The 143,167-nt window shown below is 47.6% G+C and overlaps 3 protein-coding genes and 2 long non-coding RNA genes across 5 annotated transcripts; 3 read left to right on the forward strand and 2 right to left on the reverse strand.

Annotated features, from left to right (window-relative positions):
* Positions 1 to 7,818: 7,818 nt before the first annotated feature.
* LOC144258327 (zinc finger protein 558-like) lies at positions 7,819 to 15,136 on the reverse strand. The gene is made up of 4 exons (XM_077806809.1): positions 14,974 to 15,136; positions 10,185 to 10,273; positions 9,363 to 9,489; positions 7,819 to 8,768 (listed from the first exon to the last, which is right to left on the reverse strand). The coding sequence occupies exons 2-4, from the start codon at positions 10,263 to 10,265 to the stop codon at positions 8,737 to 8,739; spliced, it is 240 nt and encodes a 79-aa protein (XP_077662935.1). The 5' UTR covers positions 10,266 to 10,273; positions 14,974 to 15,136; the 3' UTR covers positions 7,819 to 8,736.
* Positions 15,137 to 15,729: 593 nt separating this feature from the next.
* LOC144258278 (uncharacterized) lies at positions 15,730 to 46,035 on the forward strand. Its single transcript, XM_077806725.1, has 9 exons — positions 15,730 to 16,010; positions 16,541 to 16,762; positions 17,927 to 17,949; positions 19,493 to 19,608; positions 19,908 to 19,940; positions 24,018 to 24,100; positions 24,764 to 24,890; positions 40,101 to 40,214; positions 40,578 to 46,035. The coding sequence occupies exons 2-9, from the start codon at positions 16,568 to 16,570 to the stop codon at positions 41,603 to 41,605; spliced, it is 1,719 nt and encodes a 572-aa protein (XP_077662851.1). The 5' UTR covers positions 15,730 to 16,010; positions 16,541 to 16,567; the 3' UTR covers positions 41,606 to 46,035.
* Positions 46,036 to 51,447: 5,412 nt separating this feature from the next.
* Positions 51,448 to 84,639, reverse strand: LOC144258335 (uncharacterized). The gene is made up of 4 exons (XR_013344671.1): positions 84,341 to 84,639; positions 59,483 to 59,787; positions 52,482 to 52,564; positions 51,448 to 51,719 (listed from the first exon to the last, which is right to left on the reverse strand). It is a non-coding gene; the product is annotated as an uncharacterized LOC144258335 (long non-coding RNA).
* A 506-nt stretch (positions 84,640 to 85,145) lies between these two features.
* On the forward strand, positions 85,146 to 110,155 carry LOC144258313 (uncharacterized). Its single transcript, XM_077806798.1, has 5 exons — positions 85,146 to 85,300; positions 91,832 to 91,914; positions 94,367 to 94,493; positions 107,427 to 107,540; positions 107,910 to 110,155. Exons 2-5 carry the CDS (start codon positions 91,891 to 91,893, stop codon positions 108,860 to 108,862), a joined length of 1,218 nt encoding a protein of 405 aa, XP_077662924.1. The 5' UTR covers positions 85,146 to 85,300; positions 91,832 to 91,890; the 3' UTR covers positions 108,863 to 110,155.
* Positions 110,156 to 136,217: 26,062 nt separating this feature from the next.
* On the forward strand, positions 136,218 to 139,215 carry LOC144258347 (uncharacterized). The gene is made up of 3 exons (XR_013344685.1): positions 136,218 to 136,331; positions 136,630 to 136,662; positions 139,128 to 139,215. It is a non-coding gene; the product is annotated as an uncharacterized LOC144258347 (long non-coding RNA).
* The last annotated feature ends 3,952 nt before the right edge of the window (positions 139,216 to 143,167 follow it).

Here is a 143,167-nt window from a genome sequence, read left to right on the forward strand (position 1 = left end):
GCTGTTACTCTGAAACCGGACATTTTACTATTATTCATAGGGAGCAACTGATATATATAAATCTCAAATTTGATCACGTCATGAAACTGGTCTTGCACATTGTGAATTTCATTCTCTCAAATGCACTCAATCACAGACAATTTCAAAATCTAATTGAAGAACTGGATGAAGATGACTCCCCTGCCGATTTCACTGTGCAGTTCGATGGCTCTCAAGAGGTAAAGTTAATTCCTGTTTTTCTGAGCTCCCAGAACCAGTAAAATTGTTTATGGAGGAGAAGCACAGAATACATCCAGCAACAAACCTTGATGCCAACTCTGCCCACAGATCTACACCAGCGACACCATCACAGGACCTAACCAGATCAGCCACACCATCACTGGTTCATTCACCTGCATGTCCACCAATGTTATATACGCCATCATGTGCCAGCAATGCCCCTCTGCTATGTACATCAGCCAAACTGGACAGTCCCTATGTAAAAGGATAAATGGACACAAATCAGCTATTAGGAATGGCAATATATAAAAACGTGTAGGAGAACACTTTAACCTCCCTGGACACTCAATAGCAGATTTAAAGGTAGCCATCCTGCAGCAAAAAAACTTCAGGACCAGACTTCAAAGAGAAACTGCTGAGCTTCAGTTCATTTGCAAATTTGACACCATCAGCTCAGGATTAAACAAAGACTGTGAATGGCTAGCCAGCTACAAATGCAGTTTCTCCTCCCTTGGAGTTCACACCTCAACTGCTAGAAGAGAATCATAGAATCATAGAATATCAGGGTTGGAAGGGGCCTCAGGAGGTCATCTAGTCCAACCCCCAGCTCAAAAGCAGGACCCATCCCCAATTAAATCATCCCAGCCAGGGCTTTGTCAAGCCTGACCTTAAAAACTTCTAAGGAAGGAGATTCCACCACCTCCCTAGGCAACGCATTCCAGGGTTTCACCACCCTCCTAGTGAAAAAGTTTTTCCTAATATCCAACCTAAACCTCCCCCACTGCAACTTGAGACCATTACTCCTTGTCCTGTCCTCTTCCACCACCGAGAATAGTCTAGAACCATCCTCTCTGGAATCACCTCTCAGGTAGTTGAAAGCAGCTATCAAATCCCCCCTCATTTTTCTCTTCTGCAGACTAAACAATCCCAGTTCCCTCAGCCTGTCCTCATAACTCATGTGTTCTAGACCCCTAATCATTTTTGTTGCCCTTCGCTGGACTCTTTCCAATTTATCCACATCCTTCTTGTAGTGTGGGGCCCAAAACTGGACACAGTACTCCAGATGAGGCCTCACCAATGTCGAATAGAGGGGGACGATCACGTCCCTCGATCTGCTCGCTATGCCCCTACTTATACATCCCAAAATGCCATTGGCCTTCTTGGCAACAAGGGCACACTGCTGACTCATATCCAGCTTCTCGTCCACTGTCACCCCTAGGTCCTTTTCCACAGAACTGCTGCCTAGCCATTCGGTCCCTAGTCTGTAGCTGTGCATTGGGTTCTTCCGTCCTAAGTGCAGGACCCTGCACTTATCCTTATTGAACCTCATCAGATTTCTTTTGGCCCAATCCTCCAATTTGTCTAGGTCCCTCTGTATCCTATCCCTGCCCTCCAGCGTATCTACTACTCCTCCCAGTTTAGTATCATCTGCAAATTTGCTGAGAGTGCAATCCACACCATCCTCCAGATCATTAATGAAGATATTGAACAAAACCAGCCCCAGGACCGACCCCTGGGGCACTCCACTTGACACCGGACACTCAACTAGACATGGAGCCATTGATCACTACCCGTTGAGCCCGACAATCTAGCCAACTTTCTACCCACCTTATAGTGCATTCATCCAGCCCATACTTCTTTAACTTGCTGACAAGAATACTGTGGGAGACCGTGTCAAAAGCTTTGCTAAAGTCAAGATACAATACATCCACTGCTTTCCCTTCATCCACAGAACCAGTAATCTCATCATAGAAGGCGATTAGATTAGTCAGGCATGACCTTCCCTTGGTGAATCCATGCTGACTGTTCCTGATCACTTTCCTCTCATTTAAGTGCTTCAGGATTGATTCTTTGAGGACCTGCTCCATGATTTTTCCGGGGACTGAAGTGAGGCTGACTGGCCTGTAGTTCCCAGGATCCTCCTTCTTCCCTTTTTTAAAGATTGGCCTCATCCAAAGAGGGCCTCATCCTCCCTGATTGAACTAACTTTGTTATCCCTAGCCTGATTCTTGCTTGCATAGTTATACCTGCCTCTGGAAATTTGCACTACATGCATGAGACAAAGTAGGTATTCACCCAAGAAAGCTCATGCTCCAATACATCTGTTAGTCTATAAGGTGCCACAGGACTCTTTGCCGCTTTTACAGATCCAGACTAACACGGCTACCCTTCTGATACTAGAATACATCCTGAACTTACAGATCCTGGATGGGTTCTAGACTTGGCATTTCTTGCAGACATGCTGCTGCATTTGGATAAAATAAACATGGACTTACAAGGAACATTTTGGTTGCTGTCTGATCTAGTGCAAGGCGTATTTGCATTCATGAACAAACTGCAGTTGTTTCACAGATAAATGCTTGAGGGAGAGAAGCATAGAATATCAGGGTTGGAAGGGTCCTCAGGAAGTCATCTAGTCCAACCCCCTGCTCAAAGTAGCACCAATCCCCAACTAAATCATCCCAGCCAGGTCTTTGTCAAGCCTGACCTTAGAAACTTCTAAGGAAGGAGATTCCACCACTTCCCTAGGAAACCCATTCCAGTGCTTCACCACTCTCCTAGTGAAAAAGCTTTTCCTAATATCCAACCTAAACCTCCCCCACTGCAACTTGAGACCATTACTCCTTGTTCTGTCATCTGCTACCTCTGAGAGCAGTTTAGATCCATCCTCTTTGGAACCCCCTTTCAGGTAGTTGAAAGCAGCTATTAAATCCCCCTCATTCTTTTCTGCTGCCGACCAAATAATCCCAGTTCCCTCAGCCTCTCCTCATAAATCATGTGCTCCAGCCCCCTAATCATTTTTGTTGCCCTCCGCTGGACTCTCTCCAATGTTTCCACATCCGTCTTGTAGTGTGGGGTCCAAAACTCGACACAGTACTCCAGACGAGGCCTCACCAATGCTGAATAGAGGGGAATGATCACATCCCTTGATCTGCTGGCAATGCTCCTACTTATACAGCCCAAAATGCTGTTAGCCTTCTTGGCAACAAGGGCACACTGTTGACTGATATCCAGCTTCTCGTCCACTGTAACCCCTAGGTCCTTTTCTGCAGAACTGCTGCCTAGCCACTCGGTCCCTAGTCTGTAGCGGTGCATGAGAGTTGACATACTTTCCCTCAATGTTACAACTTCAAGCCAGATCAAAATAAGATGCAGCAGAACCCCTAAAATGGAGCACAACTAGATATGTGAGCCTGATTAAATATCTTAAGGACAGTTTTGAGGAAAGATTCCAACATTTGCAGCAGAAAAGACCTCAAAACAGACTTCTGATTGACCCTTTCAGTGCTGAAGCCAATTGTCTGAAACCCCCTTTAGTCACTGATGAAGAAACTTCCCAGAAGGAAATAATAGAACTTTGGAAGATGACAGATTGAAATCTGTTCAGAAGACACAGGGGGACCCTTACTTTCTGGAAATCTGTATCAAAGGATAAATACCCCAACATCAGAAGAGTGGCCCAAAAATTAATCTTGATGTTTGCCTCGACCTTTCTTTGTGAGTCTGTTTTCTTGACACTCAAACATATGAAATCCAAGCACCGATCCGTTTTGACAGACAGCCACTTAAGAGAACTGCTGCATGTGAGCACAACTGAACAGAAACCAAACTTCAAGGGAACTGTTGAAAGCAAAGGTTGCCAGAAGTCCCATATCTACCTATCTATCCAAATATACACACACACACATATATAGATATATGTATATAATCATTACATATTACTGGGCTTTTTGGCAATGTACATTGGTAAATTCTGGCTCTCTCTCAGGCTCAGGTTGGCCACCCTTGGTACAGCTGATGACTCTTCATGGGCCATCAAACAGGCTAGATAGTGCTAATGGCATTCTGCCTGGGGATGTCCCCCAGAAACACTGGACAAGTCTGGAAATACAGATATATCCTGCATATCTATAACTCACAATACAAAGGTGAAAAAAACATAGAAACAAAAAGGAGTACTTGTGGTACCTTAGAGACTAACCAATTTATTTGAGCATAAGCTTTCGTGAGCTACAGCTCACTTCATCGGATGCATACTGTGGAAAGTGTAGAAGATCTTTTTATACAAACAAAGCATGAAAAAATACCTCCCACCCCCCCACTCTCCTGCTGGTAATAGCTTATCTAAAGTGATCACTCTAAAGTGTGGGGGGGAAGGGGGGGAGAGAAAACCTGGATTTGTGCTGGAAATGGCCCAACTTGATTATCATACACATTGTAAAGAGAGTGATCACTTTAGATAAGCTATTACCAGCAGGAGAGTGGGGTGGGCGGGAGGTATTTTTTCATGCTTTGTGTGTATAAAAAGATCTTCTACACTTTCCACAGTATGCATTCAATGAAGTGAGCTGTAGATCACGAAAGCTTATGCTCAAATAAATTGGTTAGTCTCTAAGGTGCCACAAGTCCTCCTTTTCTTTTTGCGAATACAGACTAACACGGCTGTTACTCTGAAACATAGAAACAAGAGTCACATACTTGGAAACTCATAACATTTTCACAGACACCTGACAGGGCATAGCTAGCACGATTCATTGCACTTTTATAATATTGGTATTAATAATAATAATATAAAGTGTCTCACAATTCCATACAGTGTCACACTTAGTAAACCAGTGAACAAGTATGGCTTGTGAGATATCGTTCTGAAAACTCATAATCCACTGAATATTATCCTCCTGTTAAAATATGTGTAGCAACACTGTAAAGTGATGAGATTTTACTGTATGGTATTACTGAAAAAGTTACAATTCTGGGGAACACCCACAAACCAGTTCCTCAGAGACAGCAAGGAAAACAGCTGGTGAAATAGCCATTCTCCAGCAGGGAGAAGGTGTGAACAAGACATTGGGCTCAAGGGGTAGCAATCAATGGCTCCATGTCTAGTTGGCAGATGGTATCAAGCAGAGTGCCCCAAAGGTTGGTCTTGGGGCCAGTTTTGTTCAATATCTTCATTAATGATCTGAAGGATGGCATGGACTGCACCCTCAGCAAGTTTGCAGATGACACTAAACTGGGAGGAGAGGTAGATACGCTGGAGGGTAGGGATAGGATACAGAGGGACCTAGACAAATTGGAGGATTGGGCCAAAAAATTGTCCTTGACAGAACAAGGAGTAATGGTCTCACGTTGCAGTGGGGAAGGTTTAGGTTGGATGTTAGGAAAAACTTTTTCACCAGGAGAGTGGTGAGGCACTGGAATGGGTTCCCTAGGGAGCTGGTGGAATCTCCTTCCTTAGATGTTTTTTAGGTCAGGCTTGACAAAGCCCTGGCTGGGATGATTTAGTTGGTGTTGGTCCTGCTTTGAGCAGGGGGTTGGACTAGATGACCTCCTGAGGTCCTTTCCAACCCAGATATTCTACGATTCTATATTCTATGACTCATTTACATGGCATCACAGGGAAGGCTTGAAGCTCACATCCACAACAGACAGCCCGTCACCATGACTCAGGTGAAAATTGAAGATGTTTCTCGTTCAAAGGACTGAATTAAAAAAAGAGGTGGGGAAAATGCTTGAGACTCTCCCCCACTTTTGCCTCTCCTCATGACAATAATTCCTGAAGAACTGAACTTGGGCAGGAGGGGCGGGTTAGGGGGAGTCCTGGCAGAAAGGAAAGCCAGCCGGTCTCAGCATATGGTGAGAGAAACATTTACTTTGAATCCATTTTAGCTTGTTAAGTTAGACATTAGTGTGACGTTATTGACATAATCTGGGACTGTATAGATCATTGTTGCAACCACGGTCCTGTAGTGGCACCAAATCTTCTATAAAGGGGGTCAAATGAGGTGTCCAAGACAAGGTTATGGTATTGGCTCTCTACTGTCTTTATTTCAGACTTTTGCTATTGCTTCTGGGTGACACCCCAGACAAGTTGGTGTCAGCTCTGCCTAGCCTGCTAGATGGCCCATTAAGGACCATCAGCGATACAACTGACCCATTGAGAAACGGCAGACACGCCTTGGGACTCAGCAAGGTGTGCAGGGACCTGCCTCTGGACAGAACTCTGAGGTTTTTCCAGGCCATGGGATGGGCAGCTTGTCTTTGGGACAAAGAAAGCAAAGACCACATGGCAAGAGACTGTAAAGCTGCTGCAGCTCTTCCATCTTGTCTTCAATCCTGCTTCATACCGCTGGAGGGACTTCGCTACACTGAAGCTTTGAACCAAGGACTGAAAGACCCATCCCAGCTGGGGATGTTCTCCAGACACTTGATTTGAACCTGCCGTTTATTCTATCACTGCTACAAGTCTGAACCAAGAACTTTGCCATTCCTGTATGTCATTGATTCCATTTAGCCAATTCTAGCTCTCATCTGTATCTTTTTCCTTTTATGAATAAACCTTTAGATTTTAGATTCTAAAGGATTGGCAACAGAGTGATTTGTGGGTAAGATCTGATTTGGATATTGACCTGGGTCTGGGACTTGGTCCTTTGGGATCGAGAGAACCTTTTTTCTTTTACTGGGATATTGGTTTTCATGACCATTTGTCCCCATAACGAGGGGCACTGGTGGTGATACTGGGAAATTGGAGTGTCTAAGGGAATTGCTTGTGTGACTTGTGGTTAGCCCGTGGGGTAAAACCGAAGTCTTCTCTGGCTGGCTGGTTTGGTTTGCCTTGGTGTGCAGAGAGACCCCAGCCTTGGGCTGTAACTGCCCTGCTTTAAGCAATTTGTCCTGAATTGGCACTCTCAGTTGGGTCCCACCAGAACTAGCATCGTTACAGGTTAATTTGTGTTTTATCTTTCATTTCTTTTGTAACTAATTCTGACTTTTATGCCTCATTACTTGTAGTCACTTAAAATCTTTTTTTTTTTTTGGTAGTTAATCTTGTTGTATTGTTTTATCTAACCAGTGTGTTTGGATTAAAGTCTGTGGGAAATTCCATTCGGGATAACAAGGCTGGTGCATGTCATTTTCCACTGGTGAAATGAAAGATTTTATATGAGCTTGTATTGTTCAGTAGCATGCTGGACAGTGCAAGAGGCACATTTCTGTGGGGAGTCTGGCATTTGCTGGTGTTCTCCTGAGATGTAATTCAGGAGTGGCTGACTAGCAGCACTCAATACTATGTAGCTGTGAGAGAGTTACATTCTGGAGACTGTGTGTTAACCGGCCAAGAGGGGCTGTTCTCATAGTAAAACAGTGGAAAAAGCACCCCAGGCTGGAGAACTGAGGGGACACAGCTGTTCAACATTCCAGATTGTACTGTGGGTAATGTCACAGACACTCATTATGATGGAGCCTCTTATAACACAGAGACGGTAAATCCATGTCCCAGAAATCGAAGACTCCAGACAGAGGGCAAGTCTCCCTGGCACTGCTTCTTGCTGACAGAGAAGTCCAGAGACAATGAGAGAGTCCTGTGGAAGCTGGGAACAGTAAGCATTGGCTGGTGGGGTTCAGTGGAGAAAGGGAACAGGAAGGACAGGGATATTACTGAATGCAGGATCTCAGCAGTACTAGATGTCAGGATAGCACATAGTGCAGCACCTTGGAAAACATAATCCAAACTATACATACAAAATGATGGGGTCTAAATTAGTTGTTTCCACTCAGGAGAGGGATCTTGGAGCCATTGTGGCTAGTTCTCTGAAAACATCCACTCAATGTGCAGCAACAGTAAAAAAAAGAGAACAGAATGTTTGGCATAATTAAGAAAGGGATAGATAATAAGACAGAAAATATCATATTGCCTCTATATAAATCCATGGTTCACCCACATCTTGAATACTGCGTGCAGACGTCGTCATCCCATCTCAAAAAAAGATATATTGGAATTGGAAAAGATTCAGAAAAGGGCAACAAAAATGATGAGGGGTACGGAACAGATTCTGTATGTGGAGAGATTAAAAAGACAGGGACTTTTCATCTTGGAAAAGAGATGACAAAGGGGAGATATGAGAGAGGTCTATAAAATCATGACGGGTGTGGAGAAAGTAAATAAGGAAGTGTTACTTATTCCTTCTCATAACACAAGAACTAGGAGTCACCCAATGAAAGTAATAGGCAGCAAATTTAAAACAAACCAAAGGAAGTATTTCTTCACACAACGCACAGTCAACCTGTTGAACTCTTTGCCAGAGGATGTTATGAAGGCCAAGAGTAGAACAGGGTTCAAAAAAAGAACAAGATAAACTCATGGAGGATAGGTCCATGAATGCCCCATTAGCCAGGATGGGCAGGGATGGTGTTCCTAGCCACTGACTGCCAGAGCCTGGGAATGGACGACAGGGGATGGATCACTTGTTGATTGCCTGTTCTGTTCATTCCCTCTAGGACACCTGGCATTGGCCACTGTCAGAAGACAGGATACTGGGCTAGATGGACCTTTGGTCTGATCCGGTATGGCCGGTTTTATGTACTAGGGAATCTAGTGAGACCAGTGTAATGGGAGGGAGTATGAAAATCGCTGGCTGTGGAGAACACTGGGAAATTAGAAGCAATAATTCAGAAGCAACAGTCTCTAATTAGTCTGGAAAAGCAGAATGTGAAAAATAAGAATCAGGTCATGTGACTTCAGGAATGATGGACTCCAAGATCCACAGAGCCTGCAGAGAAGAGAGATTGTGGTGATTGCACATGGGGATGTGGGAGCAAGACTCTCCATGTCTCAGAAAGTTTCACTACTAACCTAGGCCATTTTCACACGCTGGGGTACAATCCAGATCAATGAGGAGTTGTGTCACCTGTACTCCTGAGTGAGACTCAAGGTTCTGCTGCTGGAGCTCCCCTCTCTGGATGCCCCCCGCCAGCATTCAAGGGGTGTCTGTGTGATAAATAACCCTGGACCAGCAACTCTGACTCCAGCAGCCTGCTTGTTCCACCCCAAGCACATACTGGTTTGGGTGGAGTAGGCTCAGGGTTTGAGATAAGGCCAGGGGCAGGAAGCTTCTGTTTGTTATGATGGACCTAACTCCTGGTTCTACTTGTGTAAACAGGAGATATTTGACACAGTGCGATACTGCTCCTGTGCTCTGCTCCCAAAGTGTTCTGCAGCAGGGGAGGGTCTCTGGCAGTGTGTGTGTCACTGGCATGTTGGGGTGATGCTGAAACAGGACAGAGCAGAGGTGGCATTGTGGGGGTGGTGTGAACCTCATCTCTTCAGTTCCCCTTCCAAGAACCGAGGGGACAGGAATCCTTACCCAGCGAGGTCACATTCTCATAGTTCTCCTGCATGACGTCTCTGCAGAGGGCTCTCTGAGCGGGGTCCAGCAGAGCCCCCTCTTCCCTGGTGAAATACACCGCCACCTCCTCGAAGGTCACCAGCCCCTGAAAGAGCCAGAGCCCCACACTTAGTGCCTGCTGCCCCACTCACAGCCCCACTATTCGTGGGGAAGAGGAGCCAAATGGGAGCTCTGGGTGGACCGCAATCAACAGAGTCCCACCCCCACCCTGCTCAGAGCATCCAGGAAACACCAGGGTGAGGGGACAAAGAGAGAGTCCCTTGTCTCTCCCAGCAGATCCATCACACTAGCCACAGACTGATACAGGAGGTGGAGCCCCTAGCAGGGCCCAGGGAGAGCTCCCTAGTAGGAAGCCCAACACCCTCCTCATTGTGAGGAGCTGGATATGGAGGGGAATCTCCCCAAACCTGACTGGTGGGGGCCCCCTTTCATATCTCACAGCAGCCGCTGGTTAGTCGGGTCAGGCTCCAGCACTGGGAGTCTGGTCAGTTTTCCTAGCCCCATGTAGGTGGGTTATTTTCAGTTTCACAAATGAGGGCATTTCCACCTCCAAACTCATGGGTCTGTTCCTAGAATCTAGGCCACTTATTAAACTAGTCCTGGCAGGTTTGCCATCCCCTGGCCTCCTCCCTTTCTCCACACTGTGAATTTCCTGCCATGCTCCAACCTCCAAACCAGACTGTGCAAACCTTCCCATCTCCAGTGTATTCGCTGTCCCTCTCCCTCCTGCAGGACCCCACCAATTCCCCTCTCCCTCCCCACCGCCCGAATAATCCCTACCTCAGCTGGCTCCTCTGCAGCCATTTCTCTCCCCTGTCCCGTGGGAGTACGGGATGAACTGGAGGGAAACATGGATGTCATTCTGCAGCCTGGGAGGGGGAGAAGGGCAGTTGTGGGGGTTTCAGAACAGTCTTTAGTTAATTTCACATCACGATCCCCCAGGCTCTTTCCCTGCAGACAGACATCCTACATTCTGCCATACTGGGAAATTACTTGATCTCTTTATTACAGTGCAGACCTGGCCCCTCCTGCCAGGCTAAGCCCACAGAGAGATTTTTAACCTTCCTTCTCCCTCCCCCCATCCCATAACAAAGTATCTGAACACAATGCTAGAAAAACGCAGAACCAAAGGAGTCACTGTGGGGGGGGAGGGATAGCTCAGTGGTTTGAGCAATGGCCTGCTAAACCCAGGGTTGTGAGTTCAATCCTTGAGGGGGCCATTTAGGGATCTGGGGCAAAAATTGGGGATTAGTCCTGCTTTGAGCAGGGGGTTGGACTAGATGACCTCCTGAGGTCCCTTCCAACCCTGATATTCTATGATTCCCCTGGACACTGACCACACCCCAGCAGGGGGAATATGGAATCAGGAACTGGTTTTTCCTCTGTCTGATCCTTTTCTTGTTCACTGGGAAGTGATTCTGCCCAGCGATGTTGCAATACATGTGTCTGGGTAGATCAGAGAGCTGGAAATCTCTCTCCCCACTCAGTTCTACCACTGCCCCTTTCTTTCAGTCTCTCCTTCCCCTCCCCTCTCTCCCTCCCCTCTGTGTTAGATTAAAAGTAATAATTAATACATTAATTATTTTCGGGAAAATATGGTCCAGTACAGACCCCTGATTTGGCTTGTATTATTAGAAAGAAATATGTCTCTCAGCCTGCTGAGTTTGAGTGAAGTGAAGCAGGCCTGTTAGTTTGCAAGGTCCGTGCTAATTGTAGAAAAACATCCAGAGAAAAAAAGTTTGTTCTAAAGGTGATAAGACTGCTGTCTCCTTGAGGTCAGGAACAAGATTTGTTAATCCTCCACTTTTGCATTCCTATCTCCCTTGTTTTCTTTTCATGTTTAACAAGTGGCATGGATAGATTCACTGGAGTCTGTCATGCCCCAATGATTTGAGAATGGTTATGTTAAAGAATGTGTAGGTAATAAAATATAAATGTGATAGGAAGTAAAATATTAAGTAAAATGGAGTGTAATTGCAATTGTGTGTTTGGATGAGTAATAAAAAGGTTGAAGTGCCAGCCTAATAAATGACACCACATCGAGAGGAAGAACTGACAGGCTGAACAGTGCATTGGGTGAGATAGCCCGATGATAAACCTGAGGGCATACCAGAATCCACCCACAACTGCCCCAAGGACAGGGAGAGCTGAAGAAACAAAGAACAAGATAAAAACATACTGTCATTCCGTCATTGCTGTGCCATCTGTGTGATTGACTATCACTTCAAACGTGAGAACAGCATGACAAAGCAAACCCTATAAACTTGTACGAGGATAAAACCCTATAAAAACAGACCCTGAAGACTGAGAACTTTGGGTCTGATTCTGCAACCAACCTCCAGGAACATCAGATGCACATCTGACAAGGCCCTGCTCCCTCTTCGTGTCCAGGCCACCTGGCCAGTGGCTTGGCTTGAGCAATCTCCAAGCTGGTAACTATAACAACCTTGCAGAACTCTGTGTGTATGAGTGAATGAATGTGTAAGAGAATGAAATGTTATAGCTATAACTGATTGCTTACTTTAATTCTTTCTGTATTCACAATAAACATGGCACATTGCCTTAGCACCTAAATAAGATCCTGCTGGTTTTCATTTTCTAAGTATAACATCTGGCTGGGAAAGTCCCATTCCTGGGTTCTTTGCTCTCCTATGGCTGGATTTTCTCCTGGCGATTGCTAATGGGAAGAGAAATGACAGGGGGCTGTTTGTGCAGAGTCACTATAATGCCAGACCCCAACACTTTCTGTGAGGTCTTTCAGTTACCTGGAGTCTGTGGCTCAGAATTTAGTATTAGCAGGGCCCAGGGCTGCCCTAGGGGGCTAGCACATCAGAACCACCCCTGAAATCCCAAACCTCCAGAACCCACCAACCTAACTAGGGTACCCGCTGTTCAGCCACCCAGAGGCCTCCTCCTACCACAATGCCCCTTCAGCTCCAGCTGCAATCTCCCCACACAGACACCCCCCCCCGCCCAGCAACAGTGTTACCTCACACTGTCGGATAAGTGGATAGAAAGTTATCACCACCCCGTGCTGGCCAGTCACACAGGCAGAGGGAGCCCTGGGGGATGCTTCTTTAACAGGAGAATGGAAGGCATGGAGGGCCAAAATAGGTAAAACATTTCCATGCCCTGTCACTAGCAAATAATGGCCACCGTGAATCCACCCCACACATGGCTACATGTTAGCACATTGGGAAGCAACCCCTCACTGAGACCATTTGTCGGGGGGTTTGGGATACTTCTGGACCCACGCTGCACTCAGAGCAACCTCCTCATCCCGTGCCAGCTGGAAAAAAGAAAAGGGTCCAGCCAGGTCTCCTGTTATCAGCTGGGAACCACTGATCCCCCAAACAGGGGGAGGCCTCTGGCTTTGATGTGTATTAAAGATGTGGCTGGTCTCTTTCATTGGCAAACATTTTAACAGAGATAAAGGGGAGAACAAATGATTCTCAAAGGAGCGGGGAAAGATGACCACTGGGCAATTTAACCCCCTGCAAGCTCCAGGATGGAGAACAACTCAGGGCCACAGGTTCCCTCCAAGGAAGGAGAAGTTGCTGGGATTTAGAAACATGGGGAACAGCCCCAAACCCAAGAGGATTTTTAATTGACATTTGATAATAACATAGAAAGAGGCAAAAACTGATTTGAGATCAATGTTCAGAAATGAAAGAGAAAGGGTGGAAATCTGCGGGATTTTGGATCCATTTTTGCAAATTAGAGAGGAAAGTGGAAAATCAGAGGGATTTTATATCAGTAGTTGATATGAGGTAAAATCTGAGTGTATTTTACATCAATATTTGATAAATGAATAGAGAGGAAATGGGCAACATTTACAAACATTTTATATCCATATTCAAGAATCTGAGAAAGGGTGTAAATCTGACATTTTCTTAATATTTTATTTATTTATGTATTATTTAATTAGAGAGACGGGGAAATCTCAGGGCATATTCAATTAGAAATAGAAACCTAGAGTAAAGTGGGGCAAATGTTTAGGGCAGGGGTCGGCAACCTGCGGCACGTGAGCTGATTGTTAGTGGCACTTTGCTGCCAGCCGGGGTCCCGACCGCCGGCCCCGCTCAGCGTGCTGTTAGCCTGGTTGGACAGAACCCCGGGCTGACAGCAGGCTGCTGGCCGGGACCCCGCCTGGCAGGGGCCGGCGGATGGAACCCCAGACTGGCAGTGGGCCAAGCGGCTCAGCCCGCTGCCGGCCTGGGGTTCCGTCTGCTACCCCCGCTGCTGGTCTGGGGTTCCGTCCGCCGGCCCCTGCCAGCCGGAGTCCCGATCGCCGGCCCCGCTCAGCCCACTGCTGGTCTGGGGTTCCGTCCGCCGGCCCCTGCCAGCCGGAGTCCCGATCGCCGGCCCTGCTCAGCCCACTGCTGGTCTGGGGTTCTGTCCGCCGGCCCCTGCCAGCCGGAGTCCCGATCGCCGGCCCCGCAATATTACTGGCATGCGACACCTTAAATTACAGTAAATAAATGAAGACTTGGCACACAACTTTTCTCAAAGGTGGCTGACCACTGGTTTAGGGTATTTTATATCAATCTTTGAGATTTGCAGGGAAAACGTGTCACAAACTACGCATTTGATAACAAGAGAGAAAAACACCAAGATCTGAGGGGATTTTAGATTTCTATTATTATTATATATTATTATGATATCTGAGGGGATTGCTTGACTGGATTTTATATGACTGTCCAATACATCATCAAAAAGTGATGGTTCCCCCCACTGCTGCCACCATTCACATGGGTAGCGGGGAGCCCTTTGAGGAGCTGATAAAGAGGGCAAGGGAGGGGGAGCTGGAGGGCTCCCTGGATGAGGGAAGGGAGCAGCAGTGGCCAATGGGCAGGTGACTGGCAACTGATGGCTGGGGGCAACTGTGCTGGTAGTTCGGGGGCAGCAACTGGGATTGGGAAACTGGGATCTGGGCAGTCCCATGGGGGATACTTGCTCCTCCCTTCCCCACCCCGGCAGAGAACCAGCATCTCCTCCCACCCCCACTCCAGGGGCAGCCAGGTTTTGGGGAACAATTTCCCACCTGAACAAAGACAAATCGCTGGGGATAAAATGGGTGGGGAAGCCCCCCACATGGGAGGAGATTTTAAATGGACATTTGAGAATTATGGCGAGAACAGGGGGAAATCAGGAGAGACGAGAGAGCGGATCATTTGGGGGGGAAAGGGGGAATCGCCCCAGATTTTATAGCCACGTGTGATACTGAGAGAGAAAAGGGGAAACACTTGAGAGAATTTGTATCCGTGTGTGGGAGGAAGTGGCACAAACAGGGACAGGATCCAATTAACTCACCTCCCCCCGGGAATTTCTTGGCTGCACAGAGACAGTTCAACTACCCCTCCCCCCGTCCCATTGAACTTCCCGCTCCCTGCAACTCCAGCTTCTTCCCTCCCTGCCCGACACCCCCCACGGGACCCCCCCGCCGGGCCCCAGTCTCTGCCCCCCCCATCCCAGGGGGCCGGGGGCAGATCCTGGCGGCAGCTCCGAGGCTTCTCCCCGGTTCCCGGGGGCAGAGAGTCACTCCCCCCCCCCGGGGTCTCTCACTCACCGGGGGGCTCCGGCTGGGGCGGGCAGAGCCCGGGGCTGCCCAGGGGGCTGGTCCCAGCTGCAGAAAGCCCCCCCCGGCCGGGCACGGAGGGGTTAGTGTCGGGCCCCCCAGCAGGGACCCTCCGGGTGCCACGGAGCCAGCAGCTGCGTCTGGTCCGGGCCCGCCCCCGGGCTCCGGGCTTCGTCCTCCCGCCCCCTGCCTCGCAGCCCCCGCCCGGCCTGTGCCCTGCAAGCAGAGGGGCCCTTTGTGTGTGTTTGCAGCGGGGCCATGGCCGGGGCCGGGAGCGCAGCGCGGAGGCTCCAGCCCGGCAGCCCGCGGGGCAGCGCGGTGGGGCCGGGGGCGGCGCGGCGCGGGCAGGGCCTGGGCGGGCGGCGGAGACTCGCGGCCGGAGAGGGGCTGCCCGGGAGCTGCAGGAGGAGCCCGGGACCGGGAGCGAGGGGATGGGGGCAGCTGAGGGGGATGTATCGGGGGGGTCAGAGCCGGGCTGGGTGGCGGGAACAGCTGGGGATTGGGGTTGTTTGGAGGTGTCATTGTGGGGGAGGGGTGGCAGAGCTGGGCTAAGGGGCTATTTGGTTGTGGGGGGTGGAGGGGTCTGTGTTCAGATCCAGCAGTGGGCTGTGGGTGGGGAGGGTTCGAGAGGGGAAGTTGGGGGCAATGCTGGAAGTTGGTTGCTTGGGAGCTGGGTGGGCGCAGGGGACATTGGGCGCTGGGGGTTGGGCTGCACCCCGTCACCTCTCCAAGGGGTCCTGTGTTTTCCCTGGGAAACCTGGGCCCCGTTTCACCAGCCCCTCAGAGCTTCCTGGCTGAGGCTGAACGAGGCCTGGGGGGAAAAAGTCCCAGTGCGTCCCAGGGACTCTGCTCGGGCATCTGCAGGGCAGGATGGGCCCTGAAATCTGGCTGTTGTGAGGCTGTTTGCAGCGGTTTGTAACCCCCTCCCCCACTTCTTCCAGGAGCCCCCACGAGAGCATCGGGCCCCTCTGGGAAAAGAGAGAGAAGCAGCCAAAGCCGAGGAGCAGCAGCAAAGCGAGGAGCTGCTGGTAGGTGCCCAGGGCCCAGGTTTGCCTGGGATCCCGGTGCCCTGAGTGACGGTGAATGCAGGGCCCGGCCTGCCAGCCTCAGCCAGGGAACCGTCCCCACTGGAGCCCAGGGAGAGGGCAGGGTCCGACACGGGGGTGACATGATGCCCTTAGGGTGCGGGAGGCTGCTGGGCAGGAGAGAGTCAGTCTGTGTGAGCCCAGAGCCCCTGCCCACGGGCTGTCTGCGTGTCACAGTGACCGGGGAGCCTTTCTAGCACCTGGGGGGGATGGGGAGAAAGGAGATGAAATGTGGGCTGCAGGGATGGAGAGTTTGGCTCAGTGCAAGTTGATGAGGTTTTGGGGGGGAACAGGCCCTTCTGTTGGTGATGTACTGCTCACCCCAGCCCTGAGCCCTCCTCCCTTCCTGGCCTAAATATATGTCCCATCCCCCAGCGGAAGAGGTCCTGTGTTCTGGTAAATAACTTCCCCACCTACCAAGAGGTGCATTTATGGTTCTCCCTTGTTACCGAGCTGCTCTCTCCCTTTTGCAGAAACAAACAGAAGCCGAGAGGCAGAAGATGGTCTGGGAGTGGCAGGAGCTGCGAGGGTTTCTGGAGGAGCAGGAGCAGCAGCTGCTGTCCTGGCTAGAAGAGGTAGAGAGAGCCATTGTCCAGAGAAGGGATGAGGACATCTGCAGACTGTCCTGGGAGATTTCCCTGCTCAGGGAGTGGGGAGGAGAGAAGGGGCAGCCGCCGCTGAGCCAGTCCCTGCAGGTCAGGCTGTGTCAATGCAACGATCATACGCACCGTTCCTATAGGCCAGCGGTTCTCAGCCCGTGGGCCACACGCCGCTCACTAGCACTACTGAGGCCCAGTTCAGCTGTGTGCTAAAGGGCGGCCCGTGGGCTGGGTCCCGCCAGGTTCCCGTCTGCCTGGCGCGGAGGAGTCCAGGCTGCCCCGCCACTGAGCATATGGCAGGAGTCTGGGGTCGGGGCTGGCCCCATCGGGTCAGAGGTCTGGGACAGCTGGCTGGCCCCGCTAGCTGCAGGGCAACCAGCTTGCTCCTCAAGCTCCGGGTCTGGGGCAGATGGCCTGCTGTGTGTGGCAGGGTGTGGAGGTGGCAGCCAGCTCCAGGGCAGCCCTGCACCGGGTTCCGGGTCAGGCAGCTGGCCCACCACCCATGGTGAGGGTCTGGGGTTGGGGCTGCTGGCAGGTCCCCCAGGGTCTGGAGCAGCCACGTGGCAGGAGTCCGGGCTGGGCAGCTGGATGGCCCCACCCAGCAGGGGTCCAACATTGGGGTCCAGGCTGCTGCTGCCGCCCGGCCCCTGTGGCCCAGTTAACACACTGTGTAATAAGCTGAGAACCACTGCTGTAGGCTCTTCTCCACTCTAGACCTCAAAGCACTGTACAAAGCTGGGTCGTGGGCATTATCCCTATGGGATAAATGGGGAAAGCGAGGCAGAGGGAGGGGCAGAGCCCTGCCCAAATCACATAGTAAATCTGTAGCAGCACCAGGGATGGGACCTGGGAGTTTGGGTGCTGCAACTCCAAGATTTTTCTCTCCTCTCCTGTAAATGTCTGTCTGCGTTTGCACTTGGAGGGTGAAATCTCCTCCCCCATGCAGAGGTCCCGAGCCAGCCTAAGGCCCCACTCACACCAGGGGGCTCGTGGGGCTCTCAGCACTGGGGCAATTTGACTCTCAAGATAGAGAAACATTTTCTACCTGGGGAGAAACTTGCCCCTGCAGCCACCTCCCAGCAGGGATTTCTGGGGCTGCTGAGAGCAACTGTCCCTGCTAATAGGGAGCGGGAGATGGCACATGAGTGTCTGAAATTCCCTAAATACCAGAGGCTCCCATGGTGATTCTCCTGCAGAGCAGGAGGCTTTCCCAGCCTGGCACAAGTCCTCTGACTGCCTCTTCTTTCTCTCCCTCTCTAGGGTGCTGGGAGCACCTGGGGAAGGTAAGTCCTGGGCTCTGTCTCACTCCCCTCATGGTCTGTTAGGTCTGGTTACTGCACTGAATACGGCGCTCCCCCTGCCCGCAGTGTGACGTGGCTCTGTGATTCTGTCTCCCTTAGCAGCTGCCTCAGCAAGGGGCAGAGTCTGTTACTCTCTGTCAGCTAATGAGGTTACACCAGGGCTGTCAGACATATGGCCCCTGGGCCAGACCCAGCCTGTCTGGTGTATTTATTGGCCGTATCTCGTATTCAGAATGTGCAGAATCTGTTTGCATTGTTTTAAAAGTACTTTTCTAGCCCTCCTGGTTACAAAGAAACCCTCCCAAATGGACACAGAGATAGTGTTGCCTTTTGGATTGTGCAAACAGCCTGGAGCAGCGGCTCTGGGAGGTGTGAATTCCCTTGTCTTCTGTTCATCTCTGTGGAGTGTCAGCTGAAATGACACTTTAATATCAAAGTTCAATGGCTGATCACTTGAGTAGGTGGAAATGGGAGTGAAGCCTTTGAAGGGTGGGTATAGGGGGTTGCTGTAGGGAAATAAAAACAGAGGAGACACACAAGGACAAGAAAGCAAGAGATAAATAGAGAAAGGAGGATGGGAAAGGAAGGGAGAGAAAAGGTGGAAATAGCAGGGGCCATAAGGCGGTGTGTGGGAGGGGGGCTATTTCTCCGCGCAGTGATACTTTGTGACAGTAAAGGACTTCATAAGTAACAGTAACTAATATTGTATTTCCTATACAAAGGGCAGAGTCTCTGCTCATTCTTTGTGCATGCAGGTCCCAATGAGAGCAGTGGGTGTCCTGCTGTGAATGGAGGTGGGGTACGGAGTCCTAAATTGATGCCCTTAGGCCACTGACCATAACGGACACCACAATATGGCCCTCTATACCGAATGAGTTTGACAACCCAGGGTTACTGGTTTAACTGAAAACAAAAGGAGTACTTGTGGCACCTTAGAGACTAACAAATTTATTTGAGCATAAGCTTTCGTGAGCTACAGCTCACTGATGAAGTGAGCTGTAGCTCACGAAAGCTTATGTTCAAATAAATTTGTTTGTCTCTAAGGTGCCACAAGTACTCCTTTTGTTTTTGCGAATACAGACTAACACGGCTTCTACTCTGAAACCTGGTTTAGCTGAAGGGCTCAGAGCTTTTGGTGTTTAAGGGTCCATGTTCATCCCCTGCTGAAGATCTGGACTCTGTCCACATTGAGCATGTGGGACACACCCACTCTTTGGTCTGTGTCTCCTCTCTTTCTACGTAATCCCAGTGCTGGTGCCTCTTGTTGCTGAAATAGCCCAGTGTGGGAAGTGGCTCTGCTTCCCGCAGAACCAGAGCATCCCAGAGAAAGCTCCTGAACCTGTCTTGGTTCCTTGTCCTAATGTTTCCCAGTGTCCCATCTCTCTGGGCCCATGGCAAGCCCAGGGCTGACTCACCATGACACCATGACTCACCATGACTATCTCAGGCTACAAAGCTCAGATCTAGGTTTGCTGGAATTTAAGGGTTGCTGGGCTCAATTTCTCACCCCTCCTCCTTTCCTTAGCAGGGAGGATGGGAGATTTCCAAAGCTGGAGCCAGGGTATGGGGAGCTGGAGAAGAGACTCAGCGATTTCTCTCTGAAAAGTGCCATGCTGCAGGAGGTGCTGCTGGGATTCAAAGGTGAATTGGAGTCTGGGGGTGGCGTCTCCTCTGGTTAGAGAGACCCCCACCCTGGGGAGGAGTCGGGGACTCTAGTGATGTCACTGACCCCACCCTCCGTCTCACAGCCCCAGCTCCGAGTCGCCCTTCCCCATGGGAGTAGCCCTGTGGGGCTGGCTCTGTCTGCAGCGGCTGCGTTATCAGCCTCGGTCTGTGTCACCATCTCGTAGTTAACAGCGGTTACATTAATAACCAATGGGAACCTCCCCAGGAATGCAAGAGCCTGAATTCTCACCTCTCCCATCCTCTCCTTCCCCTAGAGATGCTGCGACGGGAGCTGGGGAGCGACACAGGTACGTGTCTGTCTCTGATACAGGGGCCCTAGACAAATTAGAGGATTGGACCAAAAGAAATCTGATGAGGTTCAACAAGGACAAGTGCAAAGTCCTGCACTTAGGACGGAAGAATACCATGCACCGCTACAGACTAGGGACTGAATGGCTCGGCAGCAGTCCTGCAGAAAAGGACCTAGGGGTTACCGTGGACGAGAATCATAGAATCATAGAATATCAGGGTTGGAAGGGACCCCTGAAGGTCATCTAGTCCAACCCCCTGCTCGAAGCAGGACCAATTCCCAGTTAAATCATCCCAGCCAGGGCTTTGTCAAGCCTGACCTTAAAAACCTCTAAGGAAAGAGATTCAACCACCTCCCTAGGTAACGCATTCCAGTGTTTCACCACCCTCTTAGTGAAAAAGTTTTTCCTAATATCCAATCTAAACCTCCCCCACTGCAACTTGAGACCATTACTCCTCGTTCTGTCATCTGCTACCATTGAGAACAGTCTAGAGCCATCCTCTTTGGAACCCCCTTTCAGGTAGTTGAAAGCAGCTATCAAATCCCCCCTCGTTCTTCTCTTCTGCAGGCTAAACAATCCCAGCTCCCTCAGCCTCTCCTCATAAGTCATGTGTTCCAGACCCCTAATCATTTTTGTTGCCCTTTGCTGGACTCTCTCCAATTTATCCACATCCTTCTTGTAGTGTGGCGCCCAAAACTGGAGACAGTACTCCAGATGAGGCCTCACCAATGTCGAATAGTTGGATATGAGTCAATAGCATGCCCTTGTTGCCACGAAGGCCAATGGCATTTTGGGATGTATAAGTGGGGGCATTGCCAGCAGATCGAGGGACGTGATTGTTCCCCTCTATTTGACATTGGTGAGGCCTCATCTGGACTACTGTGTCCAGTTTTGGGCCCCACACTACAAGAAGGATGTGGAAAAATTGGAAAGAGTCCAGAGGAGGGCAACAAAAATGATTAGGGGACTCGAACACATGACTTATGAGGAGAGGCTGAGGGAACTGGGTTTGTTTAGTCTGCAGAAGAGAAGAATGGGGGGGAATTTTATAGCTGCTTTCAATTACCTGAAAGGGGGTTCCAAAGAGGATGGATCTAGACTGTTCTCAGTGGGAGCTGATGACAGAACAAGGAGTAATGGTCTCAAGTTGCAGTGGGGGAGGTTTAGGTTGGATATTAGGAAAAACTTTTTCACTAGGAGGGTGGTGAAACACTGGAATGCGTTACCGAGGGAGGTGGTGGAATCTCCTTCCTTAGAAGTTTTTAAGGTCAGGCTTGACAAAGCCCTGGCTGGGATGATTTAATTGGGGATTGGCCCTGCTTTGAGCAGAGGGTTGGACTAGATGACCTCCTGAGGTCCCTTCTAACCCTGATATTCTATGATGGGCCACGGGGACATTTCAGAGCAATAAACAGGTTAGGGACATGGCATCACGGCCTCCAGTCCCAATGTTCCACAGCTTCCAGCTGCACAATGTAAAGCAGGGGGAGCCCCGAGACTGAGTCACTCCTGCTGTGACATCTGATGGGGATTCGCAGTGAATCCAGATCTCAGGGGTGTGTTTCCCTTTGGGGAAAGGAACAACAACCTGAATGGTGTGAAATAGGATGGGACAAGGACAAAATATCCCGACCCTGAGGAGTCTGAAAGCTTCCATGAGTGACTGAAAATGGTCAGATGTGGGCAGCAGAGTCTCAGGCATGAGGAGGGGTGGAGCCCAGCTGTACCCTGTATGGACTGACTCTATCTGAGCCATGGGGCTGTGCGAAGGAGCAGAGAAACTGCCATCTGGCACAGCAGGGGTGAAAGAAAACCTGTGGGTTCAGCTAGCCCCATCCCGCTTTCCCTGCAGCCAGTGCCAGGCCTGGAGAGGGGGAGAAAAGAAGGGAGCCTGGCTCAGTTGAAGAGGCAGGAGCTCGGTTTGCCTGCCTGAAGGGCCAGATCAGTGACATGCCAGCCAGTGGAGACTTTAGTAGGAAGTAGCCCAGGAAATCTGATCTTGACTCCCTCTGCTGGGAGGGACACCCATTTCCACTGTTTAGGGGTTCAACTACACAGGGCCCTGGGCTGGGACCTGGTGGAATGGGGCCCAGGTCCCCCTGCAGTCCTCTGACCAACAATCTTGCCACTAGTATCACAGGCTGGTTTACTGCATACAGACTGGCTTTGAATATTCGTTTGGAACAAAGATGGAGCTGCTGTAGTGCATGTTGGCATTTCTCACACTTTAGTGACCCCTTATTTGAAATCCCTCCCCGGGATCTCCTGACGTTTACAATGATGTGAGAATAAAACACGTGTCAAGCCTGACCCTATACAACTTGCATGTCTGCACTTCAAGAGGCTGCCAGAAAGTAGTTGTCCTTGAGGGCTAAAAGTGCAGGAAGTGGGGGAGTGAGATTTTCTTTGCTTAAGATCATAGTAAATCTGTCAGTATCTCACGGCCCATCTGACTGCTTGTCATGAACCTCTGGGTGTTGCAACCCACCAGCTGAGAAACGTTGCACAGGATTCTTCATGATTTTGTATCCGTATTGGCTATGAAGGGGAAGAGAGTGTTACTTTTTATATGAAGGAAATCTGAATTCAGCAGCTAGCAGCTGGAGCAGATATGGCCCAACCCTGGGAGATATTGATTTCAATGTAAGCCACATTCTTAATCATTCGGAATCCCAGCTGTGATATTAGTAGGGCCCTTTCTTTTCAGTTTGTATTTGATTTAATTTTTCTGTGGAATTGATCAGTGTTTATTACCCCAACAACGAGAACAGGAGAGAATCAGTGCAAAAAACGATTAATTTTCCTGGGTAAATATTAGGGGTTTATTTTGATATGGGGGGAGAGAGGAAGCATTCAGCAGATGAATGCTTTGAATTCCTTTCATCAATGTGGTTTGCTGCAGAACTAAAACAGAACTCAAAACATAACGCTACCTTTGAGTTTAAGAAAACAATCTAATCCCCAAATAAAACTTTTCATTTGAATGAACAGGTTACTGGGCAGACTTACAACTATTAGCCTATAAATATTGACATTTAATAACTGGGCCACACCATTTGCAGTGCATACACTCAGCTTAATCCTTTTCTCCTGGGTTTGTTTTTTTAAAAACTTTTGAATACTTCCTTGTGTTCTGAAACATATTCTGAGACAGATTTTCGTTTTCTTCCCATTTTAGTGTGTGAAATCTTTAAACCATTATCTGCTAACAGCTTGAAATGTGTACATGATGGGCACATAGATTCATCAGTACGTTCAGATGCGTGCGCACTTCAGTGCTTGCATGCGTGCCTGTTTGTTTGTTGTGTGTATCTTCTAGACTAAGACAGAGCTTTTCTTCAACTGGCAGCTTTGTGTATACACGCAGACTAATGTATTCTCCTAATGCATCTATCTCACGTAATGGATTGTATTTTCCTAGCAAAACAAGTTTTTTTTGTGTATTTGAAAGATACAAAAGTAGGGTGACAATCAGAAAAAACTGAATAATACTTTATTTTTTTGGAAAAATCGGTTTAAACTGAAAACGAAGGAGCTTAGATATTAGGCAGCCTGAAGCTGGGCACAGTAACTCTTTCGCTGCTCTGTCTGTATCGCAACCAGAGACGCTGACACCCCACCGGTGTTTAGCAGCGATAGCGATGAGGCAGAGTGTCAAGCCGAAATGGCATTAGTTCTTGCAGGTTAGGGAAGGCCTCCAGGAATAGACAATAACCAAGTCTCTGAGTCAGGAGGGGAAAGAAAAACCAAGGAGGAATAAGTGGGGAGAGAGGCCACGGACTCTGAAACCTGCTCAGATCCAGTTCCTGTCTCAGCACTGGACAGATTTGGCCTGGTCCCTATCTCTGTGGAGTTCCCCCTCTGCTGGGGGAATGTGCCATCCTTTGGAACCATGTCAGGTTTAAAGCGTCTCAGTGGGTTTAGTCCTGGTGGGAGGGGATGGGTCTGCGCTGCAGTGACAGAGCGCTTTCCCAGCGTGAGAGTCTGCAGAGAAAGGGCCAGTGAGACTCGTGACGTGAAATGACCTAAAGTCTGTTCTGAAATCCCCCCCAATAACCCTTCTCCCCCTGACAGGCTGCAGCATAACATCCCTGGGTCACTCCAGATTCTCCCAGCCTGCCCGGCAAAGGGAAATGGGCATGGCAGAGCTGGCTCAGGTAGGGATGCTAGGGGGTTCCTGCAGGAGCCAGAGGGACAGTGAATACACAGGAAGTGGGAGTTTGATCTAAGGGTGGGAGGGTGCAGGAAGTGCACAGGGTGGAGAAAGGGAGGGGGACAAGGTGCGATGAACCTGCTGGGACTTGATAAATCTGGGGTCTCGATTCTAGGAATAGAGGCATGGGGGTTGGGTGTGGAAATTCCCCTATTTGTGGAAGAGGAAACAAACCGTCCTGGGCTGGCAAAACTTCCCAGACTATCAGTGCTGGAGGGTGAACCCACTAACCAGAGGTTGTTATGACATGAAGGGGACACCCAGCAGAGGGACTTAGGGGAGATGCCCCATCCCCTGACATCTAGCTGCTGAAAATGGGGAAGGTGTTGGGCTTCCTATCCGGGAACGTCCCTGGACCCTGCTTGGGGCTCCATCTCTTGTATCAGCCTCTGGTAAGTCCATGTCTGATGAAAGTGAAGACCTTGCTCCCTTTATCTGCTGGGAAGGATGAGGGGCTTGCTCTATCTCTATGCTTCCTGGGTGCTCTGAGCGGGTTGTGGGTGGGGCTCTGCTGACTCTGTATCCATTTGATTGGCCCTGCTACTTATGAATAGTGGGGCTGTGAGTGGGGCAGCAGGTCCTGAGTGTGGGACTCTTGCTCTTTCAGGGGACGGTGACCTTCGAGGAGGTGGCGGTGTATTTCACCAGGGAAGAGTGGGCTCTGCTGGACCCCGCTCAGAGAGCCCTCTGCAGAGACGTCATGCAGGAGAACCATCAGAATGTGACCTCGCTGGGTAAGGATTCCTGTCCCCTCAGTTCTTAGAAGGGGAAATGAGAAGAGTTAAGGTTCACAACACCCCACAATGCAGCCTTTTCTCTGCCCTGTTTCAGCATCACCCCAGCATGCCAGTGACACACGCACTAGCCTCTGCTCTCTGTTGTTACACAACGCTCTGGGAACAGGGCACAGGAGCAGTACAGCATAAAGTCTGACAACTTCTCTTTGCTAAGGCAAAACTTTGATTTAGGTCTGACATAGCAAACAATCTTCCAGTCCCTGGCCTGCACTCAGAGATTGAGCCTACACCGCACAAACCGTCACAGATTTTCAGAATATTACCACGCCTTTGCCCTCCCCCAAGGATTCCTTCTGAGTCATTACCTTCACTTACCCCTCTCTAAGCCTTGGAGACCACTGAGTATGTATGCTACCGGAGTGCCGACAACGCTCATGGAAAGTACCCACCCCGTACACATTTATTGTTGCATCCTTCAACACTCAGCACTGAAATGAGGCATGCTTGCTCCGTCAAGGTTCATGTGCACCTCCCTTTATCTCACAGTCCCAGCTCTGCCAAGCTGTTCCAACTAATCCCTCCATCATCCAGTGACAGCTACAGCTGACCCAGTGCACACAGCTGGAGGGCATGCAGAGAAATGCTGATACTCCAGTCTGTAGAACACAACACAAACAATGGCATGTTCTTAGTCCTTCCTCATATCTATTGTAGATGAATAGATTTTAAGGCCAGAAGGGATGATTAGGTCATCTAGTCTGATCTCCTGTATCACACAGACCATTGAATTTCAACCCGTTACTGCTGTATTGAACTGAATACCTTGTGTTTGACTAAATCATCTTTCAGTCCTGACTTGACTCCAAGAGAAGGAGAATCCCTCATTTCCTTGGTAGTTTATTAACCTTTGTACCACCCTTACTGCACCACAGTCAGTGGCTAATGCCAGCTCCAGGGTTAGGGGGTGGGGGTAGAGTTAAGGTGGTGGGTAGTCAAGGTTGTGTTGCAGGGGTGATATGAATTTTTACGCTTAATTTCCTGGTTTTCAGAGCTCTAAGTTTAGTCACTGTCCATGTTCTGGAAGGGTGCACAACAGCACTTGGCAACCTTAACTCTGTATTAAAGAAATTAATTAACTGCTTACACATGAGATTTTGCTTTTAAAAATTTTTTTGGTTAAAGGTGTGATTCTTCACACCTGGGCAAAACTCCCAAGAGGAACTCCTGGAGAATGCAAGCAAAATGCAGAACACAAATTGTCAGAAAGCTATCAGGGGTAAGGCACTCACTCAAATACATGACGCATCTTTGGTGCAGTGGCAACCGCGTGTCCTCTTGAGTCACCCAGTTAGTTTGAGTGGAGATTGGTGGAAATACCCTGTCTTTTCACAGAGCCTTAGGATATGTCTACACTGCAACTAATCCCAGGTTTAGTGGGGCCTTGGGTCTGCCAACCCTGTGTTTGGAACCCTAGGCTCGAGCATCTACACTGAATATCTGGGCTTCAGCATCCACTCAGCAGTTTGCAGGTCCGAGTCCAACCAACCATATCCCAGGCTTCCTAGTGCCTTCCCAAATTGTTTGTGGTGCAATGTTGGGAAAATGTGACTGTCCTCTCCACATGTCATGGCAAGTTGTTGCATCCCATGGACACGTCTTGATGAGCTCTCCTTGTGGTCTGTACACTCCCAGTGACCTGAACCAGCAAAATGGAAGATTCGCCATTGGAAGAAATTCTCTTGCTCTTGGGTTTTTGCTCCTGTCTCACAAAATGGGCAGAGCTTCTGGGAAACGCTGGTGGACGTTCTGGCAGCATTTTCTGACCCACTGAACGCACCTGATAGAGCTAATGATGGTGCAGGAGGAGGAGGATGATACGGACATGAAATACTCAACTCATATAGCAGAGTGGCGCAGCAGAAGAGTGCTGGGCCCATAACCCAGAGGTCGATGAATCAAAACCATCCTCTGCTACCTTGGTCAGGGGGAGGGATAGCTCAGTGGTTTGAGCATTGGCCTGCTAAACCCAGGGTTGTGAGTTCAATCCTTGAGGGGGCCATTAGGGATCTGGGGCCAAAAAAAATAAAAAATAAAAAATTGGACGATTTAGTTGGGGTTGGTCCTGCTTTGAGCAGGGAGTTGGACTAGTTGACCTCCTGAGGTCCCTTCCAACCCTGATATTCTATGATACCCATGGCTTTTGGTGTAGCTGCTGCTGTCCCCTCCGTAGGCCACTGGAGCACATTGGTGGGATCACATCGTCATGCAGACCTGGGGTGACCAGCGATGGGCGCAGAACTTTTTGCGTGAAGAAAGCTAAATTTTTGGAGCTTTTTGAGCAGCTTGGCTTGATCTCCAGCATCATGGCGCACACATGACAGCAGCCCTACTGGTCCAGAAGGGGCAGGGGGTTGCCATGGAAAGTATGTAAGAGTCAGATTTGTCCTGTCCAGCTACTTTTAAGTCCTAGTTACATGGGCCACCCAACCATGGTGTTGGCCAAAGTGTTCCTGAGACGCATTGTATGGTACCATGGAGGGGAATCGGGCCATGGTGGGGGTGTAGTAGGAGCCTGCCCTCTTGTGGTGATTAATGAAAGCAGCCACTCAGACAGGTCTTTTTGCTGCACTCTGCCTTCCTCCCTCAACCAGCGTTCCTGTTCCAAGAACTGCAATGCAGTTGTTGGGAATCATTAGGAAAGGGAGAGATAGTAAGACATAAAATATCACATTGCCTCTGTATAAATCCAGGGTATGCCCATGTCTTGAATGCTGTATGCAGATGTGGTTGCCCCATCTCAGAAAAGATGTATTGGAATTGGAAAAGGCAACAAATGATGAGGGGCATGGAACAGCTTCTGTTTGAGGAGAGATTAAAAAGACTGGGAGTTTTCAGCTGGGAAAAGAGGTGACTAAAGAGGGATATGATAGAGGTCTACAAAATCATGACGTGTGTGGAGAAAGTAAATAAGGAAGTGTTATTTACTCCTCTCATAACACAAGAACTAGGGGTCACCAAACGAAATGAATAGGCAGCAGGTTTAAAACAAACAAAAGGAAGTATTTCTTCACACGACGCACAGTCAACCTGTGGAACTCCTTGCCTGAGGATGTTGTGAAGGCCAAGACTATAACAGGGTTAAAAAAAAAACTAGATAAGTCCATGGAGGATAGGTCTGTCAATGGCTATTTGTCAGGGATGGTGTCCCTAGCGTCTGTTTGCCAGAAGCTGGGTATGGGCACCAGGGGATGAATCACTTGATGATGACCTGTTCTGTTCATTCCCTCTGAAGCACCTGGCATTGGCCACTGTTGGAAGACAGGATACTGGGCTAGATGGACCTTTGGTGTGACCCAGTGTGGCTGTTCTTATGTTCTTATATCTGCTCCCATGCTGGAACCCTGTCCGCCAGCGCTGAAGCCTGCCTGTGCCTTTCCATTTGCCATGAATCCTTCCCTCTTTGGTATTGCACATGGTTGTTGGCCCTCTCCAGGATGTCAACCATAAGTTCATTGTGGACACAGTACCTCTGGGACAGGTCTGTGATGGTACAAAGACCCAAGTTTCTGCTGGAGTGTTCACGAGCTGCTGACGTATGACAGACAGGACAGGTCGAGCTGCCTGCAAGCAGACATAAAACAAAACATTATTGTCTCAGTGATTCCAAAACGGCTCAGTGCAAAAGCTCAGAAAAAAAAAATACTGGTGGAATCTGAAAGAAGAATTGAATATTTTGTAAAACTGACCTTCAGTATAGTGTGAGAGGAATGCTGCAGATCCCAGAAGCTCCGTGGACACTACTGGGTTAATTGCAATGAAAAGAACATACAGAGAATGGTAACTTTAACGATTTTGCTTAAAATTGCAGAACATCTGGGGCTCTGGGGGAAGGGGGATGGCCATGACCTACTTCAGAGGCCTTCTCTATCATTTCAAGCATTGTACATTTTGGAGGATGTCACGGAGTCCCCGGGCGATGCTCTGGAACTGCTCCCCACGAAGCCAGTCAGGACTCTGGGGAAGTCTCCTCTCTGGGAGCAGCCTGTCTGCAGGACACACAGCTCACCCGGCTTCCACCTTCCTGGGTCTGACCTTGGAGCATTCAGCATCCTCTGCCCCTCCGTGCGCTTCCCACAGCCAGTCCGCCCAGGCGGGGTCCTGGGGAAACCAGAGGGTCCTGCCCCCCAACTCCGCAGTCAGGCGTGACTCTCAGCCAGCCATTAAAACAGAGGTTTATTAGACGACAGGAACGTGGTCTAAAACAGAGCTTGTAGGTTCAGAGAACAGGACCCCTCAGCTGTGTCCATTTTGGGGGGCAGTGAGCCAGACAACTCCATCTGCACTTCACTCCTCGTCCCCAGCCAGCGCCAAACTGAAACTCTCTCCAGCCCCTCCTCCTCTGGGCTTTGTCCCTTTCCCGGGCCACTCTCACCTTGCAGGGGGGAAGGGCCAGGCCATCAGTTGCCAGGAAACAGGGTGTCAGCCATTCTCTGTGTCCAGACCCCTGCACACACCTGCCCTCTAGGGCTCTGCAATGATCATACACCCTTATCCCACCACCTAGATACTTAAGAACTGCATAGGGGAAACTGAGGCACCCCCACAATATTCAGAGAAAACATTAAGAACAGTCCCACTTCGTCACATCTCTCCCCCCTTCAAGACCGAACTGAGTAAGGTCACTTTAGCCAGTGACCTGGGGAAGTTCGACGCCACCAACGTTTCCATGCATGCCCCAGCATCTCTCCCATTCCGTAGCATTGGCTTGCATCAGCCCCACACCCCACCCTGTGTCTGAGATGTCAGTGAACACTATAAAGGCCTTGGCAAAGTCTGGGTTTACCAGATTTACTGGGCCCTGTATTAGAGCCTTCTTCAACGCACAGAGAGCCCTCTGGCACTGCTCAGTCCAGACCAGCTCGTCTGGCTTCCCCTTCAGTTGCAGTAAACTGCTTGCAAAGACTACTATTGGGGATTCCTTTCCCTAGGGGATTTTCTACGTAACAATTCACCCTTCACAGAAATTCTGCCCTTAACCTCTTCACCTAGGTCTTGCTCTAGAGGAACACTTTCCTGAGCAACAACAGACTCTTTCTGGGACTCACTTACATCCAGAATTACCTCTGGCCCATCCGGCGGATTCCTACACCATCCCCTTTCAGGCAAACTTACAGACTTCCTAGATAAAAGGCTAGAAGCATTCTCCTTCCCTTTGCCACACACAAGTGCAGGAATCTTTTCCTTCTTGCTACAGGTTTCCACACCCTCAGTAGGTAACACAATCAAATCACCTTTCTGCTCTCCTTGTGCCCTGGCTAGGATCTCACCCTGATTAGACAGAGTTGCTACACCCTTTCCCAGCAACACACTAGCAACAGGCAAAATACAAGCACCAGAATTGTCTCTGGGATTTTGCTAGGACACTAACTGAATGCGACCTAGTTACAGGGCCATTCTCCCGAGCAGACACAAACTTAGGACCCTTCCCTTCCCAGGCTTTAGCTGAATCCAGAACCAACTCTGAGACAACTGCACTATTCTCAACCATCACAGGCTGAAAGGGCCCTTCTGTCTGCTCCACAGACAAAGAAGAGCCGGACACACTTTCTCTTTTCCCAGACACACAGCTTGGGATCTCATTCCCCTGGTCCCAGCACACAAGGCTGTTCACAGACAAGTGCTTGGAGATCAGGGTAGCTCCCTCCACAGGCAAGTCAATACCCCTGGCAGACACAGGCACGTTTCCTTCACTGTCCCAATTCTCCACCCAGCTAACAGGTAAGGTCCAGGGACACTCATCTTCCACTCTCCTCACCTTCCCACCCTGCTGACTAGACAAAGCCATCAGCTCACAAGGCTGCCTAGGCTCATCCAAACTTTCCTTACCAAGCACTTTGCCACTCCCAACAGATAAACTGCTGCTTCTTCTCACTACCCTGAGCTACTTCCAGCAAATCGCAGCTACCCTTCTCAGGTTCCCTTTTACAAGGTGTGCTCTCAAAGTTCTGTTGTCCTTCCCTTACCAACCTCTGCTTCCACAAGGAACTAGATGTTAAATTCACTGAGAGACTACAAGTCATATCCAAAGTGTCTAGAGATGAGAGTAGACCTGCCATCCCCTGCATCCTCGAGAGATTAACTACCCAGCTGTTCTGCTCTGCAGACTCAGCTACCCAGTCTTCTCTCTCGCTGGCTGGGCCTGGGGTCACAGCCCCACTGAGCCCTGTCCCTGGTAGCTCCATCCTTGCCGTGGGCTCACTTCCCAGCAGCGCCTCTGGACAAGGCAAACCTGGTTGGCAGCTGACCTGCCCTGCCTGTGGGTCCCCCCATTCAGCTGGGGTCTTATCTTCCCCCTTGCTCAGCGCTGCCCTTGCTGTCCCAGTGGGGGCAGGCAGCGAGCTCTCTGCTCTCCTTACAGCATCAGAGCCAGCAGGAGCCCCCTCTCTGGTGTTCAGGGGGGCAGGGAGCATCTCTCTGACCCACCCAGCCCCAGGGTCTGGTTACAGGCAGGCAGGTATCCTGAGCCTAGCCGCTCCTCCCCCCTGCCAGCCAGGTCATCTGCATTTTCACGGACCATTTCCCTCTCCACCGATTGGTTCCCTGGGTTCAAATTCAAACCCTTGGCCGTTACAGGAGCAGGGCCTGGATCCTGTCCCGAAGAGACACAGTCACCCCCCAACAGGGTCTCACAGCCGATACCCTGGAGAACCCCAGCGACCAGCCAGCCCCACCTTTCCTGGGTCTGCACAAGGATCTGGGCCATAGGCAGGGCGAGGGGCTTCGTCCCTGGGACCTTCACCCAGCTCACACAGCCCCTCAGCATCTGGTTGGGCTGCACCATCCGGGGCCTGACAATTGTTCTCTCTGTCCCAGCATCTCGCCACCCCAGGAATGGCTCCCCATTGACCATCACCTTCCGCTCCCACTGGGGGTCCAAGGGGCCTGGCCCCAGGGAACGCCACACAGACATATAGGTTGGGGTCAGGAGTGGGAGCCTGTCCACCTCCCCACCCATCTGGCTGACGGAGTCTGTGGCCTTGGGACCCAGCAAGGGAGCTAGACACCGGGGCTTTTCCACAGGGTCCCCCTGGTTCAAATCTCCAGCCTGCTCAAAGGCAGTGAGGTGGCATCCACATCCCCCTGCTCCTTAACCAGGGGCAGCAATTTAGTCTCAAGGTTCCCTGCGGAACTGGCCCCCCGGGGTCTATCCCCACTCACCCCGGGGAGGTCCCCTAGGCCTCTCCGCCCCACCACCACCAGTTCATGCTTCTGCAGCTCTTTCTCGGGCTCTCGCTGTCTCTCACAGTCCTCTGGCTCTCTTGGACTCAGCTCCCATCCCGTCCATTCCCCTGATGGGGAACCTGATCGGGAAGACCCTCGTCTGGTCAGGGTCAGGAGTCTTGGGGGTGCCTGGCTACCACTCCAGCTGCTCCCAGATCCTGCTATAGCCCCATTTGGGGTCAGGAACTGCTCCTTAGAGCGGTCATCCTCCTCCAGCTGCACGATTAACTGTACTTTGGTGAACTTTCCACCGTGTAACCCTCTCTTTTTGCACAGGGTTACAATGTCCTTCTTAAAGAGACGGTGACAGGCCATCACTCCGCCCTTCCCAAGTTGCTGTGGACTCACAGGCCTGTGTGATCTCAGCTCCCCATGGTTTCCAGGGAGAACCCCTAGTGTGCAGACTCCTCCGTCCCTGGGACAGCTTGCTGCAATCCCCAGAGGAACCCTGTTACTGCAAAAGTCCTTCTCTCTCCCAGGGCCAAGCCGCAGGCTCCTCCACCCCTGAGACTGCTCACCACAGTCCCCAGGGGGACCCCATTACTGCAGAGTCCTTCTCGCTGGTCACACACTCCAGGGGTTAACCGCCCCCCGAAACTGCTCCTCTCTGAGCCTTCAGCACGCCTGGTCCCCGTCAGTCGCCCTTCGTTTTGCTGCTCCCCCGTCACTTACTGCAGGAAGCACCATCCACGGGGTGCAGTACATCCCACCGCTGCCACTAGTTGTCACGGAGTCCCCGGCGATGCTCTGGAACTGCTCCCTACGCAGCCAGGGAGGACTCTGGGGAAGTCTCCTTTCTGTGAGCAGACTGTCTGCAGGACACACAGCTCACACAGCTTTCACCTTCCTGGGTCTGACCTCGGAGCATTCAGCCTCCTCAGCCCCTCCGTGCGCTTCCCACAGCGAGTCCGCCCAGGCGGGGTCTGGGGAAGCCAGAGGGTCCTGCCCCCCAACTCCGCAGTCAGGCGTGACTCTCAGCCAGCCATTAAAACAGAGGTTTATTAGATGACAGGAACGTGGTCTAAAACAGAGCTTGTAGGTACAGAGAACAGGACCCCTCAGCTGTGTCCATTTTGGGGGGCAGTGAGCCAGACAACTCCATCTGCACTTCACTCCTCGTCCCCAGCCAGCGCCAAACTGAAACTCCCTCCAGCCCTTCCTCTTCTTTGTCCCTTTCCCGGGCCAGGAGGTCACCAGATTCCTTTGTTCTCCAACCCTTTAGCTCTCACCTTGCAGGGGCGATGGTCCAGGCCATCAGTTGCCAGGAAACAGGGTGTTGGCCATTCTCTGTGTCCAGACCCCTGCACACACCTGCCCTCTAGGGCTCTGCAATGATCATACACCCTTATCCCACCATCTAGATACTTAAGAACTGCATAGGGGAAACTGAGGCACCCCCACAATATTCAGAGAAAACAGTAAGAACAGTCCCACTTCGTCACAGACGACACAACAGTTCTTGTGGTTCCTGAATGGCAAAGAGATTTTATTCCATGTCTTTGGTGGCAAGCCAGCTATGTATGCCATCAAAGTATGCCAATTTATTGTGACTGAACAGCACATCTGTATGGGAAGTGGGCTGATCCGCTACTGAGGACACCCTGGCAAATATACCTTTTCGGGAAATGTGACTCTAGGTCTTGAGTGCCTGATATGGGAAAAGTTTGCAGCACTTGGGACTGGGGAAAAATCTGTGTGGGAATCAGCAGGATAACATGTTAATATCTGCATGCCTTATGGCCTCCCGCTGGCTTTGAATACAGGCTTTTATGGCTACATACAAACACATAAACTATGAGGGACTCACAAGGAACTCTGCAGAAACCCCCCTCCTATTGCTGGACCCCTGAGCTGTATTTCAGAGAAATGGTTTTGTCACCCAGGGACTCCATTGAGCTAAAATGGACTCCATTTCAGCTCCCCACCCCGTACAGTTCACTGTTTGCAGGTGGCTGTCTTCACAGTGGGGCTGGGACAGAGCAGCCCACTGTCAGAGAAGGCAATATCAGGTTTTTATTTTTAACACCTTAGCAAGAATGAGTTTCTAGTAAAGTTTTATTTTTAATGCTTGTTTCAGTGTTTTTGCTTCCCAGTCTCCAGTTTGAATTGCACGTGGTGGTGGAGGGGGCAGGGGGAGACCAAGGTGTGCTGGTGGTGGTGGAAGTAAAGGCCAGGGTGGGTGCTCCAGGAAATGGGGGTGCTAGTAATGCAGGAGGGGAAGAGAAGGGGCACTTTTTGGCCCTGTGGGTGGGAGGTGGGAGCAAGGACTGCTTGGGAGAGTGGGATGCAAAATGGTTGGGGACATAGACTCTGGGGCTTGAGCACCCATGGAAAAAAAATGGGGGGGGGCTCAGCACATGCCAGGCACAGCTGTGGGGCGGCCCCAGGGCTGGCTCCAGATCAGCTATTCAGCAGCAGGCGGGAGGTGCTCCAGGGAGGGCGGAGAGGAGCCAGTGGGGGGTAGGGGGACCTTGCGGGAGGAGGCTGAGAGGAGCAAATGAAGGACAGGCAGGGAAGGGGGCTGGGGGAGGGAGTGGAGCAAGGTGGGAAGAGGTGGGGTATGGGCGGGGCCCCAGGAGAAGTGTGTTGCGGGGGGCTTTGGGGTGGAGCACCCACCGGGAAAAATAGAAGTCAGTGCCTATGGTTGGTGAGCAGGAAATTTGGGATAACTGGTAGTGAGCAGGGCTGCAAGACATGGGAAAGGAGGAGCCAATATAAAGAGTGACTGCTTGCGGGGTCCCAGGAGATGGAGAGGGCTGGGAGGAAGGGGTGTGGGTGTATTAGTGAGTGACAGGGCTAGCTGAATCTCCATCCCCTTCCTCAGCTCTTTGAGACCCCCACCCCAGTCAGGCCTTGTGCCTTTCTCTCTCCTGGAGTGGAATTCTGCAAGTCTCCTCTTCCTAGGCCAGGCCCTGGGCTACAATGCCCGACAGATGAACCCAGCAAGCCAGCCTGAGTGCAGACACCTTCGTCAGTCTGCAATCATTTGTGTACAGTAACAAATCAGCTTTCTTCACGCCAAAGTCATGTCTATTTTGCAGTAGAAATCAAGGGTAAGAGAAAAAAGGATTTAAAAATAACAATCTTCACGCCTGCTTGTCTTACCCTGGTGGTCAGCGAGGCAGGTGTGACCCAGTGGGAATTGGGGTGATAGTTTTATGATGCCGATGTCTGCCTCAGTTTCCCTGTGTACTTTTGTCAAGGTTCCTTCCCCACTCTGAACTCTAGGGTACAGATGTGGGGACCTGCATGAAAGACCCCCTAAGCTTATTCTTACCAGCTTAGGTTAAAAACTTTCTCAAGGTACAAACTTTGCCTTGTCCTTGAACCCTATGCTGCCACCACCAAGCGTGTTAAACAAAGAACAGGGAAAGATTCCACTTGGAGACGTCTTCCCCAAAATACCCCCCAAACCCTACACCCCCTTTCCTGGGAAGGCTTGATAAAAATCCTCGCCAATTTGTACAGGTGAACACAGACCCAAACCCTTCGATCTTAAGAACAATGAAAAATCAATCAGGTTCTTAAAAGAAGAATTTTAATTAAAGAAAAGGTAAAAGAATCACCCCTGTAAAATCAGGATGGTAAATACCTTAAGGGTAATCAGATTCGAAACATAGAGACTCCCTCTAGGCAAAACCTTAAGTCACAAAAAGACACAAAAACAGGAATACACATTCCCTCCAGCACGGCTTATTTTACCAGCCATTAAACAAAAGGAAATCTAACGCATTTCTAGCTAGATTACTTACTAACTAACTAACAGAAGTTCTGAGACTGCATTCCTGATCTGTTCCCAGCAAAAGCATCACACAGACAGACAGACCCTTTATTTCTCCCTCCTCCAGCTTTGAAAGTATCTTGTCTCCTAATTGGTCATTTTGGTCAGGTGCCAGTGAGGTTATCTTAGCTTCTTAAGCTTTTACAGGTGAAAGGGTTTTGCCTCTGGCCAGGAGGGATTTTATAGCACTGTGGACACAAAGGTGGTTACCCTTCCCTTTATTTTTATGACAACTTTGCATTGCTACCTGGGGTGAAAAAAATATTGCTCTGCTCTTGGGGCAGGACTGGAGATTTGAGTTGTTTGCATCAGGTAGCTGGCTGGGGTGCGCTGAATGGGTCATTAAAGGTCACGCTGAAGCTGACCCAGATCAATGCAGAATCCAAAGAGACCAAGTCACCTCCCATGGCCAGGACATTTCTACATGGCAACAACCAAGTGCGAGGAAAGAGAATCCCCCGCCCCCTCCTCTCAGCAGGGAAGCAGAGTAACGGGCTGAGCTGGAGAAGAAAGAGGAAAGGGGGCAGGCAACTGGGCTCTCTCCTGGCACTGTCAGAGAGACTGACATGGATTCCAAACCAACTTGCTGGCTACTTGCACTGGCCTGGCCAGTACGGACCCTGCCTTAACTTTTGCTGCTCTAGACTAAACTAGGCTGAAACGTAGACCAGACCCTGTGGATCCGTGAGAGCAGATGTAACTTCTTCAGACACCCCATTGGCCCCCCCATGTCTCTGTCTCTTTCCCCTTTCCAACTACTTGAGATGGACTTCCTTTTTACCTCACTCCAGTTTGGCCCTGCTCATCTAACCCAGTTCTGCAAGTTAGCTGGAGCTGGGAGATAGAACAGGCAATGCTGATAATTCCTGCATTGTCTCATAACAATTTTCAAGTGTTTGCCAAAGGGTGGCTAATTTTGAGCCATTATTCTTCTCTTCCTGCTTGTTTTCCATACAGCCCCCCCCATTACATTGAACCAGCATATGCATACAGTAGTTGTCCCAATAGCCAGGTCAATGTACAGTATTCAACAATATTACAGAGCAGCTCCAACTCCCATCTCAGGGGTTTGGAGCTACAGGGGAGGGCCCTACCAAATTCACGGCCATGAAAAATATGTCACATACGGTGAAATCCCGTCTCCCCTGTGAAATCTGGATATTGTAGGGGGGCTCTAGAACTGGGCAGCTAGAGAGAGGTAGTTGCTGGCCAGGCACCCAGCTCTGAAGGCAGCACAGAAGTAAGGGTTGCAATACTGTGGGCTCACTACAATAGCCTTGGGACACCCCACCCATGGTGCTCTTTTGGGTCAGGACCCTTATGGTTACAACACCATGAAATTTAAGATTTCAATATCTGACACAGGGGAAATAAAGGTTTTTAAAATGCTCAGACTGTGAAATTTACCAAAATGAACCATGAATTTGGTAGGGCCCTAGATATAAGATTAAGGGACACATGGGAAAGGGAGAGGGGCTGTTCGTTGGGAGTGAGTGGAGGGGAGGTCTGGGGGGATCTGGAGCTGCCAGGATCCTACCCCATTAATACAGAGTCCCTACAGAGCCCTCACTGATTTAGGGGCTGCGCCCCATTCTTCTTACTGTCCCATTTCACTTTATTTTATCTACATTTTCAAATATTATTGTTTTCACTCTTCTTTCTCCAGTGCTGAGTGCCCACCCACCACCACACTTGCCACTTCCCTGCCTACTGTGTTCCTAGCCACCATTTCTCAGGCCTTCCATTCCTCCCAGCCACAAGATGACCCCTTCCCTGCGAAAAGTGGGCTATCTTGGCCATGTTCTAGGTTGGGAGTGACTCTGGGGATGCAGAAGATCGTCCTTCCTCCTCCCTATCTGCAGCATCTCTCTTGGCTCTTTGAGTCAGTCCCGCCTGATGTCACATGGCCCAATTCCTATTAGAATCATAGAAGATTAGGGTTGTAAGGGACCTCAGGAGGTATCCAGTCCAAGCCCTGCTCAAAGCAGGACCAAACCCAACTAAATCATCCCAGCCAGGGCTTTGTCAGCCGGGCCTTAAAAACCTCTAAGGATGGAGATTCCATCACCTTACTAGGTAACCCATTCCAGTGCTTCGCCACCTCCCTAGGGAAATAGTGTTTCCTACTATCCAATCTAGACTTCTCCCACTGCAACTTGAGATCATTATTCCTTGTTCAGTCATCTGCTACCACTGAGAACAGCCTAGTTCCATCCTCTTTGGGACCCCCCTTCAGGTGGTTGAAGGCAGCTATCAAATCCCCCCTCAATCTTCTCTTCTGCAGATTAAATAATCCCAGTTCCCTCAGCCTCTCCTCATAAGTCATGTGTTCCAGTCCCCTAATCATTTTCGTTGCTATCCGCTGGATGCTCTCCAATGTGTCCACATCCCTTCTGTAGTGGGGAGCCCAAAACTGGATGCAATACTCCAGATGTGGCCTCACCAGTGCTGAATAGAGGGGAATAATCACTTCCTTCAATCGGCTGGCAATGCTCCTACTAATACAGCCCAATATGCCATTAGCCTTCTTGGCAACAAGGGCACATTGCTGACTCATATCCAGCTTCTCGTCCACTGTAACCCCTAGGTCCTTTTCTGCAGAACTGCTGCTTAGCCAGTCGGTCCCCAGCCTGTAGCGGTGCATGGGATTCTTCTGTCCTTAGTGCAGGACTCTGCACTTGTCCTTGTTGAACCTCATCAGATTTCTTTTGGCCTAATCCTCCAATTGCCTAGGTCACTCTGGACCCTATCCTTCCCCTCCAGTGTATCTACCGTGTCATCCGTGAACTTGCTGAGGGGGCAATCCATCCCATCATCCAGATCATTAATATTGTTCAAATTCTCCTTTTCCATGGGATGGATATTTATCCATCCCATCATACAGATCATAGAATCATAGAATATCAGGGTTGGAAGGTACCTCAGGAGGTCATCTAGTCCAACCCCCTGCTCAAAGCAGGACCAATTCCCAATTAAATCAACCCAGCCAGGGTTTTGTCAAGCCTGACCTTAAAAACTTCTAAGGAAGGAGATTCTACCACCTCCCTAGGTAATGCATTCCAGTGTTTCACCACCCTCCTAGTGAAGAAGTTTTTCCTAATATCCAACCTAAACTTCCCCCACTGCAACTTGAGACCATTACTCCTTGTCCTGTCCTCTTCTACCACTGAGAATAGTCTAGAACCATCCTCTCTGGAACCACCTCTCAGGTAGTTGAAAGCAGCTATCAAATCCCCTCTCATTCTTCTCTTCTGCAGACTAAACAATCCCAGTTCCCTCAGCCTCTCCTCATAAGTCATGTGTTCCAGACCCCTAATCATCCAGACCCCTAATCATGAATATTTTTTATATTCTCCTTTTCCAGAGGAACTAGAGTCTGTTGCTCCTGAATTATAGCATCTAATTCCCCAGCCTTCTCCAGACCCTGAGGGATTTCCAGACTCCCTCCCATTTTGTCTGACTTGCTAGAGTCCTTTGCTAGAGCCCCCCAGCCCAGCCCGCCCCTTCTGCCTGAGATCCTTCCCCTTTCCTCTGCCGAATCCCAGAGGCGCCCACGTGCACTGGCTCCAGCTCCCCGGAGTCTCTGCCTGCAGCCTGGGCCCCGCCTTGCCCTAGCCCAGGGCCCGGGCCACAGGGGAAGAGCCCCAGAGGAGGAGGCCTGGGGGCAAACTGTGGGTTCAGCCTCCCCTGGCCTGTGATACCTGCCGCCCATGCCTCATTCCTCAAGACGTGCTTTCCTGACATCTAATGTTCCTGAGATACCGTGCTCACTCCCTCCTATTGCTTAGTCTGCTGACTCCCACCAACCCATGCTCACTGTTCCCAGCTTCCCTGCAACTCTATTTCTCTTTCTCAGAAAGAAGCAGGAGGTTTCCTTGCCTGCTGCCATCTTCCCCTTCTAGGCTGTGGAGTTACAGTCTCTGTGTTCTAGGCCCCCCTTTGAGGACGATTGTCGGGTGGTGTGTTTTCCCAGCAGAGATGGAGTTAGTTAAATCCCTCTTTCAGCAGAGCCTCCGACACGTTTGAGCCTCTGGGGAGCTGGCCCCAGCATATTGCAACTTCCGAATGGGCTGGGGTTAAAATAAACAAATTTTTGTGTGTGACAAATCTCCCACGAACCTACTGGATTTCTTTTCCCTCTGCAGAGTTCCCAGTTTTCAAACCTGATGCGATCTCCCATCTGAAACAAGAGGATGAACCGGGGGTCCCAGAGATCTCTGATTCAGAGGAGACAGAGAGCCTCAGGGGTGCATACACAGGTGAGGAATCATGAAATCAATTCGAAACCTGTCCGTGTCTGAAGGACACAGCTGGGATTCCCGACAGAGACCTTGTGAGTTCTCCAAGTTCAGGATTGTCCCCAGCAGGTTTGTATCCTCAGGGCAGATGTCGCTCATGACTTCCTACCCATCCTGAGTGACACCTGGCAGTAGCTCCCTCCTTGGCCTCCCTTCCCCCTGAGTGTTTCAATGGGATTTACAGGAAGGATTGATCCCCTCCTGTCCCGTGGGAAAGACTTTGGGGAAATTCAGTTCCTGATTAATTTCCATCTCTCCAGCACTTGTTTTGGTTTGCTCTCCCCTTTTCCATCCCTGTTTCTGAGGCGTCTCTCTCTGTCGCAGCAGGTGCTGGGCTGGTGAGTGAGGACGAGGAGAAGAAACCTCCTCAGGAAGATGCTGAGCAAGTGGAACCACACAGGGCGTTGCTGCCAGTGGTACCTCAGGAGGATGCGTCCCGGAGTCATGGGCAGAGAGAAGGTCGTGAGAATCAGCACAGGCCAGAGAGGAGGCAGGGAAACAAGCCAAGGGAAAAAACAAAGAGCTCCATTCATTTTTGGAGACCTCACAAGTACCTTGAGGAAACCACAGCCCAGCACAAAATCCACACAAGAGGGAGAAATAACCCATGCAGTGAGTGCGGGAAAAGCTTCAGGAGACGCTCTGACCTTATTAAACATCAGAGAATCCACACAGGGGAGAGACCTTATGAGTGCTGGGAGTGTGGGAAAAACTTCACTCGCAGCTCAAACCTCAGTGCACATCAGAGGATCCACACAGGAGAGAGGCCCTATGAATGCAGCAAGTGCGGGAAAAGCTTCATTTGGCACTCAAGCCTTATTACACATGAGAGAATACACACAGGGGAGAGACCTTATGGGTGCTGCGAGTGCGGGAAAAAATTCATTGAGAGCTCAAAGCTTAGGAAACATCAGCGAATCCACATGGGAGACAGCCCTTATGAATGCTGTGAGTGTGGGAAAAACTTCACTCAGAGCTCAGATCTCATTGCACATCAGAGGATCCACACAGGAGAGAGACTCTATGAGTGCTGGGAGTGCGGGAAAAACTTCACTCGCAGCTCAAACCTCAGTGCACATCAGAGGATCCACACAGGAGAGAGACCCTATAAATGCAGCAAGTGCGGGAAAAGCTTCATTTGGCGCTCAAGCCTTATTACACATGAGAGAATACACACAGGGGAGAGACCTTATGGGTGCTGCGAGTGCGGGAAAAAATTCATTGAGAGCTCAAAGCTTAGGAAACATCAGCAAATCCACATGGGAGACAGCCCTTATGAATGCTGTGAGTGTGGGAAAAACTTCACTCAGAGCTCAGACCTCATTGCACATCAGAGGATCCACACAGGATAGAGACCCTATGAGTGCTTTGAGTGCGGGAAAAGCTTTGCTCGGAGCTCAGACCTTATGAGACATCAGAGGATTCATGTAGGAGCCAGACCTTATGAGTGCTGTGAGTGTGGGAAAAACTTTTGCTCGCAGCTCAGACCTTATTAGACATCAGAGGGTCCACACAGCCTAGAGACACTACAGATGCTCTGAGTGTGGGAAAGCTTGTCTCAGAACTCAGCCCTTACTTATCATCAGAGAATTTGCAAGGGAAATAAACACCACAAGAACTTTATCAAGGGCCGACAACAGGTTTTTTTTCCTTTTTACTAGTTTTTGCTAATTTCCTCTTAAAAGCTCTTTGAACTATTTGCTTCACATGGTCTCTTGGGTCCCCTAGGTGGGTTGCCCGTTTTTCTCTTTTGTAGCTCACCATTCTTTGGGATTAATCCTCTGCTCCATTCTATCAACAACTTTATTCTGCATGTTGTGGGAGCATCTGTCCCTCCTATCAGGAATGTCATTAGCTCCAGGGGACAGGGGTGACCTAAACTAGCTCCATCGAGATAAAATTACCTGGCCCTTATCTCCACTCAGATTTCCCATGGCCTTAGCTAGCTTGATGTAAAACCACAACTATTCCTGCAGAAGAGACATAGCGTGTGTATAGTAGCTGGGGGGGGGTCTAGCAGGTTTACTCAGAATCTCACCAGTGCTCCATCATTTCCTTGTCTAAACAACCCTGGAGCGTGTCATTTGCTCCCACTGCAACGTGATTGTTAAAGTCACCAAGTTCCCCTTTGGGCACTGATTCCCTCATTCCCATTTGTTCTCACATTGCCATGGGTTGTGTTGAACATCACTTATTTTTTGTACCATTTTCTCACTTAAAATGTATTTGATTATTGCAAATTCTGTGACACTCAAAGACAATCGGTTGTGTCGGAGGGATTCCCTCCTTTCCCATTATCCCAGCAGTGTTTCCTTCTGTCTCAGCTGTGTAGAGTTTATCTTCTTCACATTCTTTCCCTCCACCTCCCATAGTTTCCCAAGACACAGTGTTCTGAGCTCTCTGTGCTTAGGAATCGTGGTTCAATTTCTTTGATCCTAAATCACTAGGTTTGGAGATAAAAGAGTCACAGTCCCAGAAGGAGATTTTTTAATGAATCTAAAACCATGTGATCATTCTTTGTTTAAACCCCATTTTTGATCTATAGGCAAAGACACTTCTTGTCTTTTCCCTTCTGAGTTGGGATTGTTTTTGGATGGGAAGGCTGGCTGTTTTTTCACATTATGATGATGCTAAAACTTTCCTAAATCACATGACTCAGTAACTGTGAGACAGCATGGAGTGAAGCAGGTTTCAAAGGATGAGAAGAGAAGATGATGGAAGAATCTGTTGTCCTGATTCTGAGTCATCAGGTGTATCCTGCTCTGGAATTTAACATTCTGTGAAACAAAAAAGGTTCTTACCCCTCGGTGAGAGGTGGGTTTTTCTCTCTCTCTCCTGAAGGCCATTTCGTTACATAAATGGACATTAGTTTTGTTTGACAGAATGTAACATATTTCCTGGGGAATTTGAACCAAATGGTAAAATAGATTCCATTTTTTTTCTTTTTCTTTTGCTATTTTCCCACCCTGCCATGATGATCCGGAGAAAGTCCAAGTGCAGTTCAGTCAACAGGAGAAAATATGCCAAGTTATTGGACATGCTAACAAAGCCATAGTTTGTTTAAATCTCTGCTCTGAAATCGTGGTCTACAGCAGACCCCAAACTGTGCAACTAACTGAAGCAAGTTCAGATGATCACAGTGGTGTTCAATTGTTCAGGTCAATATTGTCTCAGACGATCCAAGGAGAGAATTCCAAAGTAAGAGGCATGGAAGGGTGCAAAATCCCCTTGTATTTGGTTCTCAAACTGGTTGTATCCCAGGCCCTACAGGAGGTTACTCCTGAAGATCTCGCCTGGCTAACCTTGTGAATTAGGAAATGTTGTCCCGAACTACGCAGATCTGGAGGAAAGAGAAGTGGTGCTTTGCTGAACTCGCCCTTCCTAGTTGCTGCAATTGTGTATAAAATGAAATCAGTGTTGAATGTGAGATAGTTGCAGAAAAATAACTATTTTCTAATAGAAACCCCATCTCTGGTAACTCAGTGAGACTTGGATCCAGGGCTCTAATCTGATTCCTAACTTGGATCTGTGACACCATTTGAAAGAAATAAACCGGGCATGTTTGAGAGGCCATTCTTCACTAAAAGTACTCAGACAGATTTTGGGTGGTCTGGTAAAGGATTCTGCAATGGAGAAATGTAAATTTACCCTGTCCAAGGCAAAGGATTTGCAAAAACTCAGGTAGAACTAACAGGCACGCACTTGTTCATTTTCACCCCAGAGAAGAAGCTGTGGTACACTATGACCCAGGTCAAACTGTTTTTGGAACACCACTGCCTAATACAGTGGCACTGATTACATCCCCAAAGGACGCCAGGTTTAGACTGGGAACAATTGTCCTCTACCATTGAGATCCAAAGTTCCATGAGGCAAAGTGAGAAATGGTTGATGCCTTCAGAGGACGTTCCTTCCCCATGGATCCCAGTCTGGCTGCCTGGTTGGACAACAAGGATGTTAATGCTGTGGAAGGAATGGTAACCAATGAAGGAATGAATGGATCAGGCCCAGAGTTCAGACTGCAGCATTCACAAATCTTGTGTCCTGATTCTATGCATTTGTCTCTTAGTTTTGTTCTTGTGTCTTATGCATTTGGACCCTTTCTCCTCCACCTCCTGCTACTTCGGAAGATTACAAAGTGTAAAAAAAAGCACAGGTTGTTTTTTATCATGATGCAAACCTGCCCTCCTAGGAGAAGCTTTCTACCAACACTTATGGCAGAAGACCCAGAGATAACTGAACTGTCGGAAGTGGAATGCACCTATATGAGGGGTAAACCGTAATGGCTCACTTGGTCTCAACTGGGATATCAAAGGAAACTAACACATATCATAGAATCATAGAAGGTTAGGGTTGGAAGAGACCTCAGGAGATCATCGAGTCCAACCCCCTGCTCAATGCAGGACCAACCCCAACTAAATCATCCCAGTCAGGGCTTTGTCAAGCCGGACCTTAAAAACCTCTAAGGATGGAGATTCCACCACCTCCCTAGGTAACCCATTCCAGTTCTTCACCACCCTCCTAGTGAAATCGTGTTTCCTAATATCCAACCTAGACCTCCCCCACTGCAACTTGAAGCTATTGTTCCTTGTTCTGTCATCTGCCACCACTGAGAACAGCCGAGCTCCATCCTCTTTGGAACCCCCCTTCAGGTAGTTGAAGGCAGCTATTAAATCCCCGCTCATTCTTCATTTCTGCAGACTAAATAAGCCCAGTTCCCTCAGCCTCTCTTCGTAAGTCATGTGCCCCAGACCCCTAATCATTTTTGTTGCCCTCCGCTGGACTCTCTCCAATTTGTCCATATCCTTTCTGTAGTGGGGGGCCCAAAACTGGACACAGTACTCCAGATGTGCCCTCACCAGTGCCGAATAGAGGGGAATAACACTTGCCTCGAACTGCTGGCAATGTTCTTACTAATGCAGCCCAATGTGCCATTAGCCTTCTTGGCAACAAGGGCACACTGCTGACTCATATCCAGTTTCTCATCTGCTGTAATCCCCAGGTCCTTTTCTGCAGAACTGCCACTTAGCTAGTTGGTCCCTAGTTTGTAGCAGTGCATGGGATTCTTCCATCCTAAGTGCACTTGTTCTTGTTGAACTTCAGTAGATTTCTTTTGGCCCAATCCTCCAACAAGTCTAGGTCACTCTGGACCCTATCTCTCCCCTCTAGCATATCTACCTCTCCCCCCAGCTTAGTGTCATCCATGAACTTGTTGAGGGTGCAATCCATCAGATCATTAATGAAGATATTGAACAAAACTGGCCCCAGGACCGACCTCTGGGGCACTTTGCTTGATACCATCTGCCAACTAGACATCGAGCCATTGATCACTACCCGTTGAGCCTGACGATCTAGCCAGCTTTCTATCCACCTTATAGTCCATTCATCCAATCCATACTTTTTTAATTTGCTGGCAAGAATACTGTGGGAGACCACATCAAAAGCTTTGCTAAAGTCAAAGTATACCATGTCCACCACATTCCCCATATCCATAGAGCTACTTATCTCATCATATAAGATTTTGCAATCTTTAGGTGTGTCATTGGTACCAATGAAAAAGAAATTAAAAATGAATTTACTGGTTAAAGAGTAAGATGCTAATGATGTGATAACCTGAATTATATTGGAAAACTGAAGTATATGTTGTTGTTTTTTCCTTTTTGTTACTAATATAGGCAATGGTGGTTAATGCTGGAAAGTTTACTTGGGATAATTCATCCCCCTTGGACAGAGGAGTTCTGACATCAAACCTTACTCCAAAGCTTGGGGTGGGAGAAGTAATGGATCTGAGAGTACAAACTCCATAGAGAATTTAATTATTTGTATTTCAAATGGAATTCATTTGGATAAGTGCTAAAGTAAATGTCTGTAAAGAGGAAAACAATGTGTGTGACCGTTTCCCTCGTTAGATTTTAAGGATCATGGAGTTCCCACCTTCTCTTGTTTGCAAAGGAAAGACATGAGTTGTGTCATGAGATACACATACTGTGATAAACTCAGGACAGACAGCTGCAATGGGTGTGTGTGTAGAAAACAGTCCCAGAAGGGTAAAAGGCCCTCCTCCCTATCAACTGAGGAGAGGTAACTACAAGTCAATCAGGTTCAGCTGAGAAGGGGTTACCAGAGAATCAATTAGGATCAGCTGAGAGGCAGTTACCTGAGGTCAATTAGGGTCAGCTGATTCCAACTAAGGGCTGCCTGAGACCTTTTTAAAATCTCCCCTTTTGGGAGAAGAAGGAAGGATGAGAGAGAGAAGGAGTCAAGCTGCTAGTAGGCTAGGAGCAACAAGACAGCAGGGGAGGCTGCATTCCCTCCCATAAGGGAAGAAAACCAAGCCCAAAAGACAGGCTGGGAGAAGGAGTGGACTACTCCTGTGCATCTTAGAAGGGCTGTTTTACCCCAGCCTGTCTCATCAAGGCTAAAAACAGCTGAGGCTGGTGAGACCGAGGTGGTACCTTGCCACAATACTTATTAATAAGAATTGTGATGGATGCACAACACACAGTGAGTATTTTATCTTTTAAAAATTCCTGCAACCCATTTTATTTTTGGTGCTGAGATTCCTTTTCCTTTTGAGGAGGGTAGTTCTTAGAGGAAGGTTTCAGAGTAGCAGCCGTGTTAGTCTGTATCCACAAAAAGAACAGGAGGACTTGTGGCACCTTAGAGACTAACAAATTTATTTGAGCATAAGCTTTCGTGAGCGACAGCTCACTTCATCGGATGCATACTGTGGAAAGTACAGAAGATCTTTTTATACACACAGAGCATGAAAAAATGGGTGTTTACCACTACAAAAGGTTTTCTCTCCCCCCACCCACTCTCCTGCTGGTAATAGCTTATCTCAAGTGATCACTCTCCTTACAATGTATATGATAATCAAGGTGGGCCATTTCCAGCACAAATCCAGGGTTTAACAAGAACGTCGGGGGGGGGGTGTCGGAAAAAACAAGGGGAAATAGGTTACCTTGCATAATGACTTAGCCACTCCCAGTCTCTGTTCAAGCCTAAGTTAATTGTATCCAATTTGCAAATGAATTCCAATTCAACAGTCTCTCGCTGGAGTCTGGTTTTGAAGTTTTTTTGTTGTAATATTGCAACTTTCATGTCTGTAATCACATGACCAGAGAGATTGAAGTGTTCTCCGACTGGTTTATGAATGTTATAATTCTTGACATCTGATTTGTGTCCATTTATTCATTTACATAGAGACTGTCCAGTTTGAACAATGTACATGGCAGAGGGGCATTGCTGGCACATGATGGCATATATCACATTGGTGGATGTGCAGGTGAACGAGCCTCTGATAGTGTGGCTGATGTTATTAGGCCCTGTGATGGTGTCCCCTGAATAGATAATGTGGGCACAGTTGGCAACGGGCTTTGTTGCAAGGATAGATTCCTGGGTTAGTGGTTCTGTTGTGTGGTATGTGGTTGCTGGTGAGTATTTGCTTCAGGTTGGGGGGCTGTCTGTAGGCAAGGACTGGCCTGTCTCCCAAGATTTGTGAGAGTGTTGGGTCATCCTTCAGGATAGGCTGTAGATCCTTAATAATGCGTTGGAGGGGTTTAGTTGGGGGCTGAAGGTGATGGCTAGTGGCGTTCTGTTATTTTCTTTGTTGGGCCTGTCCTGTAGTAGGTGACTTCTGGGAACTCTTCTGGCTCTATCAATCTGTTTCTTCACTTCCGCAGGTGGGTATTGTAGTTGTAAGAATGCTTGATAGAGATCTTGTAGGTGTTTGTCTCTGTCTGAGGGGTTAGAGCAAATGCAGTTGTATCGCAGAGCTTGGCTGTAGACGATGGATCGTGTGGTGTGGTCAGGGTGAAAGCTGGAGGCATGTAGGTAGGAATAGCAGTCAGTAGGTTTCCGGTATAGGGTGGTGTTTATGTGACCATCGCTTATTAGCACTGTAGTGTCCAGGAAGTGGATCTCTTGTGTGGACTGGACCAGGCTGAGGTTGATGATGGGATGGAAATTGTTGAAATCATGGTGGAATTCCTCAAAGGCTTCTTTTCCATGGGTCCAGATGATGATGTCATCAATGTAGCGCAAGTAGAGTAGGGGCGTTAGAACAATGCTTCCTCAGCTCTCGTCCCCTAACGCCCCTACTCTACTTACACTAAATTTGTTAGTCTCTAAGGTGCCACAAGTCCTCCTTTTCTTTTTGCGGATACAGACTAACACGGCTGCTACACTGAAACCTGATTTAAATTTAGAGATCCTCCCTCCATTTCTGCTTTATGCCTCATTCCTATACAGATGTGAACACAAAGAAACCTTTGGGGACTACTTGCAGCTACTTCTTTGAAGATTTTTTAATTCAATAATTGCTGAGTCCTACCCACATTAAGAACAGTGGATTTTATGCCCAGGAGCTTGGCTAAAGGCAAAATAATGGGCTAAGGTTTGTTACCCCCATGGCCAGTGCTGGAATTCACTATATTATCCCAGCACAAAGGCCGGACTATTGCACAAAAGTTCCTTTCATCTAGTTTTTCTTTTAGTGCCCTCTGCGGCTATGTTATTGTTTGTTCATTCAAGCCACAATCAGAGATGGGTGTTACCCTGACACACAGGGAACATAAAGATGTCCACAAGCATGCAGAGTTTCAGAAATATACTAAAGCCCAGGTTTTTTACTTCTCGCTGTTGAATCAGATTGCAATGTGCGACTAAACAGGGAAATCCTCAACAGGGAAATCCTCAACCTGGTGCTAGAGTAAGATTCCAGTCTGCAGTGAATAAGGCGCTGAGAGGAAGATCCTGGGGCAAGTGTCAGGGACGCACACCATCCTTTGCTGGTTATAAAATAACAGCAGCCCCAGCTCCAAGGGCAATAGCTCACTGGCTGAACTTCAAGCAGGGGCCCTTTCTGTGCATCACTCATCCTGGTGTGACTCAATAACAGTCACTGTGGGCCAAATCCTCCACTAAACAACAATAAAAAAACACCCTCCCCACAAAACCTCCAGAACTCTGCCAGAGCTGGGGGATCTGTGCCAAGAGAACAGAACTAGGAACCAAGGCAAGACAAGGTACCAGGGCCAGCTGGCACCTGCGGCCAGGTTCGGGGAGGGGACAAGAAGAGGCTGCAGATGCACAAGAGAGTTTCCACGAGGTTGAACACTGCCAGAGACAGGTTTTTCCGCTCGTGGCTCCCTGCAGAGAAAATGCGTTCCCCTGTAAAAGCAGCCCCTTGGGGAATGGATAAACCAGCCACATGGTGGCGCCATCCCTTCAGGGCTGCAGCAGCAGGCACAGCCCTGCACAAGGGCTCAGGGCATCTACACTGCAATTGAAAACCCCAGGGCTGGGGTGGAAGATAGCAGGGAATCCTTGAACTGAGGCATCCTGGGCATAACTTGGGGGATCTGTGCTTTGCTCCACACTGGGGATATTTGCACACAGCTGATTAGGAATCTGCCCACAGGTGAAATGATGGGGAAGTTGGGAACTGCTCTGCCCACTTACTACTTCTGCCCCTTTCAGTCTCTCTCTCCCTCTCAGGCTGGGAGACTTTGGTCACTTTCCTCTTCCCAGCCAGCGGTGATCCCTCTCCCCGAGCTAGATCGGCTTCTGAAAGGGCTAGCCAGGTGCCAGAGCGTGTGTGTGAGTGTTTCAGTAAATACAGCGGCTCTGGCGAGTCACAGACACATGGGTGGTGAGCAGAGAGGGGGGCTGGCTGCGGCCGGAGAAAGCCCTGCCTTGCCCCAGTGATCGCTGCCGCAGCGCGGGTTAGTGTTTGCAGGACACACACAGGAAGGGGCTGGAGCAGCTGGGAGCAGGGAGGAGCGAGGAGGAACTGGGGAGAACAAAGAACCGAGACCAGGTATTGTTACAAGCTGCTGCTCTGCCTCCGTTGTGACCTGGAAGCCCAGCAGGAGCAGCTGTTGATTCCCCAGCTGGGGAGAGACCAGCATTCAAGCTTCTTGTGTCTCCAGCTGAAGTGGGGGGAAGTTTCTCCAGCTGGAGCCAGCCCATAGGGCAACCCTGGGCTCTGCAGACACCAAGCCTGAGCCGGAGACTCCAGGTAATTGAGAGAGACCCTTGGGTGGGGGTGGGAGAACTGGGCACGGGCAGGAAAGTGACTCTGAGCACAGAGGGATCCTGAGATCTTGTGGCTTTTGCACATCGGCTCCCTTGGTGCTAATGAACTTGCGGGAAGGGGTAGGACGGGGGTGGGGTGGGCCTTAGCTGCAAAGGAAACTCCCACCCTCAGGCTGCCTCCAAGCTCCGGCCAGGATCTGCCCCAGAGAGGCAAAATGTGGGGAAAGAAATCGGGCCCCAGTGGGGGGTTCCCCCTTGTGTGTCTGGAAGTGTCAGGGAGGGGAAAGACAGTGTGACACTCTGGAGATTGAACGACCTCTGTGCAGGCAGAGCATCCCTGGAGGGGGAAGAACAGGACCCTCTCCTCTCAAACATCCATAAAAGTCTCTCCAGTTCTTCCTCCTTTACTCCCCAATTATTAACCAATCCCAGCTGCTGCCGCCTCCACCCACAACTGCCCCAAGCAAGTCCCTCCCCAGCTATTACTTGCCAATTACCTGTCCATCCCCTGCTGGCTCCTTCCCAGCTTAAAGCAGCTTTAAAAACGTTTCCCTGCTCAATGGTGGGAGGTGGTCAGGTGGTGGTGGTTTATTAATTATTTCGATATGGTCCCTTCAAACCTTACCAGTTTTCCCCTCTAGCTAATTACTAAAGCTATAGAATCCCCCAGATCTTGGTGTTTTCCCTCTCATACAATCAAATATTTAAGTTTTGACCCCTTTTCTCACCAATTCCCAAAGATTGATATAAAATACTAGGGCTGTCAAATAATTCAAAAAAATTAATCGTGATTAATTGCACAATTTGAAAAATAACAATCACCATTTTAACTGTGCTGTTAACAATAACAGAATACCCTTTTTAAATATTTTTGGCTATTTTCTATATTTTCAAAAATATTAGTTTCAATTACTACACAAAATACAAAGTGTACAGTGCTTACTTTATGTTATTGTTTTGTTACCTGAATTTTATGGGTTAGTTCTTATGGCTTGCCACTGATCGCATCCAACTGGAAGATTTATAGGTTCTTGTACAAGTCAGACTACAGGGTCCAAGAACTCAGAGCTCTATATTGGGAGAGGACTCTCAGGGTGCTTGGCAAAAACACTTACACTGAGGACAATACCAAATTGATAAAAACTTTATTGAGATTAACGAAAGAATAATAAATGCTATGAAACTTATGACTGCAAAACAGTAAAACAATTCCAAAACTTCTGGTGGTAATATTCCTATTATAAGTACCTTAACACAGTCTCAGCCTTCCTTGAGGACCCAGTAATAGGAGATGAGGGACCAGCCTTACTCCTGGCATGTCCGATAACACAATGGTGCTGGCTTCCCCAATAGTTAGGAATGTTGAGTAGTTATAGTATACTACACAAGCTGAGCATGATGGACGATTGTTCTCCTATATTCTATAGACTAAGAAAAGAAAGAGCTAAAGACTAAAAAGCACTCAAAACTCTTCCTTACAAGGTATTTTATAGGATCCTGACGCTATGTCATGCAGGCATAAGCTACTTATTTGGAATCTTATTTCCATACCCTAAGAAATTTATCAGTACTTTTATCCTTTCGGTTAGTGGATTATGACATTTACTCTCTATATATTAATAAGGATTATCTCACTCCCAAAACTGCCAACCTAGGCTCTCTTGGTGACTTCCAGGTTGAGGTATAACCTGCGGTTACCAACCAGTTGTAGATGCTGGATAAACCTGTTCAGTGTTGTGTATAGTTCCTCCCTTTGGTTCCCCAAACTTTAGGGACCATTCCTATCTGTGCCAAAGGTTACCAGCCTTTATGCTGATTTACTCTTAACTGATTATACTTTTAGCTGTTTAGCAGATCTTACTGGATACAGGCCAGTGGGCTTCTTGCATTTCAGCAAAACTTATTCCATGCATAATTATTAGGAAACACATATCATATGCCTCAACACATCCTAAATTCATAGGAATTAATACTGACAACATAAGAATAAAATGGATTAATTCAGAAAGAGAAACATATTATTCGATATAGGTGGCTGGATTAGTAGGACATAATAGCTAGCAAAACAATCCTATGGGTTACAAATCCCCCCTTTGATGGGGGGTGATTACTAAAGAACCCGATCACACTGACAAAGGGATAGATAGTTCATATGTGGGAATAGGCTTTATTTCTTGATATATCTCTTACCATGAGCATTATAGAGGCATAATCAGTTGGTTGTATCGGAGGTGTTTTCCTTTTTAACTTATTGAGTTTCCACTGCATACATCCTAAAGTTATGAAAACAATTTCTGTTGTAATACCTTGGATAATAATCCATCCCTTTAATCCAATTTCCTTCCAGGGAGAATCTACTTCTTGGCCTTTCCCATCTAATAACTGGACGATTGCTTGATTAGCCTTATCCACATCATTTGTAATTTGGATAAGGTAGGTTTCCTTTCGGGATACCAATTGTTTTAATTGTAGTTCCAGAGGGGGATTAGGTACTAAAAATGTTGCGGTATATTGAATAGTCAAATTCTGATAGGAGGGATCAGACTGAACAGTTGTGTATTTTCAAAGGCAGGAATAGGGGAAATCACTTGATTTCCAATTGAGTTAAACTGCTTAGGAGTAAAACAGAAGTCTGGATCTGTGACCTGACACGCCAAGAAACCATATAGGAACCTTTCCTGGTTGGTTACTATGCAAAATTGACTATTTCCAGCATAGGTCACCCTCTCCACAGGAGTCTTCCATCTGGTCAGCTGGACCATACACTCTAGTGGTGATTGATTCTGGATCTCTCCCTGCAGTTCACACAAGATAGTACTTGCCTCAAACACATTACGTCTGCAGATATACCGAGGCCCCTTTTTAGAGCAACAGGCCATCTGCAGAACTTTCCATATTTGGGTTGCAGTGTGATAGACTACCAAGGGAGGCACATTGACACATTCCTCGTAGATGCCATCTGCGAGGTGACCTATGGACTGTACTGCAGCCAACCACTTAGACACATCCTTGTCTGAGTCAAACACAGGTAAAGAGACTGAATGAAACATACAAGGATTGTGCTACAACACAATTTTGAGAAAATAACTGTCTCAGTTGGGATGTGGTGTCACAGACCCCATTTGTCTCATAATTCCAATGGATACATGTGGACATGCAATCAAACATACAGATCTCTCCCCTTCAGGCCTTTCAAAACATTTAGGGCAATACCAATTTAATAATTGCTCATCTTTAATTAGATTGGGGATCCTTCCCAATTCTAGGGATTGCAATGCCTCAGTGATAGTGTTAGACATAGTCCCCATATGCAAAGCAAATAATTTCCTTTCCTAATGATTGGTCTTTTTGCCAATCATTATTATGAGCAATTAGCTGGTTAATTTTGCATGGAGTGTCATTGAATAGTCGTGCTATATCATACATGTTATAAATAGTAAAACGTTCCTCCTGTGACAGCTCTTGTATGCCTTGCAACATTGGATTCATCACTTGATTAGCTTCCTCTTGTATTATATAATTTATGTGCTTGCGGATTTTCCAAACATCAATACGGTTCATTGACATCCCTGAACCAAATAGTCCTGACATGGATCCCAGAACTCCCAGTGGATTTAAGCTACGTTTTTGTCTGGAGGTATATGATTTTGTTTTGTTATCTGCCCCCAACATTGATATGTTTCGTACTCGTTGCTGACAAGTTACAATCTTATCCACAAGGAGTACTGAGAAGAAGGAAACTACTTTGGTGTATTCAAACCGCCCAGCTGGACAAGCTTAACACCACAGAAATATGCATAAATCGAACTTGGTTAATTAATATACCGAACATGGGTGTTGTGCTGAGACCAATGGCTGATCCTGGGTTTGTTGCTGGTCAAATCAATACATAGTCAATTATTGGGTTGTGAACCTTAAGTTCAAAAGTCACATTCAATATGTATTTCTTATCTCCTAATTTAGTATGAAAGGTAGCTATAAGACAGACTTCATATAGCCCTTCATTTTCATATTCTACCCTGTGTAAGGTTAGACTTCCTCCAGTTACAGAGTTTTCACAATTGGCCTTGTGTTTCCAATCCCCGTAGGGAATTCCATGTCTGAGGGATGTGGAATTGGTTAGTGAGGAGATATAGGTGTTACATCCTCCCCCCTTTGAATCCTCATCTAATGGCTGAATTTTTTTCCAACCACTTGATGGCAGTGATGTCACCCGTTAATTGATATTTAAAGGTGACGACTTCCCCTCTAATTCCTGTGACATGTTGGATTGGATGGATGGTTGATGAATTCAGGACGGGGATCCAAATTTACAGTTTCCACGGTATGCATCCGATGAAGTGAGCTGTAGCTCACGAAAGCTCATGCTCAAATAAATTGGTTAGTCTCTAAGGTGCCACAAGTACTCCTTTTCTGAAGGAGTACTTGTGGCACCTTAGAGACTAACCAATTTATTTGAGCATGAGCTTTCGTGAGCTACAGCTCACTTCATCAGATGCATACCGTGGAAACTGCAGCAGACTTTATATATACACAGAGAATATGAAACAATACCTCCTCCCACCCCACTGTCCTGCTGGTAATAGCTTATCTAAAGTAATCTTCAGGTTAGGCCATTTCCAGCACAAATCCAGGTTTTCTCACCCTCCACCCCCCCACACAAATTCACTCTCCTGCTGGTGATAGCCCATCCAAAGTGACAACTCTTTACACAATGTGCATGATAATCAAGTTAGGCCATTTCCTGCACAAATCCAGGTTCTCTCACTCCCTCACCCCCCTCCAAAAACCCACCCCCATACACACACAAACTCACTCTCCTGCTGGTAATAGCTCATCCAAACTGACCACTCTCCAAGTTTAAATCCAAGTTAAACCAGAACATCTGGGGGGAGGGGGGTAGGAAAAAACAAGAGGAAATAGGCTACCTTGCATAATGACTTAGCCACTCCCAGTCTCTATTTAAGCCTAAATTAATAGTATCCAATTTGCAAATGAATTCCAATTCAGCAGTTTCTCGCTGGAGTCTGGATTTGAAGTTTTTTTGTTTTAAGATAGCGACCTTCATGTCTGTGATTGCGTGACCAGAGAGATTGAAGTGTTCTCCGACTGGTTTACGAATGTTATAATTCCTGACATCTGATTTGTGTCCATCTATTCCCCTACGCAGAGACTGTCCAGCCTGACCAATGCACATGGCAGAGGGGCATTGCCGGCACACGATGGCATAAATCACATTGGTGGATGTGCAGGCGAACGAGCCTCTGATAGTGTGGCTGATGTTATTAGGCCCTGTGATGGTGTCCCCCGAACAGACATGTGGGCACAATTGGCAACGGGCCTTGTTGCAAGGATAAGTTCCTAGGCAGGAGTTCCCAGGGGTTGCCTACTACAGGACAGGCCTAACGGGGAAGATAGCAGGGCGCCACTGGCCGTCACCTTCGGCCCCCAGCTGGAGCCCCTCCAGCGCATTATTAGGGATCTACAACCTATCCTGAAGGATGACCCAACACTCTCACAGGTCTTGGGAGGCAGGCCAGTCCTTGCCTACGGACAGCCCGCAACCTGAGGCAGATACTCGCCGGCGGCCACATACCACACAACGGAACCACTGGCCCAGGAACTTATCCTTGCAACAAGGCCCGTTGCCAATTGTGCCCACATGTCTGTTCGGGGGACACCATCACAGGGCCTAATAACATCAGCCACACTATCAGAGGCTCGTTCGCCTGCACATCCACCAATGTGATTTATGCCATCGTGTGCCGGCAATGCCCCTCTGCCATGTGCATTGGTCAGGCTGGACAGTCTCTGCGTAGGGGAATAGATGGACACAAATCAGATGTCAGGAATTATAACATTCGTAAACCAGTCGGAGAACACTTCAATCTCTCTGGTCACGCAATCACAGACATGAAGGTCGCTATCTTAAAACAAAAAAACTTCAAATCCAGACTCCAGCGAGAAACTGCTGAATTGGAATTCATTTGCAAATTGGATACTATTAATTTAGGCTTAAATAGAGACTGGGAGTGGCTAAGTCATTATGCAAGGTAACCTATTTCCTCTTGTTTTTTCCTACCCCCCTCCCCCCAGATGTTCTGGTTTAACTTGGATTTAAACTTGGAGAGTGGTCAGTTTGGATGAGCTATTACCAGCAGGAGAGTGAGTTTGTGTGTGTATGGGGGTGGGTTTTTGGAGGGGGGTGAGGGAGTGAGAGAACCTGGATTTGTGCAGGAAATGGCCTAACTTGATTATCATGCACATTGTGTAAAGAGTTGTCACTTTGGATGGGCTATCACCAGCAGGAGAGTGAATTTGTGTGGGGGGGTGGAGGGTGAGAAAACCTGGATTTGTGCTGGAAATGGCCTAACCTGAAGATTACTTTAGATAAGCTATTACCAGCAGGACAGTGGGGTGGGAGGAGGTATTGTTTCATATTCTCTATGTATATATAAAGTCTGCTGCAGTTTCCACGGTATGCATCTGATGAAGTGAGCTGTAGCTCACGAAAGCTCATGCTCAAATAAATTGGTTAGTCTCTAAGGTGCCACAAGTACTCCTTTTCTTTTTGCGAATACAGACTAACACGGCTGTTACTCTGAAACCAGTTTCTGGAAACTCATTTATGTGAGGCGGTCAAACAATTAATTTAGTATGGCTCCACCAAATGCAATTATTAGGCAATGGTTGAAGAACTGTACAAATTCCTGCTTGATATCTGCCAGACACAATATATAATGTACCCACATATATATATCATTAGTCCAGGCGGATAGTTTGGTCCACTGTTTTATTGCTGTGACTAATTTCCCCTGATTTTGTGTGTATTGCCAACTTATGATTACCTCATGCTTCTAACTTTGAATCATGTGAAGGTGAAGATTTAGCCTTAGTCTCCTCTTTCTAACCCCAAACAATACTCACCATCAAATCAACACTTAATGTTTACAAGATGTGGGAATGAGTCCATAGAGCCATTTGCCAGCAAATTGGCATATAGCTTTAAAGTAAGTTCATTGCCTTGATGGGTGATAATGGGTCATTCAGTCTCTGTTGGCGGTATGATACATTTTAAGTGTGAAACACCTGAGTGTGGAGGCATCGTTGGGTATTATGGTCCTGGGCAGCTTGGTGTACTTTGTGTAGGAGTTTAGTCCCAAAGTCTTGATGTTGGTTTAGCCCTACCCTCAGGGCAAAGATGAAGGAGTAGCAGATCAGAAATCCCAATGTCCATTTCATGACTGCAATCCTCTGAACTCCAACTATGGCGGGTTCTTAGGAGACAATTCAGCTAGCTCCTGGGAAGCAAGCTGCTCCTGGGACCTGGATGATTGCTACAGCTTTAACTGGTTAGCGTGGTAGATTTTTATCTTTAGCACGCTTGCCTCCTGTTACTCTAAACTTGTACACTGCTGAACTCAGTTCATCAATGATTCGGAAAGGTCTGATCCACCGATTACACAGCCTATGCTCTGGTGCTTTGTAGGATAACAGCATTACTAGATCACCAACCTCCCAAGTATTCTCTCTTTGGGTTTTATTGAAGTCGGCCTTAGCCTTATGCTTTGATTTCCCCAATTTAGCAGCTACCTGCAGATGGACCTGATTTAAATGTTCCTGCAGATTTTGCAGGTAGGTATCCATTTTGATTCCCTCCAACTGAGTGCCACTGGTGTGCCAAATTAGATGTTCTGGCAACCTCATACTTCGGCCTGTCATTACTTCAACGGGTGTCTTATTGGTAGACACAGCAGGAGTTGCCCTTAGTGCCATAAGAATTAGAGGCATGAGGGAATCCCAGTTGCATCCACTGGCATCCACCAGTTTCCTCAACATTACCTTTATGGTCTGATTTGTACGTTCCATCATCCCAGATGACTGGTCTATATAGGATGTGTAGTCTCTGTGGGACTTCCATTAGTTTAAGACAGTCTTTGAAGAACTGCCCTGTGAAATGTAATCCCTAGTCTGATTCCACTTTCACAGGGATCCCCCAACAAGCGACTTGTTCTACTAGGACCTTGGCTGTGGCCTTTGCAGTATTGGTCTTCAAAGGAAAGGCCTCCACCCATTTTGAGAGAGGATCACCAACCACCAAGAGATATTGGCTGCAGGTTTCACAGTAGAGGGCCTATGAAATCAATCTCCAAAGCCATCCATGGACCTTCATACACCTGAGATTGTAATGGTGCATTATGCTTGGAAGGAGCATGTTGACTTGGGCGCAAGTCAAACAGTTGTTACAGTACTGTTGTACATCTAATCTAAGAAGAGGCCACCATCCCACGGTTAAGAGACATTGGACAGTTTTGTCTACTTCCTGATGTCCCCCTGTTGGAGTATCATGGACCATGTATATAATTTCCTTTCTTAGGGAGGTTGGAACCACACACACTGGAAAAAGGTCTCCCATGTACATAACGATTTTATCCACCACCTGTAGATACTGTCTGTACCTCCCATATACAGGGTTCAATATAGATGACCAGTCTCCTTCTGTCTTGGAGAGCTCTCCACTATATCTTTGTCTAAAGCTTGCATCTCCTTTAAGTCGGGAATGTCAGTCTCTACCATCTTGGCAGCAGCAATGGAACCAAGGGTTATGAAGGAATGTCCTTTTTCTTTCCAAAGTTCCCCTGATCGAGCTCCCTCTCTGGCTAGGCTATCGGCCTTTCCATTCTTGATCACATAGGGTTTTGTTTTGGAATGAGCCTTGACCTTTTTCAGCATGACAGGCCACCCTGAGATAGGATTTTTAAAGCCAGGTCACAGATGTACCTTAACAGTGATGCATACTTGATTGGGGACCCATCAGAGGATGTGAACTCATTTGTTTCCCAACAGGGCAGGAAGTCAGTGAGAGAACTGCACACCCAAGTGGAGTCTGAAAACAGACCAACACACTGGTACTAGGCCGAATGGGCTAGGTGGGCGTTGGAAACCTGACCATCTTTAACCCGATTAGATAGCAGAAACTGAAGGGTTGTGCACAATGAGTGTAATATAATTGGGCTGAGGCCAACTAGGAAAGCAAAATGCTGTATGGCCCAACTAATGGCCAGTAAGTACTTCTCACATTTGTCATATTTAAGTTCTACTGGAGACATTAAACATGAGGCATAGGCCACAGGTCTGAATTTTCCATGCCTTTTTTGGGAAGCAACAGCTGCTAATGCATTAACACTCACCGCCACCTCCAGGTGATAAGGTATCTCAGGATTTGGAGTGATCAACACCAGAGCCTTGACAAGGGCCTGCTTCAGTTGGGACACTGCTTCCATGTATTGTTCAGCCATTCCCATAGAACATCCTTCTTTAGCAGTTGGTACAAGAGATTTACAATGGAAGCAAAATTAGGAATGAAATCCCTGTGGAACTCAGTTTAAGCCCAAAAAGGATCTTAATGCCATTAGGTCCTCTGGTATTGGCAACTTTTGGACTGCCTCCACCTTTTGCTGTGAGGGGGTTCAACCCCATTTTGTCAGAGTAAGACCTAAGAAAGAGACAGTGGTTTTCATTAGTTGCGCCTTGGCAGAGTTGCCCTTTAATCCTGCTGTGATATTATTGAATGAACTGGGACCGTATAGATCATTGTTGCGACCAAGGTCCTGCAGTGGCACCAAATCTTGTATAAAGGGGGTCAAATAAGGTGTCTAGGACGAGGTTATGGTTTGCTGGTTATGATTATGCTATCTGTATATGTGTATTGTTTCTGTATTTAAAGTTATAAGTATTGGCTCTATACTGTCTGTATTTCAAACTTATGCTATGTTTCTGGGTGACACCCCAGACAAGTTGGTGTCAGCTCTGCCTAGTCTGCTTGATGGCCCATTAAGGACCATCAGCAATACCACTGACCGATTGAGAAACGGCAGACATGCCTTGTGACTAAGCAAGGTATGCAGGGACATGCCTATGGACAGAACTCTGAGGTTTTTCCAGGCCATGGGATGGACAGCTTGTCTTTGAGACAAAGAAAGAAAGACCACATGGCAAGAGACTGTAAAAAGCTGCTGCAGCTCCTCCATCTTGTCTTCAATCCTGCTTCATACCTCTGGAGGGACTCCGCTGCACTGAAGCTTTGAACCAAGGACTGAAAGACCCATCCCAGCTGTGGATATGCTCCAGAGACTTGATTTGAACCTGCAGTTTATGCCATCACTGCTACAAGCCTGAACCAAGAACTTTGCCATTACTGTATGTCATTGATTCCATTTAACCAATTCTAGCTCTCATCTGTATCTTTTTCCTTTTATGAATAAACCTTTAGATTTTAGATTCTAAAGGATTGTCAACAATGTGATGTGGGTAAGATCTGATTTGTATATTGACCTGGGTCTGGGACTTGGTCCTTTGGGATCGAGAGAACCTTTTTTCTTTTACTGGGGTATTGGTTTTCATGACCATTTGTCCCCATAACGAGTGGCACTGGTGGTGATACTGGGAAACTGGAGTGTCTAAGGGAATTGCTTGTGTGACTTGTGGTTAGCCAGTGGGGTAAAACCGAAATCTTCTCTGTTTGACTGGTTTGGTTTGCCTTGGTGTGCATAGAAACCCCAGCCTTGGGCTGTAACTGCCCTGCTTTAAGCAATTTGTCCTGAATTGGCACTCTCAGTTGGGTCCCAGCATTTTTACACCTGCTTCCTTAAGACTTTGCAGGAGCTCATCCAGTTTTGCCAAATGCTCCTCCTTGATCCGAGTAGCTAAGCAAAGGTCATCTACCATACTGGAATAAAACAGACTGTTTAGAAAATCACGTCAGGACTTGCCGCATTTGAGCATGGAACAATGCCGGGCTATTTTTATATCTCTGTGGTAACTGAGTCCAGGAATATTGGTCTCCCTGGAAGCTAAATGCAAACCTTTATTGCTACTCCCAGGCCACTGGTAAAGTCCAAAAACTGTTACTGATATCTAGCACAGAGAACCACTTAGTCAAGGGACTTTATGAGGTCTGGCGTCTTTGCCACAGTAGGGGCACAAGTAGGGGTAACCTGATTTAACCATCTGTAATCAATGGTGAGGCGCCAAGAACCATCTGCTTTCTTTACAGGCCAAACTGGGGAGTTGGATGTAGAAGTGCTCCCTGTGCCAGCAACGACTTGATAGCCTTGGCTACATAAGGTATAGCCTGGTCTGGATAGGAATATTGTTTTTGGGTGAGCACGTCTTCCCCCATCCACAACAATAGTGACTACCATGCACCTGCAGTCATGTTTGTGTTTAGCAAAAGCATCAGCATGTTTGCAAAGTATGGCCTGTAACTCTGGATAGAGTGCATGTTTGGTTATTAATGTGTCCAGGTGGTATTCATCTGGTTCTGGCCCCTCGACTGGGGTGACCACTAGCAGGCAACCTGTCATAAATATAAAGGAAAGGGTAAACCCCTTTAAAATCCCTCCTGGACAGAGGAAAAATCCTTTCACCTGTAAAGGGTTAAGAAGCTAGGATAACCTCGCTGGCATCTGACCAAAATGACCAATGAGGAGACAAGATACTTTCAAAAGCTGGAGGGGAGGGAGAAACAAAGCCTCTCTCTGTCTGTGTGATGCTTTTGACAGGGACAAAACAGGAATGGAGTCTTAGAACTTAGTAAGTAATCTAGCTAGATATGCATTAGATGCCATTTTCTTTAAATGGCTGAGAAAATAAGCTGTGAATGGAATGGATATTCCTGTTTTTGTGTCCTTTTGTAACTTAAGGTTTTGCCTAGAGGGATTCTCTATGTTTTGAATCTAATTACCCTGTAAGGTATTTATCATCCTGATTTTACAGAGGTGATTTTTTACTTTTTACTTCTATTAAAATTCTTCTTTTAAGAAACTGAATGCTTTTTCATTGTTCTTAAGATCCAAGGGTTTGGGTCTGTGGTCACCTATGCAAATGGGTGAGGATTTTTATCAAACCTTCCCCAGGAAAGGGGGTATAAGATTTGGGAGGGAAAGACGTTTCCAAACGGACTCATTCCCAGTAACCAGTGTTAGACGTTTGGTGGCAGCAAAAGTCCAAGGGCAAAAGGTAAAATAGTTTGTACCTTGGGGAAGTTTTAACCTAAGCTGGTAAAAGTAAGCTTAGGAGGTTTTCATGCAGGTCCCCACTTCTGTACCCTAGAGTTCAGAGTGGGGAAGGAACCTTGACATGGTGGCAGAGGGTGGGATTAACTTGAAATCATTTTGAGATTTTTTTGAACCAGAAGCACAGATTTGAAAAGGAAATATTTTTTTTTTCCTTTGGAAAAAGCAGGTTTTAAAAAAGGTTTTAAACTGAAAGCAGTTAGAGTTTTTTCTTCTCTGCTTTGGTGCCAGAGCAGAGACTAAAGGGAATTGTCTTTTGTGAGCTGGAGTTTTCTCTACCTAAAGGCAGGGTAGTTAACATCCTGTAGGGAAATTCACTAGTCTTCACAGACCTGAAGCTTTTTTTTTACCTAAGAGCAACTAGAGGGGTTTTCTGCTTATTTGCCTGGAGACAAAGGTGTTAGGGTTTTTTTTTGTTTTTTTTTGTTGTTTTTGGTTTTTTTAGGATTTTTCTGTAGGCTGACAATCACTATCAGAGAATATAGATATCATATTACAGGACAGCAAAATTTTACAAGCCAAGTTTTTGTTTGTTTGTTTTTACTGCTAACTCTCGGGTGTAAAGTTAGTTAAAAACAGAGAGACAAAGATGACAGAAACCAAGACACAACACAAATTGGAGTTAGCCAGACTGGAGGCAGCAAAAGAGGCAGAAAAAAACCAAGAGGCTGTCCACAGGAGAGCTATGGAGGCAAGGGCCAAAGAACTGGAGGAGAAGGAAAAAGAGGAAGCATGCAGTGGAGATGGAGAAGGCAAAGGCTCAGCAGAATATACCAACAAAGCCTAGCAATCCTTCTCCAGGTACCGCTTCCCATCCCAGAAAGTTCCCCACCTACAAGGCAGGCGATGATACCGAGGCCTTCTTAGAAAACTTCAAAAGGGCCTGCCTTGGGTACAGCATCTCTACAGACCAATACATGGTATAGCTGAGGCCGCAGCTCAGTGGACCCTTAGCTGAGGTGGCGGCTGAAATGCCTAAGGAACACATGAACCAGTATGAACTGTTTAAAACCAAGGTGAGAGGCAGAACAGGGCTAACACCCGAGCATTCCCATCGGTGGTTCAGAGCCCTAAGGTGGAAACCAGACGTATCATTTACCCGACATGCCTACCACATTGTGAAACATTGGGATGCCTGGATATCAGGAGCAAGTGTTAAATCTCCAGAAGATTTGCCTTTCCTAATGCAAATGGAGCAGTTCTTAGAGGGTGTTCCTGAGGAAATAGAAAGATACATCCTAGATGGGAAGCCCAAAACTGTAATCGAGGTGGGGGAGATTGGAGCCGAATGGGTGGAGGTGGCAGAAAAGAAAAAACTGGTCGCAGTTGGAGCAGAGACCAGAAGGGACAACTTCAGAACACACCCTACTACTGGGGGCAGCCCAAAGCCCCACCTACCCCCCAGGAACCCTCCAGCCACCTTATCGTCCCACCACACCGTTCTCCAGCAACCCCCCTCACCCCAGTGACCCATCAGCTGGACGATGTTTTAAATGTAACGAGTCAGGGCATGTAAAGGCCAAGAACCCCAACAGATTACAGTTCATTGCACCGGAATCACACCAGAGGTCCTCAGGCCCGGATACCTCCCACATACCCTTGGAGCGGAGGGAAACTGTGAGTGTGGGGGGGAAGAAGGTCACCGCGTGGAGGGACACCAGAGCACAAGTGTCGGCTATCCATGCTTCCTTAGTGGACCCCAATTTAATCAACCCAGAGATCCAAGTGACGATTCAACCCTTCAAGTCAAACTCTTTCAATTTGCCTACTGCCAAGTTGCCTGTCCAGTACAAGGGCTGGTCAGGAATGTGGACTTTTGCAGTCTATGATGATTATCCCATCCCCATGCTGTTCGGAGAAGACTTGGCCAATCATGTGAAGCGAGCCAAGAGGGTGGGAATGGTCACCTGCAGTCAGGCTAAACAAGCCGTCACAGCTAGCTCTGTTCCGGAAACTTCTACCAGGACCCGGTCAGAGGTGATGGACCCGGACCCCAGGGCAATGTCTGCAACAGCAGTAGTGGATCCAATCCCAGAGACCCAGACAGAGCCGGAACCGGCAGAACAACCAGCATCAGACCCATTGCCATCACTGAATCCAGTACTTGCAACCCCAACACCAGAGCGCCCCCCCCCCCGAACCTGAACCGGCAGCAGCTGATAAACCTACAGAAGAGGCTCAGCCGGAGCCTGAACCCCAACATAGTGCACCAGCGGAGAGCGGTTCACAGTCAACGGAAATCAGCCCCATCCCCTACATCGCTTGATGTCTCCAGCATCAAGGGAACAGTTCCAGACTGAACAGGAAGTAGATGAAAGCCTCCAGACAGCTTGGACGGCAGCATAGAGCAACCCACCACCTCTCAGCTCTTCTAATCAATCCAGGTTTGTTGTAGAAAGAAGACTTTTATACAAGGAAACTCTTTCTGGTGGACACCAAGAAGACTGGCATCCTCAGAGACAGTTGGTAGTTCCAACTAAGTACCGGGTCAAGCTCTTGAGCTTAGCCCACAATCATCCTAGTGGCCATGCTGGGGTGAACAGGACCAAAGACCAGTTGGGGGGGGGTCATTCCACTGGAAGGGAATGGGCAAGGATGTTTCTACCTATGTCTGGTCTTGTGAGGTATGCCAAAAAGTAGGAAAACCCCAAGACCAGGTCAAAGCCCCTCTCCAGCCACTCCCCATCACTGAAGTTCCATTTCAGCAAGAAGCTGTGGATATTCTGGGTCCTTTTCCGAAAAAGACACCCAGAGGAAAGCAGTACATACTGACTTTCATGGATTTTGCCACCTGATGGCCGGAAGCAGTAGCTCTAAGCAACACCAGGGCTAAAAGTGTGTGCTAGGCACTAGCAGACATTTTTGCCAGGGTAGGTTGGCTCTCCAACATCCTCACAGATGCAGAAACTAATTTCCTGGCAGGAACTACGGAAAGCCTTTGGGAAGCTCATGGGGTAAATCACTTGGTTGCCACTCCTCCACCATGCCATTTGTTTGATGGTGGTAAGAAGTTTAATGGAACTTTGGGGGCCATGATACGTAAATTCGTAAATGAGCAATCCAATGATTGGGACCTAGTGTTGCAGCAGTTGATCTTTGCCTACAGAGCTGTACCACACCCCAGTTTAGGGTTTTCACCATTTGAACTTGTATATGGCCGCAAGGTTAAGGGGCCGTTACAGTTGGTGAAGCAGCAATGGGAGGGATTTACACCTTCTCCAGGAACTAACATTCTGGACTTCATAACCAACCTACAAAACACCTCTGAACCTCTTTAGCCCTTGCTAAAGAAAACTTACAGGATGCTCAAAAAGAGCAAAAAGCCTGGTATGATAAACATGCCAGAGAGCGTTCTTTCAAAGTAGGGGACCAGGTCATGGTCTTAAAGGCGCTCCAGGCCCATAAAATGGAAGCATCGTGGGAAGGGCCATTCACGGTCCAGGAGCGCTTGGGAGCTGTTAATTATCTCATAGCATTCCCCACCTCCAACCGAAAGCCTAACGTGTACCATATTAATTCTCTAAAGCCCTTTTATTCCAGAGAATTAAAGGTTTGTCAGTTTACAGCCCAGGGAGGAGATGATGCTGAGTGGCTTGAAGGTGTCTACTATGAAGGGAAAAGTGCTGATGGCGTGGAAGAGGTGAACCTCTCCATGACCCTTGGGCGTATGCAGCGACAGCAGATCCAGGAGCTGTGCACTAGCTACACGCCGACGTTCTCAGCCACCCCAGGCCTGATTGAACGGGCATACCACTCCATTGACACAGGTAATACTCACCCAATTAAAGTCCCACCTTACTGGGTGTCTCCTCAAGCTAAAACTGCTATAGAACGGGAGATATTACAGATGGGTGTAATCCGCCCCTCTGGCAGTGCATGGGCATCTCCAGTGGTTCTAGTTCCCAAACCAGATGGGGAGATACGTTTTTGTGTGGATGACCGTAAGCTAAATGCTGTAACTCGCCCCGACAACTATCCAATGCCTTGCACAAATGAACTATTGGAGAAACTGGGACGGGCCCAGTTCATCTCTACCTTGGACTTAACCAAGGGGTACTGGCAGGTACCGCTAGATGAATCCGCCAAGGAGAGGTCAGCCTTCAACACCCATGTCGGGCTGTATGAATTTAATGTACTCCCTTTCGGGCTGCGGAATGCACCCGCCACCTTCCAAAGACTTGTAGATGGTCTCCTAGCGGGATTAGGAGAATATGCAGTCGCCTACCTTGACGACGTGGCCATATTTTCGGATTCCTGGGCAGACCACCTGGAACATCTACAAAAAGTCTTTGAGCGCATAAGGGAGGCAGGACTAATTGTTAAGGCTAAGAAGTGTCAAATAGGCCTAAACAGAGTGACTTACCTTGGACACCAGGTGGGTCAAGGAACTATCAACCCCCTACAGGCCAAAGTGGATGCTATCCAAAAGTGGCCTGTCCCAAAGTCAAAGAAACAGGTCCAATCCTTCTTAGGCTTGGCCGGTTATTACAGGCGATTTGGACCGCAATACAGTCAAATCGCCGCACCACTGACAGAGCTAACCAAAAAGAAACAGCCAAATGCCGTTCAGTGGACCGAAGAGTATCAGGCGGCCTTTAACCAGCTTAAAGCGACACTCATGTCTGACCCTGTACTAAGGGCCCCAGACTTTGACAAACCGTTCCTAGTAACCACAGATGCGTCCGAGCGTGGTGTGGGAGCAGTTTTAATGCAGGGAGGACCAGATCAAGAATTCCACCCTGTAGCGTTTCTCAGCAAGAAGCTGTCTGAGAGGGAAAACAACTGGTCAGTCAGTGAAAAAGAATGTTATGCCATTTTCTACACTCTGGAAAAGCTATGCCCATATGTTTGTGGACAGCGTTTCCACCTGCAAACAGACCATGCTGCACTACGGTGGCTTCATACCGCCATGGGAAATAACAAACATATTCGGTGGAGTTTAGCTCTCCAAGATTTTGATTTCGACATTCAAGACATCTCAGGAGCTTCTAACAAAGTGGCTGATGCACTCTCCTGTGAAAGTTTCCCAGAATCAACTGGTTAAAATCGTCCTTGAGAAGTGGAAAATATTGTTAGTCTTTATATACTTGATAGTATATTTAGAGGTGCATGTGTCTTATTCACTCTGTTTTTTCCCTAGAGCTCCAGGAAGATATCCTAGCCAGCATTTCACCCTATCTGTGATTTGGGGGAGAGGGTGTCATAAATATAAAGGGAAGGGTAAACCCCTTTAAAATCCCTCCTGGCCAAAGGAAAAACCCTTTCACCTGTAAAGGGTTAAGAAGCTAAAGGTAACCTCGCTGGCACCTGACCCAAGTGACCAATGAGGAGACAAGATACTTTCAGAAGCTGGGGGGAGGGAGAAACAAAGCCCCTCTCTCTCTGTCTGTGTGATGCTTTTGCCGGGAACAGAACAGGAATGGAGTCTTAGAACTTAGTAAGTAATCTAGCTAGATATGCATTAGATTCTGTTTTCTTTAAACGGCTGAGAAAATAAGCTGTGCTGAATGGAATGGATATTCCTGTTTTTGTGTCCTTTTGTAACTTAAGGTTTTGCCTAGAGGGATTCTCTATGTTTTGAATCTAATTACCCGGTAAGGTATTTACCATCCTGATTTTACAGAGGTGATTCTTTTTACTTTTTCTTCTATTAAAATTCTTCTTTTAAGAAACTGAATGCTTTTTCATTGTTCTTAAGATCCAAGGGTTTGGGTCTGTGGTCACCTATGCAAATGGGTGAGGATTTTTATCAAACCTTCCCCAGGAAAGGGAGTGTAATATTTGGGAGGATTTTGGGGCGAAAGACTTTTCCAAATGGACTCGTTCCCAGTAACCAGTGTTAGACGTTTGGTGGTGGCGGTGAAAGTCCAAGGGCAAAAGGTAAAATAGTTTGTACCTTGGGGAAGTTTTAACCTAAGCTGGTAAAAGTAAGTTTAGGAGGTTTTCATGCAGGTCCCCATATCTGTACCCTAGCGTTCAGAGTGGGAAAGGAACCTTGACACAACCCTGCAGTAAGACACAATGACCGATTAGCCAAATCAATAATGCATTCCTGCCTACCTATTAAATCAGACCCCAACAGATTACCTTTTGGGTCTGACATTGTGAGCAGTGCAAAGACGTGGGTCTTGTGCAAGTGACCAATTTGTACTTGGATAGGTTTAGATAGCATGGCCGTAACTTGGTAGTTTACAAACATTGATAGCATCTTTGTTTTTCCAGATGCCAAAACAGGATTTAGGATCCTTCACATGGATTATATTGATTGCTGCTCCGGTATCTACAATAAAATTTAGAGGGCAGCCCCCAGCACTATAGATACTGTGGGTCTTCCACTTGCATCTCCTCCCAAAGGGGTTGTGACGCTCCTTGGGGCTTGCTGGCATCATGCAGAGTAACCTATAGGATAGATAGGTGGGTAGCCTTAAGGCTCTTCCACCTCCAACTCCACAGGGATAGCTAACCCTGCATGAGAATAAGTCACCCAATTGGGAGGAGGGGTTGAGTCCACAGAGGCCACTGGTTGGTTTAAAGGATTTGGACATTGATCGCCCAACACCAACTCGTTTAGGTGTGTCTGGAGTTCTTGGATATCCTGGGGAGGTGGTGGAATCTCCTTCCTTAGAAGTTTTTAAGGTCAGGCTTGACAAAGCCCTGGCTGGGATGATTTAGTTGGGTATGGGTCCTGCTTTTGAGCAGGGGGTTGGACTAGACGACCTCCTGAGGTCCCTTCCAACCCTGATATTCTATGATTCTATGGTGTTGGGTCTCCAGGATTGGCTGCACCGTTTTGACACCACTGAGAAGTCCTCCTCCTGATGAGGCGGTAGTGATCTAGAACCCTGAGGATGAGAAGAGTTCTGCACAGCAACTATAAAAAAAGGAACATGATCTCGAGGCCCCGCTCAGGGCCTGAATGCACACCCTTGTCAAATGTTCCGTGAATTGAAATTGGCCCAGCACTGAGATTGAGGGGACCTAGGATTAGTCTGGTTCTGCCCTGGAGGTGTCCGGGTAGGACCCTCAATCCTCACTGTGGGAGTAGCCTATGGCTCTTGTAAGGTTGCAACTGGGGCTCCACGCTGACCTGCTTTAGAGTTTCCCTGGGTATGGACCTTGGCTAGAAGAGCCAGGGACTCATTCAGGGAGATCCCATCATGGATATGCATGTTAACCCTTTCCTGTAGGTAGGGAAGAGAATTATTGCTAACAACAAGCTAACATACACTTTCATGTGACTGCGCCAGGCTGCACTTAACCGTAGATGAAATTGGGGGGGAGACTCATTTGGCTTTTGCTTCAAGTTAGACAGGATAGCCACCTCCAGCTTGTCCAGGATGCGGATTACACTGAAGCACAGCCACTGTTTCTGAAAAAGACACCTTCCCCATGTCCTGGCACCCCAGAATTATCTACTCCACCCTTCTCCTCCCCTCCCACAGCTCTGTTCTCCCTTCATCTGTGGGGTCCTGAATGGCAACATAATGTGCTCTCCTATCAAAAGATGAGCTCATCTGACTGTCACACAAGCCATGCATGAGTCATACACCTATTTACTCAATTTAGAATTCTACAGGTGGCATATTTTCCTCTTAAAATGAGGAAAAGGCATGAAAGCTGTAGTTATAATTTTATCCAATGAGGATACATTAAATGCAATTTTAAAATAACTGAGGGCACCAAAAAGGCACATGTCCAAAAATTATTCTAGTGGGTGGGAGATAAGGCAAAAAAAGGGGAGCAAGGAGACTTGTCAAAACTTGTATGATGAATAAAGGTTATTACTACGCTGGTTCTTTAGAGACCCCACAGCTTCTAATAACCCAGGGGACAGGACTCTTTACCCAGAAAGACCTCCGTCTCATAGTTCTCCTGCATGACATCCCTGTAGAGGGCTCTCTGAGTGGGGTCCAGCAGAGACCCCTCTTCCCTGGTGAAATACACAGCCACCTCCTCGAAAGTCACCGGCCCCTGAAAGAGCAAGAGTCCAACACTCAGTACCTGCTGCCCCAGTCACAACCCCACTATTTACGGAACAGCAGCACCAGGTAAATGGAAGCTCCAGGAGGCACATGTTAACAGAGTCCCATCCCACCTTGCTTAGAGCAGCCAGGAGGCATCAGAGGGCAGAAAGAGAGAACCTTTGTGTCTCCAAGCTGACAGACAGGCAGGGTCTTCACATTTATCACATAACTACTAGCCAGAGTTTAATATAGGAGATGGGGCTGTCTCTGCATCCTGCTGGTGGCTCCCTGGTAGGAATCCCAACATTCTCCAAATAAAATATATGGAAGAAAGGGGAAGTCAATAGTAAAGAATATAAGTTAGAAGATCAGAACTGTAGAAAATTGGTGAGGGAAGCTATCAGAAATCATTGACCAACCAATGAAAATAAGAAGGAAGTTTTTAAAAGTACAAATTTAATCTTAACAATGGTAGTGGTAAATTACTAAACGGAAATGGCAGAATTATCAAAAATAATGCAGAAGAGGTAAAAGTGTTCAATAAATATTTCTCCCCTGGGTTTGGAGAAAAACAGATGATGTAGTCATATCATAAGATGTTGACGATGACACACTTTCCATTCCAAGAATAGCTCACGAGGACATTAAACAGCAGCTATTAAAGTTAGAAATGTTTAAATAAGCAGGTCTAGATAACTTGTATACAAGAGTTTTAGAAGACCTAGTGAAGAAGCATGGTGGACTGTTAATGTTGATTTGAATTAGGACTTGGAACACTGGGGAAATTCCAGAAGACTGGAATAAAGCTAATGCTGTGCCAATATTTAAAAAGTGTAAAAGAGGTGACCCAGCTAATTACCAGAGTGTCAGTCTGACATCAATTCTGAACAAGATTATGGAGCAGCCGATACTGGTTTTCATTAATAAAGAATTAAAGGAGGGTAATATAATTAGTACTCATTAACAAAGGTTTAGAGAAAATAGATCCTATCAAACTAACTGGATATCCCTATTGGATGAGATCAAAAGTTTGGTTGCAGCTAATAGTATTGATGAAATATACCTAGACTTCTGTAAGACATATGACAAAAGGTTACAAAAGGACCTAGGGGTTACAGTGGACGAGAAGCTGGATACGAGTCAACAGTGTGCCCTTGTTGCCAAGAAGGCCAATGGAATTTTGGGATGTATAAGTAGGGGCATTGCCAGCAGATGGAGGGACGTGATTGTTCCCCTCTATTCGACATTGGTGAGGCCTCATCTGGAGTACTGTGTCCAGTTTTGGGCCCCACACTAAAAGAAAGATGTGGAAAAATTGGAAAACATCCAGAGGAGGGCAACAAAAATGATTAGGGGACTGGAACACGTGACTTATGAGGAGAGGCTGAGGGAACTGGGATTGTTTAGTCAGCGGAAGAGAAGAATGAGAGGGGATTTGATAGCTGCTTTCAACTACCTGAAAGGGGGTTCCAAAGAGGATGGATCTAGACTATTCTCAGTGGTAGAAGATGACAGAACGAGGAGTAATGGTCTCAAGTTGCAGTGGGGGAGGTTTAGGTTGGATATTAGGAAACACTTTTTCACTAGGAGGGTGGTGAAGCACTGGAATGCATTACCTAAGGAGTTGATGGAATCTCCTTCCTTAGAAGTTTTTAAGGTCAGGCTTGACAAAGCCCTAGCTGGAATGATTTAGTTGCGGATTGGTCCTGCTTTGAGCAAGGGGTTGGACTAGATGACCTCCTGAAGTCCCTTCCAACCCTGATAGTCTATGATTCTATGACTTGGTTCAGCACAATATTTTGACTAAAAAACTAGAATGATACAAAATAAAAATGGCATACATTAAATAGATTAAAAGCTGTGATTGTAAATGGGGAACCATGGTCAAGTGGATTTATTTCTAGTGGGTTACCGCAAGCATTGGTTCTTGGCCCTGTGCTATTTAACATTCTTATCAATGACCTGGAAGAGAATATAAAATCATCACTGATAAAGTTTGCAGTTGCCACAAAGATTGGGCATGGTGGTAAGGAATGAAGTGTCAGTAGATTCAAGCTCCAGTACTGGGAGTCTGAGAAGTTTTCCCAGCCCTGGCAGGAGAGTTATTTCCTGTTCTACAAAGAGGGGAAGTTCCATTCCCAACTCCTGTGCCTTGAAATTAGGCCCTATCTGACATTACATCCCATATTCAGCATAGTGGTATGATTATAATATGATTAGGACATATTTATTATGCATTTTGTGCAAGATGCATCATGTGTGGTGTTATTGGAAAAGCTATGATTTGCTGAATATCACTATCCTATTTGTGTGCATAGATCATGTTTGTATCTGAAATTTTGGATATTGACTATGTATCTGCATTTCCAATGTGCTTACTCTGGGTACCACCCACAACTAGCCTTTCAGGTACAACAATGAGGAAGCCAGACAGTGCTGATGGCTCATCAACAAAGACAATGGGCCGTGGAAGAGTTTAGCCTTCCTGTGAATGTTTCAGCCAGACTATGAGTCATGGCTTGCATGACTCAGCAAGTCATGCAAGGGCATGTGACCAGACCACATGATACTGAACTCCATTTTGGTACCTGTATTTTTCCACAAACTGGACTGGCACCTGAGTTTGGAACAAAGGGTTCTGGCCATATGGAAAAGTTACTTAAGGTGGGGTGTGACATCATCTCTTGGCCTCACTCCTCACACAAGAGGACTCCTGGAAACACGTGAGGAACAAAGACTGACCTGGGGGAAGTGCTGGTCCCTGGGTAAAGGGATTTCTAGCTTGTGTATGGAATCTTGGTGGACTCCTTGTATCATCAGTCCTAGGACAGGAGACAGCTACTGGCTTATATCGTGCTAAGAGAGGGCTGGATGGGATGGACAAGAAGGGGAGGCTGAACTGGAAATGGTGGCAGGAGGAGGAGGTGGAGAAGGAGAGAGAGACAAACACCAGCCCTCTCTCATGTAGTTAGTTTCTGTAACCACCATGTGATTAAACTGTCAAGATCTTGGAGCACAGACCATGTCTGAGATTTCTCTCACTGGCTCTGTTACCAACTGTCCATGACAAACACTTGAAAGAAGGGGAGGCTGAGCAGCAAATGGTGGCAGAAGGAGGAGGTGGAGAAGGAGAGAGAGATTTGAAAGCATGACCATTATTCCCATTCCACCGTAACAAAAAGTACAGGAGAAGGGAGCAGCACTTCAGAATCACCCAGCACCTATGTGGAGACAGCACTGGACGGGGACTACTTCCGGCTCTTACCCAAGGTCACCCAGCAGGCCTATGGCAGTCATTGCACTTCTCTGTGCCTCTGATCGCAAACCTGCATGAGACCCACAACTGCCTATAGGGCTGCTAATTCCTCCAGTCAACATCATTCTGTGCAAAAGCTAGGAAATTCACTTCCAAAAAACTTGATTAATGCAATTTAAAGTTGTCTGGAACTGTCTGGTGCCCCTCCAGAAGAGAGATCAGCAAAACTCAAACTTGTAATAATCAGGAAATGGAGATATAAAGTACAAACCAATGTAATCCTAATTCTGACCCACATGAGCAATGACCCTTTCTTTACTCCTACAACACACCAGTGTGCACCCGGCCATTTGAGATAGTGCCTATCACTAAAGTACTAGGGAAAATGACAACCATGGCACAGAATGAAGCACCTTACCATTCCTAAGACGGAATGTGGTTTTAGGTAAGCTGCACTGTACAGGAGCTACCAACACCTGTTCTACACTCAAATACTGAGCCTGCTTCCCAGAAACACTTGGTCAACTAAACACCTCTTCACCCTTTTTACAATTCTTTCATCCTTACTCACAGAAGTTCCAGCTAACATTCTACATTCACTTACCCATTGTTAAGCACACAGAGTGCTCTCAGATCCCATTTCACAGCTGACCATTCCCATGGCAAACAGTCCCCTGTTTCCTCCTGACAACATGCACAGTTCACTGCAGAAATTATACAGCCTGGAAGCTCATGGTACACATGCACCTTTTTCCTTTCATCGCACACATGGGGGACTCAGACCCAGATCTTCTCATATCACAATCACACCTCCACTAAGCTGTTCTAACTAATGCCTGTACCTTTCTATCTAGCTATACCTAACACAGTGAGTGCAGCTAGAGTGCAGACCGATACCATCCAGTGTCTGTTGCCAGCTCCAGGGGGCAGAGTTATGGTTGCATTGGCGTGTACATTATCTCTGTATTTCTAAGTTTTTGGAGGTTTGACTTTTGCTGAACTTGACATTCTGGCAGGGCCCAACCTTACCTCTGCATTAATGAAGGTGTCAGTGACTAGATGAATGTTCAGTAAATATGCAGAAAGTGATAGCCTCCCATCCCTATCTGCCATTCACACAGGCTGCAAAGCCCTGGGCAAGGCGACTTTCAGAAGCAAAGAGAAGGGGATAGAACTTTGAGGTTCTCTGCCAGTCAGGAAGGGGTAGCAGCGAGGAAAGACTGGCAGCTGATAGTTGGAGAGGAGAAGAGGTTTGGGGTAGGGTGGGGGCAGAAGCAGCTGGTACTGGGTAACCTGGGGCTGGACAGTCTCCATAGGGGACCCTTGCTCCTCCTGTGCCCCTTCCACACCCTCTTGCAAGTAGAGAATGACCACCCTCTCCCCACCCCCAGAGGCAGCCCTGTCTCAGGACTCTCCCAAGTCTCTTCCCATTTGGGGTATAGCTCAGGGCAACAATTTCAAGATGAACAACATGAACCTAGCTGGTGTTCTGGTGCCACAGGGGCCTCTGGTGGGTGAAAGGCAGAACTGCAGGACTTCTCAGGCAGACTATATCTTCTTCATGCAAAAAAAAAAAAAAAAAAGAAATTCTGTGCTGGACGTGAATTCTCCATGCACGTGGTGGCACAGAATTCCCACGAGTAACTCACACCCAGCACAAACATAACCTGCTAACTCCCATCTCTTCTCCCTATGTCTCCAAGTCCCAGAGCTGCTGCTGTCATTAATGCACACAGGCTTTCACTCCCATTAGTGCTGGCAAGATCCAATCCAGTGACAGGATTGAATCACATGAGACAGTCTCAGCTGAGGGGGAGGTGAGAGTGGGAGGGGGTACAAAGGGAAAAGAATTGTTGTAGCCATGTTGGTCCCAGGATATCAAAAAGAGGTATTTTTAATTGGTTCTAAAAGAAATTACCTCACTCACCTTGCCTCTCCAAGAGATCTGAAAGTGGCAGAAGGAGACAAACAGGAAGACAGAGCTCAGGACTCTAAACCAAACATTGTCAATCCCCTGGAAGAAACTACATTTCCCATCTACCCCTGGGTATGTTTGTGTCCTCTTCCCCTTTCCTCTCACAGAAGCAAGGGGAGACTGCAGCCAGCCCCAGATGGTCCTTCCCCATCCTGGGATGTGTGTTGTGAGGAAGTCTGTGTGTGGTGGGTGCATGGGCTGGGTCCCCAGACAGCTAGACCCATCTGCAGACTGGAAAGCCAGGGCAACTCCAGCACAGCATGGGGGCTCTGGGAAGGGGTAGCAGTTCTGGAGCTGGGGCTCTCCCCCCTCTAGGTCCCATGGCAGATGGCTCTGGCAGCATCAAGTGGGTCCATAATTGCAGGGGAAGGTTGGGCTAGTGTCTGAAATTGGGGTGAGGATTGTGTGTGGGGGTCCATGCTCAGGAATGGGGAATGGAATTCACCTCTCCACTCCTCTGCAGAGCCCAGCAACTAAGGATTTATTCAGTGAAGTGAATTTCACTTTCTGTGACTTTGAGCTAGCCACTGAAAGATCCTTCTGCCTTAGATTCCACGCTAGCCAAAGGAGATTATTAGTACTCCCTCCCCAGACTTCCAGGGGGAAGCCAGAGATTATTAGTGGGTTATGGGAATTAGAAAATGAAAATTCATTAAGAACGATGATATTTCTGTGTTTATTATTAAATCCCCAGACACCCACCAATCCCTGTCCTTCTTCCGATGAGCTATAAATACCTAAGGGACTCAACTACTGATCCTGCAGTGAGTTTCTGCCCCTCCCCACTTTCTATAGCAGCACTTTTTATTAACAGGCCACGGAAACATGTAAATACTTTGAACCAAATTCCAGAAGCTGCTGAGCATGGACAAGTTAAAATGAAACCAAGGTCCTGTCTCCCCAAGGACCTGGCCCCGTCTCCCCAAGGACCTGGCCCCAGTGCAAAATAATAGACACTTGCCACAAATCTGCTGACATGCTGCTTTGGTATGGAATGTACCACGGCCACAGGGAGCAGAGACAAGGAATCCTACAAAACAAAATCCCAGATACACCTCCAATGCTGCATCCCCTCCCCCACCTCCACACTGTCTGCCATCCGCTCCCTAACCTCCCATGGCCATTCTCAGCCTATTCCGAACAGTTCCTTCCAGCCTTCAGCACTATAAATAAATAAAACAGGTGTTACAAAAGGTAGAGAAACCTGATCATCTTCTGTGAGAAGGTAACTAATTTTTTGGACAAAGGAAATGCAGTAGGTCTTATCTATCTGGATGTCAGTAAGGCATTTTATACAGTTCCACATGGGAAACAATTCATTAAACTGGAGAAGATTGGGATTAATATGAGAACTGAAAGGTCGATAAGGAATTAGTTACAGGGGAGACTACAAGGGGTCATACTGAATGGTGAGGGAGGGAGGTTACTAGTGGAGTTCCTCAGAGATCAGTTTTGGGACCAATCTTATTCAACATTTTTATTAATTAGTGACCTTGGCACAAAAAGTGGGAGTGGGACACAAAGCTGGGAGGTATTGCCAATATGGAGGAGGACAGGAACATCATACAAGAAGATCTGCATGACCTTGAAAGCTGGAGTAATAGGAATGGTACGAAAATTAATAGTGCAAAATTATGCACTTAGGGACTAATGACAAGATTTTTTGCAATAAGCTGGGGACTTATTAGTTGGAAGTGACAGAGGAAGAGAAAGACCCAGGTGTATTGGTTGATCACAGGATAACTAAGAGCTGCCAATGTGCTGCAGCTATGAAAAAGGTTAATGCAGTGCTAGGATGCATCAGGTGAGGTATTTCCAGTAGACACATGGAAGGGTTATTACTGTTATACAAGGAACTGAGGAGACCTCATCTGAAATACTGTGGGCCATTCTTGTCTCCCATGTTTAAGAAGGATGAATTCAAAGTGGAACAGGTGCAGAGAAGGGCTACTAGGATGATCCGAGGAATGGAAAATCTGCCTTACAAGAGGAGACTCAAAGAGCTTGGCTTGTTTAGCCTAGCCAAAAGAAGGCTGAGGGGAGATATGATTGCTCTCTTTAAATACATCAGAAGGATAAATACCAGGGAAGGAGAGAAGTTATGTAGGTTAAGCACCAGTGCTGGTACTAGAACAAATGGATATTGGTCATCAACCAGTTTTGACTTGAAATTAGGCGAAGGTTTCCGACCATCAGAGTAAAGTTTTGGAACAGCCTCCCAAGGGGAGCAGAGGGTCAAAAAACCTAACCGGCTTCAAGACTGAGCTTGATACCTTTATGGAGGGATTGGTATGATGGGACTGCCTACAATTGTTATGTTGGATCATATTAAAGAAGTTCTGTACTAAAATCATAAATGAGTTTGATTCCCCATAGCTTAAATTCCAAGGTATTACCAATTAAGAAGTCTCTTGGTCTCTTATTTTTACTGTTTCTCTCCCTCTCTGTGTGAAACTTGCAAGCTGCTAACTGTTAGCACATCCTAAGACAGAGTCTGTTCTCAAAGCAATACTTTGTAACAACAGAAACAGCACACAGACTCCCCGCCCTTTTGTTGTATTTATCTCGCTTTGTTAACAATTGTGATTAAAATAGAGATAGAGGATGTATGCGGATGGATGCTTGGTGTGGACAATAACTGAATGATCAGGGAGGTGCCAGCCTCAGAATCCAGTGTCCATCGGCCGAAAAAAGCGTCAAGTGGAAACAACCAGAGGACCCCCGGAGGGCAGACTGGAATCCACCCAGCTGCCTCAAGGATGGGAGAACCAAAGAACAAGATAACATCTGGCAGCACGGAGCCGTCAGGAATGTGCCATCTGCTGAAGCATGATGAAGCAATTCCCACAGACTGGCATAGGAATAAATTCCAGAACTTTGGGGTCTGATTCTGCTAACCAACTTCCAGGAGCATCAGATGAGCATCTGGCAAGGCCCTGCTCCCTCCTCATGTCCAGGCCACCTGGCCAGTGGCTTGGCATGAGCAACTCTAAGGCTGGTAACTATTATAACAACCTAGCAGAACCTCTGTGTGTGTGTGTGTGTATGAATGAATGTGTGAATAAATATGAAATTGAATGGAATGTTATAGCTATAACTAACTGCTTACTGACAGGTTTCAGAGTAACAGCCGTGTTAGTCTGTATTTGCAAAAAGAAAAGGAGTACTTGTGGCACCTTAGAGACTAACCAATTTATTTGAGCATAAGCTTTCGGATGCTTACTATGATTCTTTCTGTATTCACAATAAATGTGGCATTTTGCCTTTTCCCCTTTAATAAGCTCCTGATGGTTTTTATTTTATTGGTATAACACAATGGCAGGTAGCCTATCTGCAACTGCTAGCAGCAAATAGCTCCAGAGGCCAGTGATGGGACACTAGATGGGTAGGCTCTGAGTTATTACAGAGAATTCTTTCACAGGTGTCTCGCTGCTGGGTGTTGCCCAAATGCTCTGAGTCTAACTGATTGCCATATTTGGGGATGGGGAGGAATTTTGCCCAGACTCAGATTGGCAGAGACCCTGGGTTTTTGTTTTTTGGCTGTTTTTTTTTTTTTTTTTTTGCCTTCCTCTGCAGCATAGGGTAATGTATGGGTCATTTGAAGGTTTAAACTAGTGTAAATGGTGGATTTTGTGTAACTTGAAGTCTTTAACTAATGATTTGAGGACTTCATAGACTCAGCCAGAGGTTAGGGGTCTATTACAGGAGTGGGTGAGGGAGGTTCTGTGGTCTGTGATGTGCAGGACCTCAGACTAGATGATCATGATGCTCCCTTCTGGCAGTTAAAGTCTGTGAGTCTATAAAGTGTGCCTTGCGTTGCACAGACACTGATGGAGATTAGGGCCCCATCATGCTGCACATGGCAGAGAACCTGTCTGAGATCAGCACCCCCACTGTGCTGGGCACAGCACAGACAGAGAGGGACAATCCTTGCCCCAAAGAGATCACAATCCAAGTAGACAATGGCTAGGAGGAAAACAGAGAGGGGCTGTGACTTCCCTAAGGTTACCAAGCAGATCAGTGACAGAGCCAGGAACAGACCCCGGTAATTCCAGAGCCCCGTCACCCACAGCTTGGAAAGGTCCCCAGACCCCATTGTTTTAGGCTGCAGGAAGAGGTGGTTTCTCCTTGGATGCACAGCCTATCTTGGCAGGGAAGCTGAGTTGCAGTCCCTACACCCAGTTGGGGGTGTGTGTCATGGGTCAGGAGAAGTCAGTGTCCAGTCCTGTGGGGCTGTGCTCCTGGCTTATACCTCCAGCACTCACTGCTGCCCCTCTGTTACCAGCTGCACTGTTCAGCCAGCCCCTGGCCTCAGTGAGGTCACTATTCCCCCCACCGCCGCAAGCCTTCAAACTGGGACATGGTGCACCAGTGCCAATCAGAGTGCACTAGTGTAAATTCTGTCTATACTAAGGGTTTTCACCAGTGCCTAAAACACCAGTGTGGCAGAGACCTTCAGTACCCAAAACAGCAGTACAGCGGCACTAGAACTGGGATCTATTTCTAGCTTCGTCATGGACAGCCTGGGTGACCTTGGACATGTCAATGTTTCTCCTCCCAACTTTAGTCTCTTTACCCAGCTGCCCACTCACTGGGGTCTCCTTTCTCTCCACAGCTGCTCACCACTAAAGTCTGTGTGGGTGTCACCAAAGCTAAGTTTCAGAGTAGCAGCCGTGTTAGTCTGTATCCGCAAAAAGAAAAGGAGGACTTGTGGCACCTTAGAGACTAACAAATTTATCTGAGCATGAGCTTTCATGAGCTACAGCTCACTTCATCAGATGCATTCAGTGCAAAAAACACTGAATGCATCCGATGAAGTGAACTGTAGCTCACGAAAGCTTATGCTCAGATAAATTTGTTAGTCTCTAAAGTGCCACAAGTCCACCAGAGCTAAGGTAGTTCAACTCTGGAATAGTCTTACAAGAGTGGCTGTGGAGTCTCTTTCCCTGGAAGTTTTTAAGAGCGGTTAGGACAAACCTCTGTCAGAGATAATCTACATATACTTGGTTCTGCCTCGGCAGAGAGAGCTGGACTTGATGACGTTTTGAGGTCCTGTCCAGCCCTACATTTCTATGATGCTATGCAATATATACGTATAAAACACAACATACAGAAACCCACCACCACAATATAATGTCAAAACAAAACAAAAAGACTCCACTCCACAGCATAAAATGACAATACAAAGGAAACAAAAGCAACACAATGCAAACTAACACACCCTGGGACAAAAATTCACAATGGAAAAAGCTCAACTCAAACCAACACAACAGAGGCACCAAACATACTGAGGCAAAACAATGCACCATAAAACTGCAACACAATATGGTGCGATCACAGTTCCAAATGGCAACATGCAAAACAGCTCAGCATAGAACAGGACTGTGACATTGCACCCCATAATGCTTTATAGAAATATGCTTATGAATGTAAATATCTTTGCGAAGGTTATGTTCTATCGAATGTATTCATCCTATTTGTATACACGTATCATTTTTATTTCTGAAGTTACGAGTGTTGGCTCTATGCTTGTATTTAAAGCGTTTGCTGTAGAAAGCATCTAAGGCAGATTTGGTCAACACAGTGTGAAGGGGTTATTCACGTAAATGGAAGTACTTGGTTAACAATGGACCTTGATAGACGCCAATCCACATCTGAGCTTTTGGCTTGGCCTGCAGACAACTGAGTCATGCATGGACATGTGACTTGCCCATGTGACTCCAAAACTCCATGTTGAGCTGTGATTTTACACAGGGGGGAGAGAGAGGTTTCCACCCACAAGAGAGAAACTATATAAACCCCTGGATACTCCTCCATTTTGTCTTCAGCTGGCTCAAGAGATAGCTTCTCCAAATGAAGGAGATGCCTGAAAGAAACTGGAACAAAGGACAGTAACTATAGAGGTGTGAGCGATTGCCGAACCCAGCCTAGAAGGAGGCTTGTTTGTCAAAGAAGCTTATTGGAACATCTCTGAGGGTGAGATTTACCTGCATTTAGTTTCTACTGTATTAGGCATAGACTTGCGTGTTTCATTTTACATTGCTTGGTAATTCACTTTGTTCTGTCTGTTATTACTTGGAACCACTTAAATCCTTCTTTTTGTAGTTAATAAAATCAGTTTTTACTTATCAATTAAGCCAGAGTACGTATTAATACCTGAGGGGGAACGAACAGCTGTGCATATCTCTCTATCAGTATTAGAGGGTGAACAATTTATGAGTTTACCTTGTATAAGCTTTATACAGGGTAAAACTGATTTATTTGGGGTTTGGACCCCATTGGGAGTTGGGTATCTGAGTGGGGGAGACAGGAACACTTCTTAAGCTGTTTTCAGTTAAGCCTGCAGCTTGTGGGGGATGTGGTTCAGACTTGGATCTGTGTTTGCAGCAGGCAAGCATGTCTGGCTCAAACAAGGCAAGGTTCTGAAGTCCAAAGCTAGCAGGGAAAACAGGCTCAGAACATCAGGTGGCAGTACCAAAGGGGTTTCTATGATCCAACCCGTCACAAGAACACAGCACAAAAGAGAATTATTTCAACGTAGGCATGGAAGGGATCTTGAGAGGTCGTCTACTTAAGCCTCCTGTGATGAGGCATGACCAAGTATCCCTAGATACTTCTCAGACTGGTGTACCTCTTACCTGGTCTTAAAAACCTCCAATGAAGGAAATTCCACAAACTCCCTTTGAAGCCAATGCAAGGCAAACACTCAGACCAAAACAATGCTGTATGCTGGGCTTGGGGTTAAGGGGAGAAGCAAGAATTCAAACAATCCGGGTTCAGTTCCCAGTTTTGCCCCAAATTCTCCATGCAAACTTGAGCAAATTACTTCAGCTTTCTGAGCTTCAGTATCCCCATCTGTAAAATGGAGAGTAACCTCCCACCATTTGCCTACTTAGCCTTTGAGGTTTTTGCGGCAAGGACTCTCTGTCACTGTGGGCATGTCTACACCGCAGTTAAACACCGACGGCTGGCCCATGCCCACTGACTTGGGCTCACACGGCTCAGGCTGCAGGGCTGTTTAATTGTTGTGTAGATGTTCCGGCTTGGACTGCAGCCCAAGGTTTGGCACCCTCCCACCTCAGAAGTCCTACAGCCTGGCTCCAGCCCGAGGCCAGACATCTACACTGCAATTAAACAGCCCCTTCGCCTGAGCTCCTGTGTGCCTGAGTCAGCTGGCATGGGCCAGCTGTGGGCTCTTAACGGCAGGGTGGACATACCCTTGGTCTCTGTTCAGCACCAGTCACAATGGGGACCCTGATCTTGGTCATGGTCTGTGTAGAGCCCTGCACAACTGGGGGCCTAACCTCAGTCAGGGGCTCTGCAACTCCTGGCATTACAGGATCCCTGATTTTGGTTGGGGTACCTGCAGCACCTGGCAAAATGTGGGGCCAGGATCTCTGTCAAGGTCTGTGCAGTACCCAGTACAGCGATGGGGTGTGATCTTGGTTGGGGTCAGTGCAGTGCCAGGCTCAACAGGGACACAGATCTCAGTCAGAGTCTCTGAAGTGCCCTGCACAATGAAGGCAGCACTCTGGGCAGCAGTCCTGCACTGCCTGGCACAAGGGGGGCTGTGATCTCGGTCCTGACACAATGGGGCGGCCTGATGTCAGTTGGGGTCTCTACAGTGCCCAGCACAACAGGGGCATAGATCTCAGCTGGGGTCTCTGCAGCTCCAGGAACAACTTCCTGATTTTGTTTGCTGTCTCTGCAGCACCTGGCCCAATGGGAGCCTGATTTCACTGGGTGTTGATGCAGAGCCTGGCACAACAGAGGCACGGAGCTCAGACAGGGTCACTGTAGCACCAGGCACAACAAGGTCCCTGCTCTCTGTAGGGGTCTGTTCAGTTCCTGGCACGAGTGCCCCAAACTTGGTCAGGGTCTGTGCACTGCCTGACATATTGGGGGACGCTCAGTATAAGAGCCCTGATCTCAGTCAGACACCTGGAGAGCAAAGTGGAAAGATTTTCAAGAATTTTATATCAGTATTTCAGAACTGAGGAGAAAATGGGGCACAAACGAAATATATGCCAATATAAGAGAGAAGCACCAACATCTGGGGAGATTTTATGTCACCGTTCAACAGTTCAAGACAGAAAGAGGAGAAATTTGAGGGGATTAAACAGTGATATTCAATCAACAAAATAGTGGGATGGATTCTTCTTGCCTCACATTCACATAGCCGGCAGGGAGCCCTGGGTGATGTGGCTTTCACAGGGGAAAGGAGTGGGGCTGGAGTCAGAAGGTCACTGGCTGTGGGGAGGGGCTGGCAGTGGGGTCTGGGAATGTGACTAGCCGGCGGTGTCTTGGGGAGGTGGGGGGCTGCTGGGTTGGGCAGGGTAGGGGCAGGGGAAGTAGCTGGGACTGGGACACCTGGGGCTGAGCTGTTGAACTGGCCACGCGCGAAGTGGGGAGGAAACGGGGTCCGGGGGGGGGGGGCAGAGCCCGTCTCAGGGAGGTGGGGGAAGGGGGGGGTCACCCGGGCTGCTGCTCGTCGCTGCCGGGAGCGAAAGGGGGCAGGGCGGGAGCGGGAGGCCCCCGGGGGGAGCAGTGGTAAATCCGAGGGGATCTCAGCCCCCCCTTTCCCTCCCCGCCCCTCGGGGGGCCCCGGCTCTTCTCCCCCCCCCCGGCCATGTCCGGGCTGCGCCGACATTTTCCCTCCGCCCCTTTCCCCAGGTCTCTCCTCCCGCCCGGCCCCACGCAGGGACCCCGGGGGGGCTGGTCCCCCCCCCGGCCACTGGGGCAGAGTCACCGCCCGGCCCCGGGGCTCGCTCCGGTACCTGGAAGCTGCAGCTCCGCAGCGGGGCGGGCGCAGCCCGGGGCGGCCCCAGGGCGGCTCCGGCGGGAGCGGGGCCCAGGCCGGGCACGGGGGGTGAATGAAGGTCTCCCCAGCACAGACCCTTCGGCCCCGCAGCCCACGGGAGCAGCCGCGGGCGAGCTCCGCCTCTGCGCATGCCCGACTCTCCCCCGCCCCCCGATCTGCGCATGCCCAGAGCCGGGAGACACAAAACCCTCCTCCGGCCCTGGGAGAGGCTCCAACTGCCCCGCGCGAGCCAGGCAGAGCCGCAGCGCCCCACGCGCGTTCAGAGCCCGACTCCTAATCCCTCCCGCAAAACGTCACTTCCGCTCCCGGGAGAGTCAGGAACTACATCTCCCAGCCTGCCGCGGGGGCGCTTTCACCCTCTCCAGCTCTGGTAAGGCACGGTTTCAGCAGCTGTTACTGCGCATGCTCGGTGCGAGCCCCAACTAGGGGCGGGGCAGCTCCTGGGGGCGGGGCTCGAGCCCAGACTGGGGCGGGGCAGCTCCTGAGGGCGGGGCTCGGGCCCGGCCCGGGGGCGGGGCAGCTCCTGAGGGCGGGGCTCGGGCCTGGCCCGGGGCCGGGGCAGCTCCTGAGGGCGGGGCTCGGGCCCGGCCCGGGGGCGGGGCAGCTCCTGGGGGCGGGGCTCGGGCACGGCCCGGGGGCGGGGCAGCTCCTGAGGGCGGGGCTCGGGCACGGCCCGGGGGCGGGGCAGCTCCTGAGGGCGGGGCTCGGGCCCGGCCCGGGGGCGGGGCAGCTCCTGGGGGCGGGGCTCGGGCCCGGACCAGACGCTGCTGCTGCCTCCGTGGGACCCGGGAGCCCGGGCTCGGCAGCGGCTGCTCCCCCCCGGGGTTCCTGCGGGGGGGGGCCGTCATTAACCCCTCCGTGCCCGGCCGGGGGGGCTCTCTCCAGCTGGGACCAGGCCTTGGGCCGGGACCTGCAGGTAATTAACCAAGGGCTCGGGGGAGGCTCGGGGCGCAGGGACAGGCAGGGAAGCGCCTCTGCACAAGGGGGCCCAGGTCCCCCCGCCCCGGGAACCTGCCCCCTGGTTGTTCCTGCACCTGGGGCCAGGCTCCGAGCTGCGTGCACGGCAGTGACCCCGCTGGCCCCCTGCCCGCGGCTCCAGCCGGGGCTGCCCAGAGGCGCCGACGGGGGGTGGGGGGTTAGGTTCGGAAGGGGAGGATGACAAATGAGCCAGAGATGGAGGGAGGGGACAGACCGTGTGGGCTGGGGCAGGTGGACCTGTCTCTGGGCAGGCAGGAGGTCACAGGGGGAGAAGAGCGGGGGAGGGGTTAATGACAGTCTCTCTGCTTTTGTGACTTCGGTCTCAAAGACTGATTCATTTTTCCTGAATTCTTCCCCTTTTTCTTCTAATGATCAAATATAAGTATCAATATAAAATCCCTTCAGATCTTGGTTGTTTTCTATCATATCATTAAATATTTCTCTTTTGACCTATTTCCTCATCAGTTCTCAAAGATAGATCTAAAATATCCTGTGTGCAGTCTGTAGCAGCCATCGTGGTCCCAGGATGTTAGAGGCTGCCCCTCAATTTATATACAAATGTTTGATACTACTCTCCATCCCATTCCTTATGAATCCTACCATGTTGTTAGCTTTTTTGGTGGCAGCTGTGAGAGTGGACTTTTTCACTGAGCTGTCTACAGCAACATGCAGGTCCTTTTCTTGAGTTGTGTAGCCTGATCTTTGGATTATGTATTAATTATATTGATTACTTAAGAATTCCCAGTTATCACTTTGAGGGTTCACAGGTTCTTGTCCCAAGATCTATAGTTGGGAACCCCGATGTGCACAGTTGCAACACTCACTATAGGAACTATTTTATATTTACAATAGTTTAATAATACAGGTTTCAGAGTAGCAGCCGTGTTAGTCTGCATTCGCAAAAAGAAAAGGAGGACTTGTGGCACCTTAGAGACTAACCAATTTATTTGAGCATAAGCTTTAATAATACAGTTAGCAAAGTCACAAACACTGTAACTCAGTAAGATAGAGATAATACAGAACGTACATCTGAAATCCATATACTCGCATCATCCCTTGCAGAACAACCTGAAATGTTAGCCATTATCTTCCTCATCCCCATCAACTTCCTCATCATAACCAGTAGCCATCATCGTGGCACGTTCACAACTTTTATAATATGTTACATTGATGCCACTCAGTCTAATGCATATTCAGTAGGGTTTCTCCTCTGTTCCTTATTTGTATTTCCTCACCCTACCAGTGTTGGGGTGTCCTTCTCCTGGGTTAGTGAGACCATTAATACAACTTAACATATTTGTCTATTAATTGCCATGGTACTCCTGTGGTGACGCATCTGCGGACATTCTATCCAAAAGCTGGCATTAGCTCATGTTCCTGTGGTTGGCTGGTGTCATCATGGACCAAATTTCCCCTTAGACACTCTATTTCCAGTTTCCCAAAACTTAGGGATGACCCTTAGGCCGTTTATCTGTGCCAGAGTTCATAGGCCTCAAGCCTTATGCTAACTGTTGAAGCCAGTATCTTACTGGATACAAGCCTGTAGATTCCTTGCATTACTGCTGCATAAAATAAATGTTAAAGCTGGATCTATGGGCTACAGTTGATAGTTAATTTATCCCCCAATGTATAAGTAGCTGCAGTTTTTCTCTCGAATGGGCACTGCTTTGCATTTAGAAAGCCAAGGTGGGTGAGGTAAATCTCTGAGCTACACAGAGCTCTTCTTCAGAAGAATATTCTAAAATATCACAAACTTTTGCCTGGCTTTCTCTCTAGTTAATATTCTCTAAGATTTTTTTCACTCTTTCTAATTATTAAATGTTAACATAAAATATCTTCTGATTTTAACTTTTGCTCAAATTCTTGAATATTGATAGAAAATTTTTGCAGGTTTTCCATTTTCTTTTGATTTGTCAAGTAACGATATGAAATTCACTCAAATTCTACCTCTTTACCTGCTATTGGCTATCGATGTAAAATCCCTCACACTTTTCCACTTCCCTTTCTATTTTGTAAAAATTCACCAGATTTCCATCCTTGTCTTTTTAAAGACTGAACATTGATGTCAGCTGTCAGATTTTGCCTTTTTCCATGTAATTATCAAATGTTGGAGCCACTTTATAAGGTTTTCTATAAGGACAAGGTCCAGTTGCATCTGTACCTGGCTTTTCTGCCCAAGGTCATCTCCCAGTTTCATACGGGTCAAGGCATATACTTATCCGTCTTTTGTCCAAAGCCTCATGCGATGGATGAGGCATGCAGGCTGCATACCGTGGATGTCAGATGGGTGCTGGCCTTCTACATAGATAGAATGAAGCTGTTCTGACTGTCAACGCAGTTGTTTGTTGCTGTCGCAAACAGGATGAAGGGTTGCCCAGTGTCTGCCCAGAGAATCTCATCTTGGATCACGGCCTGCATCCATTTCTCTTATGAACATGCTGACTATCATGATGGCTCACTCCACTAGGGCGCAGGCTCATCAGCAGCCTTCCTGGTGCAGGTGCCGATCCAAGAAATCTGTCTGGCTGCAACCTGATCATCCATCCACACATTTGCATCTCATTACGCTCTTACCCAGCAAGCTTGAGATGACACTGCCTTTGGCAGGGCAATACTGCAAGCTGCAAGACTGTGAACTCCGAGCCTGCCTCCGAGGACACTTCTTGTGAGTCACCTAGAATGGAATCGACCTGAGTAAGCACTCAAAGAAGAAAAACAGTTACCTACCTTTCCTAACTGCTGCTCTTTGAGATGTGTAGCTCATGTCCATTCTATTACCCGCCCTCCTGCCCCTCTATCGGAGTTGTCAGCAAGAAGGAACTGAGCACGCATAGGGCCAACTGCACCTGATATGCCACTGCATGAGCGCGGCACTCCAGGGGGCGCCACAGCTGACCCCACGGGTATCACTAGGGCAAAAATCTCCCACGGCCACGCATGTGGGTGCAGGCACACCTAGAAGGGCATGGACATGAGCAACCCATCTCGAAGAACAACCGTTACGAAAGTTAGGTAATTGTTTTTTATGACTGCAGCACCCAAAAGAGATGGTGTTTAGGAGGAGTCTCCAATCATTCAGACTCACTGAAGCGCTGTCATGACTCAAAGGGGTACTGCCTCCAGAAGGGCCTGTCTCAGAGTAGTGGAGCTGTGGGGATCAGCCTTGCAAAAAGCAAAGCCTAGGAAGTAGCACATAATGAGTAAGTCTACACTGCCTCTGGGAGAGATCCTCCCAGCCTGGGTCTGCACACTTGTGCTGGTGGGCTATATGTAACTGTGTAGATGTTGGAGGTTGGGCTGGAACTCGGTCTCTCAAAGCAGGGGGAGGCTTGGGAGCCTGAGCTCCAGCCTGAGCTGCAATGTCTACACGGCTATTTTTAATGTGCTAGCCTGAGCATCATTAACGCAAGTCTGTGGACCAATGGCTGAAAGCCCCACTCCCTGGTGTAGTGCAGACATACCCTAACGGGAGTGGAGCCAGGAGAGCCTCTCTCCCCCATCTCCATCATACCAGCACTTTACCTATGTGAAGCCTCTCTCCTGTCTGGTGATTTACAGAGCCACAGAGGCTCACGATGCAACTAGTCAGATATTAACCCAGGCAGCAACTCACAAGCATTCAATAAAGTCTAAACACATTTTTATAATTCTAATACTTATGTGATAAGCTCCCCCACCCCCTTCATTTCCTTTTATGGACACCCAGCCAGTCAGTTAGCTATAAAGTCCCTCTTGGTAGCTGTTCTCTACTTGCTTTACCTGTAAGGGGTTAAAAAGTCCCGCAGGTAAAGGGGAAAAAAGTGGGCACCTGACAAAAAGAGCCAATGGGAAGGCTAGAACTTTTTTAAATGGGGAAGGAAACTTTCCTTTTGTCTGTTGCTCTCCAGGAAAGGGGGGAACAGAGGGCAGTAGCAATGCTGTGTAAAGCTTAAGCCAGGTATGATCATAAATCATCAGATCATGCCTAGAACTACTTATCTGAACTTCAAATGTGTAAGTAGATCAGAATGTTTAGCTAGACATGATCAGGTTTATTTCTTATTTTGGCTTGTGGATCTCCTTTGTGCTAACCCCAGATGCTTTTGTTACTTGTAACCTTTAAGCTGAACCCCCAAGAAAGCTATTTTGGGTGCTTAATTTGTGTAATTGTTTCTTTTGAGATCTAGCAAAAAGCCTGAGTTCCAGATGTACTTTTTTCCCTTTTTGTTTTTAATAAAATTTACCTTTTTTAAGAACAGGATTAGATTTTTGGTGGCCTAAGAGGTTTGATTGTTTGATTAGCTGATAGCCAGAGCTAATTTCCTTTGTTTTCTTTCTCAGCTCTTCCCTGGAGGGGGGTTTAACAATGCTGGTTCGGGTGCGACCCAACTGAGAGTGCCAGTTCAGGACAAATTGCTTAAAGCAGGGCAGTTACAGCCCAAGGCTGGGGTTTATATGCACACCAAACCAGCCAGGCAGAGAGGACTTTGGTTTTACCCCACGGGCTAACCACAAGTCACACAAGCAATTCCCTTAGACACTCCAATTTCCCAGTATGACCACCAGTGCCACTCGTTATGGGGACAGATGGTTATGAAAACCAATACCCCAGTAAAAGAAAAAAGGTTCTCTCAATCCCAAAGGACCAAGCCCCAGACCCAGGTCAATATACAAATCAGATCTTACCCACAAATCACGCTGTTGCCAATCCTTTAGAATCTAAAATCTACAGGTTTATTCATAAAATGAAAAAGATATAGATGAGAGCTAGAACTGGTTAAATGGAATCAATTACATACAGTAACGGCAAAGTTCTTGGTTCAGGCTTATAGCAGTGATGGAATAAACTGCAGGTTCAAATCAAGTCTCTGGAGAACATCCCCAGCTGGGATGGGTCTTTCAGTCCTTGGTTCAAAGCTTCAGTGCAGCGAAGTCACTCCAGAGGTATGAAGCAGGATTGAAGACAAGATGGAGGAGCTGCAGCAGCTTTTTACAGTCTCTTGCCATGTGGTCTTTCTTTCTTTGTCCCAAAGACAAGCTGTCCATCCCATGGCCTGGAAAAACCTCAGAGTTCTGTCCATAGGCAGGTCCCTGCACACCTTGCTGAGTCGCAAGGCGTGTCTGCCTTCTCTCAATGGGTCAGTTGTATCGCTGATGGTCCTTAATGGGCCATCAAGCAGGCTAGGCAGAGCTGACACCAACTTGTTGGGGTGTCACCCAGAAGCTTAGCATAAGTTTGAAATACAGACAGTATAGAGCCAATATTCATAACTTTAACTACAAAAATGATACACACCTACAGATAGCATAATCAGCAAACCATAATCTTGTCTTAGACATCTCATTTGACCCCCTTTATGCAAGATTTGGTGCCACTACAGGACTTTGGTTGGAACAATGATCTGTACGGTCCCAGTTCACGTCAATAACATCATGGGGGGCGTGTGTGTGAAAGGGCTTGAAGGTACCCCACAGGGAGGAATTCCCACGTGCTCCTTCCTGGGTTCAAAGGGGTTGGTTTTTTTGCATTTGGGTGGTGGCAGCATTTACCAAGCCAAGGTCAGAGAGAAGAGTAACCGTGGGAGTTTAATACAAGCCTGGAGTGGCCAGTATTAATTTTTGAAATCCTTGCATGCCCCCACTTCTGCACTTGTAGTGACAGAGTGGGGATTCAACCTTGACAACCTATTCTAACAATACTAACACAGGTAAGCCAGACTGATTCCAGCTCTGCATTTGTCCATGTTCAGTTTAGACATGGGGGCTTTTGCAAGAGCTAACACCCCATCTGCCAGTGTCACAGGCAGGATGGGTAGGGATGGTGTCTCTAGCCTCTGTTTGCCAGAAGCTGGGAATGGGTGACAGGGGATGGATCACTTGATGATGACCTGTTCTGTTCATTCCCTCTGAAGCACCTGGCATTGGCCACTGAGCTATATGGACCATTGGTCTGACGCAGTGGGCCATTCTTCTGTTCACAGTCTCTATCAGGAGTATCTACTCATTTGGACTCACTGGGGAGCCACAGAAAGAAACCAGGTGTGCTGAGGCAAGAAGGACCAGTCTTAGAGCCCCCCCCGGGTCATGCTTGCCAAAAGCTAAAACTAGTCCCAGCCCTTGAAAACTAGTCCCAGCCCTAGTCACTCCCAGGAGAGACTCTATAAAGGTTGGAGCCAAACAACTTTGTAAACCTGAGACAGCTGCCTTGGGGACAATGACTCAGAATCCCCCAAAGTGACTTCTTTGATTCTGCTCTTCTTTAGCCTTTGGTTCAGAGATTCTGTTACTGGGAGGGTTTCACCATGTCTCAGAGGGTTACACCCTGATGGGAGGGAGCTAGGCCTGTACTGGAATAAGGTCACTCTGTGCTTCACACTGTGGCAGAACCTAGAATGCCCATTAGCAGGGAAAAATCCTAGGGGAAATCGGCTTGTGGAATGGACAAAAGCCCCATCTGAATTCTCTCACGTTGCCCTTCTCGCCCTGGCAGGCTACGGAATAACATCCAGGTTTTGCACCAGATCATCCCGTCCTCGCAGGGGGAAAGAAATGGCTGCAGTGGAGCTGGCTCAGGTAAGGGATTATCAGGGAGCTGGTGGTGGGCTCTGCTTGAAGGGAGAAGAGCAGTAAATGCATAGGAGGGTGGGAGCTGCTAGAGGTGGTGGAAGGCAAGAAATATCTAGGGAGGAGAAAGGGAGGGGACAGGATGTGGCAAACCTGCTGAGACTTGTGTAATCTAGGGTGTGATGGGTTGTCACCCCCAGGGTGCAGTCTGGCGGGCTTCTAGGAACCGCTGTGCCTTCTAACCCTCAGGCTGGGCTGGCCCTTCTCACACTGCTTTGCTGGAGATTCAGCCAGCCTCTCCAGGCCCTGTTATCACCCAGCATGACAACAAGTGGCATCATACAGCCAACAAAGCTACCTGAGTGCTTTACCTAAGCCACTCAAGGACAGATAGAAGACAACAGCCAATTTCCCAGCTCCCCAGTTTTGCACCCCTGCTGGAGTATAAACCCAGAATTATACCATCTTACACTGCAGAGGGACCTGTGCAATGTAAGCTCATTAATATAGTTTGCCTTCCCTTTGATGTGGGAAAGAGGTGCACAACAAGGTTGTATTAAGCAAGCTGAGATTTTTTTCCCCCAGACACTTCAATCAAAATACACTGGTTAAGATAAAGCATAAAACAAGTTTATTAACTACCAAAAGATAGATTTTAAGTCAATATAAATGATAGCAAACAGATCAAAGCAGATTACTAAGCAAATAAACAAAAATGCAAACTAAGCCTAACATGCTAGATAGATACGATTTGAATTAGCAATTTCTCACCCTGACTGATGATAGAAGCAGTTCACCAAGTTTATACACAGGCTAGAAATTCCTTTAGCCTGGGACCAGCATTTCCCCCAGTGCAGTCTTTGTTCCAGGAGTTCTCTTGTGTGGGAAATGAGGCCAAGAGATGATGTCACACCCCACCTTATGTAGCTTTTCCATATGGCGGGAACCCTTTGTTCCAAAGTCCATTCCCAGTCCAGTTTGTGGAAAAATACAGGTACCAAAATGGAGTCCAGTATCATGTGGTCTGGTCACATGCCCTTGCATGACTTGCTGAGTCATAGTAGCCATGACTCATAGTCTGGCTGAAACATTCACAGGAAGGCTAAGCTCTTCCACGGTCCATTGTCTTTGCTGATGAGCCATCAGCACTGTCTGGCTTCTTCATTGTTTGACTAAAAAACTAGAATGATACAAAATGCACATGGCATACATTCAATAGATTAAAAACTGTGATTGTAATGGGGAACCATGGTCGAGTGGATTTATTTCTAGTGGGTTCCCGCAGGGACTGATTCTTGGACCTGTGCTATTTAACAATCACAGCTTTTAATCTATTTAATGTATGCCGTGTTTATTTCGTATCATTCTGGTTTTTTAGTCAAAATATTGTGCTGAACCAAGTCATAGGTCTTACAGAAGTCTAGGTATATTTCATCAATACTATTTGCTGCAACCAAACTTTTGATCTCATCCAATAAGGATATCCAGTTAGTTTGATAGGATCTATTTTCTCTAAACCTTTGTTGAAGGGTACTAATTACAGTACCCTCCTTTAATTCTTTATTAATGAAATCCAGTATCAGCTGCTCCATTATCTTGCCCAGTATCGATGTCAGACTGACACTCTTGTAATTAGCTGGGTCATCTCTTTTACACTTTTTAAATATTGGCACAGCATTAGCTTTATTCCAGTCTTCTGGAATTTCCCCAGTGTTTCAAGTCCTAATTAAAATCAACATTATCAGTCCACCACGCTTCTCCACCAGGTCTTTTAAAACTCCTGGATACAAGTTATCTGGACCTGCTGGTTTAAACATGTCTAACTTTAATAGCTGCTATTTAATGTTCTCAAGAGTTATTGTTGGAATGGAAAGAGTGTTGTCATCTGTTTTTCTCCAAATCCAGGAGAGGAAATATTTATTGAACACTTTTACCTCTTCTGCATTATTTTTGATAATTCTGCCATTTCCGTCTAGTAATTTACCACTACCATTGTTAGGATTCATTTTGTACATAATATACTTTTAATAATTTCCTTTTTACTTTCATTGGTCATTGATTTCTGATAGCTTCCCTTACCAATTTTTTACAATTCTGACCTTCTAATTTATATTCTTTACTATTGACCTCCCCTTTCTTCCATATATTTTATTTGGAGAGTGTTGGGATTCCTACCAGGGAGCCACCAGCAGGGTGCAGAGACAGCCCCATCTCCTATATCAAGCTCTGGCTAGTAGTTATGTGATAAATGTGAAGACCCTGCCTCTGTCTGTCAGCTGGGAGACACAAAGATTCTCTCTTTCTACCCTCTGATGCCTCCTGGCTGCTCTAAGCAAGGTGGGATGGGACTCTGTTAACATGTGCCTTCTGGAGCTTCCATTTACCTGGTGCTGCTGTTCCGTGAATAGTGGGGTTGTGACTGGGGCAGCAGGTACTGAGTGTTGGACTTTTGCTCTTTCAGGGGCTCGTGACCTTCGAGGAGGTGGCTGTGTATTTCACGCAGGGGGAATGGGCTCTGCTGGACCCCACTCAGAGAGCCCTCTACAGAGACGTAATGCAGGAGAACTATGAGACGGTGGTCTTTCTGGGTAAGGAGTCCTGTCCCCTGGGTTATTAGAAGCTGTGGGGTCTCTAAAGAACCAGAGTAGTAATAACTTTATACCTGTATTCGTCATACAAGTTTTGACAAGTTTCCTTGCCCTCCTTTTTTTTCCTTATCTCCCACCCACTAGAATAATTTTTGGACATGTGCCTTTTTGGAGCCGTCAGTCATTTAAAAATTGCATTTAATGTATCGTTATTGGATACATTAATAACTATATTAATAACTAGAGCTTTCATGTCTTCTCATTTTAAGAGGAAAATATGTCACCTGTAGAATTCTAAATTGCGTAAATAGGTGTATGACTCATGCATGGCTTGTGTGATTGTCAGATGAGCGCCTCTTTTGACAGGAGAGCGCATAATGTTGCCATTCAAGAGCCCACAGTTGAAGGGAGAACAGAGCCGTGGGAGGGGAGAAGAAGCGGGGAGTAGCTAATTCTGGGGTGCCAGGACATGGGGAGGGTGTGTGCAGGATTAGAGGTAATAAGGAGTACGGAGGGATGAAGTAGTGAGAGACAAGGAGGGAACACAAGAAGCTCCCAAGGTGCTGGGAGGTGGTGACAGCTGAGAGTAATGGGAAGAAGGGGAGGGGATTGTGGAGGAAGGGCACCCAGGAGGCGGGCTGGGTGGGTCAGTGGGAAGGAGGAGAGGTTTGGGGATCTAGAGCTGTGGGGGATCCGAGGCCTTTAACCCTGACTCCCTGCCCAGGCCTTGTTGCTTTAGAGCAGGGGCGGGCAAACTTTTCCGCCTGAGGGCCACATCGGGTTTCGGAAATTGTATGGAGGGCCAGTTAGGGGAGGGGGTTGTGGCCAGGCCCCCACCTTCTATCTGCCTCCCCCGGGACTCCTGCCCCATCCACACATCCCCGCTCCCTGTCCCCTGACCCCCCCCCCGGACCTCCGCCCCCTAACTGCGCCCTGCCACTCCATCCAACCCCTTGACCCGTGCCCCATCTAACCACCCCTTCTCCCTGTCCCCTGACTGCCCCCTGCCGCCCCATCCAACCCCCCCCCATCCTTCCCGACTGCCCCCCTGGGGCCCCTGCTCCATCCAACCACCCCTTCTCCCTGTCCCCTGACTGCCCCCTGCCGCCCCATCCAACCCCCCCCTGTCCTTCCCGACTGCCCCCCTGGGGCCCCTGCTCCATCCAACCACCCCTTCCTGTCCCCTGACTGCCCCCTGCCGCCCCATCCAACCCCCCCCCTCCTTCCCAACTGCCCCCCTGGGGCCCCTGCTCCATCCAACCACCCCTTCTTCCCGTCCCCTGACTACCCCCTGCCCCCATTCAACCCCCTGTTCCTGCCCTGACCCCTATCCACACCCCCGAACTCCCCTGCCCTCTATCCAGCCCCCCTCCCCCTTACTGCGCTGCCTGGGCACCGGTGGCTGGCGGCTCTACAGCCGCGCGGCCCGGCCATGCTGCCGCCGCCACCACACAGCACAGAGACCAGGTCAGGCCGGGCTCTGCAGCTGCCCTGTCCCAGGAGCTCATAGCCCCGCTGCCTAGAGCATTGCGCCTGTGGTGAGGTGAGGCTGTGGGGGAGGCGGGACAGCGGGGGAGGGGCCGGGGGGTAGCCTTCCCGGCCAGGAGCTCAGGGGCCAGGCAGGAGGGTCCCGCGGGCTGTAGTTTGCCCACCTCTGCCTTAGAGCCTACACTCCAGTTTTATTTCTGTTCAGATTCACTTCATTATACATTTCCCCCCCCCCCCAAATATTATTATTTTAACTCTTGACCTCCCTCTCCCACTCATTACCCCATATAACCTCCCCATCTCTATGCACGGTGACCCTGGCCACCGATCCTGAGTCCTTCCTGCATTCCTCCCTCCCATAGCAGGGCCGCTACCCAGGCACAAATGGGCACTTTGTTGATGCAAAAAGAAAAGGAGGACTTGTGGCACCTTAGAGACTAACCAATTTATTTGAGCATAAGCTTTTGTGAGCTACAGCTCACTTCATCGGATGCTGTAGCTCACGAAAGCTCATGCTCAAATAAATTGGTTAGTCTCTAAGGTGCCATAAGTCCTCCTTTTCTTTTTGCGGATACAGACTAACACGGCTGTTACTCTGAAAAACTTTGTTGATGATGTCACAGGGTGCTAGTGTAGCCTGTGTGATTTTTACACCTATACGATTACGTATTGGGGTATAACTCCCCTGTACCTGGCTACTCAAAGTTAACTGAGAAGATGAAATGTGGTGAAACACACAGAATCTTGATTTAATACAGACAGTTATAATTGAAATCATAGGCCAGGATCAATACACTTAACGATTAGACTAAGACAAGTATAGTAAAGAGGGTCTTGCACTGTGCATACTTGCAAGTTATGGACACCATTGGAAACAGAGATCGAGGGGCAAGGGAGACCATCAGAAGGGAGGTCCTGATTCCATTTACACTGTCTTGAGAACCCAATAAAATGAAAAAATGGTTACTAGGAGAGGTATTTTATATGCTTCCTTATGGTAATAGAATGGCTCCTTTACTCTGCTCCTTTACTCTGATTACAATAATGTCAATAGCTGCCCCAACCCATATGTGGCCTTTGGGAAGTCCATAATTAAGCACCAAGCATTAATACTCAAGATTTACATCATTTATATATTAATTCCAATATATGAATGCAGTCCAACTGCTGAGATTCTGCATAGCAACCTAATTGCTAAAGCCTGCCCCAAACTTCCTTCTTTCAGAATCCTGTGGCGTATTGCACCTGTTTGTGGTTCCTTGTTAGTCTCTCAAAATGAGGATGCAAAATATCTGACCTTAGGCCTATTCCGGTAAATCCCAGACTTTTGCATAACTAATCCCACGAAGCCTCAACCTACTGTAACAGGCTCTTAACTGTAGCAAGCTTAATAACCCATTTATTTCTGTTCACTTCCTTGCCCCTCCATGCATGTTCCAAACTAATAAGCAACACTCTGATAATGACATTTTACTTCTAACAACTATAAAATTACCCACAAGACCTGAGACTGGGTCATAGGTCAAAGGCCATAAAATCAGGTCAGGATCAACAGGAGTGAGAGTTTGAGGAGAGCCTTGTCCCCATATCCCCATCTGCAGCAGCCGAAAGCTGACGAACAAGGTCAGCTCCCAGACTGCTGCGCTGGGCATCACAGCATGGGGAGTAGGTGGCCAGCCCTCTGTGGAGAAAGAAGTGGTTAGGGACTATTTAGAAAAGCTGGACATGCACAAGTCCATAGGGCCGGACGCGTTGCATCCGAGAGTGTTAAAGGAATTGGCGGCTGTGATTGCAGAGCCATTGGCCATTATCTTTGAAAACTCATGGCAAACGGGGGAAGTCCTGGATGACTGGAAAAAGGCTAATGTAGTGCCCATCTTTAAAAAAGGGAAGAAGGAGGATCTGGGAACTACAGGCCAGTCAGTCTCACCTCAGTCCCCGGAAAAATCATGGAGCAGGTCTTCAAGGAATCAATCCTGAAGCACTTACACGAGAGGAAAGTGATCAGGAACAGTCAGCATGGATTCACCAAGGGAAGGTCATGCCTGAGTAATCTAATCGCCTTCTATGATGAGATTACTGGTTCTGTGGATGAAGGGAAAGCAGTGGATGTATTGTTTCTTGACTTTAGCAAAGCTTTTGACACGGTCTCCCACAGTATTCTTGTTCAGCAAGTTAAAGAAGTATGGGCTGGATGAATGCACTATAAGGTGGGTAGAAAGTTGGCTAGATTGTCGGGCTCAACGGGTAGTGATCAATGGCTCCATGTCTAGTTGGCAGCCGGTATCAAGTGGAATGCCCCAAGGGTCGGTCCTGGGGCCGGTTTTGTTCAATATCTTCATAAATGATCTGGAAGATGGTGTGGATTGCACTCTCAGCAAATTTGCGGATGATACTAAACTAGGAGGAGTGGTAGATACGCTGGAGGGCAGGGATAGGATACAGAGGGCCCTAGACAAATTGGAGGATTGGGCCAAAAGAAATCTGATGAGGTTCAACAAGGATAAGTGCAGGGTCCTGCACTTAGGACGGAAGAACCCAATGCACCGCTACAGACTAGGGACCAAATGGCTAGGCAGCAGTTCTGCGGAAAAGGACCTAGAGGTGACAGTGGACGAGAAGCTGGATATGAGTCAACAGTGTGCCTTTGTTGCCAAGAAGGCCAATGGCATTTTGGGATGTATAAGTAGGGGCATAGCCAGTAGATCGAGGGACGTGATCGTTCCCCTCTATTCGACATTGGTGAGGCCTCATCTGGAGTACTGTGTCCAGTTTTGGGACCCGCAAAACAAGAAGGATGTGGATAAATTGGAGAGAGTCCAGCGAAGGGCAACAAAAATGATTAGGGGTCTGGAACACATGACTTATGAGGAGAGGCTGAGGGAACTGGGATTGTTTAGTCTGCAGAAGAGAAGAATGAGGGGGGATTTGATAGCTGCTTTCAAGTACCTGAAAGGGGGTTCCAAAGAGGATGGTTCTAGACTATTCTCAGTGGTAGAAGATGACAGGACAAGGAGTAAGGGTCTCAAGTTGCAGTGGGGGAGGTTTAGGTTGGATATTAGGAAAAACTTTTTCACTAGGAGGGTGGTGAAACACTGGAATGCTTTACCTAGGGAGGTGGTAGAATCTCCTTCCTTAGAGGTTTTTAAGGTCAGGCTTGACAGAGCTCTGGCTGGGATGATTTAGTTGGGGATTGGTCCTGCTTTGAGCAGGAGGTTGGACTAGATACCTCCTGAGGTACCTTGCAACCCTGATATTCTATGAAAGCTGTCTTCCCTCCACGCTCCTTGGATCTCTGAGCCTGACCCTCCTGAGGTTGCGTGGCCCAGTTCTTGTTTCTTACATTCTCCTTTTCTGGAAAAATTAGAGGCTGTTGCTCCTGAATTTTAGTGTTTAATTCCCCAGCCTTTTCCACATTACATATCTCCCTCCCATTACACCTGAGTCACTAGATTTCCTAATTCCCCAAAATGTGCTTTTGTGTTGTGTCAGTTCTCGGGTAGTTAAGCCTTTGATTTGCTTCCATGGTCTGCTCAAGGAATGCCCTCTCAGGTATCGGGCCTTTAGCCAGCCCCTCTCTATGGGTAGTGTTAGGGGGCTTATTCCTTCACCCACTTACTTCCCTGGTCCTTCTCGCATGAACAGAGAGCAACAATACCCGAAGTCCAAAGGTGCAAACAATTCGATGCTTATTGGGGTGAACTTCCAGCAAGCATGATTCCAGTTTCCTTCCTTAGTATCCTCCTTCCCAGCTCTGACACCACAGAGCCTTACACCTGTGTCCCTGTTCCCATTCCTACCCTTAGCCAAACATGATTCCAACTTCCTTACTCCCATTCCCTGTTCCCATTTCCCCCTTTAGCAAAACATGATTCCAATTTTCTTACCCCCATTCCCTGTTCCCATCTCCCCCTTTAGCAAAACATGATTCCAATTTTCTTACCCCCATTCCCTGTTCCCATCTCCCACTTTAGCAAAACATGATTCCAATTTTCTTACCCCCATTCCCTGTTCCCATCACACACACCCACATGCCCACCCACACCCTGTCACTTCCTCATTGACTACAGATTATATAGTAAAACTTGAGTTCAGCTTAGCTATACCTTAACCAATCATTTTCCTGAAATTTAACTAACCAATCCTAACATATTGTAACATGATTATGTAACCAATTATATCCCACCACCTTAATTAGTTTACACCCAGCAAAATTAATTATACAGCAGACAGGAACAATCACCGAACCAGACAGAGATTATACAGACAAACAACAGCAAAGTGGGAACTATAATGACAAGACAATACAGAAGTGAGGATTTCACATCCCAGCTCTTGATAAGTGAGTTCTTGCCAGACAGGATGCTATCAAACTAAGTTTCCTTTTACATTTTCTAGGCACTTCCCTTTCTCTGGAGGTGATAGGAATACAATCCTGTCCTGATAGTGCCTAACAGCCCAATAGCACCTTATTTCAGTGTGACTAGTTTGGAATGTGAGGATGTGACTGTTCGCTTCCCAGCTTATGGCTGCCTCTGCTGCTTAGCCAAAGGCCTTAGCCTAAGAACAGGGCCTCAGACTGTCACAGTAAGAGAAGGCCCTTACACCAGCAGACAGTGATTTTGATTCTTTCTTTTATACCTCTATCACTAGCCAAGTGATAAGAATACACCTAAATTCTTAGAGTATAGGCCTTTACAGACAGGCCTGAATATCTATATCTTAACACTCCACCCCTTTTTTTTCTTTTTCTTTTGGGATCCTCCTGCCCAGATATCCCTGGAAAAGCATAGGACATATGGCGACACATTTCCTGATAGGGCCAGGCATCAAGGTGGAAGGTGTCGATATTCCATTTGTCCCACTGCCCCTTGTGTAGTATTGTGCCCTGCACCTTCTCTCATATGGGCATACCACACCTATTCCAATTAGTGTTCCAGACTTCCCATTAGAGTGGGCCTGAGAAGGTTGGGTCCGGGTTGTCTAGTACACTGCAGGGTTTGGAGGGCTTATTACATTCCTTATAGGTTATCTCCCTATGCAACGTAACACAAGTATAGTTAACAATACAAAATCCACAGCAACACCGAGTCCTGACCACTGCAGTATGGTCCAACATCCGAGACACCCCCAAAATACTGCCTCTCCTCCTTCGATGGGGTCACGATCTTGTGTCCAGTTGCTGGCAGTTGCAACAAGCTGCCCCTGGAGGTTTTGCTTGCTTTTGTCCATATCATAAGTCCATTGAATGTTCACAGAGAAATGGGATGTTGTCCAAACCAGCTTGACCACTTGGTATGGAATCAGGCAGTAGGCACTGGCTTATTCACAGCAATAAGATTCACAGATCCATTTGTGCACCAAAGTCCATATAGCAGCATGTAGATGGGTGTAGTTTGGTTATGGGCTGGTGTAATTGTGCCCCCAGTAATATGTACATTCCCAGCAAAACACCTTATACACAGTACACCCAATTGTCCACCCCTTGCATAGGCCATTGATCCTGCTCCTCCATAGTCATAGGAGAGGGGCACATCCAAACATCTTCTATTGATTTACACTATTTTACACACCCCTCCATTGATTCCCAGTGAGCTCCTCCCCTTCTCATTATTTCCATAGGGCTTGTGGGGGCCACCTTAGTTGCCATTCCATTTCCAGGTACCACGGTAGCTATTACACAGGTGCTGGCCTCCTAGCTGAGGATTTTGCATTCCCATACACATCTCCCCCCCCAAGGTCAGCCTTTTGAAGCCACCCCCACCCATATCATGAGGTTTTCTGTTCATTAAAACACAACAATGCTAGCAACAAGACAAACACCACAGACAAACAACACAAAACATAGATCCATGGTATTCTGAATTATTCTTCCGCTGGCGCCAGCTTGCTTGTAGAGTGTCTGAAAAACAAAAGAAACAATTTCCACCCCCTGGTGGGGACAGATTATTGCTTAATAATAATAATACCACTTTCTTTTACAAATGTCCTTGCTAATTGCAGGAAAAACAGAAGAATTACCTCCAGGCTGTCCTTATTTCATTCTATAGTCAGGCTAGTGAATTACCTCACTCACTGGTCATTTATGAAATTCATGAGATGGTGTACCTCAGTTTCCCCTCTTGTACAACAGACCAAGTTTGCAATAGTTTCTCTGCTGTACCAAGCTTTAAGTTTATTCTCAGGTAATAGCTGAGACACAGCTTCAGATTTTAGCACTGTACACACACACACACACCCTTTAAGGTTAACCTGTCCCCCTTATTTTCAGGCTTGACTTGTTTTTTTCACCTCCCTTTCCTGATGGGCCATAATCTGAGTCTTCTAGTAGCTTGTTTGCTGACCAGATGTATTCGTTATTTGCAGCTCCTTTGTGCCCATCAGCTAGGTAATTTGCATTTACACACAGAGGCTTACTAGCTTGCTTTTGGATCCAAAGCTGTTAGCAGCTCAGACACTGTCTTAAAAGGGAAGCGTTTTACTTCCACCAGAGTTCTGATTACTTTCCACTTTCATCTCCTGCTCCAAAACACAGCGATCTGAAAAAGAAAGCACAACCTATTGTGGCTCCTTTTGGAGCACTATTAGGATTTTAATGAAGTACCATGTTTTATTTGCATTTCTTTTACTCCTTCTCCAATATACACTGCACATGTCCTGGGAAAATGCAAATTCCTTCCGTATAGTTTAACCTCCATAACATCATATTAGCCAAATTAATTTTACACAAGGTATAACTGCCTCCCCCATGCCCAGAGTTTTCATGCACACCCACCAAAGCAACAATCTAATCCCCCAGAGCCATCCCAAGGCTCAGTGTTCCCATCATTCCTCCCCTTTTCCTTTTCTTTTACCTGTGCACACACACACAAAATTCTGTTTTGCCTAACATCCCTTGCACTGTGATTACTCTTTTTACACAACTGTACCCAATTACACTTCCATCTTGTACAACTAGACACAACCAGGGGCAGCCAAGTTAAGTTCCAAAAGAAACCCCTTCCATCCTTTAGTGATTTTGATTACATTACCCAAAAGTCAAATAATTTTGATCAGATTCTCTCTGCCTGCTATCTGCAGCAGTCCCTTATAGACCATTTCTGTGGGAAAAGGGCCCATTTTCCCTCAGAATAGCTGTAAAGGCTTCTGTAGACAGAAGCATAATGGTGGTAGTAGCCACTCTACCTGACCCCCTTGGATAATTTAATTACCAAGCTTCCATCCAATGTGACTGCACAGAGTTGCACATACAGTTACATGTATATAACTGGGTTTTATCATTAAACAAAAACTTCCTTCTTGACATCTCACATAAGTATCCAAAGTACCCTCCATTAAAACTTCAGAAAAACAAGAGTGTGGAAAGGCAGGTTGCACTTTGAAACTTTTATTTTTTTTTTTCCTCCACTCCCCCAGGACCAAGTCTCAGATCCAGTCTCTAAAGGTGGTCTGTTAACTCTGCTTTTGACCTTAAACCCTTTTGTGCCAAATCATCTTTCACTACCCCTAACTAATTTACAACCCTTCAGCAGCCCTTGCTGAAGCAGCACCAAACTTGAAAGATTACTGGCAGCTTCCCATAATGCTGCCCTTACTTCAAACCTCTCAAGCAGACTGAAGTGCCTCTTTTCCCTGGGAGGCATTCAGTCCCCATGGGCAGGGACCTTCTTCCACTACCCATATACCAAGGAGGGTGGGCTCCTCAGCCACCCCCCATACCTCTGGGTCCCCTAACACTTCCTCCATTTCCTTTTTAATCTCATCCCAGGTTGACCCCTGTACCTGGTATGGGCCCTGGTTCTTCCTTATCCATTTATCCAAAAAATCCTTTACCCTGGCTTGCCAGAACCCGCAACTACCATCACGAGAGTTCGCGATACCCCCTCCAAGCAGCTGCGCGGACTGTTGGGGAGGGGGACTTACAGGCTGCCACTCACCTATCCAATGCGATGCATCCGAGTCACCAGCACCAAGATGTTAGGGGGCTTATTCCTTCACCCACTTACTTCCCTGGTCCTTCTCGCATGAACAGAGAGCAACAATACCCGAAGTCCAAAGGTGCAAACAATTCGATGTTTATTGGGGTGAACTTCCAGCAAGCATGATTCCAGTTTCCTTCCTTAGTATCCTCCTTCCCAGCTCTGACACCACAGAGCCTTACACCTGTGTCCCTGTTCCCATTCCTACCCTTAGCCAAACATAATTCCAACTTCCTTACTCCCATTCCCTGTTCCCATTTCCCCCTTTAGCAAAACATGATTCCAATTTTCTTACCCCCATTCCCTGTTCCCATCACACACACCCACATGCCCACCCACACCCTGTCACTTCCTCATTGACTACAGATTATATAGTAAAACTTGAGTTCTGCTTAGCTATACCTTAACCAATCATTTTCCTGAAATTTAACTAACCAATCCTAACATATTGTAACATGATTATGTAACCAATTATATCCCACCACCTTAATTAGTTTACACCCAGCAAAATTAATTATACAGCAGACAGGAACAATCACCGAACCAGACAGAGATTATACAGACAAACAACAGCAAAGTGGGAACTATAATGACAAGACAATACAGAAGTGAGGATTTCACATCCCAGCTCTTGATAAGTGAGTTCTTGCCAGACAGGATGCTATCAAACTAAGTTTCCTTTTACATTTTCTAGGCACTTCCCTTTCTCTGGAGGTGATAGGAATACAATCCTGTCCTGATAGTGCCTAACAGCCCAACAGCACCTTATTTCAGTGTGACTAGTTTGGAATGTGAGGATGTGACTGTTCGCTTCCCAGCTTATGGCTGCCTCTGCTGCTTAGCCAAAGGCCTTAGCCTAAGAACAGGGCCTCAGACTGTCACAGTAAGAGAAGGCCCTTACACCAGCAGACAGTAATTTTGATTCTTTCTTTTATACCTCTATCACTAGCCAAGTGATAAGAATACACCTAAATTCTTAGAGTATAGGCCTTTACAGACAGGCCTGAATATCTATATCCTAACAGGTAGGGACCCACATGACCAGGGTTGGAGGATTGCAGCTTGTGCTCCACTGTGGTCACTGGACTAACGTCCAGTTCCTGTGCTTTGCTTTCTCTCCAAGGGCTGTGAGCAGTGTGTGTGTGAGATAGAAGTGGGAATTTTGGTGATACTTGTATGATGCCAATTCACACCTCAGTTTCCCTCTATGACTGGTATTGCTATGATCATAAAGAGCAGGAGACATGAGGTGTTTTGTCACGTAGCTGTCATGGGGTGATCTGAATGGGTCATTAAGGACTGGCTGGGATCAAACTACATCAGTGGAATACCCGACAGACAAGGGAATAATTGTCACCTGGCCATGGGAGGATCTCCGCTTGGCTGAGTGAAGCATACATGGACTCGTTATGTTTTTGGGAGCAGGAAGAACTGGGCTCGCAGACGCAGGGAGCTCTACTGGAGTGAAGACAAATGGACAGGCACAGTGAAAAGAAATCAAACTGTTTTCAACAGCAGCATGGCTCAAGGGCCTTGGCCGGTATGGACTAAATTGTCGTCTTTGCTTCTCTGTCCTCATCTAAGGACCTTCTAATGCTGTGTTTCAGTTGCCTAATAAACCCTGCTATGTTCTAAAAGTCTGCCCAGTGTCACAGAAAAAGCTTGCTGAGGTGCATTGAAGCATGAATGAGGAACGGTCTCTGAAGAGGAGTGTCGTTCAGCTGGACCTGCTGACAGAGTTCACAGGTTGAAATAGGAGTCTTGAAGCCAGAGGCTCAGTCTTAGGTGTTGACGCTACAAGGCCTATCCTTGTGGAAGAGTGGGACCCCTTGGGGGTCTAGTGCACTCCAGGGGCACCTCCCAAGGACTCTTTAAAAGCTAGGGCATTGCACGGATCCTGTGGATCTATGACAGTGTGCCAGAGGTTAAGTCTTATGGGGAAAAGATATAAAACAAGCAAAGGATCTAAATGCGTATTTACCATGGCCCCCTCATCAGTCCTCGTGGGAATCCCTGATCAGTTCCAAAGTGTATTAAGGAGTTACCTCTTTGTTTTCAGGTCATGTCAGTTTGTATCCCAAAGAAATCCTCCTCAATCAGCTCAGACTCAGCTGTTTCTCCCCAAAAAGTCTGTCTGTTTTCTTCAGTCTCCTGAAAGACGTATAATCAGTCACTGCCCCTTTTGGCATGGGGCAAAGCTTAAGAAGCAGGAGATCTGCATAACTAGCCTTGAGATCTGGCATTCATCACCCCTTAGTGATACCAGATTGTACAGGAAACCCATCCCTCAGCCCTCCCTGGTTGCTTTCAAGGGCTGGCTCAAATATACAGATAACAGTCATAACTAGGGCCAGTGTTTGCTGGCAATTAAAATAGAGAAATTTCAGATTTTCAAAGCTGTATGTTTTGGAAATTTCAGATATGCATTGTATTAATACAAGAAATACATATTGACAAACATGAACAATATGTAATCCTTTACTGCATGAAAGTGCATTGTGGGGAGGGGACAGGAGCCAGCTGTCTGGGGGAGGTAGGGCCCAGACACTGGGCATTGAGAGCCTAGAGCCAGCTGTGTGCTGGGGAGAAGGGGCATGAACCAGCTGTGTGCAGAGGAGAGATGCTGTGGACACAGCCGAGAGCAGGTGCGAGCGCCGTTTGCTCTGCGGCATGATGAGGGAGCCCGGCGTCCCCCTGCCAAGTGCCCTCCCTGCCCAGGGGAAACTCCACAGTGGTTTTGCTGAGCGCAGACTTGTATGAGGAGGGAAGAAATTGGCAGCAAGTCTCAACTTCAGCCAGCCCCCAGCCTCTGCCCTGCGCCCTGTGGAAAAGTCAGGTGTCTTTAGGCAGAAATTGGGGCGGGAGGGTCATGACCCTGTGTGCCCTGCCCACACGTCACCTCTGCTCTGCACCCTGGGGATGAGTCAGGTGTCTCTGGGCAGAAATCTGGGGGTTGTGACCGTGCATGCCCCACCCACCCTCTGTTCAGCAATTCCGGATGTGAAGGGTGATTCCAGAAATGAAGAGTAACTTCGGAAAAAAATGCAGTCATAACGGCAATTTCTAGAAAACACTGGCCCTAGTCGTAACATTAAATATGGTAGTCTCAAGATGGATGCCTGTGTTCATCCGATCTGTCACTCTGCCTTCACATAGTTCACTCGGCTGGTGGGTTCTACCCCTTCCCCCATTCTGTGTCTGTCTTGTCTATTTAGATTGTAAATTCTTCAGGGCATGGGCCATCTATTATTCTGTGTTTGTATGGTGCCTTCAACGGGGACCCACTCTTATTTGGCCCTTAGGCACTAAGGTAATGAATATGATTTATAATAACTCTCCTGCCACTCTGAGCTGGCCTTGGGATGTTACAGCTTAAAAATGAGCTGGGTTAAAACCATGGAATGTTCTTTGTGACAAGTATCCCACAAATTCCACTGACCTCCCCTGTTTTCTTTGTCTTGAGCAGGGTTTCTAGTTTCCAAACCTGATGTGATCTCACAGCTGGAAAGAGGGGAAGAGCTGTGGGTCCCAGATCTCCAGGGCTCTGAGAAAGAAGTGCTCCCAAGAGCTGCCTGCACAGGTGAGGAATTGGTTAAACCAATTCAAAAATTGTCCTTGAATACAGGAAACATTTGGGATGCCCTACAAAGCCCTTGTGAGCTCTCCGAGTTTAGGATTGTTCCCAGCAGGTGTGGAATCATAATGGCAGAAGTCACTCATGGTTTCCCACCTATCCTAACAGACAACTGGCAGCAGGTCCCTCCCCGATCTCGCGTTCGCCTGAGTTTTATGGTGAGATGCGGACCAAAACTGACCCCTTCCTCTCTCCTCTGGGGAAGGGTTTGGGGAGAATCAGCTCCTGATAGGCTTGATCTCTCCCACAAATACTTTGGTTTGTTCATCCCTTTTTCCATTCCTCTCTCTGAGATTTCTTTTCTCTCCGGCACAGGAAGTGACCTATGTCTGGATCCTCTCTCTCTCCCATTGGGTGATGGGAAGGTGAGTGAGAACGAGGAGAAACCCTGGCAGGAAGATGCTGAGCAAAGAGAAGCACATGGGATCTTATCAGGAAAATCCAAAGGGAATGTTTCTGGAAGTTGTGCGTTCCCAGAAAAAGCAAAAGCCTGTGAGAGTCAGCACAGGCCAGAGGAAAACTTCAGTAGCCACTCAGACCTTATTAAATGTGAGAGAATTAACTTGGAAGAGACATGCTACACATGCCATGTGTGTGGGAAAAGCTTCAATGTGAACTCTGACCTTCTCACACATCAGAGAATCCACAGAGGAGAGAAACCCTACATGTGCTCGGAGTGTGGGAAAAGCTTCAGTTATAACTCACACCTTATTATACATCAGAGAATCCACACTGGAGAGACACCCTACACATGCTCTGAGTGTGGGAAAAGCTTCAGTCAGAGCTCAAACCTTATCACACATTACAGAATCCACACTGGCATGTCACCCTACAGATGTTCTGAGTGTGGGAAAAGCTTCAGTCATAGCTCAGCCCTTATTAGACACCAGGGAATCCACACCGCAGGGAGACCCTACACATGCTCTGAGTGTGGGAAAACCTTCAGGCTTAGCTCAGCCCTTACCATACATTGGAAAATCCACAGTGGAGAGACACCCTACACATGCAATAACTGCGGGAAAAGCTTCAGTCATAGCTCAGCCCTTATTAGACATCGGAGAATCCACACGGGTGAGATGCCCTACATGTGCTCTGAGTGTAGGAAACCTTTCAGGCACAGCTCAGCCCTTACCATACATTGGAGAATCCACAGTGGAGAGAGACCCTACACATGCAATAACTGTGGGAAAAGCTTCAGGCATAGCTCAGCCCTTATTAGACATCAGAAAATCCACATGGGCGAGAACTGTAACAAATGCCTTGACTAGGGCTGGCCAAAGTGGTTTTTTTTGTTTTTAAATTGCATTGCTAATTCCCACATAGCGATCTTTGCACCATCTTCACTGTAGTCTCTCAGCTCCCCCAGATGAGTTGCCTGCTTCTGCCTTTTGCAGGTCACCCTTCTTTGGGGTCAGTCCTGTGATCTTTTCTATCAACTCCTTTCCTTTTGAGTCATAAGAGTGTGTGTCCATCCAGCCAGGAATGTTCATCAGCTCCAGAGAGATGGTTTGATCCCAACAAGCTACACTGAGGCAAAAACTACCTGTGCCTTACATCTGCTAGGACTGTACATGGTGTTGGCTGCTCAAGTTAGTGATCTTGGTGTAAAAAGACAATTATAGTTGTAGAGCAGATACAGCCCAGGTGCAGTGGTTGGCATTAGCTTTCCCCTTGACCTGACCTAAACTCCATCACTTTTCCTCGTCTAAAAACAAACCCTGAGCATCCCGGTTATACTGTTCCCCCATTTCAAAGCAATTGTTAGTCATCAAGTTCTCCCTTCAGGAACAAATTCTTTCATTCCCAGTTGCTCTGATGTTGCTTCAGGTTGGGCTGGAGAGCAGATATTTTTACTACCATTTTCCTCACTTAAAATATATTGAACTATAATAAAGAGCAGGAACAGGGCAGGGATAGGGAAAAATGTCATTTCACCCTCTGTAACAACAGAAGAATATAGGGTAAGTCAGGGATTTCCTTATACCCCATCACCATCCCAATCTCCCTGTTGTTCAATTGGTTAGGTCAATATTTTTTCTAAAGGGCTGGGAAGAGGATTCCCTAGTAAGTGACTTGTAACTAAGCAAAATACCCATGCATCTGGCTCCCAAAGCAGTTGTGACGCAGGCCCTGCAGGAGATGGCTCCTGAAGATAGCTCCTTCCTAATCAGGTGCATGTTGCCTATTATTTGGGAAATGCAATCCCTAGCTAGGTAGAGATGGGGAAAATGGAAATGACATTTCTGTTCCGCTCACCCCTGGGAGATGCTGCAAATGTGTAGAAAATGAAATCCGTGTTGAATGTGATAGAGCTGCAGAAAGATACCTATTGTTAATAGATACCTGACATTTGGTGTCTTACAGGGATTCTAAGACGCACCTGAATTTAGTCCCTAATTTAAATCTGTGCCACCAGATTAAAGAAATAAAAGGGCATATTTGGGGGAGTTATACCTCACTATCGCTACTGATTTGTTATGTGATTGGTGAAGAATTCTATGCCAGAGAAGTGTAAAATTACTCCAAGTAAGGTCAAAGATTTGACAAGAACTCAGGTAGAAATTGCAGGTACGAGTGGTAGGAGGTGGCTCCTGAAGATAGCTCCTTCCTAATCAGGTGCATGTTGCCTATTATTTGGGAAATGCAATCCCTAGCTAGGTAGAGATGGGGAAAATGGAAATGACATTTCTGTTCCGCTCACCCCTGGGAGATGCTGCAAATGTGTAGAAAATGAAATCCGTGTTGAATGTGATAGAGCTGCAGAAAGATACCTATTGTTAATAGATACCTGACATTTGGTGTCTTACAGGGATTCTAAGACGCACCTGAATTTAGTCCCTAATTTAAATCTGTGCCACCAGATTAAAGAAATAAAAGGGCATATTTGGGGGAGTTATACCTCACTATCGCTACTGATTTGTTATGTGATTGGTGAAGAATTCTATGCCAGAGAAGTGTAAAATTACTCCAAGTAAGGTCAAAGATTTGACAAGAACTCAGGTAGAAATTGCAGGTACGAGTGGTTGATTTTCACCCCAGAGATGGACGCTATGGTGACCTGTGGCCCAGGTAAACTATTTTTAGAATGCTACTCCCTAGTTAAGTGGCATTGCTCACGGTCCTAAAGGATGCCATGATTAAATTAGAAACAATTGTCCTTTACCATTTGGATCCAAAGTTTCATTAAGCACAGAGAGAAACAGCTGATTCCTTCAGAGCCATTCCATGCCTATGGGTCCCAATCTGGCTGCCTTGTTGGACAAGAAGCACTTTCATGCTGCGCAAATGAGGGAATATATCAGATTCCAGGTTCAGACTGCAGGATACATAAATGCTGAGTCCTGACTCTGTGGTTTGGTCTCTTAGGCTACATCTACACTACAGCCGGGATCGACGCTTTGAGATCCATCCATCAGTTGTTTTAGCAGGTCTAGTGAAGACCCACCAAATCAACAGCAGATCGCTCTCCAATTGACCCCTGTAATCTACCCCCAATTAGAAAAGTAAGGTAAGTCGACAGGAGAGTTTCTCCTGTTGACTTCCTGCGGTGTAGATCCTATGGTAACTCGACCTAAGGTACGTCAACTCCAGCTACATTAGTCACATAGTTAGAGTTGCGTAGCGTAGGTCGACTTTCTGCAGGAGTGTGGACATAACCTAAATTTTGCTCTTCAATATAACGCATTTGTATCATTTCTCCTCCTCCTGCTACTTTGAAAGATTAGAAAGTGTGAAAATAGAGCACAGGTGGTTTTTCTGATGATGCAACCTTCCCACATAGTGTGAGACCCCTTTCCACCCACACTTCTGGGAGAAGAGCAGGGGAGAAATGAATTCACAGAAATGGAAGGCTCCTAGGTTATTGTAGAATGTGACTTCACAAAAAGCTCACTGTGTGAAAATGGGAATTAAGAGAAAACTGCCCTATAGGTTTATATTTTGTAATCTTTGAATAAATTATCAGCGACAATGAAATTAAACATGAAGTTAATTAGTGTAAAGCAGGAGGCTGATTATGTGATAACTTTCAGTGTTACAATATAATTCAGGTTTTCTTTTAGTTCTCTCCCTACCCCCTCCTTCTATATAGGAAATGGTGGCTAATCCTGAAAAGTAAAACCTCACTCCAAAGGAATTAGGGTGGGGGAATATGTGAGAGAAATAGCATGTACGAGAACAGAGACCCAGTATAGACTGTAATTATTTCTATTTCAAATGGAATTTATTTTGATAAACTTTAAAATAAATTTTCTGTTAAGAGGAAAATTGCTTGAGACAAGATGTGTAACCTTTTATGCAGTTAGAGGGTAACAGCCACAAAGTTCCCCAATTCACTTGTTTACTAAGCAAAGACACATCAGGCAGGAGATGTCAGATTTTAAAATGGTGATGGATGCATGATGATTTATTTTTGCAGCCAGTTATTTTTATGGGTGCTGAGGCCCCTTTTCGTTTTGAGGAGCCCAGCTGTTCGAGCCCAGCTGTTTAACCCTCAGGTCTGGCCATGGAAACCTCCCCATAACTGGCCTTATGTTTCTTTCGTGTTTAATACCTTTGGGGTTTGCACATCCACACTACATGCAGATTATGACAGCAGATATTTTGAGAAAACTGCTGGGTTAAGCGGGGCTTTTTCAAACTGACATTGGCCCAAACTCTGCCTCACTTCAACTGGAGTGGGAGACGTCTGTATCAAAGGAGTGGTTCACTCCTGATTTGCCCAGAGACCTTGGGGGAGGTGTGGTAAACTTGAATGTACAACAATAAAGTTAAAGATAAGGGTGGAAGTCCTTCAGCTTTCCAATCAACAAGCCTGTTGTGTTCATTCCCTCTGACGCATCTGGCACTGGTCACTCTCAGGCAGCACGCTGGGCTAGATGGACCATTGGTCTGACCTAGTATGACCAGCCTTGCATTCCTAAGTTATGTAAGTCATCTAAGAGAGAGTGACTGCCAGGATCCCAGGACTGATCCCATCTGGGGAATGAAGCGCAAGGTCGACAAGCTATGCAGCCTTCAGTAGTCTCCCCGTACCTGAAAAGCCGGCTAGCCCGAAGTGCTGGACCATCTGTGCCATTACCTGGTTCCTCAGCTGCAGCTATGGTTCCTACTCCATGTGAATCCAAAGACAAAGAGTTGCAGAGATCCAACCCCTTGTAATCTTTGAAATTTATTTTCCTTTTTCTATTTTTGTCTGTTTTTTTAATGAACGTGGATCCTTCCAAGCCTTCCTATTAGATTGGGGTGTAACTGCGGCTCAGTTGGGGGGTGTGTGTGTGTGAACACCTCTGAAAACTACACAGGGAAGATGCTAAGAAAAATAGTTCCCCAAATCTTAATAGCCTTAAAACTCTGCCCTATGAAATGACTGCATGCATGCTCCTTTACCTATGGAAGCATTCCAAGGAATTGAGCTGTCTGATATGTATTGTTCAGCAAGAGCTGTTTGAACTTCTTTAACTAATGTCTCAATAAGGTCTGTATCTGTGTTTTGGGGTGAGAGGGCGATGAGAAGTATTAGCTACACAAGAGTGAAATCTAAGGAGAAAACTTATTAGCTTTGAGATTTGGGGCCAAATGTAAGCAATAATTTGGTTTCAGTATTGAAATATTCAGCTGGCTAAATCTGGAATGCACTGCCTGGGTAAAAAATCTCTGATTGGGGTTTCGGCATCACTAAATACGCACCTGCCCCCTTAGGTTGCTGGTTTAGGATTTATAAGGGCTGATTTTCTGCTGTATTAATCTGATGGTTTGGCTAAATTGATGACTTGATTCCAGTGCAATATCCTTGTTAACTCATTGATTTACTGATTTGACCTGAACTTTATCATTTTTTTATCAATGTTTTATCATTTATCATCACTTTATCATTTGTTTAACCTTTAGTTAGCTGAGTAGTATTTATAATCATTTATACTGATGTGTATTCTTGGTTTTATTTGTTCATGTTAATAAAACATGTGTGATGCTCTGTACCTTGGGGAAACACCCAGCACCCCCATGTTCATCCTTGTAAAATGGTTGTGTGGTATCCAATGCAAAGTTTGTCATGTTGGGTGTCTTCGGAAGGCTTATGATGCACTGAGCATGGCTGTTATAGTGATGTTATAGTAATTGTTACAGTAATGTTATAGTAAGCTTATAGGTTAAAATTTCATGTATATAGTTAGGAGGCTGAAAATGTATCCTCATGGCTTAAAGCAAGCCCAGGCAAAAACAGAGAGGCAGTTCACACCTCATCAGGGCATGGATGGGACAAACCCAGCCCAGCCTCACAGGAACAATGGACACTGGCTTAGGCAGCAACAAAAGAATCTGTTAGACCCTTGAGGGAGTCATCCCCTTCCTTTGATCAGTTTGGAACTGTGATGAGGTAATGGTCACCTGACTCTGAAGGCATGGGACAAGGGGCAAAGCCAAGAGGAAAGAAAGGACATGATAAAAGGGAGAGACATTTTTGCCATGCTCACTCTCTTCTGCCTACATCTACAGACACCACCACCAAGGGACTGAAATGCTGATCAGAGGGGAGAGCCTGGCTGAAAAGTAACCAGTCAGCCTGTGGTGAGAAGTATCTAAGTTTTTAAGGACACTGAAAGTGTTAAGATCAGCTGTTGTGTTTTTATTTCATTTGACCAAATCTGACTTGTTATGCTTTGACTTATAATCACTTAAAATCTATCTTTATAGTTAATAAATTTTGTGGTTTTTTTATTCTACCTGAGGCAGTGTGTTTGGTATGAAGTGTGTCAGAGGCTCTCCTTGGGATAACAAGCCTGGTACGTATCAATTTCTTTGTTAAATTGACAAACTCATATAAGCTTCCAGCATCCAGCGGACACAACTGGACACTGCAAGAGGGAGGTTCCTAGGGTTGTGTCTGGAACCGGAGATATTGGCTAGTGTAATTCGCTTGCAAGTAGCTGGGAGCAGTTTACATGCCAGAGGCTGTGCATGACCAGCCCAGGAGGGGGGATTCTCACAGCAGAGCAGGGTCAGGCTGGCTCCCAGAGTCAAGGATTGGAGAGACCTAGTAGATCACCAGTCCAGATAACACCAGAGGGGAACGTCACAACATTTAACTGGGATATTGTGTCATTTATTTCAGTAAGCAACAGGGGCTGGAACTGTGGAGAATCTGAGTGGAGATCAGCTACTCCACATCTAAGCCTTATCAGATTCCTCTGAATTAACACTTTGTTTCCCAAAGTGGAGCAATGGGGGGGCATCTCTCTTAGCTCCAGCTGTAGCCAGGTGGGGAGGGAGAGCTCAGACCATCACAAGGGAAAATAAGCTCCCCTACCCAGACTTTTAGGAATTTGGGGAGGGGATGCAGTGTGTCTGAGTGAGGAGAGATCAGTGAAGTGAGGCTGATCTGAGTAGGGGTCAGGGGTCTTGCTCTGCACTCACTGTCATGGCCATGCCCAATCCTTACTCCAGTCTGGTTTGCCCAGGGGTTGTGCTTCGTCAGACCAAGACAGGGTTGGAGGTCTGGTTGGAAGGACTGTAAAAGGTAGTGAACAGCTTGTAGGTTTCAGCCAGCAGGGTTTTGGCAGAGTAAATGTGTGTGTGTTAATGCTGAAAGAGGACAGGATGAAGGTGGTGCGGACAACTGCAACTGCATCTCCTGCTTTTCAGAAGTTTGAGTTTTGCAGATGTAGAGATTCTGCAAAGAGCTGTTATTGCACCAGCCAACCTTAACTCTGCATTAAGGAATTGTTTTGTCATTTAATTAATACTGCCCCCTCAGTATTAACTGGGCGGTGAGGCTGACTCCAGAGCTAAATGCTTAGAAAGAAAACAATGAAAATATCCACTGTCCATGACTCATTTAAAACAAATCATGCCCCACCTTTCTACACAGGCAATGCTGAGAGGAAACAAAGCCAAGTGACTCAGGGCCATTCCCTCAGGGGGGAAGTTTAATCACTTCCATTCTCTGTATCTTTACTATAAGGGAAAGAACAAGAAAAGCAAATTGAGTTCAGAGAGAAAGTGGCAGATTTCTTTTCTCTCCAAGGCCCTGAGAGTAAACCCTGTTCTCCACATGACCCTTTTCTTTATATTTAACTCCTCCCCATTAGGTGGGATTACTGCTCGTAACCAACACTAGTTCTACTCCCTTCAGCGTCTCAAGTGGTTAAGATTAGATGACTAATGTCCGTCCTTTCCCCTTCAACCTGCCTCAGATAGAGATAAGGAAGTTCTCCCTCACCAGGTGCCCTAGCCATGTATCTGTGTGTCCATACACCATCTGTCCTTCCACTGGCAATCTTCTCAGATCACTGGAGAGAGAAGAGAGCTTAGTGCCTGTAACCATGCCTTAGAGGGCCACAGCTGAGAAAGCAGTTTGTCCTGAATTTGGCAGAGAAATAGGGCAGATACACCCCCAAGACTGGTACCTAATACCCCATAGGATATACCAAACCAGCAACAAAAGAAAACTTCTGCTTCACCACACCGACTAACAAGAAGTCATAAAAGCAGTTTCCTTAGGCATTCCAGTCCTTGTATTACCACCAAAAACACTAGACCATGAAATGAAGTGAGTGGTTCCTTAAAATAAGAGGTTCTTCTGATCCCAAAGGACCAGCCACACACCCAGGTCAATGTATAATTTTATTTATTTAAATAAATATATATATTATATATATTTATTTATTTGTATATCTTTTGATATTTCCCAAAAATCATGCTGATGCCAATCCTTTAGTATCTAAATTCTAAAGGTTTATTTTTGAAAAGAAAGAAAGAGAAAGAAAGGTGAGAATTAAAATTGGTTAAAGGAATCAAATACATACACTAATTGCAAAGTTCTTGGTTCAGACTTATAGCAGTGATGGAATAAACTGCTGGTTTGATAAGTCTCTGGTTGCTTCCAAATCACTGGAAGGTCCTCAGTCTCTTGGTTAGAATGATCCCATTAGTATAAGTCCGTAGTCCAGAGGTTTGAGCAGGAAAGAGGCTGGAGTAGGATAGAGACACAGTGGAGATGTTTCCAGGCCTCTTATAGCTTCTGCCATGTGGAGGGAAATCCATTGTTTCAAAGTCCTCTGCACAGCTAGAGGAAAATCACAGGTGAAAGATGGGAGCTTGGAGTCACATGGGCAAGTTCCCTGACCATGCCTGACTTTCCTCAGTCATTGCAGGACGCCCTTACCTATACTTCAGATGGAACATTCACAGAAAAGTCTGTTCAGTTTAGATGAGGTATCCCATGGTCCATTGTGAGTTGTGTCCTTTTCATGGGCCACTCAATTTGAACAGTCCCTCCAAGATGTGCTTGCTAACTACCTTGTGGGCGTTACCCCAGAAGCAAACATTTGAAATCCCGGTTTAGAGCCAATACTTATAACTTCAAATACAAAAACGATACATACATCCAGATAGCATAATCAATCATAACCTTTTCATAGATGCCACACAGATGCCAAGACTTGTTGGAAATATATAACAGTGGTTGCAACAATGGTCTATATTTTCATATTTTAATCAGATAACATGAAAAGAATATTGTTGTGATTTTTAGTGTAAAGGACCACCTATCATAGTGCTTGAGGAGTATATACTTGATAGTCGGTTGGTGACATCTAATTATAGAAAGATTAAAGGAATTGGCACCTGAAATTGCAAGCTCATTAGCAAGAATTTTTAATGAATCTGTAAACTCAGGGGTTGTACCGTATGATTGGAGAATTGCTAACATAGTTCCTATTTTTAAGAAAGGGAAAAAAAGTGATCCGGGTAACTACAGGCCTGTTAGTTTGACATCTGTAGTATGCAAGGTCTTGGAAAAAATTTTGAAGGAGAAAGTAGTTAAGGACATTGAAGTCAATGGTAAATGGGACAAAATACAACATGGTTTTACAAAAGGTAGATTGTGCCAAACCAATCTGATCTCTTTCTTTGAGAAAGTAACAGATTTTTTAGACAAAGGAAATGCAGTGAATCTAATTTACCTAGATTTCAGTAAGGCGTTTGATACCGTGCCACAGGGGGAATTGTTAGTTAAATTGGAAAGATGGGGATCAATATGAACATTGAAAGGTGGATAAGGAATTGGTTAAAGGGGAGACTACAACGGGTCCTACTGAAAGGTGAACAGTCAGGCTGGAGGAAGGTTACCAGTGGAGTTCCTCAAGGATCAGTTTTGGAACCAATCTTATTTAATCTTTTTATTACTGACTTTGGCACAAAAAGTGGGAGTGTGCTAATAAAGTTTGCGGATGATACAAAGCTGGGAGGTATTGCCAATTTAGAGAAGGACCGGGATATCATACAGGAGGATCTGGATGACCTTGTAAACTGGAGTAATAGTAATAGGATGAAATTTAATAGTGAGAAGTGTAAGATTATGCATTTAGGGATTAATAACAAGAATTTTAGTTATAAGCTGGGGACGCGTCAATTAGAAGTAACGGAGGAGGAGAAGGACCTTGGAGTATTGGTTGATCATAGGATGACTATGAGCTGCCAATGTGATGTGGCGGTGAAGAAAGCTAATGCGGCCTTGGGATGCATCAGGAGAGGTATTTCCAGTAGGGATAAGGAGGTTTTAGTACTGTTATACAAGGCACTGGTGAGACCTCACCTGGAATACTGTGTGCCGTTCTGGTCTCCCATGTTTAAGAAGGATGAATTCAAACTGGAACAGGTACAGAGAAGGTCTGCTAGGATGATCCGAGGAATGGAAAACTTGTCTTATAAAAGGAGACTCAAGGAGCTTGGCTTGTTTAGCCTAACTAAAAGAAGGTTGAGGGGAGATATGATTGCTCTCTATAAATATATCAGAGGGATAAATACCAGAGAGGGAGAGGAATTATTTAAGCTCAGTACCAATGTGGACACAAGAACAAATGGATATAAACTGGCCACCAGGAAGTTTAGACTTGAAATTAGACAAAGGTTTCTAACCATCAGAGGAGTGAAGTTTTGGAATAGCCTTCCAAGGGAAGTAGTGGGGGCAAAAGATCTATCTGGCTTTACAATTAAACTCGATAAGTTTATGGAGGAGATGGTATCATGGGATAACATGATTTTGGTAATTAATTGATCTTTAAATATTCATGGTAAATAGGCCTAATGGCCTGTGATGGGATGTTAGATGGGATGGGATCTGAGTTACCCAGGAAAGAATTTTCTGTAGTATCTGGCTGTTGAATCTTGCCCATATGCTCAGGGTTTAGCTGATAGCCATATTTGGGGTCGGGAAGGAATTTTCCTCCAGGGCAGATTGGAAGAGGCCCTGGAGGTTTTTCGCCTTCCTCTGTAGCATGGGGCACGGGTCACTTGCTGGAGGATTCTCTGCTCCTTGAAGTCTTTAAACCACGATTTGAGGACTTCAATAGCTCAGACATAGGTGAGGTTTTTCGCAGGAGTGGGTGGGTGAGATTCTGTGGCCTGCGTTGTGCAGGAGATGATCACAATGGTCCCTTCTGACCTTAGTATCTATGAATCTATGAATCTAAGAATGGGAATACTGGGTCAGACCAAAGATCGATCTAGCCCAGTATCCTGTCTTCCAACAGTGGCCAATGCCAGGTGCTTAAGAGGGAATGAACAGAACAGGGAATCACCAAGTGATCCATTCCCTGTCACACCCTCCCAACCTCTGGCAAACAAAGGCTAGGGACACCATCCCTGCCCATCCTGGCTAATAGCCATTGATGGACCTAACCTCCATGAATTTCTCTAGCTCTTTTTTTAACCCTGGTATAGTTTTCACCTTCTCAACATCCTCCGGCAAAGAGTTGACTGTGTGTTGTGTGAAGAAATACTTCCTTTTATTTGTTTTAAACCTGTTGCCCCATCATGTCCCCCCACAGACAACTTGTTTGGGGGTTGTGCACTGGTTTGTAACACCACATCTGCGAGCCACTCCAGACAGCTTAACAACAGCCTTTCCTATGCATCTACACAGCTAAAACTCTTCCCCGGGCTCTCATCGTCTCCTTTCTCAATTACTGCAAAATCTTTTCTCTGACCTTGACAAATGCAACCTTGCCCTGCTCATCTGCATTCAGAAGTAAAAAGCTACCTCCTTATCCTCTGACATGCATAGGCAACAACTCCATGGATGCTCCAGGGCTGGAGCACCCATGGGGAAAAATTGGTGGATGCTCTGCACCCACCAGCAGCCAAGCTCCCTGGCCCCCCCACTCCAGCTCACCTCACCTCACCTCCGCCTCCCCCCCTCAGCGCGCACGTCTCTGCTTCTCCTCCCAGTGCTTACCGCTGCAAAACAGCTGTCTCATGGTGTAACAAGCTGGGAGAGGGAGGGGAGGGGAGAGGAGCGGGAATGTGGCATGCTCAGGGGAGGAGGTGGGGAAGAGGTGGAGCAGGGTTGGGGATTTGGGGAAGGAGTCCAGTGGGGCAGGGAGAGGGTGGAGTTGGGGCGGGGACTTTGGGGAAGGGGTTGGAATGGGGGCGGGGCAGGGATGGGAGGGGGAGGGTGTTAGCCGACGGCCAAGGATGTTTGGTGAGGTGCCAGCTATGCCCGTTTATACCATCCATGACTTTAACCGCTAGGACGCACTGTCCCTTCGCGGCGGGCAGCCCGGGCTAGGCTGACGGATGCCCCAAGGTCCTAACCACCCATGACTTTAACTGCTAGAGCTCAGAGCTCCTTCGCAGCGGGCAGTCAATACTGACTGACAGGTGCCCCAATGGCAGCACTAAGAGCCTCTCCACACCCGTGACTTTAACTGCTAGAGCTCACAGCTCCTTCGCAGCGGGCAGCCAGGATTGACTGACAGGTGCCCCAAGAGTTTGCCCCGTGGAGGCGGCACAACTCAACGCTAGGCTCTTAGTACTCTCACCTAATGGCCAGGCTTTAGAACCAAAACGGCTGAGGTTCTTTAATTGTGTTGGCTGCTTTACAGTAAACCAGAGAAAACAAGTCAGGCTTATGCATAAATGGTTACCAAAATTTATTAAGCTAGATTCTAATCATGTGGTTACAAAATTGCTAGTGCCTACTTATTTAAATGTAGAGATGTTACACACACAAACAAGTTACAAAACTGAAGCCACAATCCCAAAGAAAGAAAACAAAGTATAGAGCTCTATTTCAAAATATGTGTACACTAAAGATAGGAGATCAGGTGTGGGTGCTTCTTACCCTCCTTGCATCTCTCGATTCCAGCGGTGCCAAGCCAGGATCGGTCACTCAATTCCGCGGAAAGACGAATAAGGGACAAGGCGTAGGGACCGTCTTAGCTGCAGAAGCCTTGGGAGGCTGTCACTTATCTGACCAGCAGATAGATAGTGAAAAGCACTCAAAAATCATGGTGCTGTAGGTCCCCTACTTATACCTCTGTACTCCTTTATTCTCTTTTTCCTTTCTTATGCCAAATTGAGGCTGGTCTGTCTGGGTGACGCCAGCTTTCGCAAGAGTAGTTTACACTTGCAAGGGAGAGAAACAATAAGTGTCGACTACTGGACATTTCTTTTATCAGGGTAAATATTTTCCCAACTAGGATGTTGGTGTGTGTGCATCACGCTATTTAGTAGGGGCTAAAAGCCATGTCTGTCACAGGGCCTCTGCCTGCTGTGAGCTTAATCGTTGTATCTGCCCCCAGAGGCACACCTGTGCTTTCACAGCTTCAAAGGCTGTGCTGGAATATATGTTAAGTGCCCTGTTCCGGCTTCCTCCTGTGTTTCCAGCAATGCTGGTCTGGGGGGGGGGGGGGGGGGGGGGCTGGCTGTCTGGCTACAGAGGGCCAGGGGTGGAGTCAAGGTGGGACCCGGGGGGGGAGGTTGAGCACCCATTGGTGCCAGGAGAAGTTGGCACCTATGCTTGAGGAAAGGTTGAATTGGGCCTGTTTAGTGTTGAGAAAAGACTGAGGGGGGAACCTGAGAATAGTCTTCAAATATGGAAAGGACTGTTACAAAGAGGGTGGAGATCAATTGTTTTCCACGTTCACTGATGGTTGGAGAAGAAGTGATTGGCTTGATCTGCAGCAAGGGAAATTTAGGTTGGATATTAGGAAACAGTTTCTAACTATTAAAATAGATACAGTTTTGGAATCCCTCTCATTGGAGGTTTTTAAAAACACATTAGATAAACACCTGTCATGAATGGTATACTTATGTTTGATCCTGTCTCAGGGCAGGGGGATGGACTTGATAATGTCTTGAGGTCCTTTCCAGTCCTATATTTTATGATTTTATGATCCATTATCTTGTCCCTTTGTTTTGACCATATCTTTTCTTTCTTTCTTTCTTTCTTTCTTTCTTTCTTAAAAAATATGTATGACTCAGCTTCCCCTCACATTTTGCTTTGTTACTCACTGAGTGTGAAGGAGTTAATTCCTTCTGTGGGACAGGGGAAGGAATGGCTATTGGAGAAAGGTAGGCCTCTCCAGGTTGGTATGGATTCACTATGAAGAACTGTCCATATATGAATGGAGCACCCTGGAGAGATAACGGAATACCGAACTACAGGGCATTGATTTGTAATGACTGTGAGCCAAGGAAAACAGACCATGGGAACACAGCAGGACTGCAACTTGGGACAGAAGGACTGGGCTATAAACAGGCTGTGCTTTAAGTTTGCTACTGCCCAAGGAGAAAGAAACAGAGATGAAATTGAGGAGTTTTCGGAAAAGCTGGGCAGATGACTTCACCAACACGAACATTAAGTTAAGTTTTGCACAGCTCTTCAACCCTGAGGCCTGATTATGGGAACTTCCTCAAAACTGGCTTGACACTTGGCCAAGGTAAACTAATTTCCTGGTTTTAAGAATGGTTCATATCTGGCGATGATGCAACATAGCTGGTGCTTCAGAGAAGCCAGTCTGTTCTTACTTTGGCATTTACTCCAAATGACAGTTTTGTTGGAGGGAGGAGTGAAATCATTCTGCGGTTCACCATGGTGGCTGGATGACACCTGGCACTGTTAAATATTCATAATCCAATAGGCCTCCTGGCTCCTCTTCGCTATTGTATCTGTGTAATCCTGCTGTTCACTAAGTAAAAGGCATAATAATGACTTCAAGAAGTCATGACCCTTCCCAAATCTGACTATCCACTTAAAATCTGAGGCTGTTTTGGAGTGAATCACAAAATTAGTTTGCCTCTACTTTAATTTGATCTCTTGGATGCTTTCTGGGCTTGGTCTTTCAATCATGCTACTGATGTCCAGTCTAGAATCAGCTGCTGCTACAAGAAATGTCCTAGCTTAGTTTTCTGCTGGTGGAACAATACTACCCCTAGAGATTCAGGCTCCCTGAGGCTAATGTTGGGAAGAGGCATGCTCTGTTAAGGTCATCATCCAGAGCTGGTGTTTTATGGCGCATCCTCTTTGAGCAATGGACGTACTGGGTTGGGTCGAGCCTAAAAGCTGGAAAACCTTCAGAATCTGAAAGGGGGTATTGCTTCAAATGTTAAAATGCAATGTTAAGTACACTTCCAAATGGCTAAATAGCTTTTTGGGGGGATTTGAGACAACTTTCATATTGAAAACTCTCTACATTGAAGGTGAACTGAAAACTTTAATTTTCATGTTGACATATTTTGCTTCAGCAATACACTGTCTTCCACCTCCTGATATCACCCATGGATCCCATAATGGTCAGAGTGGACAAGAGTTTTCCTTTGTCTCAGCAGTAACTTACAACAAAAGATAATGTCAATGGAGAATGGAGTGGGCCTGCCCTTGAATTCTCCATTGACCTTATCAATGCAAAGGTTAGTAGCATCTGTTTTTTTATCCCCTTCTTATTCTACTATCTCCTTCCAGGAAAAACTATATTTTGATTTCTAAGTAAACCCGTAAACCTGAGGAAATTCAGTTAGTGCTTAGTCCCATTAAATACGTATCATGAAAACTAGTTACTGTTGGAAAACTAAAGAATGACTGACACTTCATAAATCATTCCTGGAAACAATTTTGCCTCTAATACTTCCTGTATTTTTTGTCTCGCTTTGGTGTTCCAAGACTGCAGTTAATTCTCATGTCACAAACAGTTGATTTTAGGTGGAGATAAACTCTTAAACTAAGGTTTTGCTTTTATGTCAGTAACCTACTATTCAAGTGCTAAAGGAGAGAGAGCACCTTACAAGCAGGATTGTCTGGAAACCGTATTTTTCAGAACTCTCTGGGAGAGCTCCTTGGCAGTGAAGGCTCATGCTTTTGAGAGTTCATATCACAGCCATAAGGTTCTTAGGAGGGGGAAATAAAGGTTATTATACAATCCTCATTTTGGTGACTTCAGTGCTCACGCATACTATTGCATTTAGCTAACAATGCATTTATGTACTTGGTATTCAAGCAGCTGTAACAACTTGGTTTTATTCTTGCTGAGTTACCCAGCCTAACAGCTGGGACTGAGGCTTTTTCAGAGGCATTCGGCAGGTTGGTCACTTTGCTACTTAATATTCACTCCCCAAAAAGCAGGGAAGTTCAGTTCCAGAATGTCATTGTATGTAGATCTGTTATAGCTTGACCCAAATTCCTGATGGCTTCATACAATGATGATGTTTAACTTGTACAGTTTACTGGACGTGGGGGGGAAGGGGCCTGATAGCCCTACAGTTGGGTGCTGTGCCATATGTAGACTAACATCTTATACAACTTTGGATCTTTCCCTTTAATAACTTTAATTGTTTATCTTCCTTTTGCAGGAGACATTGGAAGAAAATCATGGAAAAGTTAGGTTTCAGAGTAGCAGCCGTGTTAGTCTGTATCCGCAAAAAGAAAAGGAGGACTTGTGGCACCTTAGAGACTAACAAATTTATTTGAGCATAAGCTGTTGTGAGCTACAGAGCTCACGAAAGCTATGTTCAAATAAATTTGTTAGTCTCTAAGGTGCCACAAGTCCTCCTTTTCTTTTTATGGAAAAGTTAGGAGATAAATGTCATAAGTTTGTACTGAAATTTCTGGAGTGAAAATAGACCCCTCTCAGGCAACTGGTGTTACTTTCCCTACAACTTCTTTCCTCTGTTGAGCTGGTCTTGTAGTAAGAATCCACTGCATTTGAGTAAAGCAGAAAGACCAGAGGTGGATCATTGCCCTTGCCCTTGAAAATGGCTTCTGAAGCAAGCAAGGTAGTTGGCAGCATCAAAACTACTTGCTCTTCTGAACATGCAGCTGGGTCCTTTTCAGCCTCTCCACAGTGCTAAATGTTTCCCCTTAAAGAACATAGTCACCATCAGAGCGTGGCATGGTTTGGATTGTGTGTTGTGGTTTTAACTGCAGACAGCAAGAGAGCCTCTTCAGATCACTACTTACAAGTTTCCATCATGGAGTGCGTATTACTCTTTAAACACAAATCTAAAGATGCCAGACACTAGGTGAAATGCTGTAGATTCTTCATAAAAACATCAATACTGGGTCAGGCCAATGGTCCATCTAGCCAAGTGCTTCAAAGGGAATAAACAGAACAGGGCAGTTATCAAATGATCCATTATCCTGTCAGCCAGTCCCAATTTCTGGCAATCAGAGATTAGAGACACTTGGAGCATGGGGTTGTATCCTGGCTATCCTCCATGAATTTATCTCATTCTTTTTTGAACCCAGTTATAGTTTTGGTTTCATGTGACCTTTCTTCAAATTTACTCTCCATTTACAGATTTTTTTTTTTAAAGTGATACTACAGAAAGAAGCCAACTTTTGTTCCCGGCTCCACAATGTGTATTCTTACTACAAGCTTGATATCTAGTGTCTCCCCTAAGAGAAAACTAAAAGTAATGTAAATTTACATGTGGTTCCAAAGATGCTCAGAATACTCACTACTGATTTGCTAAAAACTCTCAATGAGAGAATAAGAAATCATGTTTGTTTCCTTGCAATCCACTAGCGCTTCCTTATAAGAAGTAAGCAGTAGGATCCAAAGTGTCCTCCTTAGAAGTTCTCTAGTGGTTTAGTGCCTATGTTATTTTTATAAGTTAGTTGTTGAAAACTCTTTCTAGATCTTAATAAGCTTTTTTTATATTCAGGAACTGTCTCACACTGCTGCTGGGAGGGGGTGTTTATAATCAAACACTTTGTCGTCTGTCTTACAAGATTTAAAATGTTATTTACACCCTTTTTTTGTGACTGCAAGCTGCACTGAGTTTTTGTTTAGCAATAAGAAGAAATCTTTTCCACAAATGAAGAAACTATAATTGAAGATATTTACAATGTCTTATTTGGAATAGGCCTTTTTCTTAAATAAAAGGGTTACTGAATAAAGACTCTAGCATCCTGATAATTTTTTCCATACATGTTAATAGAAACTGTCTCATTAACTATTTAGAAGTGATGTTGAGATCTAGCCCTGTGCTCTCATCTAATCGCTAGCTGCTTACAGAACAGAAAGAAAGTTCTCTCCTTTCCTGTTGCAGATAAGTATCTTTACTACTGTGGAAGGATTTTTCGTAATATGTCAGAAGTTGACTCAGTTCTGCTTAGCCAGACTCCTGTGGGATTGCTATCAGAGTAAAGAGATCCCCACTGCTCAGAGCTGAGATCAGTGCTATGGCATCAACTACAGCTGCAGTCCTTCCCCCTACGCTCACTCCCTGTTAGGGTGTGAACTGGCAAGGCGAGAAGCCACAGAGCTACTTCTGCAGAAGATCCTGGCATTTAACACAGGCTTTGTCAGACAAATTTTGGTCCTGTGCACTAGACTGCAGTTAGGAGGAGCTCAGTGGACTAAGATGAGTTTCTCTCCTGCTTCCACGTGTTTCTTTGCTATGCAGTGGCAAAAACAAATGTTAAGAAGGTTAGAACTCTGACACTAGTCCCAAAACTTCTTCTAGATAGGGAAAAAGAGTCTTGCAGTCTGCCCCCGTGGTCAATAAACTAAGGCCTTTATGGTCCAAGTATCTCCCTCTTATATGGTGGCTTTGGGCATATATATTTTTATGTGAAAGGCCATAGATACAAATTTAAGGTGAGGGATAGGCTATACAAATTGTTTCAGCACCCCTGCATCACTGGAACTGAGGATGCTCAGTAACATCTGCTGCCCCCGTCCTGCCTCCCTTGGTGTAGCAATGTGCTCCCTGCTGCTCATGGGGCAAGAGGGGGGGGGCAACAATCAGAGGAGAGGGGTAGGGAGAGGACAAACTGGCTGCACAGCTTGAAGCAGGGGAAGGAGAGGGGTTGAACTGCAAATCAGGGACGGAGTTGAGAGTAGGAGCCAGGATCAAGAACAGGATTGAGGCACCGCTGGATAGTAGCAGAGGGGAAACCCTGGCCCAGGGAGGGGTGGAAGGGATAAAATTTACCTAGATGGGATGAGCTACCTGCCGTGTTTGCAAAACTCTGGTGAGTGGGCAGAGGGGCTTTTTTATTTCACCTCCCACAGGACGGTGTATCTCAGCACCCGCTTCCCAAACACTCAGTATGACTCTGGATTATGTCATTCAGGTTCCTGCCATTTGCACGCTGCTGAGCTACGCTGAGTTGATCAGACTCAAGTGTAGTGGGTGGGGATAGGGTGTACCACCCATCCAAAGTTACGCGGACGACCTCTTCCTCTATATACATTTACACGTTACATTGCATTTGCTATATGGTTAAATCACCCATTTTTGGATTGGCTTAGTTACTTTGCAGGAACAAATCCCTGTGCAGCATGCTCCGTCCATGTGCTGTTCACGTGGAACCAGATCTTTACACTTCAGGTTTATCTTGTCCATAGTCCCAACCATCAGGTCTTGCTGCTGATAGAATCATAGACTCTCTCTTAGCTGGCACAGACATTCTGACTCCAGCATGCTGTTTGTCAAGCTCGTATTGACAACCTTCCATTCCCCCAGGTATTCCCCATTCCCCCAGGTATTCCTGCTACAACATGAGACAAGTTAGTTATGTCAAGCCAGGCCTACACACTGCCTATATTTTTACTGTGATTTTCAATTTTTGTTCTTATTTCTACATCACATGTTTATTCTTTTGGGTCATGTGACTTCCAGACTGATGGATTTCCTTGATTGGTCTCAAAGTTTTCTTCATTTTCATTTGATCCACGAAGGGGGATTGCCTTCCTCAGTGGTTCCTTTGCCTCCCAATCCAGACCTCAATGCTTTTTCACATGTCACTGCTTAAGTGTAGGACTTGGCCCCCAGATATTCACTAAAGGCACTATACTATCTCCTATGAAATCCTTCTCAAAGGCAAACATCTACTGTAATTTTTGCTGAACATATATCTCCAACTCCAAAATAGATCAACAACCACAAGAATTCAAATATAAATTATACATCAACAAGTCATGATATTTAAAAAAATAATAATTTTGGGTTGTTTGTCTTTTTGTTCTTTAGGGTGCAGTAGGCCCAAAGCCACCAAAATAGGAGCCCAAGCTCTGGTCTACACTACAAATTTATGTCAGTATAACTATGTCACTTGGGTGTGGAAAATTTGTACTGACTTAACCCTCACTGCAGATGGTGTTATGCTGATGGGAAAGCAGTGACATGACAAATGAGTATAAATTTAAAATATTGCACACACACAGACACCCCTTCCCTCCCCCACTATTATAATTTAACTTTATTTCTCAGTTATGTTATCCTGGGTATCCACGGTCATGCTCATGGCCATGAGTCAACCTCACCTCAGTCCCTGGAAAAATCATGGAGCAGGTCCTCAAGGAATCAATTCTGAAGCACTTAGAGGAGAGGAAAGTGATCAGGAACAGTCAGCATGGATTCACAAAGGGCAAGTCATGCCTGACGAATCTAATTGCCTTCTATGATGAGATAACTGGCTCTGTGGATGAAGGGAAAGCGGTGGACATGTTGTTCCTTGACTTTAGCAAAGCTTTTGACACAATTTAATACAGTATTCTTGCCAGCAAGTTAAAGAAGTATGGGCTGGATGAATGGACTATAAGGTGGATAAAAAGTTGGCTAGATCGTCGGGCTCAACGGGTAGTGATCAATGGCTCCATGTCTAGTTGGCAGCCGGTATCAAGTGGAGTGCCCCAAGGGTCGGTCCTGGGGCCGGTTTTGTTCAATATCTTCATAAATGATCTGGACGATGGTGTGGATTGCACCCTCAGCAAGTTTGCAGATGACACTAAACTGGGAGGAGAGGTAGATACGCTGGAGGGCAGGGATAGGATACAGAGGGCCCTAGACAAATTAGGGGATAGGGCCAAAAGAAATCTGATGAGGTTCAACAAGGACAAGTGCAGAGTCCTGCACTTAGGACAGAAGAACCCAATGCACCACTACAGACTAGGGACCGAATGGCTCGGCAGCAGTTCTGCAGAAAAGGACCTAGGGGTTACAGAGGACGAGAAGCTGGATATGAGTCAACAGTGTGCCCTTGTTGCCAAGAAGGCCAACGGCATTTTGGGATGTATATGTAGGGGCATTGCCAGCAGATCGAGGGACGTGATCATTCCCTCTATTCGACATTGGTGAGGCCTCATCTGGAGTACTGTGTCCAGTTTTGGGCCCCACACTACAAGAAGGATGTGGAAAAATTGGAAAGAGTCCAGCGGAGGGCAACAAAAATGATTAGGGGACTGGAACACAGGACTTATGAGGAGAAGCTGAGGGAACTGGGATTGTTTAGTCTGCGGAAGAGAAAAATGAGGGGGGATTTGATAGCTGCTTTCAACTACCTGAAAGGGGGTTCCAAAGAGGATGGATCTAGACTGTTCTCAGTGGTGGCAGATGACAGAACAAGGAGTAATGGTCTCAAGTTGCAGCGGGGGAGGTTTAGGTTGGATATTAGGAAAAACTTTTTCACTAGGAGGGTGGTGAAACATTGGAATGCGTTACCTAGGGAGGTGGTGGAATCTCCTTCCTTAGATATTTTTAAGGTCAGGCTTGACAAAGCCCTGGCTGGGATGATTTAGTTGGGGATTGGTCCTGCTTTGAGCAGGGGGTTGGACTAGATGACCTCCTGAGGTCCCTTCCAACACTGATATTCTATGAGTGCCAACCTCAGGGCAGACAGTCAAATGTGAGACAGAAACCCCAAAATTGTAGTGAGCAATTTTTTACAAAAGCAATTTTCCCTCTCTTGGTATTGACACCTCCTCATCAATTATTGGGAGTGGACCACATCCCTCCGTGACTGAATTAGCCTTGTCAATACTGCCTGTATATTTATGCCTGTCTCTGTAATTTTCACTCCATGCATCTGAAAAAGTGGGTTTTTTACCCATGAACGCTTATGTCCAAATAAATCTTAGTCTTTAAGGTGCCACTGGATTCCTTGTTGTTTTTGTGGATACAGAGTAACACGGCTACCCCCTGTGATACCTAGTACCAAGAGACCATCAGTCACCCAGGTCAGTTTGCATCCTAGATTTCACACCAAAGACAATGTTGGTTGACAGCTCTATAGTAAACTAACTAAAGGTTTCTTAGCTAGGGAAAAGATGTGAGAGTTCCTGAGCAGTTAACGCAGTTAACAGCCACAGAGGTGCCTACTCTGTGGGTGCTCTGGGGCAGGAGCACCCATGGGGAAAAAATGGAGGGTGCTGAGCACGCACTGCAGCCCCCCTATTAGAACCTTCCCCCCCCAGGCCATCTGCCCACCAGTGGGCCTTGCTGATCAACGTCTCCCCCTCCCTCCCTGTGCCTCCCACCCACTGCAATCAGCTGCTTTTTGCTGCCTGGGAGGCTCTTGGGGAGGAGCTAGGGTGCAGCACGCTCAGGGAAGGGGGTGGGGTGAGGAGGGTGAGGGTAGGGGCTGGGGCAGGGGCAGGGGGCCAAACACCCCCCGGCACATTGGAAAGTCAGCACCTGTATGTACAGGTGAATCAGTCTATAATTGCAAATGGTAGGAGATATGTCATCATCTGCCAGTTTTCCAGAAGTCTTTTAGGGCTACCCAGAGTAACTCTGGGGATCTCTGTCTTCTCAGTTGGTTATACTATCCTGCAAGAGTCCAAACAGTCCAGAAATGAAGAATTTTTCCTTGTGGCCATACTTACAGCTTCTTTTCACAGAAAACAAGCTGACAGGGTCACTACCCACACTGGGTGTTTCTTTGATGAGGGAGAATGAGGAATGCATTTAGTGTCTTTGATCTCCCATCATCACACACACAGTGACTACTGGCTTTGAAATTAGCACTTTCTTGTTAAAGTTCTTCCTTTGCATTACACAAGCCATCTTTCTAGTTTGATGGATTAATTAGTTACAGGGGTATATACAATGTAAACCTTTGCTCTTACAGTGTAACAGAATAGAGATAAGTGAAAACAATGCACGCAGCATCCCCCTATGTTTTCACCAAATACACTTGTATACATTTAACAATCACTTTGATCTCTACTAATATGCAAGTGGATTGGCCTGGCTTCCAGCTATGAATCTGTAAGTTTTTGGTGAGGCCTGGGGCTTTGCTGGCACCTGATCTGCCCATGTCACATCTGCAAACAGCAATACCAATCCATGTATTTTCACTGAGCAATGATTTCTAGTTGTTTTTGGAATTCTGTCTAATTAAAACCCTACAGTAGAATTCCACCCCCTTTTGTACTCCAGCCATCACAGCTCATACTGTATATGAATAGGTGACAGGGGATGGATCACTGGGTGGTGACCTGTTCTGTTCATTTCCTCTGAAGCACCTAGCATTGGCCACTATCGAAAGACAGGTCACTGGGCTAGCTGGACCTTTGGTCTGACCCAGTATGGCCGTTCTTATGTTCTAAGCAAATGAAGGAATAGAAGAGGAAAGTGTGCCATTTGCTGTTTGCAGGTTAGAGAATTATTTACAAAAATAAAATAAATGATCAATTACAAAGAATTGGGGGGGGGGGGGGGGGTGTCACATGTTACCAAAAGTCCAAAATGGTACTGAATGTTATAGGAATCTATAACTGTTTTAGGTGTATGGATTCTTTGGGAGAGAGAACAGCAAAAGTATAAAGGCTCAGAAACAAAAAGGCAAATGAAAAAGAATCCAATCTGTATTTATTTATTTATTTTAATTTCATGTCTTTTGGGTGCATAACTCATGATTCTTGAATACTTGACTTCTCAATCTACCTTGGGCTTATACGCCCATATTTAGTAAAAATTACGGAAGAAATTTGCCTTTGAGAAGGATTTCATACAAGATATTATGGTACCCATGGGACCAGATTTTTAAAGGTTTTTAGGGAATTAGTGCGATTTTCAAAAGCATCTAGGTGCTTTCAACCATTAAAAAAAATTGATCTGTAGTACAGTATTTGGGGACCAAGTTCTATGCACAAATGGTGACATGTGAAAAAGTGCTGAATTGAGAGGAAAAACAACTGTGGGCAAAGGCAGTCCCCATCGGTGGATTTAAAGGAAAGACTAGATGTTTTGACACCAACCCAGGTAATCGGTCGGCCTTGGCCTCACAGAATCCCAAAGAATAAACTTGTTATTTAAAATGATTTTTTTAAATTAAAAGGACACTACAAGCAGGAAGTGCTCTACCAGAAATACTGTGAGATGTGATGGTGGAATTCCCTGCAACATGATATTCTCAATGATTGTTTGCTATTAAAGACACGCACAAGGATGCAGAAGGACATCCCTCCGCTCCATGATAATGAAGATAAAGGATGAAATGCTAAAAAGAACAAAAATAACATTTTGAAAAGTAAACCATTTAAACAGCATTTCTAGCGGATTGCAACCAGAACAGCAGCTAGGCCAGTACGGCCTACAGCTATGAGGCTCTGTGCAGACATATACACTGATAAGGGATCCTTTGAAACACTAAAACCAGGTATGAAAATGATAATGGTTGCAGGGGTGAGTGTCCAGCCTCCTTTAGCAGCTCAGCGCGTCATTTCCGACAGGGAAGAAGCTGCTTTGAACAGCAACTGGGATGCAAGGTGCCTTTGAGAAAAGAGCCCGGGAAGCGGCTAGGACACTGTACCTGCACTGTCCTGAAGACCCAAAAAGTCCCTCTGCCTCCCCACTTAACCTGTATTTTTGCAAACAATGCAGATGGCTCACCCCCTTTGTGGTGACTTTGGCCCCCTGTGTCCCTCCCTGCGCCAGGTTTCCCCTCTGCCACTGTCTTGCCCTGCATTGCCCAGTTCTTAGGGATGCTCCCTGGCCCCGATTTTGCCCCTTGGCTCCTCTCCTTCCCAGTATGCATCGGATGAAGTGAGCTGTAGCTCACGAAAGCTTATGCTCAAATAAATTGGTTAGTCTCTAAGGTGCCACAAGTCCTCCTTTCCTTTTTGCGAATACAGACTAACAGGGGTGTTACTCTGAAACCTCTCCTTCCCCTGTTTGACTGTCCCGTGCCCCCTCCCCTCCCCCCATGAGCAGCAGGGAGCAGATCCCCCCCTGCAGAGCCGCCTGCTGAGCATCCCGCCCTGGCAGGGGCACGGTCAGACCAGCTCGCTGCGGGGCTCGGGGGCTCCCCCGGCCGGAGGCGGGTTTCCCGGCCAGCGCTGGGTTCCCCGCGTGTCACAAACACCCTGCGCGGGGCCCGCACCAAGGGCTCCTGCCCGGGCCGCTGCACACGGAGAGGCGGCTCCCAGCCGGGGCTGGGGAGGAGACGCCCCTCCGTGTGCAGCAGCCCGGGCAGGAGCGCTTGGTGTTTGCACACGGGCCATGGCCGGGGCCGGGAGCGCAGCGCGGAGGCTGCTCCAGCCCGGCAGCCCGCGGGGCAGCGCGGTGGGTCCGCGGGCAGGGCTCGGGTGGGCGGCGGGGGCCGGAGACACCGTGGGGCGGACACGCTCTTGCCGGGAGGGGCTGGGCCCTGCTGCCTGGTTCGCTCCCTGCCCGGGTCCCGAGCTCCCGGCGGCCGGAGAGGGGCTGCGGGGGGCGAGTGTCCGGGGCGGAGCGGAGCAGCCCCTGCTGCGGAGCCGGTGGGACGAAGCCCAGGAGCTGCAGGAGGGGCCCGGAGCCCGGCTCGGCTGCAGAGCTCGGAGCCCAGGTTGGGCCCCGGAGCGAGGGGATGGAGCAGCTGGGGGAGGGATCTGGGGATCAGAGCCGGGCTGTGGGGTGTGGGAAACCGCTGGGGATGGGGATCGTGGGGCTTGGGGGCTCTTTGGAGCTGGGAGTTTTGGGGGTGCCGGGGGTGGGGCATGTTCAGATATTGCACTTGGGGAGTGTGTGTCTGTGTGGGGGTGGGTTGGAGCTGTGGAAATTGGTGTCTGAATTTGGTAACTTGGGTATGAGCAGGGCCTGGGGATGTTTGCAGCTGGAGGCTGCACCCCTGTCACTTCAGCCAGGGGTCCTTTGTTTTCTCTAGAAAACCTGGTGCCCCTTTCACCAACCTCTCTCAGAGCTTCCTGGCTGAGGTTGAACAAGACCTGGAATAAAAGTCCCAGTGCGTCCCAGGGATTCTGCTCGGGCATCTGCAGGGCAGGATGGGCCCTGAAATCTGGCTGTTGTGAGGCCGTTTGTAGCGATTTGTAACCCCCTCCCCCACTTCTTCCAGGAACCCCCACGAGAGCGTTGGGCCCCTCTGGGAAAAGAGAGAGAAGCAGCCAAAGCCGAGGAGCAGCAGCAAAGCAAGGAGCTGCTGGTAGGTGCCCAGGGCCCAGGTTTGCCTGGAATCCCAGTGCCCTGACTGATGGTGAATGCAGGGCCCGGCCTGCCAGCCTCAGCCAGGGAACCGTCCCCACTGGAGCCGAGGGATCCTGCAGGGTCAGACACAGGGGTGACAGGATGCCCTTAGGGTGCAGGAGGCTGCTGGGCCAGGAGAGGGTCAGTCTGTGTGAGCCCAGAGCCCCTGCCCACGGGCTGTCTGCGTGTCACAGTGACTGGGGAGCCTTTCCAGCACCTGGGGGGGATGGGGAGGACAGAGATGAAATGTGGGCTGCAGAGATGGAGAGTTTGTCGCAGTGCAAGTTGATGAGGTTTGCAGGAGAGCAGGCCCTCCTGTTGGTGATGCACAGCTCACTGGTGCCTTGATCCATCCACCCTTCCTGGCCTAAATGCGCTTCCCATGAGCCACCACAAGGGATCCTGTGCTCTGGTAAATAACTTCCCCACCTGCCTGGAGGCACATTTATGATTCTCCCCTGTTACCGAGCCACCCTCTCTCCCTGTTGCAGAAACAGACAGAAGCCGAGAGGCAGAAGATGGTCTGGGAGTGGCAGGAGCTGCGAGGGTTTCTGGAGGAGCAGGAGCAGCGGCTGCTGTCCCAGCTGGAAGAGCTAGAGAGAGCCATTGTCCAGAGAAGGGATGAGCGCATCTGCAGACTGTCCTGGGAGATTTCCCTGCTCAGTGAGCGGGGAGGAGAGAAGGGGCAGCAGTTGCTGAGCCAGCCCCTGCAGGTCAGACTGTCATTGCAATGATCATACATAGTGTTCCTATAGGAGCTCCTCAGCCTTAGACCCCAAAGCACTTTACAAAGGGGGGTCAGGGCCATTATCCCTATGGGACAAAAGGGGAAAGTGAGGCAGAAGGAGGGGCAGAGCCCTGCCCAACATCACATCATGAGTCCGTGACAGGGCTGGGGATGGGTCCCAGGAGTCCTGGGTGCTGCAACCCCAAGACCTTCTCTCCTGCCCTGCAAATGTCTGTCTGCATTTGCACTTGGAGGGTGAAACCCCCTGCCCCCATGCCGTGGTCCTGAGCCTGGCCTAAGGCCCTGTTCATCCTGGGTTAATGGGGTCAGGGGCTTGTGGGTCTCTCAGTAGTGAGGGGAATTTGACTCTCAAGGCAGAGAAACATTTTCTTTCTCTGACGTGCCTAGGGAGAATCCTTCTCTAATGGCAACCCCCCAGCAGGGATTGCTGGGGCTGCTGAGAGCAGAATTCCCTGCTTGGGGGATGGCAGCTGGTCTGGGAATATGAACCCGAGTGTCTGAAATTCTCCAAATACCCAGGACTCCAATGGCGATTCCCCTGCAGAGTAGGAGAGCTCCCCAGCTTGGGACAACCCCTCTGACTTTCCTCTTCTTTCTCTCCTTCTCCAGGGTGCTGGGAGCACTGGGAGTAGGTGAGTCCCCGGCTCTATTTCACTCCCCGTCATGCTCAGCTACATTTGGAAACTGCACTAAATACAGAGCTCCCACCTGCTCCTGCGGTGTGACACGCCGGCTTGGTGCCTGTGATCACATCTCCCCTAGCAGCTGCCTCAGCAAGGGGCAGAACCTGTTACTCTGACAGCTAATGAGGTCCCACCAGGGCTGTCAGACACATGGGCTAGACCCAACCTGTCTGACAGGTTTATGTGGCCACATCACCTATTCACAGTGTGCAAAAACTCAGGTTTCCATTTTTTTTTAAGTAAGTGTCAAGCCCTCCTGGCTACAAAGAAACCCTCCCAATTGCGAACGGAGACAAGGTCGCCTTTCAGGGTCTGCTGATGCCATGGCTCAGACAGGAGTGAACTCCCCTGCCCTCTGTTGATCTCATTGGCGTGTCAGCTGACATGAGGACACTCTAATGTCAACATTCAATATTCCGTGGCTGGTCACTGGTGGACCAGGGAGGGGGCGGGAGTGAAGCTTTGAGGGGTTGGAAGAGGGAGCGGAGAGGAGAGGAGAGACACAACAACAGTGAGGAGAGAGAAAAATGGAGAAAGGAGGGTGGAGAAAGGAAGGGAACAATAGGTAGAAATAGCAGGGGCCATAATCGTGTGTGAGGGCGGGGGTGTTCTCCCCTTGAATGATACTGATCATGACAATAAAGGACTTAATAGAGAACAGTAACTAATTGCTGGCATGGGGATCGGGCTCATTTCTCACCCCTCCTCCTTTCCCCAGCAGGGAGGATGGGACATTTTGGAAGCCGGAGCCGGGGTTTGTGGAGCTGGAGAAGAGACTCAGCGATTTCTCTCTGAAAAGCGCCCACCTGCAGGAGGTGCTGCTGGGATTCAAAGGTGAGTTGGAGTCTGGGGGTGGCGTCTCCTCTGGTTAGAGCGACCCTGGCCCTGGGGAGGAGTCGGGGTCTCTAGTGATGTTACTGACCCCGGGCTCCATCTCGCAGCCCCAGCTCAGTGGGTCACCCTTCCCCATGGAGTAGCTCTGTGGGGCTGGCTCTGTCTGCAGCGGCTGAGTTATCAGGCTCTCTGTGTCACCATCTTGTAGTTAAAAGAAGTTACATTAATAACCAGTGGGGATTTGTCCATGAGTGTGAGGGCCTGAATCTTCATCTCTCCCGTCCTCTCCTTCCCCTAGAGATGCTGCGACTGGAGCTGGGGAGCAACACAGGTACGTGTCTGTCTCTGACCAGCCATGGGGAGATTTCAGACCAATAACTATGTTAGCGACAGGGCATCATGGCCTCCAGCCCCAATGTGCACCTGGAAGCTGTGGAACAATGTGAAGCCGGGTGAGCCCCATGACTGCCCAATTCGCTCCTGCTGTGACATCTGATGTGGATTCAGAGCGAATCCTGATCTCACTGGTGTGTTTCCCTTTGGGGCAAGGAACAAGCCCCTGAAAGGTGTGAAACAGGGTGAGACAAAGATGAAATGTCCATAGGCTGAGCCGTCAGGCACCTTCAAATGGGTGACTGAAAATGGCCACAGTGGGTGGGGGGCAGAAGGTCTATAGAGGATACAGTGGGCTTCACCTGGGACTGACCTTGAATGAGAGATGGGACAGTGGATACAGACTGGCTATGAATGGGACGAGATCGCTGGGTTGAATATGTTCTAATTTTGAATGAGGAGGGAGCTGCTGTAGTGTTTATCTGTGTTTCTCACACTTTTCTGTTGGTAACCTGTTGTATTGATTTTAAAGGTTAAATGTGTTTAACTTTTTTTTTACTGTTTAATATTAAAATAGTGATCAGTCTTTCTTTCTTTCTTTCACAGAGGCTTTGGTTTTACTTTTCTTTTGGCAAACACTTAAAAACATTTATTTTAGTTGAAAGTTTATTGATTGAACATGAGTTAATATTGTCACTTGCCACACTGTTTAATGCACTTTTTTGGCAAGTGTGTTAGCTTTCTTATTGTTTAGATGAGTTTGCTTATTTGCATATGAGTGATTTTTTTCTGTTTTTAAATTAAATGGTTCATTTATTTTTTAATTAATTAATTTATTATTTTAATTAGTTTAAAGTGTTTGTTTTCTTTTCTTTTAGCACTTTAGAATTTATTGTTATGCCAGGTATGAAGATAAAACAGGAAGCTACTCATTACGTAGTTTGAATTTCTACATAATATGAAAGTTGACACAATTATTTTTTTACAGCTGATTTTAAGGCTAACAATACAGCAACAATTTCAGGATACTGATTGAGGACAAAAATTAGTTTAAATGTTTTAGGGTTTTTTTAAAATATATTTTCACACTGGCATATTAGTCCCTATTTTGATGGAACGAATAGCTATTTATATGTGCAATGCGTATATATGTTCAATGTGCCTTTTTCACAGCCACATGACCTTGGTGGCTCATAGTTAAGGCTACGTTTTAGTCACGGGTATTTTTAGTAAAAGTCATGGACAAGTAGGGTGACCAGATGTCCTGATTTTATAGGGACAGTCCCGATTTTTGGGTTTTTTTTTAATATAGGCTCCTATTACCCCCCACCCCCGTCCCGATTTTTCACATTTACTGTCTGGTCACCCTATGGACAGGCCATGGGCAGGAAACAAAAATTCATGGCCTGTGACCTGCCCATGACTTTTACTATATACCCCTGACTAAAACTTGCGGAGGGTGGCCCTGGGGGTTCCACGGGTGCTGGAGGGGTGAGGGTTGGCGGGGCTGGGGCAGGTTTCCTACCTTGCTCCAGGGAAGTGGCAACCTCCAGCTTATAGCTCCACATACTGCCTCTGCTCTGCCCCCAGCCCCATTTCTTCAGCTCCCATTGGCTGGGAACCGTGTCTAACGGGAGCTGTGGGGGCAGTGCCTGCTGGCAGAGGCAATATGTGGAGCTAGGAGCTGAGGGAGAGGAGTTCCTGTCACCCTTCCGGGGAGCCCCCTCCCCAGGTAAGCACTGCCATGCACCCCAGTCCCCAGCCCTGAGCCTCCCCACACCCAAACTCCTGCTGCTGGGAGGCGGAGGGGGGCCCAAGACTGCCCCAGCAGTTGCTGGTGCGACTGGCCCAGGGGCTGCCCGAGCTGCTCAGGAGGCTCCCGGGCCAGCTACAAGGGCCTCTCCAGAAGTCACAGAGATGAGTGACAAACATGGAGCCTTACTCATCGTCACCTGTGATCCACCCACACACCCAGGTCTCTTTCCTCCTCTGTCTCTTCCAGCCACGGCTTGTAGCAGAAATTCTTAATATTAGACGCTCTGTGTGTGACCTTGCACTTTGTACTATTGAATTTCATCCTGTTCCTGTCACTCCAGACTTGGAGGCCATTTACACCGGTACAATGTTCTGATCCTTCGCATCTCCGGCAAATTGCATTTCATTTAGTGCACCTGCACTGAGCAGACTTTGTCCAATACCTGCCTCTGCTTAGTTCCCGTGCTGCAGGGGGAACATGCTGCCCTCAGGGAGCATGACAGGGTTGGAAAATGTCTCAGCAGGTTCAGTCCTGATGGGGACGGGTTTGTGTATGTGCGGTAATAAAGTCATAGAATGACTGATGATGTTCCCAGCATGAGTGTCTGGAACATCTTATTTGCAGGGAAGGAGCTAGGTGGAATCAAGATGTGGAATGAACTAAAGTCCCTTCTGGATTCTCACCAGTTCTCCCTCTCACCCTGACAGGCTGCAGAATAACACCCCCTTTTAGCTCCAGATTGCCCCATCCTCCAAGGAGACAGGGAAGGGAAATGGCTGCAGAAGAGCAGGCTCAGGTAGGGATCCCAAGGGAGTTGCTGGTGGGTTCCTGATGGAGAGAGAGGGGGCAGAAAACACACAGGAGGTGGGAACTTCTGGGGAGTTCAATCTGGAGATGGGAGGGGGCAGGAAATACACAGGGTCATAGGCACCAACGGCCAAACAGCTAGGAAGGGCTTGGTGGAGGGTGGAGAGTGGCAGGTGGGTGGGAAGAGAAAAAGGAAGTCAGCACCTGTGCACAGGGTGCAGAAAGGGAGGGGAACAGTGGGTGACAAACCTGCTGGAACTTGTTTTTACTTGGGGACTAGATTATAGGAACGGACCCTGGGGGTTACGGTGGAAATTCCTTCTCTGTGGAACAGGAAAGAGAAGCCCTGGACTGGGCTGGGATAACTTCCCAAACTGCTATGCTGGAGCACGAACCTATGAAGTGGAGGCTGCTCTGAGATATGAAGGAGTCACTGACCAGAGGGGCTTAGGGGAGATGCCCCATCCCTTCCCCTCTGGCTGCTGGCAATGGGGAGGAGGTTGGGATTCTTACCAGGGGGCCTGGAGCTTTGTAGGGGTCCATCTCCTGCATCAGCCTTTGGCTAGCTGTGTGATGAGTGTGAAGACCCTGCCAGCCTCTGTCTGCTAGGAGGGAAGTGGGACTCTTTTTCTCCCCTCACCCTGATGCCTCTTGGATGCTCTGAGCAGGGTGGGACTCTGTGCCTCCTTAGACTTCCAATTAATTGGCCCTGGGGTGTCATGAATAGTGGAGCTGTGAGTGGGGCAGCAGGTCCTGAGTGTGGGACTCTTGCTCTTTCAGGGACCGGTGACCTTCGAGGAGGTGGCGGTGTATTTCACCAGGGAAGAGTGGGCTCTGCTAGACCCCGCTCAGAGAGCCCTCTGCAGAGACGTCATGCAGGAGAACTATGAGAATGTGACCTCGCTGGGTAAGGATTCCTGTCCCCTCGGTTCTTGGAAGGGGAAGTTAAGAGTTAAGGTTTATTTTACCCCCACAATGCCATCTCTACTGTGCCCTGTTTCAGCATCACCCCAACATGCCACTGACACATACAATACCACTCTACCCTCCCCTGCAGCATCGCACAGTGTCAAATATCTCAGAATTGCAAAATGTTACCACCCCTTTAACCTCACTGGGCCCTGCGGACCACTAGCATGTATGCCACCAAACTACTGACAGACCCGTAGCAAGAACACACTCTGTGCACCTTTACTAAGACAGCCTACAGCACTGAGCCCTGAAAGGAGGCCTACTCGGTCCACATGCACCTCTGTTCCTACGACAGTCACAGCTCTGCCATGCTACTGCAACCAATCCTTCCCCCGTCCAATTACAGCTGGCACAGTGCACACAGCTGGAGGCATGCAGAGAAATGCTGGGATTCCAACCTGTGGAACAAAACACTAACAACAGCATCTTCCCTTAGTTCTTCCTCATATCGATTATAAATTCATCCATTTTATGGCCAGAAGGCAGTATTAGACCACCTTGTCTGAGTGCTGTAATCAGCTGAATAGCTTGTGTACGACTAACTCATCCTCTAGAACAGCAGTTCTTAAACTTTAGCAACCCAAGGACCCCCATTTTGATTTAAAATTTTTCACGGACCCCCAAGCCAGCTGCTCAACCCCAGGCCCCACCCCCACTTCACCCCTTCCCCCAAGGGCCTGCCCCACCTCTTCCCATCCCCACGCCACCCCTCCTCTTCCCCACCTCTTTCTGCCCCTTCCACCGAGTGCACCCCATCCCCACTCCTCCCCCTCCCTCCCAACACCTCCTGCATGCCACTGAGCAGCTGTTCCGCTGCATGCAGGAGGCCCTGGGAGGGAGAGGGAGAGTTGATCAGTGGGACTGGCAGCCCCAGATATGACTCGTGGACCTCCTGGAGTACTAGTCCAGTCCTGCTCTAGAAAGTTGTGACCCGAGGTGCCTAGGGTAGCCCACACTGCAAATGCCAAGGTCAGTGCAGGCTGCAAAAAGAAGAGCAGATTCTCCCAGAACTGGTGGTTAACACTGTAGTTCGATTCACCAACCAGCCACAAACTGTGCTCCTGTCAAGAAGCTGAAAAAAATAAATGACACAGCCCCCTTACTGCATTCCAGGCTCTGGCTCCCAGTCAGCAAATAGATCCGGTAAAGTGAGAAGTTACTTAAAACTCTACTCACTATACAAAATGTTCTTCTGATCCCCAAAGCACCAGTCACATTACCAGATTGCAGTGATCCCTCGCTCTCCAGTGGGGAGGGAGGCCACGCTGCCTCATCATATTGGATGGTAACCCTCGGGCTTGGGTCACACCAGTCAGCCTGAGCCGTAAGTAGTCTATAGTTCTGGGTCCGTCTGACAGAGGCAAACAAGCAACAATAGTCTGGTGTTCTTGTCCCCACCCTCAGGCAGGGCAGAGCACTGGGTAGCCCCTTGCAGCCCCTCAGCTGGGGCTGGCAGTATTTAACAGCCTGGAGCTCTAGCCCTTTGAGTGGGGCTGAGCAGGGAGTAGACTAACCTAAGCCTCCTGGCCAGGCAGCCAGCTAACACACACACAATCTGGAGCTTTCACCCTTTGGGTGGGCAGAGCAGGGAGCAGGCTGCAGCTAAGCCTCCTGGCTAAGGCAGCCAACAAACTCTCAGTTCTTAGTTCAGGTAGGGGTGAGCACCCACACAGTCTAGGGGTTCTGGAAAGGGTGAGTACCCACACAGTGTTGGGGCTTTGGAGGGAGTGGGAGCATCCTAACTTGGCAGATGGTAGATTCACACAGGCCTTCTGGCCTATGGTGGGGCATCAGCCACCCCAGGAGTGAGGTGGCAGGGGTAGGGGAACGGAGGCCTGCCCGATTCTACTGCGTCCAAGCCCAGGGCCCTGACTGAGGCGGAGTAGTCTGCCACTGGGTCAGTGGGGATCCAGCTGCAACATGCTGACCCTAGAAGCAGTCAGCCACTTAGTCGGACAGTTGTTGGCTGACCCTGGGCTACTTCCTACCTCCCTGGGGTTTGGTATCTCTGAGATCCACAAGTCCTCTGGGTACACAGTGGATGGTAGTCCCGTTACCGCCCCTTCTGGGTCCATCTCCTCCAGGGGCAGGGTGCTACAGAGCACAGATTCAGCGCCCAGGTGCCACAGAAGCGTGGAGAAGTCCGTCTCCTTCCCTGGCTCCCACTCAACTGAGCCCTCCCTTTATACATCCTGTCCAGCCCTGGTACTTCCGGTGACAGGGGGCGGGGCAGGTTTGCCTCTGCCCACCAGGGGGAGTGTAGTGATCCCTTTCTCTCCAGTCCAGAGGGAGGCCACTCTACCTCACTACACAGATCAATACTAGTTTGGATCTTACCCAAAATACCACGCTGCCAGCCAAATCCTATAATGGGGTTGGCACCCGCCTCTTGCGAGAGCCCCCTTGTCATCGGGTGTGAGCCTGCTGTTTTTGTTTGGAATAGGGGTGGCACCCACTTCTCGCAAGAGCCCCTCTGCCCCCAGGCCGATGTGGGTGACTCTGCCCTCCGGCTGAGTCACCCACACTATCTCTAGGTGGACCAAACAAACAAACCCTTTCCAGGGAATAGAGTCTCTACCTTCTTTCTCATGGCCCTAGTATGAGGCCATACAACCAAGGCTTCCTTCCCAGACATACTGTCTTCTATAACAGTCCAACAGGGGCACATCACGGTACCCTCAGCTGGTGTGTCCTTTTCAGCAGCCGTCCTTGGGCTCAGTCTCTAATCAGACCAACAGGGCCCATCACAGTACCCTCGCATGGTCTGGCTAGGCTCTGGTCTCAGTCCTTACTCTATCTTCTCAGCCAGCCAGGAGCAGTTTCTTAGCTCCCCTGGTCTTTGGCAGCCCTCCCTGGGCTTGGTCCAGCGCACACTGAGCTGTCCATGATCCTGCTGCTCTTCCAGCCAGCAAGGAACCCAGCCATAGGATCATAGAAGATTAGGGTTGGAAGAGGCCTCAGGAGATCA

This window comes from Eretmochelys imbricata, chromosome 28, assembly GCF_965152235.1.
Source record: "Eretmochelys imbricata isolate rEreImb1 chromosome 28, rEreImb1.hap1, whole genome shotgun sequence".
Taxonomy (NCBI): Eukaryota; Metazoa; Chordata; order Testudines; family Cheloniidae; genus Eretmochelys; species Eretmochelys imbricata.

Bases quoted from the DNA above. Each gene is read 5' to 3' on its own strand.
- LOC144258327 (XM_077806809.1), bottom strand. From the start codon at position 10,265: ATGACATCCATGTTTCCCTCCAGTTCATCCCGTACTCCCACGGGACAG. The intron at 9,490-10,184 runs GTAGGGATTATT...TGGCTCTTTCAG, and splicing joins CTGCAGAGGAGCCAGCTGAG to GGGCTGGTGACCTTCGAGGA. The intron at 8,769-9,362 runs GTAAGGATTCCT...TCTTCTCTGCAG, and splicing joins TGAGAATGTGACCTCGCTGG to GCTCTGTGGATCTTGGAGTC.
- LOC144258278 (XM_077806725.1), top strand. From the start codon at position 16,568: ATGGTCTGGGAGTGGCAGGAGCTGCGAGGGTTTCTGGAGGAGCAGGAG. The intron at 16,763-17,926 runs GTCAGGCTGTGT...CTCCCTCTCTAG, and splicing joins CGCTGAGCCAGTCCCTGCAG to GGTGCTGGGAGCACCTGGGG. The intron at 40,215-40,577 runs GTGAGGAATCAT...TCTCTGTCGCAG, and splicing joins CCTCAGGGGTGCATACACAG to CAGGTGCTGGGCTGGTGAGT.
- LOC144258313 (XM_077806798.1), top strand. From the start codon at position 91,891: ATGGCTGCAGTGGAGCTGGCTCAG. The intron at 91,915-94,366 runs GTAAGGGATTAT...TTGCTCTTTCAG, and splicing joins CTGCAGTGGAGCTGGCTCAG to GGGCTCGTGACCTTCGAGGA. The intron at 94,494-107,426 runs GTAAGGAGTCCT...TGTCTTGAGCAG, and splicing joins TGAGACGGTGGTCTTTCTGG to GGTTTCTAGTTTCCAAACCT.